Consider the following 138,794-nt stretch of genomic DNA (forward strand, 5'->3'; position numbering starts at 1 on the left):
GTACGTGGATGTTTATAGCAGCTCTATTCCTGATCATGAAACACTGGAAACAACCCAAATTGGTTTTTTTTCCCCCAGGAATCTTGTATTTAAGATACACAAACTTCATGCATTTCAGAAATACAACTTTAGGAACAGAGTGATAGTGATTCTTCCCACCTCCACTCCCACCCTTCTTCCTCCTCCCTCTGTTATTCCCATTCTTACTTTTTTACTGAGATCTATTTTCAATTAACTTTATGCACAGCAGGTTAGCTCTATACTAAGTAAAGAGTTCAACAAATACTAAGAAAACAAAAAACCAAAAAACTATTCCTCAGCAGTTTTTTTTTTTTTTTTTTGGACAGGCAGAGTTAGACAGTGAGAGAGAGACACAGAGAGAAAGGTCTTCCTTTTTCCGTTGGTTCAACTCTCAAATGGCTGCTACGGCTGGCGCACTGCGCTGATCCGAAGCCAGGAGCCAGGTGCTTCCTCCTGGTCTCCCATGTGGGTGCAGGGCCCAAGCACTTGGGCCATCCTCCACTGCACTCCCAGGCCATAGCAGAGAGCTGGCCTGGAAGAGGGGCAACCGGGACAGAATCCGGCGCCCCGACTGGGACTAGAACCCGGAGTACTGGCGCCGCAGGCGGAGGATTAGCCTAGTGAACCGTGGCACCGGCCAAATGTTTTCCCCTCAGCAGTTTTTTTAATTTCTCTTTTGATTTCTGCAGTGACCCACTGTTCATTCAGGAGCATATAGTTCAGTCTCCATGTGTTTGCATGTGCTATAGAGATTCCTGATGTGTTGATCTCCAGCTCCATTCCATTGTGGTCAGAGAAGATGCATGGTATGATTACAATGTTTTGACTTTGCTGAGAGTTGCTTTTTGGCCTGGCCTGTGGTCTACCCTAGAGAAAGCTCCAGGCACTGGTGAGAACAATGTGCATTCTGCAACTGAAGGATGAAAAGTTCTGTAGATATCTGTTAGGCCCATTTTTTATCTCTAGTGTTGATTAATTGTTGTTTCCTTGCTGATTTTCTGTCTGGTTGATCTGTCCATTGCTGAGAGTAGGGTATTGAAGTCCCCCATTACTATTGTATTTGAGTCTATGTCTCCCTTTAGATCCATTAGCATTTCTTTAACTAGGTGCATATACATTTATTATAGTCACATCTTCCTGTTGAATTGATCCCTTAATCATTGCATAGTGACCTTCTTTGACTCTAACAGTCTTTGTGTTAAAGTCTATTTTGTCAGATATTAGGATCTCTACACCAGCTCTTTTTTGGTTTCTGTTAGCGGATATCTTTCTATCCTTTCTTTCTTTTTTTTTTTTTAAAGGCTCTTCATGTTTTTTTTTTAAGATTTATTTATTTATTTAATTATTTGAAAGCGTTACACACAGAGAGAAGGAGAGGCAGAGAGAGACTGAGAGAGAAAGAGAGAAAGAGATAGAGAGAGAGAGAGAGAGAGAGGTCTTCCATCCGCTGGTTCACTCCCCAATTGGCCGCAATGGCTGGAGCTGTGCTGATCCGAAGCCAGGAGCCAGGAGCTTCCTCTGGGTCTCCTACACGGGTGCAGGGGCCCCAAGGACCGGGGCCATCTTCTACTGCTTTCCCAGGCCATAACAGAGAGCTGGATTGGAAGGGGAGCAGCTGGGACTCAAACCAGTGCCCATATGTGATGCCGGCACTGCAGGCGGCAGCTTTACCTGCTATGTCAGAGCACGGGCCCCATCCATCCTTTCACTTTGAGTCTGAGTGTATCTTTGTTGCTAAGATGTGTTTCTTGTAGGTAGCGAATAGATGGGTTTGTTTTTTAATCCATTCAGCCAATCTGTATCTTCTAACTGGAGAGTTGAGGCCATTTACATTCAAGGTGACTGTTGCTAAGTAGCAACTTGGCCCTGCTGTTTTTCCATAAATATTCCTGTTGTTTACTTTGGATTTTCTTTGTACTTTTACTGGGAGATTTTCTGCCTTCACCTTCTTTCATAGTGATGACCATGTTTCTGTGTTTCTGTGTGTAGCACATCCTTAAGCATCTTTTGTTAGGCTTAAAGAGTGGTGACAAATTCTTTCAATTTCTGTTTGTTATGGAAGGTCTTTATTTCACCTTTGTTCATAATCGAGAGCTTTGCAGGGTACAGTATTCTGGGCTGACATTTTTTTTTTCTCTTAAGACTTGGAATATATCTTGCTATTCTCTCTTAGTCTGTAGGGTTTCTGATGAGAAGTCAGCTGTGAATCTAATTGGAGATCCTCTGAAAATAATCTGGCGTTTATCTCATGTACATTTCACACTCTTTTCTTCATGTTATACTATAGAGAGTTTGACTACAATGTGTTGTGGTGAAGATCTTTTCTGATAATGTCTACTAGGGGTTTTTGTGCTTCCTGTACTTAGAGCTTCCTTTTTTTCCTCCAGATTAGGGAGGTTTTCTGTAATTATTTCTCTAAAAAGACCTAATCCATTCTCTCTTTCCACACCTTCAGGAACTCCTAAGACATATGCGTTGGGTTGTTGATAGAATTCCGTACATCTCCAACACTGTTTTTCAGTTTTCTAATTTCTTTTTTTTTTTTTTTTTGGTCTGACTATAAAATTTCCTGAGATTTGCCTTCTAACTAGGATATTGTTTCTTCTGCCTCACTGATACTATTGTTAAGGCTTTCCAGTGCATTTTTAATTTTTCTATTGAGTTCTTAATTTCTAATATTTCATTTTAAAATCTCACTTTCATGAGAAAATTTTTATATCATGTATGGATTTCTTCAGTTTGTGAATTTTCTTCTGATTACTTTTACGTAATCCTATGATCAATTGTTTTGAATTCCATTTCTGGCATTTCGTCAATCTCTGCATTTTCACAGTCTAGTATTGAAGTGTTGTTGTGTTCCTTTGGGGTGTCATGTTATCTTCCTTGTTCTGTTTCTTGAATTGTTGCATTTATTTTTAGGCATTTGTGGAGACACTTTTTTTTTTCCCCCTGTGATGGCTTTTATCTTTGGACTCTGCCTCTGTGGATTAGTGGAGTGTCTGCTCTTTCAGTGAATATCCTGAGGCGTGTGCTGGGTGTGGCCAGGGAGCTCTGTTCAGTGCTCCAGGATGAGGGGAGTGTCCAAGGTGACTCTCAAATTGGGCATGGTAAATCTCTCTTTCTTTTTTTAATCAGAGGGGAGGTTTGTTCAGCTTTGTTGGCATAGTCTCATGTTCACCGCCTCTCCTCAAAGGAGATCAATGCCTGGGCACTAGCCCCAGTGGGTACAATATTCATCCATGCTGCCACAAGAATCACACAAAAGATCCATGCAGTCCTCAGTGTGAGCACAGATCCCACAGCAATGACCCTCACCAGGGAACCAAGGAGCCCCAAGCATGTGGAGCTGCCCACAGTGACTGCCCAAAGACCCAGCCACACCATGCACCCTCACATGCTGCCACATTGTTTTCACAGTCCCAGCTCACAAGGCTCCCACAGTCACAAGCACCCAGCCCCCTGTCAATTCTCCCAGCCAGACTTGGGCATCTCCTCTCAACTTGTTGCTGGGCACACAGACAGGAACTGGTGCAGCTGTTATGTATGTATTCAAAATGGTGCCTGCCTACTCTCGGCTTGTTACAGGACACCAGTGCCAGGTGGCTGGGGAGAAAGAAGCGTTACCCCTTTTTATTCTCTAGGTTGGCAGGTGCACTGTCCCCCAAAGGGATCCAAGCCAGACTCACGCCACCCTCATTCTGCACGGTTATCACCAGTGGCTTGGGCTGCTGCAGTCTGGTCTCACCTTCCTCTCCAAAGCTGGTGCTGAGGCTCTCGGCTGCTGGGGTCCTGAGTTGTGTGTGTCCACACCCTCCATGGAGGTCCTCAGCTTCCCTTTAATTTGCAAGAAGTTTCCTGTGCCATTTTCTCCCTAACTCTTCCCTGAGACTGCACTCTCCACTTTTTTTAAACTATCTTCCCTTAGACTAGAGTAGTAAGCTCCCTCCCTATTCTACTATCTTGGTGCCTCTCCCAGGATTGTTTTTCAGTGGTGAGTAAACTGTGGTCCATTCATACAATGGAATATTATTCCATAATGAAAAGCAATAAATATCTTTTACATGCATCAACATGGATGAGTCACAAATGCACTTTGCTAAGAAGCCAGATTTAAGAAACTCCATACAGGTGCTATCAATCAGTATTGTATATTTTTATATGTCCTTTTCCTTCCAGGAACAAATCCAAGATATTTCCCACTGTATCATTCCATTTATATGCCATTCTGGGAAAGACATAACTACAGGGCCAGTACATAAATCAGTGTTTGCCAGAGGTTGGAGGGGGAAGGAAAGGTTGACCGTGAAGGGGCCTGGGGGGAGTTCTAGGGGGAGCACTGTCAATCTACGTTGTGTGGCAATGACATAGTGTTTGGGGAAATTCGCAGCCGGGACAGACGTTGCAGTGCAGGGGCTCAGCCGTCTCTTGAGATGCCCACATTCAATATTGAGATGCCCGGGATCGAGTCCTGCCACTGCTTCCAATCCAGCTCCTGTTTACGTGCACCCTGGGAGACAGCAGGTGATGGCTCAAGTATCTGGCTTCCTGCCACTCACCTGGCTCCTGGCTTTGACCTCATCCAGCCCAGACTGTAGTGAATCAGCAGGTGGAAAACTGTGCATTCTCTCTCTCTGCCTTTCAAACACATAAACATTTAAAAGAATCCTCATAGGTCTATGCACTAAAAAGGGTGATTTTTATTTTATGTAAATTATACTCAATTTTAAAAGTTACTAGTCTAAATAAATTTTAAAAAGATTGTCTTGTAAACTTAGATTTGAAAATGCCAAGCTGTGCCCAGAATAAAGTCCATGAAAGTCTGTGTGGGACAATAGAGGTAAGAGAGAGGAACAGATGAAAGGAGCTTGGCTATAGGACACAAATAAGAATAGTAACAGTGACACCAAGAGCTGTGCTCATGGGCACTCAGCACTCACCGTGCATGGGGCCGTGTGCCAAGCACTCCTCCCACTTCAACTCGTTCTGTTTTTACAGCAGCTCCAGAGAGAGGGAGGAAGGTTCCCGTCTTACTGTCTTACACACGAGAGCCCCAGCCTCAAGGCACAAGGAAGTCAGCAAACTCTTCCTGGGGGCGGAGTCCAGCTGGTAGCCACTCTCTGGGACTGAAGCTGGAACGCACTGGTCTTCCTTCCTAACCACACAGCCTGCAGCAAGTCATTTCCCTACTTGTAGCTCAGTTTTGTGAAATGGGCCTGATAACAGCCTTCTATCTTCCATTCTTTTTCCTAAGATTTATTTTATTTATCTGAAAGACAGAGTGATGGAGAGGGAGGGACAGACAGAGAGACCTTCCATCTGTTGGTTCACTCCACACATGGCCTCAACCGGCGGGGTTGGGCCACGCTGAAGCCCAGAGCCTGGACTCCATCTGGGTCTCCTTTGTGGGTGCAGGGGCCCAAGGACTCAGGCCATCTTCTGCTGCTTTCCCAGACACATTAGCAAGGAGCTGGATTAGAAGTGAAGCAGCCAAGACTTGACCTGGGTCTCCATGGTATGTAGGTGATGGCTTAACCCACTGTGGCATAACCTAGGCGCCCTTCAATTTACTTTTAAAGAAAAGATCATGACTGGTTCTAAAACAACAAACACAAAAACACTGGGAAAACGTGAGGGGTCAACAGAGACGGTTTTAAGCATTAGTGGCCTCATCACAAGCGTGGAATGTGCTTATTTAAAAACATTCTTTGGAGACGTGTGGCCTAACCCCATGGACGCTGAGCCACGTAGGCAAGCAAGACCATCTTCTTATGGCCCCATCTACAGGGACAGAAAACATTCCCCCCAAAGTGCCAAGACGGAGGCGGTGATATATTCCTCTAGGGGTGAGGAAAATGGCTATTGGGTGAGGCCGCCTGGCTGGAGGGAGTGGGGAACCTGGAATTAGGCCTAGCAAGGGTCTTCCTGCGGGAGGGGGCAGGATCCAGTTTCGGCTTTGCTGAGTAAGAGGTGCAGGTTTGCGGCCAGTGCTGAGCTGTGGATTCTGGTCCCAACATCCTCTTCTCCCGCCTTTCTCCACTCTGTGCTGGGCCTTTACCACGATGGCCGTGTTGGTAGTTAGAATAGGGCAGTTGGCTTGCCACTCTCAAACTAGGCTCCGGGGGCTCCTAAACCCTTGCTCTGGCCCAGACCCTGGATGATGCTGACTGTAAGGACCGCAGTGCATTTGCCCTGATGTCTGCATGGCGGTGGCATTGGGAGGGGAGACCCGGGCTTCCAGCTTTGCCGGCTGGCCTGGGGGAAAGAGCAGGTTCTGGGACCCCAGAACTTTCTTTTCACCTCTGAATGGGATGGGTTTCCACAGCACTGCCTGACTGTACAGGCAGCCTTGGACTTGAGGAAAGAAGGACAAGGGAGGGCACCTGGGCCCCAGGTCCTACGCTGCCCCATCTCCCTGAGTGGCCCTGGACAGGCTGCGGCCTCTCTCTACGTTTGTCTGCTGCTACAGAATCAGGGAGTCGGGCTGAGGCTCCTCCAGCTCTAGGCACCTGGGATACCTTCCACTAAATGTCCCAAGCCCCTGCCCTGCTTCTATCACAGTCACACTACAAGGATGGGGGTGATGAGCCCACTTCCCAGATGGATAAACCGAGGTTACAGAAGTGCAGGGACTTGCCTGAGATGATGCAGCAAACAAGCTGTCCTTTCAGGACGTAAGCTTTGTGACAACAAAGAGTCTGTCTGAGTCACTGATGTCCTCCAGCACAAAGCATAGCATCTTGCGTGTAGTAGAGGCTCCACAGACATCCACTGAGTGAATGAACGAAACAGTGCAGCTGGAACTTGAGCCTGGGCCTGAGTGACGCGGGAGGCCTTTGCTCTTTCTAACGCTCCACGCCGTCTCCGGGTAGACCAGTTGGAAATACCTGGATTGTGCTTTTGAAGGAGAAATGGGGAACAGCAATGCTCTGACAGCAATAATCAGGGGAGGAAGGAAGTGACAGCTCACGGTGATGAGGAGGCGAGGCCCAGCCTCAGAGAAGATGGGAGGCCTTGCAGAGGAGGTAGAACCGGAACACGACTGTTTGGGGGCCCTGCTGGGTGCTGCAGTGAGCGCCGGTGACGGTTGCTGTGTAATTGTGGGTAAGCGTCCCTCTGAGGACCACTGTGGCCCTGAGGCCGCTTTTGCACAGAGTTCTCTGGACTGTTCTGCTCCCTCTCCCTGCCTGGCAAAACCATCAGGGAGCCCCCCCCCCCCCCCATGCACACATAACTTGTACTTAGAAACTGAATGAACGCGCCACCGTCGATCCGCATATTAAGTACCAGGAAGGCTGCCTTTCTTTATTTTTTTACATAATGAAAAAGCATAAGTAGTAACAGTTCCTTCCTGCACCCCAGTGGTTCGGCTCAGCTCCTCCCCTCCCACCTCAGCAGATCGATTGCACGGCCCCCACTGCAGGCTGCCAGGAAGTGCAGCAGAGTCCGCAGTTCGAGATCCCTGGCCGGGGGTCCAGAGGCCTGGCTGCGACCCTGGGCTTGCCCTCTTGTGAACAGCCTGAGCTGGGTTTGGTCCCTGCCCTGGTTCTTGGTTCCTGCCTTGGTTGTAGTCCCCACCAGCCTCCTGCACATACTCAGAGGTCATGGGGTGTGCACGGGGTGGGGGGTGCACCCTGAACCAACTGCTGAGGGCAGGCTGGGACTCCAGAATGGACGTCCTGGGCAGCACCTGGCGGCTGAGGCAGGCCTTCAGATCTGGGCCTCCCTCTGCAGCCACCCTTCCTCCGGGTTCCTCTCCCATCGCCATGGCATCAGAAAGTCTAACGACAGCAGCTCACGCTCACCTGGCACCTCCTATGAGTCACCACTGTGTGCTCTGCATGGACTGACTCACTTAATCCTCACAACCCCCTTATTCAGGAGGTTTCGTTGTACCGCCGTGCCCCATTTTACAGGTAAGGACACTGAGGCATCATTTGGAAACTCACCAGAGACCAGGACTTGAGAGCGGGCAGCTGGCTTCCCCCTGGTGATCTCTCCTTTCCCTCTGATACTCCAGTCACCGCTATGTTTTTCCTGGGCCCTGCCCTGCTACCCTCACCGCCACTCTTTCTGCTGTTCTCATGACAACAGGGGACTCTGGAAAGATTTTGGAAAAAATGTAATTAAAAGACAAGTTTACTTTGGAGCAAGAAAGCTTGGAAATCCGCGTAGAATGTCTTCATAATGCACATTCCCAGCCTCCCCCACCCTCGCCATGTGGGTCTTCTCTTTGTTGCTCTCCCTTTATGCTGCCCACTCCGGGGCTTCCTGCTCACGCTCCTTGGAGTTCTCTCCCCACTCCTCTCGAGGTCACCTTTCCCGGGACTGCCCCCTTCTGTTTCTGTCACCCCTGCGGCACCGTTTCTTCCCTGCCCGCACCCCAGCCCTGCTACTCCTCTCCTCTTATCAACATTTCCTCTTCTTCCTTCCTCTGACATTTCTTCCTCATTCCGTGGGGTTCTAAAATCGCCACAAACTTTACGATGCTTCCCCAGGGGAGACCAAGCCTGCAGCAGCAGCACCACCACCTCCCCCCAACCCCCAGCCCCAGAGAATTTGGGCAGCTGGGACTGCTCCGGCTGATGGAGGGTGGCCGGGAAAAGTGTGACGGGATGTCCCAGGCCAGGTTAGACAAGACACTGTGGCTCCCACCTGGTGTTGCTGGGACACTTGTTCTTGGAGGAGCTCTGAGCTCCTTACAAGGGTTTCATTGCACTGGGGCCATCATGCTGCAAGGAAACCCAGGCCACATGGGGACACCATGGGTAGGCACTCTAGGGTGACAGTGCCAGCTAAGCCTAGCCTCTGAGTCATCGCAGCCCAGGTGCTGGACACCAAGGGAAGAAGCCTGCAGATGTCTCCACCCCTGACCCCATCCCAGGATCTGAGTCTTCCCAGCTAAGGTCGCAGGCATTGTGGAGCAGAGACCTCCCCTCTGTGCCCAAATCCCTGACCCCTGGGCTTCACAACCATAGTACACAGCGGTGGTTTCCTGCCAGGTACGTTTAGAGCAGCCTGTTATGCAGCCGTACATAACGGACACGCCTCTTCTTCCTCGCCTGCCTTCGGGGAGGGGCAGGGGGGTTCCTGGGCCCGTGCCCTGCCCTTGGAACCGGCCTTGTTGGCTGAGCCTCTGGTCCTCAGCACTGTCATCTCTGCCCCTGCCGTCAGCACCTCCAGCCCCGTCATCCTCGGAGCAGGGGCATCCTGGCTGTGCAGCCGTCAATGTGAGCACAGGCAGGAGTGATTCACGATTCTGCTGCTGGGGAGACTCCCTGCCTCGGCAGGAGCTCACAGTTCTGAAGTCAAGTTCTGAAGTCAGCAGACTGTTTGCCGAGCTACCCCCACTCACTCCGGTCCCCTGGGCCTGTGCTCTGCTCACTCAAGTGATTAATAATTCAGGATTCATCCAAAGCGGGGATGTGAATCATGGAGGGTCTGGGAATAGGAATAAGTGATAAGGGCACCCCCCCGCCCCCCAGCCTTTGTGGACGGTGCTGTCTGGACAGATCTGGGTTCAAATGCCAATTCTGCCACTTCAGGCTATATGACCTTGGGCACCTGAACCGCAGCATCCTCCTTCAGATGGCACTCATTTCCCAGCTTGCAGAATTGCTGGGGATTCAGGAGCACACTTTCCTCACAGCAGTGGTGCATGTTCCTGACGCCAGAGAGTTCAGGGAGCTTCCCTGACGGGAGGATGCCTGGGGTTTCACCCCTGAACTCCTTTTCAGAATATGAGCACCTGGCTCCAGCTACTTGGCCCTGCTAGGACCAGACAATGCGTTCCAGCCTGCAGGTGGGGGAGCCTAAGGCTTGAAGACAGAAAGTGATTTGCCTAAAGACACACAGCTGAAAAGTGCAAAGCCAGGCCGCAGGCAGAGGCCACCTGCTTTCTTCCCAACACTCCTGGGCAGGAAAATGTGATCTGCGCTGACCACCAGGGCCATAGTTCACTCTGTGGTTGACCAGCAAGACCCTGGTCCTCTCTGAGCTAAAGGTGGAGAGAGCAAGGGGCAAATAGACTGAGCTGAGTCGGCCAGCAAAAGGCAGTCTTTATGGAGGTATACAACACTTTCTCATTTTACTGTAAAAATCGATTTGCTTAAAAACATCATTTTTTGATAGACAACACATTTCTAGAGTTCCAGATTTCAAGAGGTACAAATGGGATCCAAAGAAAAGGGTGTCTCTGTCACCTGCCGCCAGCCACAGGATTCCTGTCCTGGAGGGGACCAGTGTTGCCATGAGAGACTGATAATCTTCCACTAATCTGAGCAACCATGTCTGCTTCTCACTTAACCATGCAACTTGGAAACGGCGTCCTGTTGGGACACAAGGAATGCCTCTTCCTTTTACGGCTGTGTAGAGCTGTTGGATGGACTGCGCATGGACACACACACTTTCCCTTCTCGTTCCCACGGAGGAAGCAGCTCTGACTTCAGAGGTCAGGAGCTCCCTGTCCGTCCCTGGGCTGGGCAGTTCCTCCTCACAGCCCTGGGACCTGATGAGCTCCACAGCTTTGCCTGGAGGAGCGCAAAGCCCACTGATGGACACACAGGGACCAGCCCTGCCCTCTGTGAGCCCTCCTCTACTGAAGGCCCTCACCGGGCAGGGCACGAGCTCCAGCGGAGGGGCCTGGGTTTCTCTGGCTTTTTCAGGCCTGAGGCCAGGGGGCATTCACTCATTCGTTGGCTGACTCATCCATTCACTTACTCACTGATTCACATATTCCTTCATCAATTGTCATTTATTTATTATTCAGTGGTCAATTCACTAATTCACTCATTTACTTATTTACACATTCCTTCACGCCTCTACCCACTCATTAATTCATGAATTAACTCATCTGTTCATTGATTCACCCGCAGATTCGTTAACTCACTCAGCCATACACCCATTTATTCATTCCCCTAATCACTCATTCATTCGTTCGCTAATTCCTGGAGATTTGAGTTATTTGGCTGAGTTGGAGACCCCTTGGATGTTAGTGGCGGGTAGGGCGGCCCAGGCTCCTCGGGGGTCCCACCCCCCGCAGGCCGGCTCTCGGTGCCCGCCCCCGCCCGCCGCCCCGCCCCCCGCGCCGGGGAAAGCGCGCGCTGTCGGGGAGCGGCGCTGCTCACCCGCGGCTCAGAAGCCGGAGCCGAGCGCCTGGCGGCGGCCCATGCCCGCGGCGCCCTGGGCCCGCGGCCCTCCCCAGCGCTGCGCTGCGCCGCCCGGCCCGGCGGGGGCGGGGCCGGGGCCGGGCTGGCGAGGCCGGGCCGGGCCGCAGGGCGGCCGCGGGGATGCGGGGCTGGCGGAGGAACCTCGCGCTCTGCCTGCAGCGGCTGCCGGACGAAGGTAGGACGCGGCCGCTGCCCGGCCGGGGAGCCCCCGCGCGGCGTGGGGCGCGGAGGGCGGACGCCGGGCTGAGCGGGCCGGGGGCGCACACGCCGCGGGGCGCCCGGGGAGTGTCCCCGCTGGAGGCGCAGGCGGGCGGCTGCACCTGAGGCGCGGGAGGGCGAGCGTCCACCGCGGGGGAGCTTGAGGGTCAGCGCAGGACACAGGGCGCGGAGCGGAGCCTGGTCCCGCGAAGCCTGCAGGGCGCTCCACAGGACGCGCGGAGGTGGGACCTGAGCAGGGCGACCTCCAAGGGCTGGAGCGAAGGGGTCCGAAGTCCCGAGGTCGCACTCCCGGGCCGGCCCTGCGAGTACGGCTGCCGGAGCGAGCCCGGGCGAGTGCTGCGGCCACGTGCCTCCTCCCTCCTTTTCTGCCGGCCGGCATGGGGCCGTGCCGCCGCTCACCGTGGGGGTCCCACGCTGCGGTCCCTCGCACCCAACTTTGCTGCGCACGCCGGGTGGCACCCCTGGGCAGACCCCGGAGTCCGCGGTGGCTCAAAGTTACCGAGAGGCCGGTGTGTGCGCGGGGGTGGGGGCGGCTCTGCCGCACCGCCCCCTGCCCGGGCCTGCCCCTGCCGCAGCGCTGCGGCGCCGCCCCCTCGGCTGCTCCAGTCCGGTACCTGCGGTCGCGACCGCTTGCAGGGGAGGGGGCAGGAAGGAGGCCCCGCGCCCGGGTCTTGAAGCTGCTGAGCAAAGTTCGGATTTGGTGCTAATTAGGAATTGCCTGCGCGGCGAGCCGTGGGCGGGGTGAGACCGGAACGGCCGCTGACCACCCTGTGCTCACTTGTGGGGCAGTAATGGCTGAGGACCCGGCCCCCACCGGCCTCTGCTTCAGCCTCCTCCAGCAAACCCTGGGAGGACGCTATTGTTCTTTCCACTTCACAGGTGAGGACGCAGAGGCGTCCCCAGAGGTGAAGCCCCTTTCCAAGGTCACGGGGCCGGTAGGTGGTAGAGCTGCCTGTGAACCTGGAGCTACCTGACCAGAGAGCTCTTGGTATCTTCCAGGCCGCTGGCATTGCCTGCTTCCAGACTGCTCCAAGCTCCTGAGCGGAGCATGGTGGGATGGCCCTGGGAGAGCTGGTCCTGTCCTTGCAGGCTGTGGGGTTCTGCAGCTAGGGCCCTGGCAGGCCCAGAGCCATGCCTAATCCTGGGGCAAACCCTCACCGCTCCCCTGACCTGGTGGACACAGCAGCTTTAGGGCACACAGGGTGCTGGGTCTTTTCCTTGAGGTTGAGGGGGGGGGGGGGCAAGAGGATAAGGCTGCCAACCCCTGGAGGGGGAGGTGGTGGTGTTGGAGAAGTGCCCCTCCTCCATGGAGCACCCGGGGAGCAGTGTCCACCACCAGCCTCCAGTCTGGGTGTGGCCCTTCAGAAAGCAGAGCAGCTCTTGGACAAGTCCTTTCCCGCTGCGAGGCTCATTTGCTGTCTTGGTGAAGGGAGGGCCCAGCACCTGTCCTGCTGGGGCTGTAGCGTGTTGGTCTTAGTGCAGCACACAGCCCAGAGTGTGTTGGAAGTGGCGGCTGTAATGGCTCCAGAGGGTGTTGCTCTCTTGCCCAATGCGTGTGAATGGGGCCAGGGCATGGGTGAAGCTTGTGGGTGGCATGTGCACAGGGCACCTGTGTGATGTGTTTGAAGCTTGGGAACCTTGGGATGCCTATAACCGCCTAGCCCACTGCTAGCCATATCTCCTGGGGGGAGGCCGCTGCTCCCTTCCTCAATGCCAGGAGGTGCCCAGCACTTGAATTTTCCTTGGAAAATCTTGCTTGGGATCAGTCCCTCAGCTCAGCACTAAATCAGAGGGTGGCGGGTACATCCGCCTGCACCAGCAGGAAATTACTACTTTAGAAAGACAAAATCTCCGGCTTTCTCCAGGCCACAGGAAGATTGGTTCCCGTGGGCTGGGTCGCAAATGAGAGGCTCTGAGCTGTGGGTCCAGCTGGACAAGGGGCTTGTGGTAGGAGGTCAGCCATCCTGAGCATGATGGAGATGTAGAGACACGGACCTGGCATCTCTTGGAGAAGAGCTCCAGCCAGTGAGGGGGGTTTTGAAGGCTGTGTTGTGTACTTTCAAGCCTTGGAGAAGAGTGGGCTTAGGACACCAGACCTGTGTCTCTCCAAGGCCCCTCTGAGGGGCCTCCCTAACTGTGTGATCTTGGGAATGCTTGTTAATTTTTTTCTGAGCTTTCTGAGTTTTCTTGTTTAGACCAGCAAAGTGAGAAGGGCAGTCCTGCAGGGTGGTCGTGCACAGTCAGCACTGACATGTCCTAGCACATAGTAGGTACTCAGGAAGTACTAACCCTGGTCTTCCTTTCTTGATTGCTATATCCAGGTTGGCTCCAGTGGGTGGAGCATTCAGGACTCAAGAGTGGATTTCTGGCTTCTGAGTGGCCAGCTTGAGGCTCTCTACTGGTAGGGTGGGGGGAATCCAGCCCTGTGACTACTTGAATCCATGGCCTGTCCTTGCCCAGTGGAGTTGGCCAAGAGTGTGCCACGCCCAATGCAGACTGTCACAGCTCATGTGTCAACATCATTTTTGGTTTTAGAATTTCAAGCATCTCTCCTAGAGAGACACATGCAGTCACTGGGATTGGGGACTTTGTGACTTCTTCTTTCGTGATGCTTTTGAGTGGAGAGAAGACTTGTGTTCCAGTCAACGTCACCCTAATGATGAAGGGCCTGTAGGCGGTGATGCGTTTTCTTCCGTTCACTGCAGCCGATGCTTCCAGAGGCTACCCTCCCTCCACCCAGGCTCTGGCTGGTTTCTCTGCACAATCAGAAAAATAAAAAGCCAGTCCTTAGCCTCAAGTCCTCAAGTTGCCTCCAGTACTTCAGATGACAGAAGTTTAAGGTCCCCAGTGCCTAGGGAAGGTGGAGTTGCAGGCAGCAGCAGATTCTTGTCAGGGAGGCTGCTCAGAGGAAGAGGTGCTGCGACCCAGTGGAGAAGGTCAGATGTCCACTGCAGGTTCTTCCCATGGTGTGGCCTGATTAACTCTCCTTTCTGCTCTCTCATAGACTCTCAAACGTTGGCCAGAAGGGTTATTAGAAGTCATCACATCTAATCCTCCTAATAGGGAGGTGGAGAAACAGAGAGGAAGAAGCAGCTTTTTAAACAAATATTTGTTTATTTGTTTGAAGGGCAGACAAATATTTGTTTATTTGTTTGAAGGGCAGTTATGGGGGAAGAGAGGAAGGAGAGAGAGAGAGAGAGAGTGAGAGAGAGAGAGAGAGAGAATATGAAGTTTCTGTCCACTGGTTCAGTCTCCAAATGGCTGCAATGGCCAGAACTTGGCCTATTTGAAGTCAGGAACCGGGAGCTTTGTCTGGACCTCTCACATGGGTGCAGGGGCCCAAGCACTTGGGTCATCTGCTGCTGCTTTCTCAAGCACATTAACAAGGAGCTGGATCAGAGGTAGAGCAGCAGGGACTGGAACCATATGGGATGCCAGCACTGCAGGTGAGGTCTTTACCTACTACACCACAGCACCCGCACCAAAAAACTGATTTTTTTATTCACTCCAAAAATATTTATTGGATCCTCTTAACGGGTACTCAGGATTTGCTCATGGACAAGACAAAGACCCTGCTAAAACCAAGTGCACATTCTCGAGAGAGAGAGAGAGAAAGAACAAGTAAAGAAATAAATGTGAATGGGATAGTTTCAGAGTTATCAATGGTAGGAAGACCACAGGGAGAACAGGGAGATGGAGTAGAGAGTCCTGGACAGGGTGGTCTGGGAGGGTCAGGGACAGCCTCTCTGAGAAGGTGGCTTTTGAGCAGGGGCTGAAGAAAGGGAAGGCCCAGCCATGCCAATCGCAGAGGGAAGCACAGCGCAGGCGAGGGAACAGCAGGTACAAAGAAACGTCTCGGTCCGCAGGGCATCATGTGGGGAGACCAGCTTGACCTGTTGGAGGAAAGAAAGGAGTGAGGGAGAGGGAGTGTGATGAGTGATAAGGTTGGGGGAGACATGAAAGACCAGAGCACAGTAGGGCCCTGACTGCTGAGGGGAGGACTCTGGGTTTTCTCCCGTGGTGGGGCCTTGACCAAGGGCTCGGGCTGCCTTCAGAGATGAATAAGGTTTGAGTGATGTGGATGGCGGCAGGGAGAGGCATGGCAGGCAGAGGAATGGCAGGAGTGAAAGCCGGGAGATGAGGTTGCCAAAGGAGGTAGGTGGGAACCAAAGGCATCCAGTGCAGCTTGTGGGCGCTGTCCAGGGTGCTGATGGGTGCATCCAGTTAGAGAGCACCGTCTCTGTGTGTGTGTGTGTGTGTGTCTCCCCATGGTACCTCGCTGGCTGATATGTCCCTGTGCCGGTTACCTAGGAGACAACAGGAAGACGATAGGGTGGGATTTGATTGGCTACTCAGTCCTGCTGCTCATCTCTCTGTCAGAACCACAGGCAGAGGTTACAAATGGTCCATGCATGCGTGCCAGATGCCGGAAGGGAAGACATGAATGTTAGCTGCCCCGGGTCCTCTGTGTGTGTGTGTCTGTGTGTGTGTGTGTGCATGCATGTTTGCCAGTGAGTGCACGGACACATCTCAAACAAAGCGGCATCTGGAGCTAATGTGGTTCCTGCTGTGTAACATCTGCTCATTGCCTTAAATCAGGTAGTGGGGGCCTGGATAAATTTAAGAAGAATTAGCCAGATTTGGGAAGGCATCTTTTGTTTGGTTTTAATAACTGTGATGTCAACACCCAAGCTGATTTTAAATGTCTCCTTATGCCTCCAAAAATGCAAATGAAGCTGTGAATGGCGGAAGTTGCTTCCCATGACGCAGACCGTGATGTCAGTGTACAGAATCACCTTCCACCCCCACCCCAGCCGGGAAGAGCGGTGTAAGATTGTAGAGCTGCAGCTTCCCTCCCTTCTCCTTCTTTAGAATAATAGTATCTCTTTGCCTCCTGCTTTGTGGATAAAAGGGCAAGGAATCTACACTCTAATTTTTCTTAGATAAGTGGCGAGGAAACACACAGCCCATCTAAGTGATTCCTCTGCGGTTGACTTTCTAAACAAAAATTTTTCAACCAAAAAGCAAAACCCGGGGCCAGGGCTGTGGTGTAGCGGGTAAAGCTGCCGCCTGCAGTGCTGGCAGTCCTGGCTGCTCCACTTCTCTGCTATGGCCTGGGGGAGCAGTAGAAGATGGCCCAAGTCCTTGGGCCCCTGCACCCATGCAGGAGACCTGGAAGAAGCTCCTGGCTCCTGACTTCGGATTGGCTCAGCTCCAGCTATTGTGGCCACCTGGGGAGTAAACCAGCAGATGGAAGACCTCTCTCTCTCTGTCTACCTCTCTCTGTAACTCTGTCTTTCAAATAAATAAAATCTTAAAAAAAAAAAAGCAAAACTCAGCTTAGGGCTACAGGATATTTAGTGGTTGGGGTCTTTCTTCCCCTGCTTCTGCCTTCCACTCTGCAGGGATTGGCAGATGATGCATTTGGCAAGGAAGGAAAGGAGGGTTTCCCTTCTCACACTTGGCGTCTCTGTCCAGGGTTCTGGTTTTAATGTGCCGGGGATGAACCTTTTCTGCCTCTCCTTTGTCATCCTTATGAAGATTCTCCTCTTCCCGCTGTTGGAAAGTCCAGCTCCTCTCTTTCCATGTCTCCATTACTAGTGGGCACGGGTGTTTTATTGGAAACACACATCAGGGGCTGGTTTCCATCAGTTTACATGGTTTACATCATGCTCCATTACTTTCATTAGTGCACCACACTGAGAAGCCCACATGCACAGGGCAAGAGGCCCCAAAGATGAGTGAAAGGGCCCGAAGGCCTTTCCACTCACTGTACCCTCTGTGGGACTGACTGTCCACCTGTTCACTCACTCACTTCCTTTAGGTCCATGTAGCAGTCTCCTCCCCAGAGAGGGATTCCATGACCATCCCATGTAAAATAGCAGTGCATTAGCCCTGCAACTTCCCTCTACTCCCCAGCCCTTTGCATTGCCTGGCTGTGTGACCTGTGTGTGAGCACCATGAGGACTATAGATGTCTCTCTTTTATTCCCCTGCTGTAAGTAGCACATTGTGTTGTACACAATAGTTGCTCATGTATGGGCTGACGGAGTGCAATGGGGCTGGAGGATGGGGTTGAACCAAACAGTGTTGCTCTTATAGGAATCCTGGCTCAGCCTACCAGGTTTTCTGATTTTTCTAGAGATGCTGTAAACCCAGAGTTTACCATATTGTCACTCAACTTTATAATATTAACCACCAATTCAGACAAACAAAAAAAACCCGAGGTCAAACAGCATAGCCTTGGAGCTAGATTCAGCCCTGGAACCTCTGGTATTCAGGGCCTCCCACAGCGACAGTAAACTTTTCTTCCCTTCTTGATGCCACCAAAGGGCTTTTTTGGTCCAGTTTTTTTTTTTTTTTGACAGGCAGAGTGGACAGTGAGAGAGAGATAGAGAGAAAGGTCTTCCTTTTTGCCGTTGGTTCACCTTCCAATGGCCGCCGCAGCCAGCGCGCTGCGGCTGGCGCACCGCGCTGATCCGATGGCAGGAGCCAGGTGCTTCTCCTGGTCTCTCATGGGGTGCAGGGCCCAAGGACTTGGGCCATCCTCCACTGCACTCCCGGGCCATAGCAGAGAGCTGGCCTGGAAGAGGGGCAACCGGGACAGGATCGGTGCCCCGACCGGGACTAGAACTCAGGGTGCCAGCGCCGCAAGGCAGAGGATTAGCCTATTGAGCCGCAGCGCCGGCTGGTCCAGTTTTTTTTGACAACATTGTGGTTTCATGTCTTCAGCTGGGAGGAGCATGTTAGTCAAATGTCAGCACCACTGTGGCTGTATTGCCTTGGTCCTGGAGAAGGATGCTAGTCAGATGGTGGCAACAGTATGACTCCACGTTGTCAGTATTGGAAGAGTATGCTAGTCAGATGGCAACAGCACTGTGGCTGTATGGCCTTGGTTCAGGAGAGGGATTCCAGGCAGATGGCTCCATGTCCTCAGTGTTAGAGGAGTATGCTAGTCAGATGGAAGCAGCATTGTGGCTATGTGGACTCTGTCCATGTTAGATGGTAGCAGCACTGTGGCTCCATGTCTTCTGTCTAGGAGGATGATGCTTGTCAGGAGCCAGGACCACTGGGGACCCAGTGGGGACCCAGACCGCAGATGGCAACCTGGAGGTGGCAGCCGCATCCCACTATGAGCTGGGGAAGGCATCGCCTGTTGCCAGAGCTCCAAGTCTGGCACCTGACACTCGTGCCAGTGGAAGGAGGCCATCCTGTGTGGACAGCTAGCCCTGGGCTTACAGCCCGCGGGGTGACCTGGGCAAGACCCACCCTCATTGAGCTCCTTCCTTCGATGGAGTGAGGCCATAGGCAGTGTTCGATGACCTCCTGCCTCCTTTCCTTTGCTGTCTTTTGCCAGCTGGAGAGAGCAGCCAGTGGCAGAACACAGGTCTTGGAGCTCTTTTGACTGCCAGGGAGCCTCCCAGGATGGGAGCTATGGAGCCCCTGAGCCCCAGACTGCCCCATGGATCGTCGGCCTCTCAGGGCCCTTCGTCTGCATGGTCCTCCGTGTCCCTGTTTCTCTGAAACTTCCCAGGTCCCAGCCTGGGAGCCTCCAGGGCATGCCTGAGTGGAGGGGGAGAGACACAGCCCTGGGGAGCTGCCAAGAGCCTCTGGCTGGCAGGTCATGCTTTACTGGGCATTGCAGTTGTGTTGTTTAAGTTATCCATTTGATCCGCACACCTGTGGGCCTGACATGGGGCAGGCACAGTGGTGAAGTGGACAGATGAGGTCCCTGATCTTACAGAGCACGCAGGTGTGGACACTGACGCCCGGTGGGCCTCTGCCTCTGTCCTTTGCTTTGTCTGTGCCTCCTGAACACCAGGTATTGGATCTCCCTTGGATGTCTCCAGATATCTTGTCTGCCTCAGTTTACTTCCTTGTGAGGTCTTTAGCCTTGAATGGCTCCAGTCCTCGAACTTCCTCAGGCCACATAGCACTGGGAGGTGGAGGCCCACAGCTTGCTTAAAAAGCAGACTGGAGGGGCCAGTGCTGTGGTGTAGCAGGTAGAGCCGCCACCTGCAGTGCCATGTGGGCACAGGTTTGAGTCCCGGCTCCTTCACTTCCCATCCAGCTCTCTGCTGTGGCCTGGGAAAGAGGTAGAAGATGGCCCGAGTCCTTGGGCCTCTGCACCCACGGGGGAGACCCAGAAGAAGCTCCTGGCTCCTGGCTTCGGATCAGTTCAGCTCCGGCCATTGCAGCCAATTGGGGAGTGAACCAGCAGATGGAAGACTCTCTCTCTCTCTCTCTCTCTGCCTCTCTGCGTGTAACTCTGACTTTCAAATAAATAAATAAATAAATAAATCTTTAAAAAAAAAAAAGTAGGCTGGAAAGGAAGGCTGTTCCCCAGGCTCCCTTCCAGGAAGCTTAGTGAGTCCAGAGCATGAGCGGGAAATGCTTATTCTTTATCTCATTTGTTCTTCCACCCCCATTGTGTGCCAGGTTCTTCTCTTACACCATTTCATTTTATCTTCCCGGAAACCTAGCCTCTTGCAGATCTCATTATCTCCGTCTCACAGCTGGGAACTTGAGACACAGAGAGGTTAAGTCACTTGCCCATGAATGCACTGCTGGGAAGGGCAGAGCCGAGGCTGTGTGGCTCTGGGCGGCTTCTTTGAGGGGGTAAGGGGCTCAACATCATAGAGGGGTCACTAGGGATGGGATCAGGCACTAGGAGAGGGAGCAGGGAGTCTTTCCGAGGCTGGGGAGTTGGAGTTGACCTCTAATCTGAGTTTTTTTTTTTAATTTATTCATTTGAAAGATTTATGCAGAGAGAGGAGAGGCAGAGAGAGAGAGAGAGAGAGAGAGAGAGGTCCTCCATCCGCTGATTCACTCCCCAGTTGGCCACAACAGCTGCAGCTGTGCTGATCTGAAGTCAGGAGCCAGGGGCTTCCTCCGGGTCTCCCATGCAAGTGCAGGGGTCCAAGGACTTTTATTTATTTGAAAGTCAGAGTTATGGGGTGGGGAGGGGGGGTCTTCCATCGATGGTTCACTCCCCAGTTGGCCGCAATGGCTGGAGCTGTGCTGATCCAAAGCCAGGAGCCAGGAGCCTCCTCTGGGTCTCCCATGTGGATGCAGAGACCCAAGGACTTGGACCATCTTCTTCTGCTTTCCCAGGCCATGGTAGAGAGCTGGATCTGAAGAGGAACAGGCAGGACTAGAACCGGTGCCCATATGGGATGCTGGCACTGCAGGCGGCAGCTTTACCCACTGTGCCACAGTGCTAGCCCCCTGAGTTTTCAAGATTAAGTGAGAGTTGGCTAGGAAGGAAAGAGCTGGGAAAGGCATTTAAGGCAGAGGGGTTGGCGTGTGTGCAAAGGTGCCAAGGGGGGATGAATGTGACGTGACCGTGCTGGCATGGGGCGGCTGTGGCCTGCTGGCTGCAGGGCTGTGCATGTGGGACGCGAGTCTGCCAAGCTGAGGCGGAGCCAGACTGTTGAGGGCAGAGGTGGCCTCAGAGGTGGCTCACAGGTACGGGATGGCTTTGATCCTCACAGTGGCCTAGAAAGTTAATTACCAACAAGCTCACATGGAGGGGGAATTCAGATTGTAAAAAAAAAAAAATTATAGATTTGGATCTTTCTTCAGAGATATGACGACTCTGGGCTTGCACTGGTGCTGTCCCTGGTGGGCCACATAGCCACACTGCCCCCACCCCCTGCCCTTTTAGCCACCTACTCACCTGCTCAGCCCTCAGAGGCCTCTGTGTTTGAGGATAAAGGAATTTGAACTTCATCCTCAGAAAGGTTTTCAAGCAAGAGAGTGACATCTTTGGAAAGCTCCCTCTGACTACAGAAGGGGTGGGAGGTAGGTAGAGGCCATGCAGACCCCTAGAATGCCCAGCCCAGCCATGCTGGGGGCATTTGTTTCAGCACATCCCACTGCCTTCTTCACACACTTTCTGCTCCTTGTCACAGCCCTGTGGGCCTGGGTCATCAGCCTTATCAGATGCCTGAAGGGAATATTGGAAACCTTTAAACTTTTAACTTTGTGGTAGAAATTTAATATGCTAAAAAAAAAAACAACAAAACTGAACAAACCAACCAAAAACAAACAAACAAACAACAAACCTGTTGGCAAGGCTCAGAGACAAGAGCATGCTTCACAGATTCACAGATAAAGAACCCAGCTCTCCTGCAGATCAATTAGAAGAGATAAGCAGTGGGGAGGAAGGGGTGGATCTGGCGAGAAGCTGTTAGGAGTCTGGCAACCTCCTCAGCTCACCGGCTGTTGGGTTAGCACAAGGAGAAGGCTCACAGAAGGGACAGAGCATTGTCAGCCTGAAGAGGGAATTGGTGGCAGGTGCTGTTGGTGCCCAGGGACTGCGGGGTGGGCAGGAAGCGGGTGGAGGGGGTTTCGCCCAGTCACTGCTTTCCCGAGTACCCACTCTAGAGACATCTCTAGCACAGGTGCACAGAGCAACATGGACAAGGACTTGGGTTGCTGTGAGAAAAATAGTCACTGTGTATCCTCAGGGGGCTGGCCTGAGAACTCAGGGCCCCCCGATTCAGATTAAAACAACCACAAAGCACGTCTGTGAGGAGTCTTTCTCCAACTCGTGTCTTCCATCTGCACAGGCCCCAGCGCTCCTAGGGTCCATAACCACCATAACATTCTAGAAATTCCTTCCATGATTCTGTAAGCTCCTGTGAACACGTATCTTTCCCATTGCTATATAAATGGTGGCATACTACTTGCATCATGCAGTTTACTCTTTTGCTGTGAGCTGTGTTGCTTAAGAGAAGAGTAACTGAAACACTTGCCACATGAAGAGATCACCAATACACATGTCCCCGGCATCAGCAGTAGCATGTGCTCAATGCCGTGTGACTCTCCAGAATGGCTGTTTTCATTTGTACCCCCTCTTTTTTTTTTTAAGATTTATTTTATTTATTTGGAAAGAGGAATTACAGAGGGAGAGAGAGGAAGAGAGAGAGAGATCAGGGTGGGGGGGATCTTCCATTCTCTGGTTCACTCCCATGGCCCCAACAGCTGAGCCTGGGCAAGGCTGGAAGCAGGAGCCTGGACATCCATCCAGGTCTCCCATGTAGGTGGCAAGGAGCCAAGCACTTGGGCTGTCCTCTGCTATTTTCCCAGGCTCACTAGCCAGGAGCTGAATTGGAAGTGGAGCAGACAGGACTTGAACTGGTATACATCTGGGATACTGTGCCATAGCACTGGCCCCTTTGTAGTTCCTCTTAAGATTTAATTCGGCAAAAAGGATAAAGATGTGAGACGGTTACTTGGTCCCCAGCTGGTAAGTAGCTTTTGTTCATCTTCATTCTGTAGGCTCAGAAGTAGAAAGAACACAAGCCCAGGGGCGAGGGGTGTAGGTAGCAGAATGGGCCAGAGAACAGAACGAGGCCTGGGATGACACCCAGGGTTTCCTGTCTGGGATTTCTCATGGGCCTGGGAGCTGGGGGCAAGCTGGGAGCTGGGGGCCCGGTTGGGGAATCCCGTGGAGGGGAGGTCCGCAAACACTGAATGAACAAGTGCTTCCCATTGCCAGTCTGCGGAGGAAATTTATTCTGGGTGGAAAATGGATTCTCCCAGGAAGCCTTCTTGCCAAGGTCCCTGGAGCCTCCAATTTACTGCCCGTCTTCTGTGCCGATGGGATTGGGCCTCAAGATTTATATCAGGGCTTATGGCAGCTAGCACTGTGGCAGTGGGGATCCTGGGGCCTGGCAGGGCAGGGCCTGCTCAATGTCAGTGGTGCTGGGCCCCAGGAGGGGGGATAACTCAGTAGCCTGCTGGCCTCCTGGGCAAGACCAACTCTCCCAGTGGGTGGGAAGGGGCTCAGGGGGCTGATGCCTGAAGACCCTTCCTCAGAGACCATTGGGTCTGGCTCTCTTGGGAACCATGGTGCCCAGAGACCAGGAGAGTCCTCAGCCTGTGGGAATCGCCCCCTGGTTTGATGTTTTGCTTTCTGCTGTGGTTTTGTTTCTTCTAAATGGGAGCCAGCCTGAACCTGAGACTTCTAAAGAGCTCTTGATTGAATGCCAGGTTTACCAGGACCATAGCAGTGAGCAGACCTTGTGGGAGCTCTGCCCACTGGGATCTCACAGGCTCTGCCTGAGTTCTTCCCAGGGCTGTGCGTGCCATACCCAGGAGGTCTCCTGAGGAGCAAGATGGAAAGGCATTGAGAGCGTCTGTGGACATTTCTTCTATCACTTTCCCCCCTATTTTTGCGTATGCTGTGTCAATACAGTAATACATGGACAATTCGTGAATGGTATGTGCGTGGATAAACTTTTTATAGATGCGTGCGTGCAAGAGCAAAATGATTTGGGAAGCATTGCCTGTCTGCTTGTTGGGAGGATGATTGTTAGGAGGTCCTTGGGCTGGATCTTGGACAGCAGGGGCAGTCAGGATTTCCTGAACACCTACCAGGTGCTAGGTGCAGGTGCACACTTTTCTATGAGGCCCAAATCCTATGAAACGATAGAAGGCAGTGATGACTACCCCGTTTTACAGATGAGGACATGAGGCCCAGAAAGTGAAGAGATTTGCCCAGCTTAGTGCCTGAGCTGACTGGATGCAGTTCTCCTGTTAGGCAGTTTCAAGGTTTTGTTTTTTTTTTTTTTTTTAAGATTTATTTATTTATTTGAAAGGCAGAGTTACAGAGAAGCAGAGAGAGAGAGAGAGAGAGAGAGAGAGAGAGAAAGAGAGAGAGAATCTTCTATCCGCTCGCTCACTCCCTGAACGGCTGCCAGAGCTGGGCTGATCTGAAGCCAGGAGCCAGGAGCTTCTTCTGGGTCTCCCACGTGGGTGCAGGGGCACAAGCACCTGGGCCATCTTCTACTGCTTTCCTAGGCCATAGCAGAGAGCTGAGTGGGAAGAGGAGTAGCTGGAACTTGAACCAGTGCCCATATGGGATGCCAGCAGCAGGCGGAGGCTTAGCCTACTATGACACAGCTCCGGCCCTAACTCTTCCTTTTTCTATGTTTCTGGTTTAAAAAGCAAGCAAACATAGGGCTGGTACTGTTGTATAGCAGGTAAAGCTACCAACTGCAGTGCCAGCATCCCTTATGGGTACCAGTTCAAGTCCCGGCTGCTCTACTTCCGATCCAGCTCTCTGCTATGGCCTGGGAAAGCAGTGAAAGATGATCCAAGTCCTTGGGCCCCTGCACCCACATGGGAGACACAGAAGAAGCTCCTGGCTTCTGGCTTCAGATTGCCCCAGCTCCGGCCATTGGTGGCCATTTGGGGGGAAAAATCTCTCTGTCTCTCTCTGTCTCTTTCTCTCTCTGCTTCTGCCTCTAAGTCTGTCTTTCAAAGAAATAAAATAAATCTTTTTTTTTAAAAGCAAACAAACATGTAAGATGTTGTACCTTGAAACTACTTGCAGTAATTAAGCACAGCCACATCAATAACCAAAGATGCCACCAGGTCCCCCTCTCCCACGCAGCGCCAGTACGCACTGGCAGCTCTGGCCTCCTGCTGCCCTTAAAAATCTCAGAGGAGGCCAGCGCCGCGGCTCACTAGGCTAATCCTCCACCTTGCGGCGCCGGCACACCGGGTTCTAGTCCCGGTCGGGGCACCGATCCTGTCCCGGTTGCCCCTCTTCCAGGCCAGCTCTCTGCTGTGGCCAGGGAGTGCAGTGGAGGATGGCCCAAGTGCTTGGGCCCTGCACCCCATGGGAGACCAGGAGAAGCACCTGGCTCCTGCCATCGGATCAGCGCGGTGCGCCAGCCGCAGCGCACTACCGCGGCGGCCATTGGAGGGTGAACCAACGGCAAAAAGGAAGACCTTTCTCTCTGTCTCTCTCTCTCACTGTCCACTCTGCCTGTCAAAAATTAAAAAAAAAAAAAAAATCTCAGAGGAGCCTCTCAGATTCAGCACACGATCGCAGTTAGGAGGAAGACCAAGAAGAAAGCAAAGTCGTCTTCCACGAACCTCTGCCCAGGTGTGTTTCCTGGGTCGTTCTGCCACCGACTGCTCTGGCTGCCCACCTGCCACACGCACCCTCTTGGATTCTGCTGTTTCCTGGGTCTGACTTTCCAGGGTCAGCACTTCCCCGAATTGTTAACGTTGCAAAGTGCCCTGTTGAGTGGTTGCACTGGGCATGATTTTTGTGCCTGCTCCCTCCTGGTTGGACATCAAGGTTGCTTCCAGCATTTTGCTTTTAGGAATAAGGCCGTGGTAAGCCTCAGCTCTCCTGTGGTTGTCATCAGCCTGTAATGCAATTCTGCACAGGCCTTTCACGTGTGGATGTTATTTCTTTCACTTGTCACTCTTTTTTTTTTTTTTAAGATTTTGTTTATTTATTTGAGAGGTAGAGTTACAGACAGTGAGAGGGAGAGACAGAGAGAAAGGTCCTCCTTATGTAGGTTCACTCCCCAAACAGCTGCAATACCCAGAGCTGCGCTGATCTGAAGGCAGGAGCCAGGTGCTTCTTCTTGGTCTCCCACGTGGGTTCAGGGGTCCAAACACTTGGGCCATCTTCTGCTTTCCCAGGCCACAGCAGAGAGCTGGATTAGAAGTGGAGCAGCTGCGTCTTGAACCGGCACCCACATGGGATGCCGGCGCTGCAGGCGGAAGATTAACCTATTGTGCCATGGTGTCATTTGTCATGGTTGTCATTCTTAATGGCCACATAATCCCCTGGAGCTCTGCTGCTCCCTGTCCTAGGCCATTTCTCCCCCTCCACATCCTGTGATGCCTCTTTGCTCCCTTTGTTTTGTTTTCCAAAGATTTATTTATTTGTTTGAAAGGCAGAGTTACAGAGAGGCAGAGGCAGAGGCAGAGAGAAAGAGAGAGAGAGAGAGAGAGAGAGAGAGAGAGAGGTCTTCCATCTGCTGTTTCGCTCCCCAAATGACTGCAATGGCCAGAGCTGGGCTGTTCCGAAGCCAGGAGCCAGGAGCTGCTTCCCAGCCTCCCACGTGGGTGCAGGGGCCCAAGGACTTGGGTCATCTTCTACTGCTTTACCAGGCCATAGCAGAGAGCTGATTGGGAATAGGAGTAGCCGGAACTTGAACCAGTGCCCATATGGGACGCCAGCACTACAGGCAGCGGCTTTACCCGCTACGCCACAGCGCCGGCCCTCTTTGCTCCCTTTGGAAATATCTCTGTCCCCCTTCCAGGACCCCAGTACCTGTCCTCAGGGTCACCTCTCTGCTGCCTCTCCCCTGCCTGCCCCTTAGCCCTGGTGCTAAGACCTGCAGCTGGATTCCTTCCTTTTTTCTTTCCTTCATTCTGTCATTGTATGTGCTGCTCGGTGCACTCAATGCTGTAGATGCAACAGGGAACAAGGCCCAGGCTCTACCCTTTGGAGCGGGGAGATGGACCTTAAACAGTGGGACAGAGTGCTGCTAGCAAGCAGGGAAAAGGGGAGATGAGAGACAGGATGATGCGTGGTCAGGGAGGCCCTTCTGGAGGAGGTGACGTTGGTGCTGTGTCCAGCCAAGGGAAAACCTGGCAGCAGCTTATACTGCAGGTGCAGAGACGCTGGGGCAAGCGTGCCCAAGGTGAGTTTAGGGGATGGAGGCCAGTGTGGCTGCTGCACCTTCAGGGAGCAAAAACAGAACTGGGGTGAGGCCCAGGGAAGGAGTTCAGGTTTCTTGTGAGAATCACGGGGAACCTTTGCAGGCTTTGAAGCCGGGGCTGACCTGTGACCTGGTTTCTCACTCTCAGGGCTTTGCACCTGCTGCCAATTTGATGCCATCTTCCTTCCTGCTGAGTGGCCGTCCACTTGCTCATCTGTAAGATGGGAGTACTCACGGTAGTCTGTTAAGCTCAGGGAGGTGGGGAGGATGAGATGCGCCGGGTGATGGTGGACGCTTGGCACGTGGTAGGTGCTGGCTGAGCTGGCTGCTGTTACTGTTGTTACTGCTCGTGGAGGAAGCGAGGGCATGGGATTTGCTTGCTGAACGGTGCTTGCCGGGGCTGCTGTCTGGCCTCCTTCAAGTCTAACTGGTGTTGTTCTCTTTAAAAAAGAAGGAGCTTCGTTTATTTGAAAAGCAGAGTGATAGAGATAGACAAGGAAAGATCTTTCATCCCCTGGTTCACTCCCTAAATGCCTGCAACAGCCAGGGCTGGGCCAGGCTAAAGCCAGAAGCTCTATCCTGGTTTCCCACGTGGGTGGTAGGGGCCCAAGTGCTTGGGCCATCACCTGCTGCCTCCCAGCTGGGTTGGAAGCACAGTTATTAAAACATGAACCAGGCACACACCTTGCAGGGACACAGTGCTGGCCGTAACCTGTGTCCTTTTTGCTGCACTTCACACTGGTTCTCTGACAGGTGTCCTGGAGTAGCTGGCTCTGCACACCTGCAGTCCCTCTCCCCTCACCTTCCCCTGTGGGGGTCCCTGGGCCTGTGGTTGCTCTCAGTTGTCCCCATGTGTACAATGGGCTGAGTCTGAGCACTGAGAGAGTATTGGCTCCAAAGTCATGAAATCAGATATCTTTAAAAAGTAGTATTTTATATGGAAATCTCTGTCACGTTAGGGTGTGTTTGAGCACCCTGCCTTGGTCCTGGCCCTGGAAGCTTCCCCGAGGGAGGTGGTAGGTGGTCTCTGGGGGAAAGTCAAAAGCAATTGCATTGGATTCTGCACTTAATTTGAAGAGAAGGCTCTGTAGGACCTGGGGGCTGGGGAGAGGAGTGATTCTGGGGAGGTTTACGGCACTTCATAAAAGATTCACACCCAGCAGAGCTCTGCTGGTGCTGGGCTGCACGCCCTGGGCTGTGTCTTGCAGCCTGGGAGGTGGGTGGTCCAGGGCTGCCAGTGGCTCCCGGTGCTGAAGCACCCCTCTCTATGCTCCCTAGGGCTGTTCCCCCCACCCCACCCCTCCCCTGTTTGCCTCTCGCCGACGTGCATTTGACAAGCGTTCCCACTGCTGCACGCTCCTTGGTCTTGGAGCCTGCATCCCATTGTACAGAGGAGGAAGCTGGGCTCTGAGAAGTCAGAAGCAAACCTGGCCGGTGCCGGGGGCTCTGCGGCCCCTTCTCGGTGGGGCTGAGGCGGCTTCAGGGTGTCAGGAGTCCCCTTGGGGGCTTAGAGGGCACTTGGGCTGTGGTTGGGGGCGAATGGATTCTGTGCCTGGCCCCCGGTGGGGTCTGTCCTGCTGTGTTTTATCTTCCCTCCCAACGATAAGGGTCAGGTGAGCTAAGGGAACCGTCCTGGACTCCCCAGCAGTGAGTCCCCAAGCTAGGAATGCAGTCAGCCCCTGGTGCCACTTTTGTCCCTAGCTTGTCACAGCCATCTTTGGGCCTCCCAGGGCTGGAACGGAGCTCCTGCTCTCACTCGCTATGGGACCCTGGGCCGGTGACCTGACCACTCAGCCTCAGGGGCTTCCCCTGCAAATCGAGGATGACCACAGGTCCCTGGAGCATGCCCGGGAGGATCAGGTGTTGGCCAGTGGTGTCAACGAGGCTTCAGCACTCCTTCCCTCTCAGAAAAATTCTAATTCCAGGGCAGCTCAAACCGTGGAGGGGATTCCGCTGGGAAGGGGCCCTCCTCGGCTCACAGGCACTGAGGCAGAGGAGGGAGAAGGGAGCTTGGTGGAGGCTGGCGCTTGCAGATGGCAGGCGGCTAATTTATTTCCCTCTTCCTAATAAATATGCACGACGCATAAATAAAATATCCCACTTGTGCCGCTGCACCCGGATCCGGGCCGTCACAGGGAGCAGTGCAGCTCAGAAGCAGGCCTGTGTGTGCAGTGGGGCTGGCGAGGGGGTTAACGAGCTGATTATTCCTGCCTTAACCTAATTTCTCCCACATATCCTGCCACACTCTGGTTTCCCAGTTAGGAGGCGCCGGGCTCCCCCTCCCTGCCTCCTGCCACCTTTTGCTCCCCTTGGAGCCCGGCAAGACCGGAACTGGTGGGGGTTGCACTAGAGGACGCTGGGGACATCTCTCACTGTGGTTCCACCCCTAGGATGCGACGGGGTTTGCAAAGGATCTGCTTCTGTGGATGCTCTGGCCCCTTGGCCGGGATTCTGGCTTCCATGTAGCCCTCTGTATCCCTTCTCCCCTGCTCCTCTGGTCCAACTCCTTCCAGAGCCAGGAAATCAGTCGCAGAGTAACTGCCACCCCTAGAACGGAAAGAAATCTAGAGAGGGGCTGGGGATCAAGGGCAGCCTCTGGAGCCAGAAAGACCCAATTGTACTCTTGCTAAGCCTTGGACACATTACCCGTCTTCTTTGAGTCTCAGTTTCTCCCTCTGTGAAATGGGCACAGTGTTGGAATCTACCTAGTAGGGGTTGTTGTCAGACTTGTTCATGCATGCACTCAGCAAACTCAGCAGCTGCTCAGTGCCAGCACTACCTGAGGCCCTGGGCATATGGTGGTGAATAAGACAGACTGGGCCTTTACCCTCGTGGGTCTTCAATTCGAGTTGGCCAGCTAGCCAGGCACCATGTCAACAAAGAGATGCACACTTAAATGACAGGCCGCAAAATGAAAATAAATGAAGCATAGTGGGGGGATAGAGAGGTGGGGACACTCACTCAGCCAAGGTATTCAGGGATGGCCTCCGGAATGATAGGGAGCCAGTACAAAGAACTGCACAAGGACCAGGAACAGCCAATGCAAAGGCCCTGGGGTGACGATGTGCTTGGCACGTCTGAAGGAGGCCAAGGGGCTGTGGTACAGTGAGGTGAAGGCGCTGATGCCTCTGGCATGGTTCCTGACATGCACAAAATACTTCTTGGCCCTTCCTTCTTCTTTCCCCGTGCTGTTGTGCTCTCTCACTCTCTCTGGCCTGTGTTCAGACCCTTCCATCATCCAGGAGTGAGGGTCAGAGGTTTCCAAAACAGCCTATTTTAGATCCATCTGAACATGGCTAAATCCTCTGACCCAGTCCTCTGCTCTCACCCCATGCCTGCCTTGCAGTCATATTTAGTACACATATCTAGCAAAGGGTTTATATCCTGCATATATAAAGAGCTCCCAAAATCAGTAAGAAAACGATAAAACCAGTAGAAAATTGGGCCAGAGACCCGAGCAGGTGCTTGACAAAGCAGAGCCAAGTGGCTGCTAAGCCGAGAAACAGCGTCTCTCAGGGAAATGGAACCGCAAACCACAGTGGGATTCCCGCCAGGGCTGAGTGGCAGGTGTCCACGTGGGGGCGGAGCTGTGCCATCTCACTGCTCAGGCCCAGCGGTGGGAGAGATGAGGAGCTCCCCCACCCTGCCTCCCTGCAGCCTTGCCGCTGGGTCCCTCCCTCCACCCTTTCCTGCCGCTCGGCGCTGCTCCCAAGCTCACACACACCTTGTCGGAAACAGAGGCTGGTCCAGATCCTGTCAGCTGGGCCACAGCCACCTGCTTTTCCTTATCCTGGCCGAGGAGGAGGGCTGGGCAGGCTGCGATCAGCTATGAGGGACAGAAGCCCCGCCAAGCTGACCCAGGTAAGGAAGAAACCTGTCATGCTTACATTGCCTTTGGGCAAACTTGCATCCAGGAGCTCAAAGGACAATGCCAGGAGGTGGGCACTCCATCCCTGTCTTCTCTCTCTCTGGGCTGCTGGGTTTGCTTCCTGCAGGTTCTCCACACTCAAATTGTTCTACCTTCTGGTGGGAAAAGAATGCACAGATGGCACTAGCAAATGACCTGGGGCCTTCTCCCCTTGGACTGTGTGGGGTCACCTGCCTGCTCCCCGACCGGTCTCTGCAGCCTAAACGCGCTGCTCTGATTGGCTGCTCCTGCCTGTGCTTGTCTTGGAAGCAAGGTCTACCACCTGAACCACATGGACAGAGTGGGGAGGGGCTCACCGTGGAGCAAATGCACGGTGTTGCTCCCAGAGGAGGGGGCCTGGAAGCTGCGTGGACAGAGCAAACTGATGCCCGTAGTCGGGGACCTCAGGTCATTTGAATCAGGAGAGCAGAGACAGAGCAGATCAGCCAGGGCTCTCCAGAGAAACGGAACCAATGGGGGATCAATCTATCTGTCGCCTGCCTTTCAGTCCATCACCGATTTATCTTTTGAGGTTGATTTTAAGAAATTGGGTCACACAGTCCTGGGACTGTCATTTAGGAATCTGTAGGGCAGAGGTAGCCGTCACGGCCACATCCAGACGCACGTTTGACCGAACAGCTGGGCACGGCAGCCTGGCCAAGTCACCACCTAAGAGGAGCTGTCATGGGGAGGCAGAGGTGCTTGGCCAGCACTGTAGGGTCCCCTGAGGCAGGGAGGGGCAGGCATAGCCACAGGGGCTCAGTGGAGAGAGGAAGAGCGCCCTGGGTGTGGTTTGGTGTCTGAGACCATGCAGAAACAAGTGTTGACTCAGTGTCTGCTCTGGCTGCTAAGGTGCAGTGTGGTGGGGAGATGGTCCCTGCATCGAGCCGGAAATCCTGGGTTGGGGTCTGCAGCTCTGCAAATGCCCTGGTGTGAAATGGTTTAGTCATGGGGCCAGAGCTGTGGCGCAGCAGGTTAACGCCCTGGCCTGAAGCACTGGCATCCTGTATGGGCGCCTGTTTGAGACCCGGTTGCTCCACTTCTGATCCAGCTTTCTGCTGTGGTCTGGGAAAGTAGTAGAAGATGGCCCAAGTCCTTGGGCCTCTGCACCTGCGTGGGAGACCCAGAGGAGGCTCCTGGCTCTTGGCTTTGGATGGGTATAGCTCCGGCCATTGCGGCCAACTGGGGAGTGAACCATCAGATGGAGTACCTCTCTGTCTCTGTCTCTGTCTCTCTCTCTCTAACTCTTTCAAATAAATAAATAAATCTAAAAAAAAAAAAAAAAGAAATGGTTTAGTCATTGATACCTGCCTGGAAATGAAAGGGAGCCTTGACATTGACATGGGAGAACTGCGGTAATGAGTGAGGATGGCTCGCTACCCCCCACCACACTGGCACTGAGGGGGCTGCCTGTGTGGAAGGGTGCAGGGTTCTGTCTGATTCTGCCACCATGAGCCCCCAGCGGGTGCCCCCCTCCCCGCACTATTTCCCTGTTTGGGGGACTGCTGTAAAAATGGAGTTAATGAGGAACAATCATATGCTTGGTGTTCAGGCAGAGCCAAGCTGTACAGAAGATTCTGGAAACTGAGACTCAGGGAGGGAGGCCACTTTGTCCTGGTGGGTAGAGCAGGTTGGTGAAGGCAGGAGGCTAGATGCCAGCCCAGGGCCGCCTGGACCCATAGGGAAGGTTTTAGAGAACTTGGGCCTCGGTTGTGGTCATTTCCAGAACCAGGCATAGACGTGACCCCAGTCTGCCCCATCTTATGGTGCTTGGCAGCTCGATGAGGTTCCTGTGTGTCCTTCATCCTGGCGGATCACATGGCAACAAGTGGGTGGATAAACACAAGGGTGTCCCCCCAAGGTTTGCAGGACTGCATCTCAGGAACATCTTGCAAAGATGTCTGTGGAAAATGGAATTAAAAGGTACTTTTTATTTTGGTTCAAACATTTTGCAATAGGGGTCTTCAAAAATGCATTTTATGAAAAACTGTGCAAGAATCTCACAATTTTTTTGCAGCACCAAAATAAACTTATCTTTTAAAAAATCAATTTTTTGACAGGCAGAGAGACAGACATAGACACAGAGAGACGGACAGAGGGACGGACAGGGAGGAGTCCCATCCACTAGTTCACTCCCTAAATACGTACAGTAGCTAGGGCTGGGCAAACCCGAAGCCAAGAACTAGAACCCAGTTGAGGCTTCCATATGAGTGGCAGAGACCCAATTACTCGATCCACCACCTGATGCCTCCCACAGCATGTTTGGCACGAAGCTGGGATTGGGAGCAGACCTGACTCAAGCTCAGGTACTCTGTTATGGGACGCAGGTGTCCCAGGTGGTGGCTTAACTACTGGACCAAATGCCTGCCTCTAACTTGTCTTTTATCTCCATTTTCCCACAAACTGTTTGAAGCACTGTCATGTGATAAAATGCATTCATTTTCAGTGTATGGTTTGCCAAGTTTTGGCAAACATATGCACTCATTTAACTATCAGCTAAAAGTATAATTAGAACAGTCTCAGACTCCAGCAGTTTCCTTGTGATCTTCCCACCAAGATACAACCACTACTGACCTATTTTTGTCAGAAGGCGTTGGATTTATCTTTTGAAGAACATCATATAAATGGCATTGTATATTCCTTTGCCTCTGGCCCTCTCCGTTCAGCATGTTCTGAGATCCATCCGTGCTGTTGTGTGTCTCAGAACCTTGTGTGCACCTCTGGGTTACCCATGCACCTGTTGGTGGATGTGTGGACGGTTTTTATTTGGGGCTGCTGTGAGTACTGCTGCTTTGAACGCTGAAGCACAAGCAGATTTCCAGTACCTGGGAGTGGCGTGGCTGGGCTGTGTGCCGAGTGTGCATTTACCGTTTTACAAGAAGCTGTCGGGCTCACTTTGTGGAGAGGAAGTGGAGAATCAGAGAAAGCAGCTGGCCTGACTCATCACGTGTGAAACAGGTGAGCCCAGAGCTCCTCTGCCTTGCCCAGATGCATCAGAGAGAAGAACCCTGTTCACTCACGGATCCTTATTTTAGCTTTATGTCACTTGATCCTCAGAGCTATGCTAAGAGACAGCTCCTAATGTCATCCACATTCCCCACTGAAGGACTGAGGCTCAGAGAGGGAACGCGGCCGCCCAGGGCGGCAGCCACAACGCAGGCCCAGGTCTTTGCATGGCATCAGCCAGAGACACAGACGACCCGAGACACACTCCCCACTCTCCCTGCCATGACAGTGCGTGGCCAATCAGTCAGCACACTCTTTCCCACCACTCAGTCTCGAGGCTTCGTCACATGGAGTGCCACGCAGCCACTTGCAGTGGATTGGGCAGCCCAGACCAGTCCCCGCCTGACCTCACAGTCCAGGTCTGCCCTGCCCAAGAAGGCTGAGCCAGCAGAGACCCCAGGCTCAGAACCTCTTCACTCCCCAGGCCCCGGCGGTAAGGATGGGTCCCTGGCTCTGTTGCGAGTGAATCCAGGGTCTGCGCCTTCCTTAGCCAGTGCAGTGGGCTGGGGACCATGGTGGCCACAAGGCAGAGGAGCACTGGATATCTCAGCATCCTGTGTCCACTCATCTTCCTGGGCCTGCGTTGTTGCCTGGAGCCAACAGCTTGGGTGGTTTTACTTGGGCCATGGTGTTGTTTGCTGAGCATTTGTCTTTCTAGAGATCCTGTCTCTCCCTGTGCATCTGCCTCTGTCTGTCCCTCTCTGGATCATCTTCTTCTTCGCCTTCACTCGCCTCTTCTTTATCTGACCCACAGACATCTTCCCATTTCTCTTGAATTTCCTGCAAAAGAAACATGGACCATTTGTCTCATATCCAATCCATCACAAGCATCCCTGGTAGAAAGAACATGAAATAAAACGGACAGCGGCCAAAGCTGTGCACAGTGGAAATCGTTACTGACCCACACAGTGACGGGAGACTCAACCTCCCTGTCAGCTTCAAGTGCTGCAAAAACGTTGACCTGAAGGAGTTGGCGGTCACAGAAATCACGGCCAGGAAGGGACGTGGGGTGTGGGGGTAGAAGCTGCGTGCGGTCGGTGGAGGATTGATGCGCCAGCTCTCCATTCAACAGTGTAATTAGCAAAGACTGGATCTCAATGAAGTCAACCTCAGTAAAGCAAAAAATGAAAGGGGGAATAGGGGCAAGTGCTTGTGTTGCATCCTCTGAAGCATTAATCTGTGATTTAAGTGGAACCGACGGGGCAGGACCCGGGAAGGGCTGCCTGTGTCAAAGTCAGTGGAGTTGGTGTGTTTGTATTTGGGGTGTCCTTGTGGCTGCCCTTGGGGTCAGAGCACAACATCTGGAGAAGAGGTCCTGGAGCGTGTGGGGTGCTCATTTGCTGGCCATCCACTGTTGCTTGGTGCTGGCCAGGGAACAAGCACCTGTCAATCTCATGTCTGATATCATCACTCCCTCTCTGGCCTCGGGGGTCCCCTGCTGCTCTCAGGATCAACCTCAGAGTCCCAGCACATGGGCCCTGCTCCTGTCTCCATCCGAGCCCACTGCCCTCTCACTGCCCTCCCCCCCACTTGCACACTTCCATCCTTGGGGAACAACAAGCCAAGTGAGAGGCAGTGTGGCTCAGTGGTTTCCCTCGCAGCCTCTGCTACTTATGGGCTGTGTGACCTTACACATGTTGCTTAGCCTCTCTGTGGCCTAGTTTCTCCAGCTGTAAAATGGAAATAGTGGTGCCCACATCTGCCTGTTGCCCTGGGTTACTGCAGGAAAGCTCCGGACACCAGGCCTGCTGCATGGGGGTGCTCGTGTGTCTTCCTCTTACTGCTACCTTAGGGCTCTTGCCCGTGCTGTGCTCTCTGCCTGGAGCCCCCTGACTGGTTAATGTGCACCTGTCCTCCAGATGTGGCCCGATCCTCCCGAAGCTGCTCCCCTCACAGACCTCCCCCCACCCCATCAGAACACTGCTGTCCCTGAGCCTGCAGGGGCAGGTCCTTGTCTGCCCAGCCCTGGCCCTGGTCCACACATGGCGGGCTGCTGGGGCAGGAGCCGCTCCCTCCGACGGGGCGGGGTGGGGTGGAGACGCGCCTGCCCAAGCTGTCCTGGCTGAGAAGGGGACATGGCTCCATGCAGCTGCTCCCTGTCTCCCTGACATCTCACACAGAGGCTGGGCCCGAAGCTGCCGCTGTCCACGGGCTCTGGGGAGACGGAGCCTCGGCAGATGCCCGAGCAGATGCCAGCTGATGCCGGTTGCCTCCCTGCTCACCGCCCTTCAGTTGCTTCCTCCCAGGAGGGCCTGGCCTCTGGGGTGGGCTCGGCAGGCCGCCAGCCCAGCCCAGGAGCTCAGCAGTGACTGGAACTCTGCAGCGTGTGTGGCACCCCCTCCATAAGCCCCGGCCATGCCTTTTAAAGCAGGCGGCCTCCAGAGACGGACCTTGACTGAGGACCTACTGTGCACTGGTTTGCTGGTCCCTCACAAAACCAGCGGTGGATTGAGGCGGGGGCTGGGTTTCTGGGCTCCTCACCCCAACATGTGCTCAGATGTTGTCCATACTGGTACCTTAGAGCCTCCTGGGGGTGATGGTGGTGGTGGGACAGCGTATTTAAAATGCTCATCCCCAGGCCCCAGCAAACCTGAGAAACTGGCCCTGCTGGTGGTGAAAGGGAAGACGTTTTTGCCTGCTTTTTATTTAAATGATAAAATGCAGGGAGTGGGCATCTGGTGCAGTGATTTAGACATCCGCACACCGTATCCGAGCCTGGGGTTGAGTCCTAGCTCCACTCCTGCTTCTGGCTTCCTGCTGATGTGCACCCTGGGAGGCAGCCAATGATGTGTGGTTGTGTCTCTGCCACCCACATGCCAGAGCTGGGTTGAGTTCCTGGCTCCTGGCTTTGGCCCTGGCTGTTGGGAGCGTTTGGGAATTGGACCAGCAAATGGAAGCTCTCCCTCTCTCCACCTCTGAAATAGATGGAAATTGTGGAATTGTACTATACTTATCTGGGTGTAGCGTGGAGGAGGTGCAGTGTAACACATCAGGGAGCCACCCTGGCTGACATGCAGGGCCTGGCCGCTCCCCTGGAAGAGCCCCATGTACTCCTCCCCAGTTGTGTGCCCCTTGCTCCCCCATCCAGAGGCCCACCCTCCTGGCTTTCTGGAGAATTACTCTCTTGGTCTTCTCTGGTGTAACCACCTGGTGTGCGTCACTGTGCAGGAGAGTTTGTTCCCACCTGTCCTGGAGCTTCCTGTAAACGGGTGGTGTGGGCGTGCTCTCGTGTGCCCCCGCTTTCCGTTCAGCGTCCTGCTGTTGGCATTCATGCGCTCTGCCGTGCGGAGCAGCTTGGGTTTCATTGCTGTGCAGTGTTCTGTGTGAATATGCCACCGTTTTTATTCATTTACTCTACTCGGATGGACTTTTGTTTCCAGTTTTTCACTCTTGGGCAAAATGCTGCCGTGAGCTGCCTTAGACACAATTTCTGGCCCCTAAAGGCATACGTTTCTGTCATGTCTGTGCCCTCAGTGGGGCTCAACAGGGCCCGGGGCTGCTTATTTAACACCGTGACTGGGAAGTAGTTTAGGAGATGCACACTTTGAAAGTTTGGTGGTACCGTCAGATGCCTCGCTGAAGCAGCTGCACCTGCTGACGTCACCATAGGCAGTGAATGAGAGCTTGGGGTGCTCCCCGTCCTCATCAGTATCTGCCTGCATCTCTTCACGAGGAGACACAGACACACCCATGCACACACACACAGTCCACAGATACACACTCCCCTGCACACACACCCCTGCACACCTACACACACCTACACACACATCCCTGCAACACACATGCACATACACCCCTGCACACACACACACCTACACATACCCCTGCATACACACACACAGTCCACAGATACACACTCCCCTGCACACGCACACCCCTGCACACATACACACACCTACACACACACCCCTGCACACACACACACCCCTGCACACACACACACCCCTGCACACATACACACACCTACACACACACCCCTGCACACACACAGAGACACACAGCTGCACACACCTACACACCCATGTGAGAGACCCATATGAAGCTCTTGATTCCTGGCTTCAGCCTGGCCAAGCCCTGGCTATTGTGGCCATCTGGGAAGTGAATCAGGGAATGAAAGATATTTCTCTCTCTCTCTCTCTCTCTCTCTCTCTCTCTCTCTGTTAACTCTTTCAAATAAAATCTTTAAAAAAAGAAACAAAGAGAAACCCTGATCCAAAAAAGTAACTTGTGTTTTAACCACAGAACAATGTTGTGTCACTTGTGAAGTTGGATTTGCCTTTTTCTTTTAAGGATTTATTTATTTATTTGAGAGGCAGAGTTACAGATGGAGAGAGGGAGACAGACAGCTTCCATCCTCTGGTTCAGTCTCCAAATGGCTGCAATGGCCAGAGCCAGGCTGATCCAATTCCAGGAGCCAGGAGTTTCCTCCAGTCTCCCGTGCAGGTGCAGGGACCCAAGCACTTGGGCCATCTCCCACTGCTTGGGCTATCTCCCACTGCTTTCCCAGGTGCATTAGCAGGGAGCTGAATCCTAAGTGGAGCAGCTGGGACCTGAACCAGTGCCCATATGGGATGCTGGTGCTGCAGGTGGAGGCTTACCCTACTACGCCACAGTGGCAGCCCCTGGACTTGCCTTTTATGCTTTGCTTTGTGTTGAATTATGTGGGAGGGAGCAGTGCCAGCCTCTTGTTGCCAGTTAGCTCCTTTAAAAGCGGTGCTTCCCAGACTATCCAGTGAAAGGCCAGTGTTTGCCTTTTATTTTTAAACTGCTGCTGATGCATACATTTGAAAAAAATAAACCGGAGCCAGGGTTGTGGTGTAGCAGGTTAAGGCACTGCCTGCAACACCTTAGGAGTGTGGTCCGAGTTCTGGATCAGAAGCCGAGCAGCGGGAGCTGGAACCGGCGCCATGTCCACTTGCTCACGGTGCCCGTCAGTTTCTGACTGACTCAGTTCCTGAGCTCATTTGTGCCGTCAGTGAAACATAGTTCAAGGACAGGCCTGTGTGTGCAGACTGCGTATTGCATCGCTCTGCTTGTAGTCTGAAGCTGTCATGGCCTCAGGCCCCCCCAGGTCCAGCCTCAGGAGACCCACACCTCGGCACCTTGGACAGCTCCTCTCCCAGGCTCTGCCTTCTTGCTCTGTCAGGGTCACGTCCTCAGCCGCCAGCAGCTGCCTGGGTCTGTGGGCTGTTGAACTGAGGCCGGGCTGGGCCACACAAGCTCTGAGGACCCACGAGGAACAGCGGGCTTGACTGACATCATGGTGTTGGTGGTCCAGGGGTCTTCATCTCAGACCCACACCTTCTAAGTGAACTTTACACACCTGTTTTTTTTTTTTGTTGTTGTTGTTTTAAGATTTATTTATTTATTTGAAAGTCAGAGTTACACAGAGAGAAGGAGAGGCAGAGAGAGAGAGAGGTCTTCCATCTGCTTGTTCACTCCCCAATTGGCCCCAGTGGCCGGAGCTGCGCCGATCTGAAGCCAGGAGCCAGGAGCTTCTTCCAGGGTCTCCCACGTGGGTGCAGGGGCCCAAGAACTTGGGCCATCTCCTACTGCTTTCCCAGGCCATAGCAGAGAGCTGGATTGGAAGTGGAGCAGATGGGACTCGTACCAGTGCCCATATGGGATGCCGGCACTGGAGGTTGCAGCTTTACCGGCTATGCCACAGTGCCAGCCCCTACACACCTGTTCTTAAATGCCCTCCCCACACTGGGGCCTATTTCACCTCTCCCGGCCTCACTCTCCCTTCTCCCCAGCTGCCAGCTGCACCCCATGGCCACTGCCCTTTTCCCGTGCCTGGGCTCTGGAGCCAGATAGCCCAGGTCACATCACAGCTCAGCACTTGCCAAGTGGGTGACCTCAAGCGAAACGCTCCTTCTGAGCCTCTGTTTCCTATGCTGAGAAGTGGGGATGACGCTAGTCCTTGTGACAAAGGCTTTTGCGAGGGCTAAATGAGTTAATACACAGCAGGTGATTGTATCAGGGTCCTGTGCAACGTCTGGCTCTGTCAGTGGCCAGCCTGGGCAAGCGAGGGTCACTGCAGAAAAATGCCGGGCTTGCAGGGTGCTTGTGAGGTTGTGGAGGGCATGGCTGCGTGTAAGTGTAGCACAGAGCTTGGTGCCAGTGAGGACACCGGCCGATGGCAGCGTGAGATCAGGCCCTGGCTGCAGGGTGACCGGTTGTGAAATTCTGCACAGCTGCACGTGGGTGAGGAAACCACCATGTCCCCAGGTTCCCCTTCCCACGAATGCCCCCACACCTCTGCCCAGGACCCTCAGACGGCCCATGAACTGGCAACCAGGGGGTTAAAGTCTGACTGGCCTGACTGGCTGGCTCCGACACCCCACCTGGGCCTCCTCAGCTTCTGCCACCAGGGGAGTCCCCCAGGCCGAGGGGGTCAGGTGGCTTGCAGTGTGTCCCTACTCTCCTGTGCCTCAGTTTCCCCACCTGCTCTATGGACGGGGTGCAGTTTGGACCGGGCGCTTTCTCTAGCACAGTGTGGGGTCATGTCTGAGAATCCGAGAGAACTGCCGCCATGTTCACCTTTTCCTTCCTGTGACCTGGAATGCCAGGCCAGCAGGCACGACTTGGTTACGGCTGTCACGGCTGGATCCGTGACAGGAAGGCGGCCCAGCGTCCATGGTGGAAGATGGGGCGAGGGTGTGGGGCCAAGCAGGCGGGCCCAGCAGGGGCAGAGCTGGGAGGGCTCGCTGCATCCCCCTGATCCTGATGGTGCAGCTGGCGTCCTCACACCCCACCAGCTGCTGCGCCCACACTCGGCCTGCGTTTCCCCCCACGACAGCTCCAGGAGCAGGCGTGGAGACCGAGGCACAGAGGGATGAGTGCTGCACAGAGGCCACGCAGCCAGTGAGGGAAAGCGGCAGGACGGGAACGTGGCTCGTCTGACTGCACCGGGCACCCCCGCCGCCCCATGGGAGAAGCTTTCTGAGTGCCCCTAGGGTCTAACCCCACTTCTCAGAAACCACTCGCACGCTGGGCCGATGTCCCTGGCCGCTGCCTCTTCTCTCACCTGTCCCATCTCCTGCCTCCCCCAGGGCATCCCGCTGCTCCCCTGCCAGCTCTGTTTCGCAGCTGAATGGGGGGCTGGTGCCAGGACTGCCGCTGCAGCCCTTCTGATATCAGACCCCAGGATGCGTGGCAGGCCTGAGCCCCCAGGACACCTTGTGGCAGAGGACGAGAGAGCGCGGGCTCTGCAGCCGGATGGCCTGGACTGTGATCCCCACTCTGAGACTCCTGTGTTGTGGGTGATGCTGGGCCAGTGACTTTGCTTCCGAGCCTCCATTTGCTCTTCTGTAAAGTGGGTGTGCTTCTGTTGGCCTCTCAGGGCTGTGTGTACCTGCAGGCAGTCTCTGTTTTCCTTGAAGACATTCTGATTTGGCCACACCCAACCCTACGTCCAAGCCCCCACTGCTCTTACCTGTGGGGTTGCTGTGGCCTCTTCACAGTCTCCCAGCTTCCATCCTCACCCATCTGTTCTTCCCGAATGGCCACGAGATCCTGTTGAGATGCGTGTGAGGTCACCTTGCTCCTTGGCTCAGCATCCTCCCGGGACTCTCACCTCCTTCAGAAGAAAAGCCAAAGTCCTCCCCGAGCGTGGTCTGCCCGTCGCCTCTCGGACGTACTCTCTCGCCAAGCCCTCGCTCGCTCAGCTGCAGCCATTCCTGGATGGTCTGCAGTCCTGCCAGGCACAGTCCTGCCCCAGGGCCTTTGCACTGGCTGTGTTCTCTGCCTAGCAGGCCCCACGTCTCCTCCATTTCTGTAAAGACTTGATCGGAGAAGCCCCCTCCTACCACACACTCTTCTCACCCTGCCTTGTATTTCTCCCAAGCCCTTACTTCAGTTCACATCATGCACTTGCTCTCTTTTAAGCCCATCTCCCCTAGTGTGATGTGAGCGCTACAGGTTGTACTTGCTGCCGGAGACGGATAGCTGCTTGGGTGAGTGAGTGGATGATGGTGAGACACGAACGGATGAATGCATGGTGCCCGAGAATAAATGCCACTGCATCGTCTCTGCTGCATCGTTTTTTCTCTTGGGGCCTATGCTGCCCACGCTGCAGGCAAGCCCTGGTTTAAGGACAAGAAGAACTCGTGTGTGTGTGTGTGTGGTGACCTCGGTCTAACCCTAAGCCTTTCCTCTATCTGGAGTGGCAGTCTCAGCCTGAAGTTCTTCAACCCAGAAGCACGCAGGTCCCCAGGGAAGGCCTGCACGCCTTACAGCCTCATTAAGTCCTGCATGATGAATGGTTGCTGCTGGAGCCCACGCTGCAGCCGCAGGGGCCTCGGGATGACGAGTGGCCATGGTTCCTCTCCGGTGCCTGCCTCTTCTTCCTCGCAGATGCTTGCTTTAGTGCCCGGCAGCAGGCTGCAGGGGTGCTTGGAACCGAGGGCCCTGGGCTCGAGTCCTGGCCCTGCTCTCTTTCCTGAGTGATGCTGCACACAGATCTGCCCCAAACCAAGGGGGAGATGGACAGGAACAAATCGTTTCTCCTATCCCTGGCCCACAGCTGGCTTCCGGGGAGGACTGAGAGCAAGACCAAGTCTCAAGGCTGGGAAGTCATTCATTCATTCATTCAAGTGAGGTCCTCTGGGAGCCAGAGCGGGATGTAGGGAGGGAGAGGAGAGTGATGTGATGGTTTCACAGGTGCCTGGAGGACCAGCTCCCTATTTAGACAGGAAACAGGCCCAGAGCAGGCAAGGACTCAAACCAGGTCACACGGTGGCCTGGGGACCGCTTCTGTCCCTGAAGGCCTTGAGAAGGGGGACGGTGGTGGTGGTGAGGGCAAGGTGGGAGGGGTTGAGGGTGTGGGGAGAAGGTTTTGGGGGACCGCAGCCCACTTGGCGAGAAACACCGAAGGCTCACATGCCCGCATGGACGGCGGATGGCCTGGGGTCCAATGGCGCCGATCCCTCGGTCTGTCCCCACCCTGAGTCTGATGGCCTGTGGCCCGGGGCACGCTGACTGCTCTGGTTTCTGATGTTTGCTGCTGCTGTTCTGATGGCCTGCGGCCGGCCCAAGTGTGGGCTGGGGCCATGAGTTGATGTCCTGGGGTTCTGGATCCACCGTCTGAGGTTCCACGGCACCAGTGTGCTGTGGCCCCAGGGCTGTCATCTCTGTGCCCTTGTGAACTGGGGCTCTGTGGTTGCGTCTGGGGCTCTGGGGTCTTCAAGGGGCTGTCACTCTGTTTCCCACTGCCCTGGGCTCTGAGTCCAGGCCTGTGGTGGTTCAGGAGCCTTAGTCCAGACCACCAGTGCCGGCCTACAGGGGACTGGAGAGGGGCCGTGCTGCAGTCGGGCCCAGTTGTCCGAGGAGAGGAAAGACAGCTGGTGCCTCCGGGACATGCGCCTCCCTTTCTTCTTCTGGGGTCACAGCCAGGGTCACCTGTGGGTGCTGCTGCTAAGCGTGGCTGCTGCCTGTGGTCACGGGCGCCGTGGCTCTGGCTCCGGCTGTGCCACTTACCAGCTGTGGGACCTCAGCCTCCTCCTGTCTCTGTGCCCCGGGATGGGGCTGTGCTGGCAACAGGAGGCAGATGGGTCCCTAGTCCTCTGCGTGCCATGTAGGGGACCCAGACTGCCCACAGGACACTGTGCCTCCCACCTGCTTGCCCCCTGCCATGTAGGGCACTGCTCTCCCCTCTCCAGGCTTCTGGGACTTGAGCTCTGGGATTCGTTTTCTGAGAGTGGGTGCAGGTGGGGTCCTCAGGCTGGTAGGGTGTGGCCCAGCCTTGCGGTTCCATGCCTGCGGCCACACAGCAGCTGATGGATTTTTTTCTGCCCCCATGTGAGGAGCCCAGTGCCACGCCAGCCACTGCCCTGATGGGCACCTGTGCTCAGTGGGAGCAGTGGCCCGGCTGCGAGGCCAGCTCCAGGGCGCTGAGCCCAGCTCTGCTTTCTGCCAATCGTGGCTTTGAGCTTGTCCCTCCCCTTCCCTGGGCCTCCACTTCCCCTGGAGGCAGGGGTGGGGGACGAGAGCCCTGTAACGCTGCATCTCCTCGAGGGTGGACCCAGCCTTTGCCCTCTCGCCTCAGTTCCGTTCTGGTTTCCGACTTGTGCTAGGGGAGAAGGGTGGCACGGTACCAGGTCCCGCGTCAGACCCGGAACACCAGAGCCCAGGGTCCACTGCCATGCAAACGCACCAAGAAGGCCCCCCGCCTCCCCAAGTCCACCTGTAAGGCCAGGCCCCACACTTGTGTGAGCTACAAGGACAGGTGCAGAGTTGGAAACCGGGCAGCCAAGCGCAGGGGCTCTGGGGCTGCAGAAGCTCGAGGTGCTGGGCCAGGGGCCGCGCTGTGCCCCTTGGCGCTCCTTGTGCCCGGCCAGCTGCAGGCGGTCTCACCAGCCACGCTCACACCACCTGCACAGCCGGCTGTGTTTAGAACAGCAGGGTGGGTGCTGGGGTAGGCTCGGAGCCGGCCGCTGGGCTCACACCCCTGTGCCATCAGAGCCGCGTGCCCGGGGCCCTTTGCCGGCTTTCTTATTCCTTGCTCTCCATACTCACAGCGCCCACCTCGGAGGGCATAAAGAGCCGGTGACAGTGTCTGCCTCAGAGTGACGATTTGTAACTGGCCCTCGTGTTGGTCCCCGTTTCTCAGTGGACAGAACAGAGGCTCTGGAAGCAGAAAGCCCGGCACACACTTTGAAGCCAGGCCCTGTTCCTGGCGCAGCTGTAGCCCTGAGCTTGAAGTCATTGCGTGAAGCTGGCAGAGCCGTCAGGTGCCTGGCCCGCGTTGTGCTCACCTTGTGGGTGGCCAAGCAGTGGCGTGGCATTTGCATTCCATCTGACTCTGAACGTCCCAATGGGCCATCCCCTCCTTGGGATCCAGCAGGTGTGGGGAGGGAGCCCTGAGGGTCAGGGTGGGGAGGGGTGACTGGTGCTGTCATGGCCTGGCACACAGAGGAGCCCGGGCTGAGCTGCTGTCGCCAGGGCACATGGGAACATAGTGGTGGGATTTCTGCTGCCTCCCCCAAGTGCCCCACGGTTTAATCTGTATCCCTGTTACTGGTGCCGGCCCAGGCATTTGCTCCTAAGCATTGCACCATAAAGGCAGTACCAGGGATATTAACAGGCTGCCACCTGTTTCCTGGCAGGTGGCCCTGAGGGTGCACCTGTCTGCTGGCCACGTCGAGAACGCTGGGTGGCCTTTTCTGTCTTGGCTCGCAGTGTCCTGGAGCCTTCACGTGTGCTCCTCCTGGTGTGGTTCTAGCCTGCCCTGGGGCTGCTTGCTGGCATCGGCCTTAGCGGAGGGGCAGGGATGGGTGGAGGGTAGAGGACTGGCTTATGTTGGAAGTCCCCTCTCTGCAGCTTGGATGCTGTGTGCTCCTGGACCGGCCACTTTCCCTCTCTGGATGTCCCTGTCCCTAGTGTCAGAGTCAGTGGGGGCTCTACCCTGGTGTCCTGCAGAGTCCCTGGGGGGCTTAGAAAAGTGTACCGTCACCGGCGCCGGGGCTCACTAGGCTAATCCTCCACCTGAGGTGCTGGCACCCTGGGTTCTAGTCCTGGTTGGGGCGCTGGATTCTGACCCAGTTGCTCCTCTTCCAGTCCAGCTCTCTGCTGTGGTCCGGGAAGGCAGTGGAGGATGGCCCAAGTGCTTGGGCCCTGCACCTGCATGGGAGACCAGGAGGGAGCACCTGGCTCCTGGCTTCGGATTGGCGCAGCGCGCCGGCTGTAGCAGCCATCTGGGGGGTGAACCAATGGAAGGAAAACCTTTCTCTCAGTCGAGTCTCACTGTCTGGAGGGCCCTGAGCCCCATGCACGGTGCACGGTGCACGGTAGGCGTCTGTAAAGGTGGTTTCCCTCCTGGTGCCACGTGCCCGGCTCCTACCAATTGACTGAATGCTGTCCGTGGGGAAGCCTCCCAACACTTGTCTGGGTTCCTCATCATCTTCCTTTGTATTCTCTATGGGGCCACTGAGGCCCAGCCCATTGGTCCTCAGGGCATGGGCTCCCGACCCTGACCGAGGCCCGGCCGCTGGGCAGCGAGCTGTGAACTATGGCAGAGGAGGGCGGCTCAAGCCCCCCATCAACCTCCTTCCACTGCCCCAATTGCCTCCTCTGCTCCCCCAGCCCTGCAGTCCTCCTGCCCCCGGCAGCCAGAGGGGCGCTGTTACATCTGAGGTCAGACAGTTACCTCCTCCACCCGCTCACCTGCTTGCTGCAGCCCTGTCTCTCCAGCTCGGTCCGCCTCCAGCCCCCTCAGGGGGCTCCCTCCTCCTCCCTTTAAGCCCCTCCTCCCTGGAGGCTGGTGATGACGTTCAGCTCCTTTTGTTTTCACTTGTGTAAGAATTATAATTTTAATTTTCCTGACCTTCCAGTACTCTAAGGAAGGGGTGCCCACTATTCTCAGACCTCCCTCCCCCCTGCCATGCGACAGCCACTGCCCTGGGGAGCCCTGGGTAAAGGTATTTAGAGTCCTTGGTCTGGGGAGACCATACCCTGGCTCTTGGCACTTGGTAGAGACACACAATTCTTTCCAAAAATCGCCTGCTCCATAATCGGTGCTTGGTCCATTGATTGCTCACCTTCTAAGATGTTGCATTGTTGACTGTTGTTTTAAAGTTTTATTTTTAAATTTATTTTATAGACAGAACAACAGAGAGAGAGAGAGAGAAGGAGAGAGAGACAGAGAGAGAGATCTTCCATCCACGGGTTCACTCCCCAAATGGTTGTAATACCTGGGGCTGGGCCAGGCCAAAGCCAAGAGCAGGCAACTCCATTTAAGGGAGGGGCTCCAGGGGCTGGTGCTGTGGCATAGCCGGTAAAGCTGCCACCTGCAGTGCCCACATCCTGTATGGATGCCAGTTCAAGTCCCGGCAGCTCCACTTCCAATTCAGCTCTCTGCTGTGGCCTGGGAAACAGTGGAATATAGCCCAAGTCCTTGGTCTCCCCTTGGGAGACCCGGAAGGAGCTCCTGGCTCCTGGCTTCGGATCGGTGCAGCTCTGGCCATTGCAGCCATCTGGGAAGTGAACCAGTGGATGGAAGACCTCTCTCTCTCTCTCTCTCTCTCTCTATGCCTCTCTTTCTCTCTCTGTGTAACTATGACTTTCAAGTAAAATAAATAAATCTTTAAAAAAAAAAAAAGAAAAAGGGAGGGAACCCAAGGACTGCATCACCTGCAGCCTGCCAGGGTGAGCGCTGGCAGGGTGCTGGGCCAGAAGCCTAGTGGGGGCTGGAAGCTGGGCGTGCCAACGTGACGTGCCAACATCCCAAGTGGCATCTGAACTGCTTCACCAAATGCCCGTGCCAATTTACTCATCTATTACACCTGTCATTAATTCTCTCTTCCCCACTAGAAAATAAGTACCACGAAGCCCTGGAGTTGTTCATGGCTGCGGCTCCAGGCCTGGCACAGGCAAGGGGCCCGGCAAGTGTTTGTTGAGCGAGTGGCTGGATGGTCAGCCGCCCCCACCCCCATCAGGCTTGGAGGCCTCCGTCTTCCTGAGATCCAGCAGCAGAAATGTCGGAACTTGGCCCCTGGGGAAGAAAAGGCCGGAAGATGAAAGGCCTCTCTGATGAGAAGCTGATTTGTTTCGGGAAGCCAGCGGGGGCGGCAGCAGCCCAGGGCCCCTGGGGCTTTGCGAGGTAGAGGCAGAAATGGAAGAAGCGGTGCTGGTGGAGGCTGGCCCGGCTCCCTTGGGGATCTCCTCCCCATCGCTTGGGCTCTGTGTGGCTCATCTTTGGGGGCTGCCAGTCAGTCCTGTGTTTGAATTTTGGCTTGGCAGCCCTCATGTCTGTGCAGCCATCAGCAGCAGGGGAACCTCTCTGGGCCTTGAGACAGAAGACGTGGGGAAGCTTGAGGGGACCATGGTGTGTAGCCGCGGGGGCCAGGGACGAGCAGGGACTTGCTTGAGGCTACCCAGTGGCTGGGAGCTGAACTTGGGCCTCCTAGCTCCAGCCCAGGCCGATCTCCAGGGCTGTTTGTGTAGTGGTTCAGGCTGAAGCATCCCATGGTCACTTCTCCTGTAAGGGATCCCTGTTCCCTCATCCTCCCTGGGACTGCCTTGCGGAAGTCTCAGGTGCACAGTGGGGTCTGGCAGGGCAGTGCAGCTCAGGTAACTGGCAAGCCTCAGCTGGATGGAACCCCGGACCCCAAGATCCTGGACTGTGTGTGCCCACAGGAGTTCCTCAGCCAGCTCTGGCCTCCTTCCCCAAGGTCAAGGGTTGGGGGCCGCTGCTGAGGCTAGAGTCTGGGGAGCACGGTATTCCATGCTCTGTTTCTCATCCCCTCAGCCTTTGCAGAGCTCCTGCTGTTTGCTGGGCCTGGGACCCTGAGATGAGGAAGACACTGGATTAATCAGGACTTTATGGGTCCAGGTTGCCAAAAACTCAGCCTAAAACTGGCTTAAGGGAAGGAGGGAATTTATTGGCTTAAGATACTGAAAAGGGGTACACAACTTCAGACGTGGTACAGGTTCTGGCATTACATCATCATCGGGATTGGACACCCCCCCTTTTTCTCTCCTCCCTTCTGACCTCTCTAATTTTGGTGCCTCAGTGGCCACCTGTAGCCCCAAACTGGCACCACTTCTCTGCCTGCCACGGGAGCCGCCCTTTCCCAGTAGTTCCACCCCAGAGTCCCAGAATAGTCCCTCATTGGCTCACTTGAGTCACGTACTCATCTCTGAGCCAATCACTGCATGTGGGTTGGCTGCCCTGGGCTGAGGGCTCCTCCTGCAGCTGGGGGACAAATCTCCACCCAGAGGGAGTGCAGGGAAGGAGTAGCCCCGCAAAGAAGTGGGGGTGATGCTGCTCCACGAAAAGAGGACAGGCTCTGGAGGAGAAATTGGATTGCGCGTGGGGAGAGGAGGCATGTGTTGAGCACCTACTGTGTACAGATGCTTTGTGTGCCATCATTGTGTCCTTCCTGCAGCCTTGTGAGGCGCAGAATCTTAAACTGAGACTCGGGGGCAAGCAGGATCTTCCTCGGCTAAGCATCCTTAGAGGGTCGGGACCAGGTCTTCCCCAGGTCTGCTCAGGCACCAGGGAGGACCTGGATCTTCTGGGATCCACGGACCCATCTTCCCAACCAGCTCCAAATAGGCTGGGCCCAAGACTTCCCTGTGGATCCTGAACCCCTCAAACAGGGTGGCCCTGGTGTGCTGGGCTTCCACAGCTCTCCTTTCTCAGGCCCATCACAATGTCCAGATCCTTCCATTGCACACTTGTGGCTCACTCTCCTGCCTCCCGACCTCTTTGCACAGTAGGATCAATTCTTCCCCAGGATACGTCCAGGAGGATGTCAGAAGGGCTGGGAGATCGCCAGGGTTGGGGGGGGGGATCCGTTTCCCACTGTGTAACTTGTTTGTATTCAGTGCTGTTCACTCAAAATTGCCCTGTGCTCCCTCACTCCGCACTTGAGGGGCTATGTGTGGCCTCAGAGGTTTTATTTTTAAGGTTTGTTTATTTATTTATATGAAAGGGAGAGTTTACGGAGGGAGGAAGGGAGAGACACACACAGAGAGACAGAGACAGACACAGAGAGAGAGAGAGGGAAAGAGAGATCTTCCATCTGCTGGTTCACTCCCCAGATGGCCCCAGTGATCAGGGCTGGGCTGGGCCCAAGCCAGGAGCCAGGAGCTTTCATCCCGGGCCATGTTCCGCTGCTGTCCCAAGCTCATTAGCATGGATTGGAAGTGGAGCAGCTGGGACTTGAACTGGCACCGATATGGGATGCTGGCTTAACCTGCTAGGCCCCCAGACCCTGGACTTCCTCAAGAGAAGTGCTCACTGCTGGTTCCCACCTGAAGCCTGGTCTCTGTGGCAGCCGAGATTCCTGAGGGGCTTCTTGCCCTGCTGATCAGCACAGGGGCTGTGGGGGGTTGGCCAAAGGAAGGAAGCAGCAGAGCTGCAAGGTGGGGAGTGGCAGGAGCCCAGGTTCTGCGGCCGCTGCTGTAACACCGAGCATGCCGCTGCTCCCCTGCCTGACGCTGCCTGCCCTGCCAATTCCAGGGGCGACTGGGGAATCAGAGGGGAGGCGATCTGGGTGCCTGGTGTGTTTGCTGAACTCGTGCTGGATGCCTGGGGACTGAAACGGAGCCCTGGGGACTCTACCCGACCTGACCACTGTGGGTGGTTTCTCTTCCCTGTGTTAAAATGAGGAGGCTGTGGAGGCTAGGAGTGAAGTGTCTTCCTCCACCCTGATGACCCCATCACATGCCCAGCTGTGCTGCCCACTGGGGACACGGGACAGATGGCCCTTACCCTTGGCAAACAAGCACACACCAGTCTGAAATGCACGACTCTCATCCCAGTTATCCGTGGTTTTGCTGTACTGAATTTCAGGTGTCTGTAGTCAGCTCAGTGCAAAAATATTAAGTGGAAAATTTCAAGAAGGAAGACTTCATAGGCTCTGCGTAGCATCATGGGATATCACGCTACCCTGCTGCATCCAACCTGGGACGTGAGAGAGCCCTGTGTCGAGCTGACCCACAGGGTATGTGCTGCCCACCTGTTTGTCACGTAGTAGCAGTGGAGGTGATCGGTGGACTGTGTGGGTATCTCGGTGCTCACACTCCCAGAAGGCTAATTAACACCTTCACTTGATGCTCCTGTGGCCTCTGTCTCACCTACAAGCAGCACACTGTCCCCCATCACTGTAAGAAGGGTAGCAAACACAGTAGGGTGTTTTGAATGGGTGCCCGCACTCATAACTTGTATTACAGTGTAGTGGTGTTATGGTTCTGCTTCACTGTTAGTCATTGTTGTCGTTGTTGGTGATGTCTCCCTCAGCCTGTTCTATACATTCAGCCTTACCATAGCTGGCTGTGTTCAGGCATCCGCTGATGGTCCTGGGCCTGATCCCCGCGGAGAAGGGGGGCTGCTGTGTTGAGACCCAGGTGTCCCTGGGGCTGGAGCAGGGCTAGAGGAGGGCCATGTGTGAGTGCAGGGGTCTGCACCCAGCCAGGGTGACAGAGAAAGCGAGTCCCCAGCCAGGGTGGGCTGCATGTGCGTTTTGGCGAGAGGAGGACCTGGGGGGCGGGGTGCTGATGGGCTGGGATCTTGCTGGCGCTGGCTCTGGGGAGGATTATCTATTTTAGCAACTCCGAGAGGGAGGGAGGGAAGGAGGGTGGGAGGAGGCAGGGAGCGCCCAGCCCTGCCGGTTAGCGCGGGCAGCTCTGGAGCACACCGACAGACAAGCAAACACTGGGGTCAGCAGGGCTCCTATCCGGCCACCAGCAGGAGGGCGCAATGCTGGCTGTGTCACTCAAGTGGCGGCTGGGCGTGGTGAGGCGGCGTCCCAAAGGTACCGTATGGGGACAGGAGTTGGTGACTGGACCTGGGCGCTGGGTGCTCTGGGGGCTCTGGATGGGAGGTGGAGGCAGAGGTGCCCCCGAGGGTGCAGCCGGGTCCCCTCCCTGCCCTCAGTCAGCCCCTGCCCCACCCTGCCTGGCCTCTTTGGGTGCAGCTGGGTTGCTGTGCTGCGCCCTGGTGTGGGTCTCTGTCTCCTCTCTGTCTGGGCAGCGGCTTAGCCACAGCCCTCACTCTCGCTCCAGCTGCAGTTCCAGCTCTTCTCCGCCTTCCCAGCTTCCTTGGGGGTCTCTCTGCCATTCCTGTCTTTGTTTGCTTGAGCCTCTCTAACTCCTGGGTCCCTCCCCACCGCCTCCTTCACTCCCTCCCTCACTGTCTGCCTTCCTCTGGACCCCAAGTCTCCGATCGCTATCTCCACCTCCCTCTGTCTCTCCTTCGTCTTTGGGTCTCTCGGCCCCAGCTCTGCTTTTCCCCGGGTCTCTCCTGCACTCTGTCTCCCTCCCTACTTTCCTGGTGTCCTGGGATTCTGTGAGGGCTACAGGGCTGTCTGGTGGCCGGGGGGCTGGCAGGGAAGGTGCCGTGTGTGCAAGGTGGCTGCAGAATTGGGCAGGGGAACCGTGGGCAAAGCCTGAACTTGGCGTGGGGCCAGGCTTAGTGGATGTCGGGCTCCTGCACCCTCCTGGGATTGGGGTGGGGAGGGTCGGGGCAGCTGTGTGACCTCAGGCTCCACCTGGGCCCCCCCAGGCTGCAGTTTTTCTGTCCGCCACGTGGGAGAGAGGAGGGAGGTGGTGGAATCCCAATCTCTGAGCTTCAGGCAGTGAACTAAGAATAATCTTGCCCTTCACAAGAACACCAGTGACAGACATTAATGCAGCGCCACTACATACCAGACAAAGCCCTTACCCATTCATTCCTCTCGACAGCCCTGCCCGGTCAGTCCCGTCCTTGTCCTGGTTGTGTGGAGGGGGAAACTGGAGCACAGGCACCTTAAGTAACTTGCCAAAGCCACACGGCTGATGGGGGGTTGGGGAGCTCTCTCCAGCCAGCTCTCCTAGCTGCTAGGAGCATTACCATCTAGACTCTGAGGCATGGGGGCTGCCTCGGGGAAGGGTCCAGGGGTAGAAGGGCCATGGGTGCGGAGGGGAAACTGGTGTTTGACGTCGGGGACACAGCAGCTCATGCCTATGAGAAGCATGATTGGGATCTTTTGGGGTCCACGGACACTCCTGTGCTGGGGTTGCCCACTTCCCGTTGCACTGAACAGCCCCTGAGGACACAGGCGGAGCCCCCAGGGCGGCAGGATAGCTGAACACATCCTGGGGCGTCCCCAAGATTTGCAGAGGAGCCAGCTAAATGCTGTGCATCACGTTCTGCACCTTGGAGACGTGGGTCGTGCTGCTTGTCTTGGTCCCAAGAGACCTGGATTCGCCCCTGTGTGGCTTGGAGCAGCTACTCAAAACCTCAGTTTCCTCGTCGGTAAAATGGGTCCAAGAAAAACCACCATCCTAGGACTGCAGTTACAGCTGGGAAAGACTGGGGCAGGGGCTGGCCCACGGTGGGAGCCTGGGATTTTGAATTCCATCTCCCCAGCCCTTGACTGCCTCTCCCCCCAACTGCCCCAAATGCAAATGCCGCCCTCCTTAGCCAGCCAAGCCCTCAGCTGAAGTTAAGAAACCTGAAGAGGAGGATGTGGGGATGCTGGGGCCCTGCCTACCTTCTGTGTGTGGGGACAGGAGAGAGCTGCAGGGAAAGAGGGGAGACTGTGGAGCTTGGACTGTGCCTGCAGGCTGTGGGAGCCACGGGACGTTCTTGAGCAGGAGAGTGTGGGATGGCGTTGAGCCTTAGGATGGACTGCAGAGGGGAGTGCCAGGAGGGGCTTGAGGTGGGGTCCTCAATGGGGGGGGCTCCTGGCTGGGTTCTGAGACAGGAAAAGAACGTGTGCAGTCGCCCACTCTGTATGTATTTACTGAACACCTGTTATGTGCCAGGTACTAGCCCAGGCCCTGGGGGTGCAGTAGAGTACAAGAGAGAAAGAAATGCATGCCCCTGGCCTCCCAGCATCCTCTGCCCAAGCCCTTCAGTGGCGCAGTTGGTGCTGACTCCCTCCCTCCCTGTCTTGTCCTCGCTGAGGCTCTCCCCTCCCCATCGCGGTCCCAGGTCTGACTCCCAGAGTGGAAATGAACCCTCCACCCAGCGTTGCGGAGGGCCCCGGAAATGCACATCAGCCGTGAGGATTTCTTTCCTTATCAAAGAGCCAGGGATAAGCTCCCATCCTGGAATTGCAGGGTCTTAGCGGGCTGGAGCAAACCTCTGGACCCCTGTTTGTTCTAGCATTTGCTGATTCTTGCGTGTGCCAAGTGCTGTGCTAAGCATCTCACGTGTTCTGTCTCGCTTCACAAAGGCCTCTGAGCTGAATCTCCCCATTTTACAGCCGAGAAGACTGAGGCCCAAAGAGGAAGTGACTTTCCAAGGTTGCACACCTAGGAAAGAAGTGATAAAAACCCCCTCCCCCTGCAGGCTGTCTGACATCCAGGGGCTTGTACACAGCCATCAGTGTTTCTGGATGCCCTGTTGGGAGCCAGGGGCGTCTCTGTTGTGTTCCCCAGGGGTCTCTGTCCTCTCCAGCTGCTCCTGCCCCAAGACAGCCCTGCAGAGACAGATGCCCCCTGCCTCACCTCTGCTCCACACAGTGGCTCTCCTTCTCCCAGGACAGGCTGTCTCTCCCCGTCTCTCCTGGCCACCATCCCCATCCTCACCCAGGCCTGCCCAGCCCTGTCAATGGGCCCAGGGCAGCGGGAGTCTGAGCAGGACAGAACAGGCAGAACAAGTTTTGAGGGGGCACATTCTGCCAGCGCCTGTCACCCACTGGGACCTGCGTTGTCCCCGCTGGTCAGCTCGAGTGTTCCGGCCAGCAGGCCACCTGCCTGCTTTAATTGCTCAGTTGACTGTGAAGGCTGCAGGCACCATGTCCCTGCCTGCAGAGGTATCCGACAGAGTGAGGAGAATCAGAGACCCAGGCTGGCCCAATTCTGTTGGTCCCCGGCAGGTCCCTCCTCCTCCTGGCCTCGGTTTCCCTCCTCTGCCCCCAGCTGTGCTCTCCTGGGCTGGAGGCTTCCTTGCCGCCTCCCTCGATCTGCTCAGTGATTCCCCTTGGGCTGACCTTGTCTCCAGCCCCCGCATTTCGCTGTCTTGGCCGAGGTGATGGTGACTCATAAGCAGATGTGGCGGGCAGGTGGGCGGGGGACAGGGCGCATAGCCATCAACCTCCAGCAGCCACACGCCTGGGCAGCGGGGGTCCCTGGGGGACAAGCTGGGGTGAGGGCCCCTCCCCTCGCTGACTCCCAGTGCCCTAGTTGCAGAGTTGATTCGTCAAGGAAGATTTGGAAACTGCTGGGGCCCCTGGAGTTTAAGTCAGAGGTGCAGGAGAAGGGGGTACAGGCTGGCTGAGGCCAGAGCAGAGCCGGAGAACACAGGTCCTCTTCCTCTCCCACACCCACATGGGCACCCTGTTTTACACATGGCAAGATCGAATCTGTTTGTACTCATGGTCTCGAAGCAAGGTGGAGGTGGAGGTGAAGCCAGGACTCAAGCTAAGGGCCCCTCTAAGCTCCAGTGCTGCTGCTGCCGGGGCTGGCAGACTCGAATCTTCCTCTTTATACCACTGCTGTGCTCTGAGACTCCTCTGGAGTAGACAGGCAAGGAAAGTGCAGTGTGTCCCGTGAGTTGACCAATGTGGGGTCCCTGTGGGCGATGGGGCTCCAGATGAGGCATCTGCCAGTGGGAGGAGCGTGGGGACTCGGGCAAGGCTTCCTGGGGGAGGGGATCAGGAGCAGTCTTGGAGGACTTGGATTTGGGCAGGCAGATGAAGGGCTGGGGATATGGTGCTCCTGGGTACCACGTGTACAAAGGCTCAAGGGGAGGGACCAGCTGCGTGCTCTGCTGGCGTGGGCAGTCGGGGGAGGCTGGAGGAGGCCTGCCTGGTCTGGGGCACGCTTGGCCACCTCCCAGTGACTTCCTCAATGGCGCCAAGGCCCCAGGTGACGCAGGCTGCCTCAGCTGTCAGGCTGTGGGCCCTGGCCCGGAAAGCTCAGGGTCAAGCCGAGTCCTGGAATGAGTGCTGTCTGCGGGCGCCTGCCCCTGAGCCCTGCAGGGCTCCCTCCCCACTTCACCTCTGCCCAGATGCTCAGTGGGTCTGGGGGGATCCCTCTCCCAGGGTTCTCTTTCAATATATGCATCTCTGGGCTGCACAGTCGGGCGACCCTGGCCCGTGTGCACCAGGCCGTTCTGAGAGCCCGGTGTCCTGAGCCACCAGGAAGGCTTTGCTGCTGGAACCCCACGGGGACGAGAAGCCATCTGAAGTCTGTTGGGGGCCAGTGGAGACCAGCTGGGATTATTGGAGGTTTGTGCTCCTAGCCGCTCTGAGCCTCAGTTCCCCGACGTGGACCAGGAGGTGCTGGGCGCAGGGGCCATTCCTCCAGTGTGGTCAGGTGTGTGGCTCAGGCAGGATGGTTTGTCCTCTCTGGGGGAACTCCCCTGGGGGTGGCAAGGGAACAATGGCTCCCCCACTCTGTCCGGCTGCACAATAGTTCCCCACCGAAGTCATATCCACACTCTGAGCTGTGGCCTTCCCTGCCAGGGCTCCAAGGCCAGGGTGTGGGACCAGAGAGAGCCACAGGGAGGCAGGCTCCAGCTGGGATAACCCAGTGATTCACCTTTCATGACTGTGCAGGAGTAGTTGAACAGGACTGGGAGCAGGCTGCTCGAAAGGTAGTGAGCTCCCCATCGGGAGAGGTGTGCAACCTGAATCAGACAACAGGGGCGGGGTCTTGCACTGGACTAAAGTGTTAGAAGGGCTCACTGGGTTTCTCTTGGAGATAGTGATTATGTGTGATCATCATTTATCTCTCATTCATTCAGCACACACTTACTTTGCCCTTACTGGGTGCTAGGTCCTGCCCTGAGCAAGACAGGTGAAGGTCTCCAGGTTGTGGAAAAGAGCACTGGGCAAACGCGCTGGGACATCTGTCCGGTGTGCTCAGGGTGGGCTTCTGGCTGGGGCAGATGTCCAGGTTGGGGTCTGAGCATGGGTGGGGGAAGAATGTTCCAGGCAGAGCAAAAGCACCCGAGGAGGGAGCATCTGCTTTTGACGACCTGACTTCAGCCCATCTGAGTTGGGCAGCCCTCGCCAAGTCCCTTCCCTTTCCCCAGCCTCAGTTTATCACCTGTAAAATGGGAGCAGCAATGCCCACCTTGTGCGGCTCTTGAGAGATTCTGTAAGACACTGTGCATAAAGTGCTGTGTATTCAGTTGGAGCTCCATAAATTCCTTCTTTCCTGTCTGTGGGGTGTTTGCATTTGGACGGAGGTTAACGCTTGACCCAGGGAGTAGCTGGCGGCATTTCAGGTACCAGTTAGCTCACCCTGGAACTGAGGCTGGCCCCTGTGGCTGTGCTGTGTTGACCCTGGGCACAGGGGCACCAGGGTGCTGCCCCTCCCAATGCTTCATGCCCTGAGCACACAGTCTCCATCAGCAGGCGCGAGGCGGAGTCGCTGCGAGTGGACTCTGGGTGCCAAGACCCGAGCTCCTGCTCTGACAGTTCCCTCTGGGTGCAGCTGCGCCTCCATCTCACTGCAGGACCTCAGCCGAGCCTGCTTCTCCCCAAGTGCCATCACACGGTGCATCGAGGGGCCAGGAGCGCCCTCGTTCAGAGCACTCCCTCCTGGCAGCCCTTGTGTCCTGGGACCCGGCCCCCCCTTCCCGTGCAGCACACCTGCTCTGCCTGCCATGGCCCGCCCACATCAGCTTTGAGTGGTTTCTCTTCTTCCCCCTGAAGGCGTGGCTCAGGTCCGCCTCTCCCAGGCCGGGTCCCTGACTCTCCTCTCAGTGTCCCTGGCGCTTCAGCCCCCTTTGTTCTGGTTGGCTGGGGCACACCTACCCTGGGATGGTCCCTTCTGTGAGAGATGCCAACGTTCTGCCGTGAGGAGCATTCTTGGCTCGCGGTAGGCGCTCTGGGAGCTGTTGCCCGGCCTTGAACCTGGTGTCTAGCTGGGACTTTCTCCGGAGGAGGGCCGAGAGGGGTGGGACACCTGGCTGGTCTTGTCCTGCCGCGGAGCCCCGACATGGGCACCTTTCTTCTCATGTTTTGCTTCAGTGCAGCGAGGGCAGGTGGGCAGTCAGGGAGCGGGACTTGTCTGCTTTGTGTATCGCTGAAACCTCTGGGTCACCTGCCTTCCTTCCTTCCTTCCTTCATTTATTTCAAAGACCAATTGAGAGAGAGAGAGAGAGACAGAGAGAGAGAGAGACAGAGAGAGAGAGAGACAGAGAGATCATTCATCTTCTACTTTACTCCCTAAATGGCTGCAACTGCTAGGGCTGGGCCAGGCTGAAGCTAGGAGCCTGGGACACCATCCAGGCCTCCCACGTGGGTGCAGGGGCCCAAGCACTTGGGCCATCGTCTACTGCTTCCCCAGGTGCATTAGCAGGGAGCTGGATCTCCAGCAGGAATGGGGTGGCCAGTACTGGAACTGGCACTGCCGTACGGGATGCTGGCTGTTGCAAGCTGTGGCTTAAACCTGCTCCGCCATAGTGCCTTGGGCAGGTTTTGTTTCTCAAACATAGCAGAAGCTTAATAAATCGTCTTCGAGGACCGGAGAGGTGGGGCGGGGCCATGAGCAGGCCAAGCACCCCCAGGTGCCCCTCGTTACAGTTTCTGAGCTGTTTTGCTCGCTCACGGAGCTTCTCAGCAGAAGCCGGGGAGGATGTGTGTTTTAGAGGAGGCGCAGGCCTGTGTTCCATGTCCCCTTCTCCAGAGGGAAGCTACTGCAGGTCCCAGGGAGCCACCTGGCCGGGCCCCTGTTAGGGGCACCCCAAGAGACTCCCCAAGAGCAACCAGGGTGCGCCTCCGGCCCTCCAATCACATGGGTGCCCCGGTCCGACAGCCTTGGGTGTGCACCTGTGTTCGTGTGTACGTGTCTTTCCCAGGTGGCTCTGGATACATGGAGGGCTCGCAGGGGTAAATAGTCTCAGGTGAGCCTGGGTTCAAATCGTGGCTCAACCTTTATTCTCTGCATGACTGAGAGCAGTGGCGTCTTCTTCTGGGCCCCGGTTTCCTTATGTCGGAGGTGGGCGTGTTGTGGGGTGAAACGTGCAAAACCCTGGCACGGGTTTTCTGTGCCCCCGCTGCCAGCCACAGGTCTTCTAAACGTTCTGGAAATTTCTTTCCCGCAGTCTGTCCACATGGCCTACCATGCTGTGCTCCTGAGACACTGGCAGGGTTCGTGGACATGGGATGTGTGGCCTGGGAGCAGCCCACAGGAGTGAGCATTGCCCCCCGCCGTGTTTCCCAGCCTGCCCTGAGGTCAGGTGGGGACACAGCAAACAGTGAGCCCTAGGAGATCCCCGTGCCTCTCCCGTGTGCCCCGCGGAATCGCAGTCTGAGCCTCCATTTTCTCGTCTGCGACACGGGGATGGCAACGCCCGCGTTGTGGAGTGTTTCTCAAGTGCAGGGTCTGAGGAGGGCCAGGCTTGTCCGGCCCTGACCGGTGTGTGCTGGCGGGGGTGAGGAGGGAGGGAGGAAGGAGCACTAACGGGTTTTATCTCTGGGTCCCGCTTCTCCATCTCTGCCTGCCTCTCACCCAGACTTCATTTCCTGCTGTCACTCAGGGTCCCCGGCAGGCTCAGGACTCAGTCTGCAGTCTGAGAAGGCAGCTACGGCCTGGGTGGACCAGGGGGCACTGCCAGGCCCCTCCCCCAGGCCCTCTCTGTCTGGCCCTCAGTTTCCCAGCTGTGCGTCGAGAACTGGGTTCCCAGGTGCAGTGGTTACAGCCACCGGCAGGGGGCAGGGCCAGGGATGCCCGAGCACCAGACGCTGTCCCAGCGGCAGCTCCTGGCAGCCCCGTGGGGAGGCTCGGGGGGCCCTGTGCCAGGTGAGCGTGTGTTGGGCCCGGAAGTCTGTTTGCAAAGGCCTCCACCCCGGCTCCTCACAGGTGCGGGAACAGAGGCTCAGGTAGAAGACTGGGATTGCAGCCTGGCTGCACCTGGCCTGTATGGCCAGCCCACTGGAGTTGGCCTGAGGCTGTCGGGCGGATGGACGCTTTCTGATCCGTTACTGCATGGTCTTCCCAAGCCTAGCCAGTGGGAGCTTTAGTATTTCCATTCTGTAGCTCTGGAAGCTGAGGCCCAGAGAGGTCTGGACGCGTGCCTCAAGTCACACAGCAAGTCCTGCTCCAGTCATCTCATGAAACCCAGGGACACGGAGGCGTGAGGGCCTCTCCTGACCATGAGCGGTGGGCTGCCTGCCGGCTCGGTGGCCCTGCCATCTCCCCCAGGCTGTCCGTCCTCTGCCCCACGTGCCAGCAACGCAGTTCAAAATGTGGAGCAGTCAGATGCTTACCCTGGGAACTGCTGGCGGGCCTGGCTCCCGGCCACCGCGCACAGCCAGCAATCTGTCCCCTTTCCTCCCCCTCCCCGAGGCTGGCATTACTGGCGACAGGGGTCTTCTTGGTAGGGAAGCCCTGCAGCTGCTGCCTGCTCTCTGCTCCCAGACGGGACCCTGGCTGCTCTCTCCCCAGCTACCTCACAGGCCGACATCCTCCCCTTAGTCCTGCCCGCAGAGCCGCAGGGTGTCAGAGTTCCTGGCAAGGCCTTCGTGTCCCCGGACCCTACAGGCATCCTTGGCTTCCCGATGCCTGGAGCACGGGAGCCAGAGTCCTTAATTCAGTGCTTCTTCAACTTGAGGGGCCTCAGCTGGGGCCTGTGAACACACAGGTGTTGGCCCTGCAGGCCTGGGCGGGGCTGGGGGCGGCACTATAACAGGCTCCTAGACCTCCATCGCTAGACAGCAGGAGACGGCTTGCACCAGGCTCCTGCTGCGGCCTCTCCTTAGCTCCGGCGTTGCACACCTGCAGTGACTTCTCTTTGACACGTGCCTTCCCCTGTGTCAGCTGGGCTTAAGAGCCCTCCCCAGGCGGAGCTCACCTGCACTCCCACACTGGTTTGTGGTCTTGAGTTGCTTCCAGCAGTGCCAGGAACGGCCACACTCGCTCCGACCTCACTCTTGGAGCTGGTGACTCGGGCAAGGTAACCTCTGGGCGCTGGTTTCCCTAACCCTGCTTTGCTTCCCAGAATGACGGTCATTTTCGAACGCGCTTGTACCCTTGGAAAAGTGTGGGGACGGGGCAGAGGGCGTGGGGACGAGGCCCCCTTGCGCCCATCTCCCCACCCCCTGCCCGGGACTGAGAAGGTCAGTGCGACATTTCCAGAGGCTGCTCCCCCACAAAAGTAAATTCCAAGAGGGGGGCAGCCAGAAAGACAGGAAGGAGGCGAGCTTTCCAGCCGCCAGCTCCTGGACGGAGAGCAAATGTTTGTTTAAGCTGAGAGGCAGACTCTGGGCTCCCCGGGCCTGGGTCCTACACCCCTCTGCTTCGCTTCCCTGAGAGGCTACAGCTGGGGAGGAAGCAGCCGGGCCCCCAGCCCCTCCTGCAGGGCCAGGATGGGACCGTGCCGGGGTGGGCCTCTGTGCCCCAGGGGGCCTTCATCTACATCATCAGCCCCCTACTCCCACATGGCAGGGCACGGTGGGAGCCTGCCCCTTTTCCGGGCCTGCACTTTTTTCAGAGCCTCCCAGCCCGTTGCCCGTTGGTTGCATGTCCTCTCCTACCCTCTGGCGGCTGAGACCTTTGTCTATCACTTGGACCTCTGGCCTCCCTGCTCCTACAGGAACCCTTGCTTGGTACCTGGGACATACCTGACGCCAGCCAGAGAGGAAGGTGCCTTGGGAAGGGGGCCACAGAGGAGAGGCTGGGGCCACCCGTGCATGCAGGGGTCCCAGGTGTCCTGCTCCCCCTGTTTAGAACCTGGACTGTCCTGAAGGGACCAGCAGTGCTTGGCTGGTGGGAGCCAATGTGGGGTGGCCTAGGAATTGTGGGATCAATCCCAGGGTCTGTTCTCTTAGAGCGGGGTGTGGTGGGGTGCTGCGAAAGCCCTCGGCGGTGTGTTCCCTCTGGTGGCGGGACACGGAACAAATCTGAGCCCTGCTCGTTCTGTGGCCTAGAGCTCCACGGGGGCCAGGACCTCTGTCGGCTCCTCTGCTGCCTCCTGCCGGGAGCTCCGTGTGATCGTACAGGTTATTGATACCCCTTGGCCAGCGTCCCGGGTGTCACTGTCACCGCCCTCCCACCAGCAGCGTGAGGCATGTGCCTCTCCGTTGATGCTGATGCATGAGATGCGGGGTGCTGCAGGACGGGAGGAGCAGCAGGTGCAGCCCGCTGCCCCCTCTCACGGACAGGTCGGGAAGGGGCTCTGGATGGCCCCTAGGAAGGGCCTGATCAGTGCTGAGTGTGCAGGGCCGACGCCCAGCCGCGACAGGCAGCGGGCAGCTGCCCACTGTGGCCCAAGTCTGCAGCCAGCTGTGCCTGCCCATCAAGCCTGAGGGCCGGCAGAGTCTCGACCCGGCTCACTTGGCCATCAGAGAAAGCTGTATGGATGCTGCTTATGGCCAGCGGGGGTGGGGGGGGGGCTCCACTTCCCCAGGTGCCATCTTACTGGAGGGGAAACTGAGGCCTGGGCCAGGGGGGCTCTGAGGGCAGGAGGGTCTGAATGGAGGTGTGCAGACCACGCTGCCAGTGCCCCTGCAGTCACAGAGGCCATGCTGCACATGCTGCACCCTGGGATTCTGCAAGTTATGTAGGAATCTGCAAGAAAGTTTGCAAAATGCTATTCCCTTTTTCCAGATGGAAAAATTGAGTCCTAGGAAGGGCTGAATGGTGGCCAAAAAAGTCCCAGGGTCAGTTAGGAGCAGAACTGCCCCTCCACCAGGGTCTGTCTGCCTGGGAGTCCCATGCCATCTTCAAAGACCCCACCCTACCCCCGCTGGACTCAGGCTGCTGGGGCAGACAGGTGGACCCTGTCCTGGAGACAGCCATGTCCCCTTTAAGCAGAGAGCCGCCTGCTGCAGTGGGTGGACTCTGTGCCCAGCCAGCGGAGCCATGAGCTCCCCTCCCACAGCCCCTCCCTGGGGAGGAGAGGGGAGGGGAGGGGAGGAGAAGAGGGGAGGGCTGGCCGAGCAGCGTGGCTGAGACTCCTGGAGGAGTTGGCGGGCAGCAGGGGAGACAGTAGCAGGCATGCTGTGTGGCCTCAGCCGCGAGACCCCTGCAGAGGCGGGTACGTAGTGGGCAGAGTGCCTTGGGAGCTGATGCCCAGAGAGTGCGGACTGGGTTGGCCCACCCCTCCCGAGACCCAGGGCTGGGTGGGGGGGAGGCGGTGCAGGGAAGGGAGGGGCGCAGGACACCTGCTGGAGCAGTCCGAAGCCTGTGGCCCTGGCTGCCCTGGGCCAGCATGCCGGGTCCCAGGGCAGCACTCAGGCAGGCTTGCTGTGCTCCTCTTGAGCTGAGGGCTCCGCCCAGCTTCAGGTGGGAGGCCCACAGGTGTGGAGCCCAAAGCCAGAGGTGAAGTTGGGGCTCCCAGGCACTCGTGGGGAGGCTGAGCTGGCCGCGTGGCCCCTGGGGCTGTGTGTGTGTATGGGGGCAGCTGCCACATTCCTGGGTGGCCCAGGGAGGAGGGTGGGGCACATGGGAGGCTCTGGCCGGCTGTCCATTATCTCCCCTTACTTCCTCCAATAAGGAACTCATCAGGGGCCAGGCCCAGACTGGGTCAGACTGCACAGGTACCCTAGGTCACCCCCACCCATTCACAAACTGGGGACACATTCCAGACATATCTCCACAATGCCTTCAAGGACAGGGCCTGGGGACAGAGGGGAAACTGAGGCCCGGGGCGGGCAGTGGCTGAGCTGGGCCTGCGCCTGGAAGGCAGCAGAGCCCCTGCCCTGCTGTGAGGGCCCTGTGGACTTCAGCTCCCCAGTTCCCACAGCAGGGGGCGAGGGTGCCCCACCTTGGGCTCCCAGGTGACACCAATGCCCACAGCGAGGGCAGCGGCGGGTTCTGAGACCCTTCTCTATGCCATGCTGCGTTCTGACCTCTTGCAGTCCAGGTTCTGATTTCGTGCTCGCCATGGGGCTGTGAGGTGGGCACTGTTACTCTCCCTATTTTACAGGTGGGGAAACTGAGGCACAGAGCTGCTAAGCTGCTTGTCCAAGGCTGTGCAGCCAGAGCTGATGATGCTAGGGTTGACCCCATGCCCTTCCCACTGGCTCCCTGGCCTAGGCATGTCTGTCCTCCCCTCCCCCTCGGTCACTGCAGGGGACCTCACCTGGGGTGCTACCAAGGAGGTGCCTTCTCCTCCTGAGCTGTGACCACCAGTGTGACTCGGGCCCCCGTGTCACCTACCTAATCTTGCAACACCCTAGTCTCCTCGCTGGCCACAACCCTTCGTCCTCTGCTTCAGGTCTTTGGAGAGCCCCTGACATCTTCAGGCGCAAGGCCAGTGAACCCGGTGGCCCCTGAGGTCAGCCTGTCTGCAAGCCGCTTCCAGTAAGGGTCCCAGAGCCCCATTCCTCATGGATCACTGGGCCTGCGGCTGGCCAGGCCTGATCACATGGCCTCTGCTGGAGCTGGGCAGAGCAGCCGACAGGGGGCCGCTCCAGACGCTTCCACACTGCAGAAGAGGTGACGCAGGCCCTGAAGGCCTGGCCGTTCTCAGAGACCCTCGAGAGCTGCAGCTGCAGCTGCATCTGGAGTTGGAGGCAGGAAGCTCCAACTTGCTCTCGGGCCCCACGCCATGACTGGGCCTGGGCTCCCTCCTGCCACTGAGCCCACGCTGTGGTGGGCAGAGGTGTGCAGCAGCCTCCGGATGGCTGGGTGTAGACCTGGGAGGAGGCCCTGGCTGCGATCCACAGGCCTGCCTCCGATGGGAGGACTCTCGTGCCACGGTCACAGAGAAGGCTTTGTTCCCGGGGCTGCTGGGCCAGCGCGAGGCCTGAGGAGCCCAGGCAGGGCGCGTGTGTGCAGGCATGAGGGGGTTCTCTGCTGGCTCTGGATTCCCCTGGGCAGGCACCACTTCCTGCTGTACAGCAAGGGCTGAGGCCGTGGGGAACCTTGAGGTTCGCGGAGCCGCCTGGAGCCAGGGCGGGCGGGGTTGGCATCCTGGCTGTGTCTCTTCCTCATCCGTGACCTTGAGTAACTCGGTCTGCTGCCCTGATCCCTGGTCTCCTAATCTGTAACCGGTCGCTGCGTGCAGGAAACATTAGCTGGGTCTCGCGTGGTGCCCGGCCCCCATGCAGGAATTGGCATCTGGGTGGGCAGAGGCAGATTGTCAATCGCATCACTGAGTGTTAATGGAAGAGTGACGGGTGTAGACTGGTTTTGAGTGCTTTGAGGAAGGTAGTCGGAGGGGCCAGAGATGTGGGGTGTCTGCTGAAGATCCAACTGGCTGATGGGGGAAGGCCTTCTTGATAGGGTGACATTTTGGAAAATTCCGGAAGGGAGGGAGGGAGTTTGTGGATGTCTAGGGAAGAGTGTTGCAGGCAGAGGGAACAGCCAGTGCAAAGGCCCTGGGGCTGACCCTGCGGATGCAGGCTTGCAGGAGTGGAGCTGGGGAAGGGAGGGGCTTTAGGAGGGGAGACTGGGGAGGCGGGGAGCAGCACTGGTGGCGAGAACTTGAACTTTTATTCCGGATCTGCTGCATGGCTGCTCTAGGCAGCCACGGTTGGGGAATTGAGCCGTTCTGCAGGTGACCCAGTTCTGAGGTCTTGTTCCTCGATCCTGCAAGTCTCAGGGAGAGGAGGGAGGGCGTGGGCCTGAACGCGGAAGCCTGAGGCTGTGTCCGCTCCCGCATGGTGTGGGGGTGGCCGCGATGGGAGAGGAACAGCCGGGTCCCACGCAGGCGAGGGAGGACCCTGAGGCTGCAGCCCCCTCGGGGGAGGCTCCTGGCTCCTGGTAGCCCTGGTGTGCCCAGCCCGTGGGTGCCGGAGCCCTTGCTCTGGGACTCTTGGCCTCCCTGGGCAGCCATCCTCCTGACACCCCAGTGCTCTGGATTTGGGGTTTGTTGCTCTCCTGTTTGGAGCAGAGCCGAGGGTTAAGGATGTGGTCTCTTGGGGCATCACAGAGACCTGGGCTCCACCTTGCTCTGCAGCTCACCAGTGGAGTCACTTCTCGGGGCCTTGGTCTGCGTATCTGTAAAATGGGACAGTCGGTGAGGCTCCCTCCTGTGGTTCTCGTGAGAATGAAGTTCTCACATGTCAGGTGCTTGGAGCAGGCTTGGCCCAGGGACAGGCTCACTTGCTAATGTTTTTTTTCTTGTGGCATCCTCGGGACTTGGAGTCAGACTTCTAATGCTGGGAGCTGTCGATCCCTTTCTCCCTGTTTGTCTGAAAACAGGTGGGTGCTGGGACCGGAAGACTGGCTTCTCTGGGGGAGCTGTCAGTGGTGGGGCCTGGGACTGGCATTCTTGGCACACAGGGGTGCTGAGAGGTACTGCCTGGGGCTGTGTGGGTGGCCTCAGGACTGCAAGTGTCATCCCTCGGTCCTGACCCTCCCCCCAGGACAGAGATTGGAGAATAGGCAGAAGGAGGCCCCGAGGGGGGGGCCAGACCCCCCAGGAAGCGACATGGCCTAGGCTTGAACCCTGGCTGTGCCCCCAAGGGATTCCCTTACCTCTGTTCCCCAGGTGTGGCCTCTACGACATGGGGATGGCAATGTCACCCACTGTTTAGAGTGGTAATGATTGATGTTCTTAGAATAAGGACTGGGTTCCAATCCTGGTTCCGCTCTTTACCCTACTGAACCTCTGCATGCCTCTGTTTGCTCAGCTGTAAAATGGGAATCACAATCGTGCTGAGGATCCGCTGAGGCCAAAACCCCTAAAGCACGTGGCAGAGTGTCCCCCGCCCCATCAGAATGAAGGACCCCTTCAGTGGGGTGAGTGACAGCTGGGAAGGCTGCCCTGTCCTGTGCCCAAGAGCTGGGTCCTGGCCCCTGTCAGGGACAGCGGGAAGGGTGACGGGTCCCAGACTTCATAGCCCAGCTGGGGCGCCCATCTGCAGTCAGAACCCATAGTTCATCTTGCGCCTTCCGCAGGAGCCGCAGTGGCTTCTGGGGCGGGGCGCTGCCCGGGCTGGGCGTGCCCAGTGGGGTTTGAGTGTCGCTTGGTGGCTGCTGTGGTGGAGTTGGCACTGCAGCCCTCCCAGCGGGTGCACCGTGGTAAAGGCTGCGGCGAGGGTGTGCGGGGGCCACAGTCCACCCAGGAGGCTCCCCTTTCTTAAAGGCATGCATGGGCCCGGCCCAGGCTGCAGGGGCCCAGCTGATGGCTCCCGTGAAGGCGGGTGTCCCTGTCTGCGCCCGGCGTGGCCCATGGACGACGTTGGCTTTCTCTCTGGCCCCTCCCAGCGCCCCACTCCCTTGCCTGCCACCTCGCTGAGGCGGGCCCTGGCACAGGCAGCCTGGCAGGAACTGACTTCCTTTGCCCTTTGTCAGAGCTCAGCAGCTCCCTGGGGCTCTGGACAGAGGGAGATCATGAAGGCGAATTAGCAATGACTTCAGCAGAAATAAAATACAAAAGAACCCTCCCCCCACCAGTCCCCCTGCCAGCCCACCTCCATACTGGGCTGCCTGGGGAGGGGTCGCAGGTGCACAGGTTTGGGCTGGGGGCAGCATCCGCTCCTGGCCCCGCCTGTGCCGCACCCATCCGCGTTTGGCTGCGGAAGCGAATTTGCTTCTGAAGCGAGTTCTTAAAGCACTGATTGACTGAAGGCAAAAGCTCATAATTGCCCATTGCTGGAAGGAGGAGATGGAGGAAAAAAAACACACACACGGATAAAAATATCTCTGTTTTTTATGCACGTTTCCAGCTGAAAATTGGTGGGAAAGATGTTTTTGAAAAGCCTTCATCCCCGGGAGTGTAATTGCTAGGTCCCAGAACAAAGGCGCGAAGAGTGGAGAGTGCGAGGGCGTTCTCGGAGGGAGGGGGCCTGAACCCCACGAGCCTGTCTATAAATAAAGGACCCCCTCAACTTCCCGAGCCCGGGCCAGCAGGAGTCTTCGAAGAGAGGAACGCCCCCACTTGGCAGACGGGGAAGTAGAGGCTCCAGGCGCAGGGAGTTCTGGTTCTTGGTGGATTGTTGGTTCGAATGCTGCCTTGGTTTCCCCCACCTAAGAGCAGTCAGGCAAGCGGGGTCCCCCCCGGATAAGGCATCGACAGCCCTCGCCCTGCTCCTGGGAGCCTCTACAGCAGCTCCTTCCTCAAATGCCCATGCCTTCCCGGGAGAAGCAGGTGTCCGCTGCCCCTGTGTGTGCACGCTGCTGGGCGTGTGGCTGGCAGCTCACAGGCCCCCAGCCCCCCATAGCCGCAGAGCCTGAAGCCAGCAAGATGGTGTAAAAGGGAGTAAGCTGGGGCACTTGGGGTGGAGGAGAGCTGGCTGGTGCCCCTCGGCCGTCCCTAGGTGTCACCGCAGCCCAGAGGGGTGCTGTGTAGCTCGCTGTAGCGCTTTATGAATATCGGGCTAATGATGGGGGACAGGTGGCATCGGAGACAACCTGGAAGGACACCAGAGCACCCAGGAAACAGCCCCGCCCCCCAGCAGCTACTTCCTGTCTCCTTTGCTTCAGCTCCCTGCGTCTTCAGCCTGGGGTGCTGGTTCTAGGTTTTTGATACCCAGGCTTGGAGCTCCAGCCTCAACCCATGTCACTCCCTGTTTCACATGGGTTCCACTTGGTGCTCGCTCCCCTGCCCTCCCACCCTCCCTGTCGTGTATCCCCCAAGGATGCGTGTAACTTGGAGCAGGTGACAGGAAGCCAGGAGAGGGGCTGTCCCTGCGGCAGACTGGAGTTTGCCTGGATAAGATGGGCTTTGTTTGAGAGCTCCCCTTGCCAAGGTGCAGCACGCTGGCTGTCGCGGTGTGCGTGGAGTCGGCCTTGTGTGTTTTATTAGCCCAGAAACATCTTGTTGGATCCAGATGAAGTGCGTCTTGGGGAACTGTAACGGGAGGCATTAGACTTAATGGGGCGTTGTTGCCTGAATCAACCGTGAGGGATGTGAACAGAGGGCCTGGGCGGGGGATGAGCAGAGCTGCTGGGGCACAACCCCGCGGGCCCTTGAAGTGATTGCCGGCTTAACTGCTGTTTGATTTGTTATTCACCAACTGCTGGCAAGCAAGGGGAGCCCAGCCCGGGTTTGGTAGAGCGCTGACTGGGGAGCTGCGAGGGGTCTCGGTGGTTAGGGCTGCTGGGTGGTCAAGGTTCTCTGGCCCAATCTCTGTTTCTCCCATGAGGAGCCCTGCCCCTAACTCCCACAGAGGTTCTCTCCAGGGGGTGATATTGCCCCCTAGGGGACAATTGGCAGCATCTGGAGTCCCTTTGGGTTCCTCCAGGTGCGGTTAGCATCTGATGGTTAGTCACCAGGGAGCTGCTAAACTTGTTTGCACGTGGAAGAACCTCTTCCTCCACCCCTATGAGTTACCCAACCCCGGGGCCCACAGTGCCAGGGAGATGAACCTGCTGTAGACCCAGTCCTTGCTCTGGTTGTGTGCTAGCCCTGATAGACCTGGGCCAGCTCCCACCCAGGACAGTCTACTTCTGGGTGAACTTGGTCTCCAGGACAGTCTGCTTCTGGGTGAACCTGGTCTGCCTTGTCCCTCGTGAACAAGGCTGGCCAGGATTGGATGGGCTTCGTGCCACCTGCCGGGCTGACCCCCTCTGCAGCCTCGCTTTCTCACGCTGCCTCTGAGGAGCCAGGAGTGCCAGTGGGCTGTGTGGGTTATTGTGGGCTGTGTGGGTTATGGTGGGCTGTGCGGGTTATGGTGGGCTGTGCGGGTTATGGTGGGCTGTGTGGGTTATTGTGGGCTGTGTGGGTTATGGTGGGCTGTGCGGGTTATGGTGGGCTGTGCGGGTTATGGTGGGCTGTGCGGGTTATGGTGGGCTGTGCGGGTTATTGTGGGCTGTGCGGGTTATGGTGGGCTGTGGGGGTTATGGTGGGCTGTGTGGGTTATGGTGGGCTGTGTGGGTTATGGTGGGCTGTGTGGGTTATGGTGGGCTGTGCGGGTTATGGTGGGCTGTGCGGGTTATGGTGGGCTGTGCGGGTTATGGTGGGCTGTGCGGGTTATGGTGGGCTGTGTGGGTTATTGTGGGCTGTGTGGGTTATGGTGGGCTGTGTGGGTTATTGTGGGCTGTGTGGGTTATGGTGGGCTGTGCGGGTTATGGTGGGCTGTGTGGGTTATGGTGGGCTGTGCGGGTTATGGTGGGCTGTGCGGGTTATGGTGGGCTGTGCGGGTTATGGTGGGCTGTGCGGGTTATGGTGGGCTGTGCGGGTTATGGTGGGCTGTGTGGGTTATGGTGGGCTGTGTGGGTTATGGTGGGCTGTGTGGGTTATGGTGGGCTGTGGGGGTTATGGTGGGCTGTGGGGGTTATGGTGGGCTGTGCGGGTTATGGTGGGCTGTGCGGGTTATGGTGGGCTGTGCGGGTTATGGTGGGCTGTGCGGGTTATGGTGGGCTGTGCGGGTTATGGTGGGCTGTGTGGGTTATGGTGGGCTGTGTGGGTTATGGTGGGCTGTGGGGGTTATGGTGGGCTGTGGGGGTTATTGTGGGCTGTGGGGGTTATGGTGGGCTGTGCGGGTTATGGTGGGCTGTGGGGGTTATGGTGGGCTGTGGGGGTTATGGTGGGCTGTGGGGGTTATGGTGGGCTGTGTGGGTTATGGTGGGCTGTGTGGGTTATGGTGGGCTGTGTGGGTTATGGTGGGCTGTGTGGGTTATGGTGGGCTGTGGGGGTTATTGTGGGCTGTGGGGGTTATTGTGGGCTGTGGGGGTTATGGTGGGCTGTGGGGGTTATGGTGGGCTGTGGGGGTTATGGTGGGCTGTGGGGGTTATGGTGGGCTGTGTGGGTTATTGTGGGCTGTGTGGGTTATTGTGGGCTGTGCGGGTTATTGTGGGCTGTGGGGGTTATTGTGGGCTGTGTGGGTTATGGTGGGCTGTGTGGGTTATGGTGGGCTGTGCGGGTTATGGTGGGCTGTGGGGGTTATGGTGGGCTGTGGGGGTTATGGTGGGCTGTGGGGGTTATGGTGGGCTGTGGGGGTTATGGTGGGCTGTGTGGGTTATGGTGGGCTGTGTGGGTTATGGTGGGCTGTGTGGGTTATGGTGGGCTGTGCGGGTTATGGTGGGCTGTGCGGGTTATGGTGGGCTGTGGGGGTTATGGTGGGCTGTGGGGGTTATGGTGGGCTGTGGGGGTTATGGTGGGCTGTGGGGGTTATGGTGGGCTGTGCGGGTTATGGTGGGCTGTGCGGGTTATGGTGGGCTGTGCGGGTTATGGTGGGCTGTGTGGGTTGGGGCTTTACCATGCGGCAGTGGTGAGAGAAGTTCAGTTTGCAAGTGCTGAGCAGCAGAGCTGGGACCTGCCTTCAGGCAGGGCTCTGAACACTGAGCAGAGGGGTTCCAGGGCGGGGGGCAGTTGGGGGACACGCAGGGGAGGCCTGCAGGAGTGGAAGCTGACACCGGGAGGGATGGATCCCGAGGCAGCACGCACGAGCTGCCAGCCTACCAGTTTGTCAGTTCTCGCCATGGTGCCTTTGCCTGCTGTCTCGGTCCGGTGCTGAGGAAGGAGCTGGGGGGAGCGCTGTGGAGAGGATCACTGGTTCCAGGGAACCTGGAACACATGGGGAGGAGGGCAAGAGGCTGGAGTCTGGGCCTGAGTCCTGGGAGAGGTTGCTTGGACCGAGGACTTGGCCTCATCTACCAAGTGGACGTGATGGCAGCGCCTGCCTCCTGCCGTGGTCGCTGGGAGAGGTGAATGGTGTGCACTGTCCCCTGTCTGTGGGGACATCACAGACAGTTTGGAGCATGCACACTGTGCAGGGCAGGCGGTGCCACAGGGACAGCAGGGCACCTGGGAACCTTCAGGCTTTGCCTCCTTACCGGTGAACTCGTGGTAAGGTACAGAAAACCTCAGACGGGAGCCTGAGAGTGCAGAGCAGCTGAGGGTGTGTGTGGAGCCAGGGGTTGAGCTTGGGACTGCAGCTCTGGCCACAGCGATATGGCAAAAGAGGTGACAGGTGTAACCAAACAGGAAATAAAAGGTAGAAACAGAACTGTTGGTTTCCTCCAGATGATGTGGTGATGTAGAAAATCCAAAAGAATGTGTGGATAAACTTAGAGTTGATACACGGATGTAAAACGCAGAAGAGAATCGGCCGTATTTTATCTACCAGCTGCAAATAATTAGAAAATGAGATTTGCAAACAGTCCGATCTGTGTTAGCACCAGCTCTTGGAATCTCCAGGCGCACATGGAGTGAGATGGGTGCAGGCGCTTTGCGAGGTCACAGCTGATGCAAACCGACATTGTCAGGTGCTGCCCAGGTTGCGAAGCAACCGGAACCATTTCCCATGGCTGGTAGGAGGGCGGCCACGTGGGAACAGCTTGGCTGTGTCTTCCCTAGTCAGCAGCACCCTTCCTGCTGGCCCCCACCCATTCTCTTCCTGGATCTTTGCCCATGTATGCTCAGGTGCACACAGCTTCACCAGAACCTAGAAGCATCTTTGGAAACCATGTGGTCCATCGGTTCAGTGGTACGCAGGTCAGCCAAAAGAGGAAATGAACTGCCCGTGGTACAGGAAGTGGTGGAACATCGGGTGCTTACGTTGAGTGAAGGGAACGAGATGGAGGAGCTGCCTCCTGACCCATCCCATCTGTGTGCTGCTCTGGAGCAGGCCAAACCCAGAGATCAGGCTGGGGGTGGGGAGGACCCGTGACAAAAGGAGAGCTGGGGATGCCACGGAATGTTCCCGGGCCTGGTGGTGGCGGTGTTGAAGTGTTTTCAGAAGCTACATTCTGTCTGCACAAGTTTTAAACACAGAGATACACGTGCTGGGCAGGTGAGGGCCCCCTCCCTGAAGTCCATCATTCCACAGGCCCCGAGCAGGGCTCCAGAGCTCCGGGGCTATGGATCTGTGATTGGCGTCTGAGACTCTGCGTGGAGCTCCTGCAGCCAACCTCAGACTCCACGGGACGGCTGTCCCAGGATCCCCTGCCCACGCCGGAGTCCCGCCTATGATAGGGCAGAGGGTTTGCATAGAAGCTGCACACGGCCTCCTGGGTACGGCCCACTTCCAGGGTTCAGCCAGCTGCGGAGGGAAAATATTGAGGAGAAAACCATATCTGTGCTGGATATGTCCAGACCTCCCCACTCCACCCTCCACCCCCTGTCACTGTCCCCCAAGCTATGATGCACGGTGGTGATTTCCAGAGTGTCCGTGCTTCCCTGGTGGGAGAAGCCATCTGGGGGTGACTTCCAGCTCTCGTGAGGATGGGAGTGGTTTCTGTGTATCCTTTTTCTTATTTCTTTAAGATTTATTTATTTGAAAGGCAGAGTTACAGAGAGGCAGAGGTTCACTCCCCAGATGGCTGCAATAGCTGGACCTGCGCTGATCGGAAGCTGGGAACGTGGAGCTTCCTCTGGGTCTCCACATGGTTGCAGGGGCCCAAGCACTTGGGCCATCTTCGGCTTTCCCAGGCCATAGCAGAGAGCTGGATTGGAAGTGGAGCAGCCGGGACATGAACTGGCACCCATGGGGCATGCCGGCACTGCAGGCGGCAGATTTACTGTTAGGCCACAGTGCCAGCCCCTGGTGCACATAGTTTTCTAGAAGGGTCTATCACTCTGGCAGGCTCTGGTACCTGCAGAGGGTCCTGGAGCCCATGGCCCAGGGATGCTGCTGTTGGTCTGTAGCTTGTTTGCAAGGCCTACCCCAGTGCGCATGTTCTGTTACGGACGCGTACCAACAAGGAAAACACCCGTGTGTGTTCAGCAGAGTTTCTCTGAAAGCCTTACCAAATCCACACGTGTGGCTCCTGCAACCACAGAGGGCCAGCTCCTTGAGTATGAAATGCTTGAAAAACTTCCTGATAACTGAACAAGCCAGAGAGATGGGTTTTCTGCAGATGAGACACTTCTCAAAAGACAGCAACAGGGCACGGGCGGGAGAGGTGGGCGCTGCTTGTGCAGGATCTGCTGCAAGAGTCCAGAAGTCCCCCCGAGTGTCTCCACGCTGGAGAGAGCGCTAGGGAAATGCTGGTGGATGGACCCATGGGAGGCACCGTGTGGACGTAAAGCCCAGGGAGCTGACGTAGCTCCCAGGTAACCGTGCGGCTTGTGAGCTGTGGAGTGCTGTACTCAAAAGAACGCGTCGGTCAGGTCTGCTCAGGACTGAGTTTGCTCACAGTGGTCGGCCCTGCCTCCCCTGAGCGGGGGCCCCCTGTATGTGAGCATGCCACAGGCCTGGTCCCGGGGCTGTGTGCACACGTCCTGCTGCGAGCCTCAGCTTGCACATCCATGCAGTGGGACGATGGCATATGTGATGGTAACGGCGGCACCATGACGCTCCCCTGGGTAGCGGGCACTCAGTCCCTGGAACCGGGATTGAATCATCTTTGGGGAAGAAGCCGTGTTGCCGGCAGCGGGAGAGACCCGCCTGACAGCCGCAGCGGAGCTGAACGTGGAGCTGAGCTCAGGGTCTTCCGTCTCTTGCTGCAGATGATGGGCCCTACTCCAAAGGAACCAAGGACGCGGACGTGGCGCTGGCCTGCCGCCGGCAGAGCGTGCCAGGTAAGCGGCCCCTCCCCTCCCCTCTTTCTCTGCCCTGGAGCTTGCCCCGTCACCAGTGTGACCTCAGCCCAGCCCCTCAGCCTCTCTGCACGACCGAGGTGGTGTCACCCAGCAGAGAGCCCTGCTTCCCCAGTGTTGGCGCCCCCTCTGCGCGCTCACCCTGCTCTCTGTCAGCAGAGGAGTTCCGAGGGGTCACCGTGGTGGAGCTGCTCAAGAAGGAAGGCAGCACCCTGGGCCTGACCATCTCGGGGGGCACCGACAAGGATGGCAAGCCCCGGGTCTCCAACCTGCGACCTGGGGGGCTGGCGGCCAGGTGAGGAGTGGGCTCGCAGGGCAGCAGGCGCGAGGGTGCCCCGGGGCCACTGGAGCGCATCCTCGGGTCACAGACAAAGCAATTAGGCAGCCGTTCCCAGGAGCGCCCAAGAGCTTGGTGTGGGTGGCAGGTAGACCTCAGGCTGTGACTCCAGGCCGGGTGTCTCCCTCTCCCTCCACGTCAGGGGCGTGTTAGCTGGCATGGCCCCCGCTCGCCAGGACCCATGCGGTTCTCTCAGCCTCCAAAGGCCATTCCCACAGCATCCCTGGCAGACTCTTCCTCCCATCTCCATACTCGACACAGAAGCCCTCCCTGACCCCAGATGGAGGTGGCCCTGGGTGCACACCTGGACCTGCCCTGTCATTTTGTCCCTGTGACCTCCTTAGCCTGGGGGTGTGGGGAGTGAGCCCCTCCATCACTGCCTCCGTGGGCTGTGCACAGAGTAGATGCTAGCGATGGAAGATTCTCTGTGGAAGGCAGGAGGAGTGTTCGGGGCAGGCAGGGGTGGGTGATCAGGCCCCTGGGGGCTCACCCTGGGCTGGTCAGAGCTGGCATTGTGAGGGCAACACCCTGGCACCTGCAAAGGCTTAGGTTAGAATGGTTGCTATCCCACTCACTCTGTGGCCCTAGGCGAGTCTCGGCTTCCCCATTAGTAAAGTGACTCCCCTAAGAGCCCCGCGGGAGGGCAGGTGTGGGTGCCAGGACCCGTGGGGGGTGGGGGCGTCACTGCGCCTGTGCCCCGGCCCCCTCGCCCCACGCAGGAGTGATCTGCTGAACGTGGGTGACTACATCCGGTCGGTGAACGGGATCCGCCTGACCAGGCTGCGGCACGACGAGATCATCGCCTTGCTCAAGAACGTGGGGGAGCGCGTGGTGCTGGAGGTGGAGTATGAGCTGCCCGCGCCCGGTGGGTGCCCTTGGACGGGGAACCTTCTCGGCTGCCTTGGTCGTGGGTGGACACGGCTGCTCCCCGACCAGGGCCTGGGGTGGGGTGGGGCCCGTGGAGACTGGTCGTAAACCTCCAGGCATCAGCTGGGGCTCTGGCCTGTCCCGTCCCCAGGAGGTGGGGGCCCCTGTTTTCTGTGTTCTTGTCACTCTGCCTCTTGAGTTCCCACTTGTGTTTCCTCTGAGGGGCAGGATAGGGTGGGTGTTGGCTCCCTGTCCACAACTCCCCTGGCTTCAGTGCCCCCTGGGGTTTTGCCCAGCCCTGAAGTTGAATCATTTGTCTAAAGTCCCAAAACCCGAGTAACACTCCGGAATTCCACCTGAGCCTGAGCCCTGGCCGGCTGTGGCAGGCCCTTTGCTCTCTGGGATGAAGCGACAGTGGGGAGGAGGGTCCTTGGCCGCGCTGGTGCCGTCCCCGTGGGCTCTGTGGCTGGTCGCCCAGCTCTCCTGGGGTGAGCTCTGGAGACGTCTGTGGCTTGTCCATGCGACTGAGGGACTCAGAGGAGCTCTCCCTTCCTCCCCAGCCCCCGAGAACAATCCGAAGATCATCTCGAAGACCGTGGACGTCTCCCTGTACAAGGAGGGCAGCAGCTTCGGCTTCGTCCTCAGAGGTCAGTGCGAGAATCGCCCTGGGAGCCCAGGTTGATGTCGCGTGCATTGTCTTGCTTGAATCAAGGTAAATGATAGAGATTCTGACTCTAAAGAAACTGTGACCGTTACATCAAGGGTGATATGGGAAATTTTGCCAAGTGATGGGGTGCGCATGATGTGGAGAGCCAGGGGGGAAAATGTACTAGAATATGACAGTGCAAGCTGCTGACGCTGAGCTGCCTAGCGATGAGGTCAAAAAGGGAAATCGGATGAGCTCACAGGAAGTGATGCAAGGTGTTGAGTAGCAGAGGGCTTGGTCACGTTTTCTACCCCTTAACCCATCTCTGGGAGGGGGTGTGGGGTTATCGTTGGTGTCTAATAAAGCAGACTATGGATAGCAAGCACATGACTGTACTGAAGGAGCCAGCTTCGGGGCTGGGTCAGGGCCTCTGGGGTATCAGGGAAAGGGTGGGGGGTCATCTCGTCTTGCTGAATTCTGTCCAGGTGGTGCCCATGAAGAGGTGCATAAGTCCCGCCCACTCGTCCTCACCTACGTGCGGCCCGGTGGCCCTGCTGACAGGTGAGCCTGAGCCTCTGAAACCCACGCACCCCACTGACCACCTCCAGCTCCTCCACCAAGAAGGCACGGTGGAGCCATTGGGTCCATTCTCCAGATGAGCAGACTGAGGCTTGGGGAGGCCCCCATGCTTTGCCCAGAGTTGGCGGTCATTGGTGGAGCTGGAGCCACACTCCAAAGGAGAGAGTCCCAAGCTGTTCCCCGACATCGTGCTGTGTCGTGGCTGGGGCAGGCAGCTGTGCGGTGGCCCTTCCAGGCAGGGCACAGGCATTGGCCGTGGCTGTCCGCAGCTTACATCTGACGAGTGCTGGTGGTGCTGCCCAGCCCTCAGTGGGCCAGGGCAGACAGTGTGGGGGAGGGACATGTTCAGCTCCTGCCCCTGACGCCCGACCTTGCTGCTGGGAGACTCCTGACCATTTTAAGAGAAGTGTGGACAAGCCTCCCCAGAAATCGGAATCTGTCTTGGAACGGGCCTGTGATGAGCTATTCATAGAACTCCCGGAATAGCTCTGGCCACCTGTTGGAATTTGACCCAAACTGAGGTGAACCCTGGAGCGCCCTCCCCTGGGGCCCCTGCTGAGTCCTTTCCCAGGCCCTTCTGTCACTGGGCCAGAATCATGGCTGGGAAGCAGGGCGGGGGGCAGCAGGAAGTCTCCAGATACCCACACGCTCCAGCCCCTGAGACCATGTGACTCTGGCAAGGCTGCCACCCTCCCCGAGCCCTGGTGCCCTCAGCGCAGACTCTAGGACTGAGTGGAGGCTACGACCGAGGCCGTTGTGCGAGGCTGCTTGGCACCCATCGGTTGCATCCCTTCGCGAGCCCCTGCCCAGCCGGCCTGGCTGACAGGGGTCTTTCCCCCTAGGGAGGGCTCCTTGAAGGCAGGCGACAGGCTGCTCAGCGTCGACGGCATCCCGCTGCATGGGGCCAGCCACGCCACGGCACTGGCCACCCTGCGGCAGTGCAGCCACGAGGCGCTCTTCCAGGTGGAGTACGACGTGGCCGCCCCAGGTCAGCCGGGGCCTGCGGGCAAGGCAGGGGCTGGGGGAGCAGGTGGGGGCTGCAGATTTCCGCCGCTACACAGGCTGTGTGCCCTCGGGCCAGCCGCTCAGCCCCTCTGGGCAATGAGTACCGTGCACCAGGCATTGTTGCCTCCCTGGGGTTACCCCTGGGAGCTGCACGGCTGTGGTGTGTGTCATCCTGGAGCTAAGATCGGGCTGGGCAGAGGTCAGCGAACAGAGTAGCCAAGGCAGAGCATGTGTCCCGTGCAGTGAGTGCCGTGCAGAAAAGGAAAAGGCAGGGGAGCGATGGGGCTGGGGCTGCCCTGCTGTGGCAGGAGGGAGCAGATATGCCGTGTCGTAGCCACGGTCCGTGCCGAGGCCCCGAGCCAGGAGCTGGTGGCCTGGCCGGCTGACAGGAAGGAGGCTGCCGTGGCTGGAGTCGATTGTGGGGGAGGACAGAGAAGGGAGCACAGGTGGTGTCCAGGTGGTGGCTACATGTAGGGGAGCTTGAGCGGACCCTGCTGGTCCCAGAGGAGCAGGGGGAAGGGATCGTGTTCAGGGAATGCAAGGGAATCGGCCTCGGTTGCTACCATAGATGGAGGTGAGAGCAGGAGCCGAGGGTGACGCCGAGGCACCATTTTCTGAGATGAGGATGGTATCCAGTAGGTGCTCACTCAGTGCAACCAGATGGGTACTGACCGGCAAAGCCTTGGGTTGAGGGGCTGTCCTGGGCAGCTCCGTGGCCATGTGAGCCTGGAGGAGGCCTTAAGCTCTTGTTCCTGGGTTTCCGTGGCTGTCAAGTGGGTATGGTGGCCCTCCTAGGCAGCAGGGGTCGGATGGGGACAGCAGTGGGAGGCGGCGTTGGAACGCGTCCAGGGACCACACTTCAGGATGCTTGGTTCTCCGTCGTGCAGACACTGTGGCCACCGCATCAGGACCGTTGATGGTGGAAATAGCCAAGACGCCAGGGTCTGCCCTGGGCATCTCGCTCACCACTGGCTCGCACCGGAACAAGCCGGTAATCACCATCGACCGCATCAAGCCGGCCAGCGTGGTGGACAGGTGAGGCATCCGAGCTGAATGGGGGAGGGGGCAGAGGGGCCCAGGGCTCTGTCTCTGTCCTGGGTCACCCAACCCCCTTCACTGCCTTTGCCTGTGCAGGAGCGGGGCCCTGCACGCTGGAGACCACATCCTGTCCATCGACGGCACCAGCACGGAGCACTGCTCCCTGCTCGAGGCCACCCAGCTCCTCGCCAACGTGTCAGAGAAGGTGCGCCTGGAGGTGCTGCCTGTGCCGCAGAGCCGGCGGCCCCTGAATCCCGCCGAGGCAGGTGCGCCCCCTCTGCCGGTCTTGGGGCCCAGACCTGAGGGGTGCAGGAGGCCCTGGGCAGATGACGGGAACTGTGATTTCCTGGAAGTGCTGGTGTTTCCCACAGAGAAACAAACAGTCAAGGGCAGCCGCCTGGGGTAGGAGATGGGGCAGAGCAACAACTCGGGGTTAGAATGACAGCTTGCCGTGTCCACCCCGATTTCAGTACTAGAAATGTGAGGGCTAGGATGAGGGAGGGACAGTCCTTGTCCGGGTCTGTGCTGTGTAGAGCTTGGGTCCTGGGTTCATCCCTGGGTGGGTACAGGGAGGCAGCCAGGAAGGCAGAAAGGGCCTGGGGCAACCCCTGTGAAGAGTTAAGGTCTCCCAGCAGGGAGCAGGTAGCCGGGGATGTGGTGGAGGTGGGCACAGGGAGGCAGCCCTGGGTTCAGATTCCATCTTAGCCCTGAGCAGCTGCGCAGGTGCCTTTGTAAGTGGGGGCGAGGACCTGGACTGGGGGGGAGGTGAGGGAGGGAAGGGGCAGTGCCCAGTCCAGGGCTGAGGTCGGGGTGGTCAGGCTGTGAGAACTGAGGATGGGGTCTGCTCACCTCGCCCTCCTGGAAAAGAGGTGACCTGCACATCACAAGGGGAGGGAGGGCCTGGCAGAGAGGGCGTTGTGGCAGTGTCCAGTGGTGCATGGAGTGGCCTCTCTGAGCCCAGGGATGGGGGCAGGCAGCCTTGAGACTTGCAGTAGCCTTGTTCATTCTCCTCTTTGGGCACCTGCGGGAGGCCGGGCCCTGTGCTGGGACCCTTGCTTGTCGTCATGTCCTTGGGATGGCTGTGGAGGTCATTCCAAGGAGGTGGCCAAGGCCTGGGGGTGTGCACGGGCTCCTGGCTATTGTCTCCCAACTCCTGTTGATGCCTGCTAAGCAACCAGGCCCCACTCGGCACGTCCCCCGTCTCGCCTCACTCTCATTCTCGCCGGACCCTGGGTGGGGGCCTTTCTCCTGGTCCCATCCTACAGATATTGACCAGGAGGCACAGAGAGGCTGTGACTTGTTCAGTTCCATAGCCGGCTGTGGCCCAGGTGGCCGGCTGCAGAGCTGGCCGAGCCCTGGCTGGGAAGGAGGCCGTCACGGGGGCCATGGGGTTGGTGGGCCCTGAGAGTTGAGGCAGAGCCAGCAGCAGGAGGAGGGGCTGGCACAGGGCGAGTCCTGGCAGCCAGCGTGGAGGCGCGGGAGGGGCAGGACCCCACAGAGGCCCCGGGACCCTCTGCGCACAGCAAGGCTGGGGAAGGGCTTGCATGGGAAGAAGTGGGCAGCCTCAGAGGGTGATGGAAGTGCAGCTTGGCTAGCCTCGGCCAATCCCAGGGAGGGGGAGACCCACAGCTGCCTGGCGAGTCAATAGCTAGACCTTGGGCCCCCCCACATGCTCTGTGCTGGGGGTGCAGCACTGCAGGGGATCCCGAAGGCATGGCAGCTGGGGGGTCCCAGCCAGGCCTCCCAGCCCCGGTCCTCCCTGGCAAGCCTTACGGGGCAGTGCTCCCAGCTCTAGAGCGGCTGCCCGGTTCACACCCCTGCTCCGTCACCTCCCAGCAGAGAGCTGTGTGGCCCCCTCTCCCTGTTCCGTCCCCTGAGCACAGTACCCAGGAGGGTGTTCTCCCCCATGCAAAGGGGGAGCAGCCACAATGGGGCGTGGGTGAGCGCTGACAGATTGGCCCCCAGTGGCTGCACTTGCCTCTCTTCTTTGTCCCCCGCTACAGTGAAAGTCCAGAGGAGTGAGCAGCTGCACCGCTGGGACCCCTGTGTGCCCTCCTGCCACAGTCCCCGGCCCGGCCACTGCAGGCCGCCCACCTGGGCCAGCCCTGCCGGCCAGGACCAGAGCCGATGTAACGTGCCCGCGTGCTGCAGCTCGTGGTGCCTTGCGCCGTTTGCTGGGGCGGGAGTGGTGCCTGTGGCATAGGGGCGGGCTTCAAGACTCGGGAAACTGGGGGGCCTCCCTGTTGTCGGCCAGCATGTCGGTGGTGCAGTGGGCCCCTGTCTCTGGTGGCCGGGCTCCGCTATGCCTGGGCAAACCCTGCAGTCTTGGGCTCAGTGGGGAAGGAGGTCCGAAGTCACACGGCAGGTGACAGTCGGATGGGCAGCTGTGCCCTGCCGGGGTTCTTTGGGTTCACAGGGCTCTGCTCTCATCTCCCCAGCCTTGTCCTCGACTCCTTTTTCCTCACCAACTGTGAACCATGCCTTCTCCTCCGCCAACCCCAGCACCCTCCCCCGGGGATCCCAGCCCATGAGCCCCAGGACCACGATGGGGCGGAGGCGGCAGCGGAGACGTGAACACAAGAGCTCACGTAAGTCTGTTCTCTTCCCTGCCCTTGAGCTGCCTGCACGTGCCGAAAAAAGAGGCTGTAAGGAGGCTTGGGAGGTGGCCGGGCCACAGGTGTGTGTGTGTGTGTGTGTGTGTGGCTGGCTGCGGACGGAACCTTAAATGACGTGAATTGTACACCAGGGTGGTTGGACAGGTTGTGCACAGCTGAGGGGTGCCGGTTAGTGTGTACACTTCTAGTCTTACATGTCTTCATTTTAGGGTCACACATGCACACAAACATGCCCACGTGTGTGCAGACAAGTCAGAGGCGGTATACAGGCTGCCTTCTGCTGGTTTACTCCCCAAGTGCTTACAGTGGCCAGGATAGGCCAGGCCGAGGCTGGGCCCTCAGTGCGGTCTCCAGCATGGGCGGCAGGCACTCCGTTGGCTGTCGCTGCTGCTGCCCGGGGCTGCGTTAGCAGGAAGCTGCAGTCGGCAGCTGTGCTCGCCTGTCCTGCAGTGTCCTTGGCCTCCAGCACCGTGGGGCCGGGCGGGCAGATCGTGCACGCGGACACCACAGAGGTCGTGCTCTGCGGGGACCCCCTCAGCGGCTTTGGCCTCCAGCTCCAGGGCGGCGTCTTTGCCACCGAGACCCTGTCCTCCCCGCCCCTCGTGCGCTTCATCGAGCCCGACAGCCCGGCCGAGAGGTGAGCATGCCACCCCCTCCCCATTCGGGGGCTCGGGGACAGCCAGGGAAACTGAGTCAGAGTCCCACGCTCTGGCTGCCCAAGTACATTCACTTCAGCATCACATCGGCCCCAGCCCCAGCCTACAAGTGAGGAAGCCCAGGATCAGAGAGTCTGAGTCACTGCCTAGGAGCACACAGCTCATGAACAAAATCCCTCTGCAGTCAGAGTTTCCTGTGTGCCACTCATAGGGCCTGTGGCTTTATCCCCATTAGACAGACAGCTAAACTGAGGATCAGCAAGGGGAGGCCCTTAGCCAGGGTCCCATGAGCCCCACCCTAGGGCACAAGGCAGGGCCCAGCTTCGGGTCGCCCCACTGGAGCCGTCATGGAGCCTCTTCTCTCCGCCGGGCCACCTGGGGTTCAGGTGTGGGCTGCTGCAGGTGGGGGACCGTGTGCTGTCCATCAATGGCGTAGCCACGGAGGACGGGACGATGGAGGAAGCCAACCAGCTGCTGCGGGACGCCGCGCTGGCCCACAAAGTTGTGCTGGAGGTCGAGTTTGACGTTGCGGGTGAGTGAGTGGCCCTGGGGCCCTGCACCCTGTATCCTGCTCCCTGCCCCTCTGTCCCCCACTCCCTGCACCGCTGTTCTTGACACTCCTGCTCCCCACACCCTGTACCCTTGCTCCCCTGCAGCCCTGCTCCCCACGCTCCTGCACCCTTGCTTTCTGCTCCCCTGCCCCAAGCTCTGGTCCTCCCATGCTCCTCCACCCAGGGCCCTCTCCCAGGGCCACCTCAGCTCTGCAGGGAGGACTCCTGTGTGCTGGTGTGGGGTTGAGGGGGACTCTGCCATGGGGCGGGACTGGGAGAGGGACGTGGCTCAGGGGTACTAGGAGCTCTGCACACTCCTTCCCCGCATGGCTGAAGCAAAGAACCCCAGGCTGGCACATGGTTTGGAACTCGGTCCTGTGACGTTGGACTGGACACTACATGGAGTGGGGGGTCAGGCGAGGTCAGTCGCAGGGAAGTGCCCAGCCTAGGCCTGCATGTGGGCCCTGCCTGAACCTGTGCCGGACCCAGAGGCTCTGGGACCTCTCCCCCAAGCAGGCGACAACGACACCCGAGTTCTGGTCCTGCCACGTGTTCTGGGCCAATCCCTTCATTCCTCATTCTCGTCGCCTGTCAGGTGGAAGTAGCAGCTTGGGGCTGGGTTGTGACTTTGGGGGTCTCCCAGCAGATCCAGAGTGGGCGTGAGGCTGGGGCTCCCGGAGGCCCCGCCCCCAGTCTCAGGTCTCCTCCCTCCCTCCTGTCTGTGCAGAGTCTGTCATCCCGAGCAGCGGCACCTTCCACGTAAAGCTGCCCAAGAGGCGCGGCGTGGAGCTGGGCATCACCATCAGCTGTGAGTCCCCTCCCCGCTGTGGCTCAGCCCGGGGTGCACTGTGTGACCTGGGAGCGGAGCAGGCTCACTTGTGCTCTGCCAGGCCTGGCTGGGTGCCCTGGGGCAAGCCCCGAGGTTCTCGGAGCCTCAATTTGCCCTTCTGCACAATGGGCATCTCCCGGTGGGACCCCGAGGTGTCGTGTGTGGTGCCGGATGCGAGGTGTGGGTTTCCTGTGCCACCTGCCTCTGTGTCCTCAGCGTCCAGGAGGGGCCTGGAACACAGCAGGGGCTTCATGTATGTTTGAGCTGGGAAGGAAACAGAGGGATGTAGGACGGGATGAGAAGCAGGAGATACGTGACCCCGGGAACGCTGAGGGCTCTGCTGCTCCTGTCGTATTTGGAGTGGAGCTGAAGCCCTCCTGAGGCCAGGAAGGCCTGTGAGACCCCTCCCTTGGCCTCTGAGATGGGTCTCATGTTCTCCCAGCTGCAGCCTCCTTCTGGAGCATCCTGCCCCGGGGCCTTTGCATGACCGTCCTTCTGCCTGCCTCCCCCAGAGACTCCTCCCAGTGTTCGCCCACTTGTCCCCTCAGCGAGGCCTTCTCTGACCCCACAGTCCTCCATGCAGCCCCCTCCCCTCGTGCTCCTCTCCCATAGCGTTTGTCATCTGAGCAACCACAGTTGTACATATTCTGCTCATCATCTGTGGCCCCACCAGCCGGTCAGCTCGGGGTGGGGCGGCGGGCAGCAGGCCTATGCCTGTTTTGTCATGGCTGTACCCCACAGACACGCAGTGGGGCTCTGGCACCTGGCTCCTGAACCAGGTGGGGTCGGCACAGACACCCACCAGCCGGCCCCCATGGCTTGCTGGGAGGGGGGGGTGGGCTGCACCAGAGCAGAGGAGAGAATAGTTATTGAGCACCTGCTGTGTACCAGGAGCCACACAGAGTTTTGTGCCTGCATTATCCAGATTTGGGGGTTTACATTTTTGTAGTTAGAGAAGGAGTTCCCATCACTTGCTGAATGCCTGCAGTGTCCAGGCTAGGCCAGGCCAAAGATGGGAGCAGGGATCCCAGTCCAGGTCTCCCACCTCTCCGGCTGGGGCCCAGTTAACTAAAGTCCTTACTGCTGCCTCCCAGCGTGTACATCAGCAGGAAGCTGCAGTCAGGGCCGGAGCTGGGGTCCAAAGCCAGGTTCTGATGTGGGACACGGGCATCTTAATGAGCATCTTAAGCACTCAACTGACTTCCTGCCCCCATCACCTGCTTTGTGGTCCCTGCATGCCCTTGAAGTCTGTGGCATCATCCACAGTGTACAGAGGGGGAAACTGGGGCACAGAGCAGTGGGTTGATTGGCTCATCGCCAGGGAGCAGTGAGACCAGGATGTGAGCAGTGTGTGGGGCTCGAGCCCATGCCCAGCCCCTGGGACTTGGCACCCTCCCACTGCGCCGCCCGGAGGCTGTGGCCACCCAGGGTCAGGTTCTCGGTCTTCTTCCCTCCAGCGGCCAGCAGGAGTCGCGGGGAGCCCCTGATCATCTCGGACATCAAGAAGGGCAGTGTGGCGCACAGGTAGGATGCCCGGGTACTGGCGGGGCGCTCGGCCGACGGGTGTGGGCACGGCACCTGCACGCGCCAGGCTCCTTCCCGTCCCCCACCCCGGCTCATGCAGGATTGGCACCCTTGAGCCAGGCGACAGGCTGCTGGCCATCGACAACATCCGCCTGGACAACTGCCCCATGGAGGACGCCGTGCAAATCCTGCGGCAGTGTGAGGACCTTGTGAAGCTCAAGATCCGGAAGGATGAGGACAACTCGGGTAGGCGCCTCCCCCGCCCCGAGCTTGTCCCTGTGTGCGGCGGCAGCGGGGCTGTCTGTCCACAGTCTGCGCGAGGCCACTGGGAGTTGGCTCCTACCCTCGGTGCCCAGCCTCGCGGGAGGGGCCCCCTGGCAGGCAGTGAGGGAGTGGGGGCTGCACCCCTGGGTGGATGGCTGTGTGGGTGCACGGTGGAGGGGGCACGCACGGGCCTGGTGAGGCCAGGCAGCGACAGATGAGCGTGAACTGGACAGAGAGGAGTGAGGGAGATCATGCAGGAGGCAGACGGCAGGGGTGGGGCCTACAGCAGGTGCAGAGCGGAGCCCTTATTCACGGAGCTCACCCGGGGCAAGAGGCTCACTCACGGGCAGGTCTTTGTTTTAAGCTGGAAATCTGGTTTCTTTTTTGCAAACTAACTTATTTGAAGCAGAACTAGGTCTCCCATCTGCTAGTTGACTCTCCACATGCTGGTCACAGCTGGGACTGTGCCGGGCTAAAGCCGGGAGCCAGGAGCCCAATCTGGGTCTGCCATATGGGGAGCACAGTCCCAACTACCGGAGCCATCACCTGCTGCCTCCCAGGGCGCATGATAGCAGGGAGCTGGGTTGGGGTGCAGAGCCGGGACTTGAACCCACGCCCTCCAGTACAGGATGTGGGTGTCCCAAGCAGCATCTCGGCCGCTGCACCTCATAGCGCCTGTGGCTGCTCCTCGTCCTTGTCTCCGTCGTTGGTGCTGTTGATAAAGTGGGTGGCGTGCAGAGTCTTTATTTGGAGACATTGGCCCCACGCGTATTCCCTGTCCTTGTTTATTGCAATGGTGTTTGGCAGAGAACACTTGGGGAGGCAGGAGATGGGCTGAGGGTCCCCTTGTGCCGTGTGACGTCGTGGCGTGAGTGTGTGGTGCGTGAATGCACGGATGAATGGGTGATGATGCCCCACCCTGCCCGCCCCTCACGGGCGCCATCCCCGCAGATGAGCAGGAAGCCACGGGCGCTGTGAGCTACACCGTGGAGTTGAAACGCTATGGGGGCCCCCTGGGCATCACCATCTCAGGCACTGAGGAGCCTTTCGATCCCATTGTCATCTCGGGCCTCACCAAGCGTGGTCTGGCGGAGAGGTGAGGCGCTTTGCTGGGGTGATGGGCGGTGGGCCCCGGGGGCCTCCAGGGAGTAGGAGCTGGGCCTGGGGGGCAGCCAGATGACATTCTGACCTCTGTCCTACTCTCCGGCTGGTTGCCTCCCCTCTCTGTGGGGTGGGAGGGCTGGCTGGGCGAGTGCGTCCCGACAGGCTTGGTGGAACTTACTGTAGGCTGAGGGCTGTGGGAATGGGGCCCAGCACAGCCAGCTTCTTCCTGAGGCTCTGGGGCTGCCCCTGCCCCAGGGATTGCTCCTGAGACTGGCAGCCAGCGAGCTGGAAGAGGCGGGGTGTCCTAGCTCTGTCCCAGCTGGCTGGGGGTGGGGCAGAGGTGGGACAGGGCCCAGTGCTGGTGCAGCGAGCTTTCTCCCTGGCTGTGGCCGTGCACGGGTGGATCCAGCAGGGAAGGAAGTGCTGAGCACCCCAGGAGTCCCAGGAACTGGCTATGGAAGGGGAGGACAGGGGCCCGGGGCGGGGCTTGCAGGCCAGCTGGGATGGTTATGGAGCCCTGGGCCTTGGGCAGGATGTCCCCCGCTCCTGGGGCGCCCCCTGCTGCACACTGTGCAGACTGCAGCAGCTGGTGCAGGGCCCTCACATTCTTAACCTGACCTGGGCTGATGGAGTTCGGTGCTGTCCCATGGAGGTAGAGTCTGAGCCGTGAGCTTGCTCTGCTGCCTCCTCCCACACCCAGGTTGGGGTTTGCCTGACTGCCTGACCCCACCCCCAGAGGTGGGACTCTGCTGGTGAGGCGTGGCATCTGCGCACTGTCTTTGCAGCTCTCCCTAGGGCTTACGATTCTCATGGCTGTCGTGGCAGAGCTGGCCCAGCCAGTGTTGTCGCTGGCCCTGTGAACCTGGCGTCTTCCAGGTGAAGGGAAGACACCCATGGCTTTTGCGAGGGGTAATCTGGGCTCCATCGCACCCACTCAGCCCTCAGTTAGGATTTGATAATGAAACGCCATCTCCCCTATCTATAGATGAAGGGAATAAGACTTGGGAAGTGAGGAAGTGAGGCCACGATGACACGCTTAGCATCCAGTGCTAGTATGTGAGGTTCAGGCCATTCTCGGAACCTGCTGGAGAATTCACTCCCAGATTCCAGCCGTGGCAGCCCCGTGGATGCAGCCAGGATCACACTGGGAGCACCGTTTCTCTGGGGACACCCTGGGGCTGCCCTGGGCTCCAGAGGAGACCCTCACCACCACACTGCGACAAGGCCCTGAGCGTCCCCCTCCTGACTCTGCCTGTGCCCACTGCTCAGGACCGGTGCCATCCACGTAGGGGACCGCATCTTGGCCATCAACAGTGTTAGCCTCAAGGGCCGGCCGCTGAGCGAGGCCATCCACCTCCTGCAGATGGCCGGAGAGACGGTTACATTGAAGATCAAGAAGCAGCTGGACCGTGAGCCTCGACCCTGCCCTGGGGGCCGCCCAGCCCATGAGGGAGGGTCTGTGGAGGTGGGAGGGGGCCTGGGACAGCTGAGGAGACAGATGAGGGGAGAGGGGCCCAGAATTGCACAGCTGGGCTGGGCTGAGCCTGCCTGTGGACCCTGTTCTTCATCACCCCCTGCCTCTTACGGTGCCCACCTGTGTGCTGCATGGCCCTAACACATGCATTCCTCAGTTTCCTGTATGTGTGCCCTGCCACTGCAGTGGAAAGAGCCAGGGTTCTGAGGGTCTTCCTTCCAGTCTGGGCCCCGCTGTTGGTCGCAGTGGGACATGGAGCAGTTGTTGAGCCTCCTGAGCCTCAGTTGTCCCATCTGTGTAGTGGGTTTGCTCATTACTATGCCACCTCCTGCACGTCAGCGGGTGGCTCAGAGCCTGGGAGATCCCAGACGACACTGAGGCTTGCCAAGCACTCCATGGCTAGAGGTGTTGCCCCCCTTCTCCTCCCAGGCCCCTTCATACCCCACAAGTCGGGCAGCCTCAGTGAGGCCAGTGACATGGATGAGGACCCGCCGGAGGCGCTCAAAGGAGGTGTGCTGGCAGCCCGGTTCTCGCCCGCCGTGCCCAGTGTGGACAGTGCCATGGAGTCCTGGGACAGCTCAGCCACAGAAGGTGGCTTCGGGGGCGCAGGTAAAAACCCAGGGTCCTTGGATGGCAGCATGTTCTCTCTGGGCTGCCCCAGCCACCAGGCTGTTGGGGGCTCCTCCCTACCCTTGGGAACAGTGCCTGGTGGAAGATCTGGCCACAGCTTCATTGACCACCTCTCCCGGCCTGAACCACAGCCCCATGTTTCGATGCCCAGCCCCACGCTTGCCACTCAGGCTGCCCCGTCCAGCTGAAGGAGGAGGGTAGAAGGTCCCCTCCCGCCTGGTCCCACGCTGACCCTGGGGGCTGACTCTTCCAGGCACCCTCCCCTGTGTGTGTGCGCTGAGACCCGCGGTAGCCTCCAGGTGGTTCTGGATCTGTGGGCTGTGACTGGGAGCCACCAGACAGCACCGAGGCCTGGCTCAGGGAACGAGCAGAGTGCTGCCCCTGGGGGCCCTCGGTGTCCCGCAGCCCCATTTTCACCGGCTGGACACCTCTCTCTGGGGCTTGGGCTCTTGTTGGGGGGGAATCTTTCAAGTAGTGCACCCCCAGAACCCCTGCATTAACCTTGGGTTGCGTGAGTGGCAGATCCTGGGGGTGGGGTTGGGGTCCTTGGTGGGCTCTGAGAAGAACGAACACCTCTCCAAGGTCACCCTGCATGGCTGGGCTTGGGGCAGGGAGGAGGGCAGGGTAGGACCGGGACACAGATGCCCCTCTCCACTTGCCAGGGTCCTATGCTGCGCAGGTCACGACCCGGGGTATGAGCCCCCAGGAGTGGCGGCCCGGCCGGCTGAGGGGCAGCCCCCCACCCACCGAGCTCCGGCGGACAAGCTACACCCCAGCCCCTGCTGACGAGAGCTTCCAGGAGGAAGAGGAGGAGGAGGACTGGGAGCCGCCGTCTAGGTCTGTGAAGGAGGTAGTGGTCGTGGGCTGTGGGCCCGGGGCCCAAGAGGGAGACGGGGTGTGGATGAGCCACGTCCGGCCCGGGAGAGGAGACGCCAAGCAGGGCCACCTGCACCCGGCCGAGGCGGGCAGAGGATGCGCTGGGGGGCACAGCCCAGCTTGTGCTAGCCAGTGGGGCATCGGGTGCCCCCTGTTCCCGGGAACATGGCTGTGACTCAGCCCTGGAACCAATGCCCACCCTACGTGGCCCTCATTCCTCGTGGCCTCCGTTCCCCGGCACTAGGCCGCGGCCGTGACAGCTTCCGATGACTCGGCCTGCAGAGAGCAGGCCCCCTGGAGAAATCCGGTCTTGCTGTGGCCACAGCCCCTGGCCGCCACCTCTGAGCACTGGCTCGGGCAGCTCCTGCCGCCCAGGGTCCCTTTCCCTCTCAAGTCCTCTTAGCCGTCTGTCGCAGGTCGGCTCAAATCCTCCTGCCTGTCGGGAGCTGCCCTGGCTTAGTCGGGCAAAGGGAATCCCTGCCTCCTTGCTCGGTGCCCTTCAGCCTCCGTTTTCCGCTCCATGCGGTGGGAGGGGAAGGAGGCTGCTCTTTGCACCTCGTCCCTCAGGGACAAAATCCTATGTCAAAGAGAAAGGATTTTGCAAGCTAAAGCATGCGTTGTAGAGGCCAAGGATGTAGGACAGGACGGTCCCTTAGAGCTGTGACGTGGGGACCCAGTTGGGGTCCTTATTCTCGCAGAGATGCCTTCAAAGCCACAGCGGCCGCTTGGGCAGCCGGGCTGTGGCTGCTCCCACCCCTCCCCCAGCACAAGCGTCTCACCCTCTCCATCCATCTGTGTCTGTGCTGGTTCCGGCTCTGTCCCTGTCCCATGGTGCCATGTGTCTGGGTGGGGCCAGGGGCGGTCCTCTGGGGCTGCACCATGGATCTCCTCTCTGTCTGTCCGTCTGTCTCTCTTCCCAGGCCTCCTGTGTCACCGCTGTCCGTCCCGTCTCATCTGCCCCTGTTCTAACTGGCCGCCAACAGTCCTGGGTGCCCTCACTGCGTCTTTTCCCCCATCCCGTGTCACCAACCACTGCCCTGGGGCCCCAGCACTGCCACCAAGGACGCCCGCCCGCCTGCCTGCCTGCCCACCCGCTCGCCTGCCCGCCCACCCTATGGCCCCTCAAGCCCGATGGTGGGCCCGGAAGATTCCTCAGGCCTCAGCCCACCCACCAGCCCGCCAGGAGTTGACGCTGTGGTTCCTACGTTACAGCCCAGCCCCCGGCCCCGCCCGCGAGGAGGGCTTCTGGCACGCGTTCGGGGAAGCCCTGGAGGACCTGGAGTCCTGTGGTCAGTCGGAGCTGCTGAGGGAGCTGGAGGTACGGCGCTGCGTCTGTGCGGGCGGGAGCACGTGCTGAGCTTGTTGATGGGCTCGTGCACATGTGTGACGCGTGTGACTGTGCGTGGACACCCGTGTACGTGTGGTCAGGAAGACGGCACATCAGGGTGTGTGGATGTGTGGACATGTCTGATGTGTGCATCGAGGGCATGTGTATACGTGTGTGAGCATGCTCACGTGTGCAGAGTGTCTACAGAACACATGTGTCCGCACTGGAGCAGTTTGGGGCCTGTGTGTGGATGGGATATGTGGTTGTGGGCGTGCCCTGTGGAAGCATGCGGGTGCTGACGCCAGTGAAGTTGTGGGAGGCCAGGGTTAAGTGTTTCTCAGTGTGGAGTCGGCTTTGCCCATGGATGGCACAGGATTCAGAGGGGACCCAGCAAAGACCCCTTGAGGCTACTTCCACCCTGAGATGTGATCCAATTGAAAGCTCTGCTTTATCTGTGCTTTGTCCCCCTTTGTTCTTGGTTTTGTTGATTGGGGCCGTCCTCTGCTGCTTTGGTCAGTCTTGCTCAGCCTTAAGATTCCTAGTTCGGGTCTTGTGTTCTCTCATGTTTCATTGTTGTCTCTCAATTTTGTGTTCAGCTTTGATTTTCTCCTAGTTGTACTGTATTTATTTATAAGTAATGATACTTAACCTGCTTTCTAATTATCTATTCAATGTTTTCTAACGATGAGTTTTTAAAGCTATGAATTTACTCGCAAGCTCTGCTTTGGCCACATCCATAAGGTCTAATTTGTGATACTCTTACTGTCCATTCAGTTCCAAACATTTTAAAAATCTCTGCTTTCATTTTTACTTGAACTGTTGAATTCTGCAAAAGAGGGATTTAAGAACAATTTTCTGCTGCTTGTTTTTGTCTTTATTTTAAAAACCAGTTCACGTTGATTTTTAAAGTACCATAGTCAGAAAACATGTTTAACGTGTTAATTCTTTGGAATTTGAGGCCTTGAATGTGATTGGCTTTAGCCGGCTTCTTCTGTGTGTAAAAGAATGTGAGTACCTTTTTGTTGGGTGAAACTTTCTGTGTAGTTCCAGGTTGTAATCAAGTTCTTTAAATCTACCTCTTTACTAAATTCATGATTTCTTTATTTTTGTATTTTTTGGTAGTATCTCCTTCACATTTTGTACATTTTTGTTTTCTTTCAAAGTTATGTGTTGCACATAATTCATGATGGCTGTAAGTTCTTGGTGATTCTTTTTTTTAAGATTTATTTATTTGAACGTCAGAGTTAGGGAGAGGCAGAGAGAGAGAGAGAGGGAGAGGCAGAGAGAGAGAGAGAGAGAGAGAGATCGAGATATCGAGATATCTTCCATCTGCTGATTCACTTCCCAAATGGCCACAACAGCAGAGCTGGGTCTATCCGAAGCCAGAAGCCAAGAGCTTCCTCCAGGTCTCCCACGTGGGTGCAGGGGCCCAAGGACTTGGGCCATCCTCCACTGCTTTCCCAGGCCATAGCAGAGCTGGATCAGAAGTGGAGCAGCAGGATTTGAACTGGTGCCCATATGGGATGGCGGCACTGCAGACAGCAGCTTTACCTGCTATGCCACAGCACCAGCCCTAGGGCTTATCTTAAATTTAAATTGTCAACATCTTATCGTCTTTTTTTTCTAAGTCTAATCAACACATTTGACTCCTGAATGACAGGCACTCTCTCCTAGCTATTCAGAAATTAGTGAGGCTGGGGCTGTCATCCAGCCTTACTTGGCCTCATTAGCATTTCTGCCTAATTCTCTGCTGGCTGTCGCTCCTTGATCCCACTTTGTCCTTGGCTTGTAAACTCTTAAGCTTTGTATCTTCATTCCACTGCAACCTGGAGAGAGTTGAGTATGAAACTGACATTTCCCGAGGGCTGTACAGAGAGCAGTCTGTTGTCCTGTGGCAGCTGTGGTTGCTGTCAGGGTCACGGTTGCTCCGTTGAAGGTCAAGTGTCTTTTCTTTGCGGTGGCCTTGAGAGTTTTTTGAAAAATCTACTTAGGCCGGCTCTTCTGCTCAGATGTGGCTTGGAGTGGGTTGTTCCGGTTTGTCTTCGTAGAGGGCTCGGTCTGCTTCCAGTCTGAGGACTGATGTTTTCCTGCTATGCTGGAGTACTCCACGCCATTGTATTTTAAAGGTCGCTGTTCCCTTTGTCTCTCTCCGGACTTCTCTTCTACACCTGCTGTGCATTCTGCCTTCTCTTTGCTTTCACGTTTTCTCTACACTGTGTGCTGGTTGCTTCCCTTAATCTGCTCTCCAGTCTACTAATTCTTTCTATGGCTGTATTTATTCTAACGTTGAACCTATTCCTTAGATACTGTGTTTCAATTTCTACATCTTTTATATCTGAAACTTCTCTTTTTTCAAGTATTCATAATTCCCCCTGCTGTATCATTTGCTTTATATTTTATTCTGTTTCTGCACATGGTATACAGACTTGTTTTAAAGTTGCTTATGGTTCCTCATTTCTGGTGCCCTGGGTGGGAATTTGCCTGCTTGCTGTGTATGTGGGCTGGTGGGCTGTTTGCATCCCTGCACCTGCTGGCAGTCGCGTGCTTGCTGCTGTTGGGACGTCTCCGAGTTCACTCCTCCCATGTGTATCCTGGGGCCTTTGAACTTGAGTGGTTCCAGACCAGTTTGAGAGGAGGTTCTCAGCTCAGTGTCTCCACTTGATTGTAGAAGGCAGATCTGGCCCACATTCACTCAGAGGTCATGCTAAGCTTCCAGGTTGTCCTAAGCGATTGACCCCTGACTTGCTCCAGTCCTGGCAGCTCCCTCCTGGGCCCTGTGTTGGTGGGCAGACATGTTCTGAGATGGCACCTCCTAGCTTCCTTATTAAGCTGGTGCTCCTCTTCCCTGGGCTGCACCCCAGCTCCTCACCTCTGCAGCTGCTCCCAGCCACCCCCCACCCCCACCCCACCCCGTGCGGCAGGTGGTTCCACTCCTGCTGCTGCTTTCTTGCTTTGAGATTGTTCAGTTTTTTTTAAGTAATCTATAATCTTGTGTTTGGGAGGAGAGGTGAGCTTCCTGGACCAACCCAGTGTGTATCCTAACCAAAGTCCTAAAATTGTACAATTCTAGAGGCCAAGAATGGAATACCTAGACTCCCCGATTCTAATGGTTAATGCTTCTGTAACCCCACAGTCCCGAGTCTCGAGGCAGGTGAGGACCAGTTACAAGGTGTGAACATTGGCCTCCGTGCCTCCCCCTCTTTCTTGTCTCCCTCTCCCTTCCACCCCAGTGGCTCATCCGTAAGAGGTCTCTCAATCTGCCCTCTCTTAGGGGGTCAAAAAGACCAGCTCCCCTTCCCCAGGGTCAGACAGAACTGTACATGCCCAGTGGACACTCAGACACTGTGAAGGGTGGTGGGCGTGCGGGATACCTGTGACCCTAGGAAACCGTAAAATATCATGTGTAAGAAACCCCTCCTCCCATCCGGTGAGCCCGGCACCCTCACCCCCAGCTCTGCAGTGAGTCCATTTCCCTCTCTAACCCCTGCCCCGTCCCTCCCCAAGGATGCCCACCCGCTCCTCACTCCTCCCCTGTCGTCACCATTGTTGTCCAGACCATTGTTTGGCTTGGACAACCCCCTGGTCCCTGCTGGTGCTTCTTCCCAGCCTGCACACCCGTCTGCAGTCCCCAGTCTCCGTCCGGCAGCTGGAAGACACTTCTGGAGCCGTACCTCTGATCATGCGCCCTGTGCCCGCTGCTCAGGTTGTGTGGGTCTCCCTGTAGTTCTGCGGTAAAGTTGACATCTCTCACTGTTGGTAGGGCACTCCAGGCCCTCCCAGCCTTATGCCCTGCACCTGTGCCCCCCACCACAGGGCCTCCCTCCCGACCCCTCCCTCCGCTGCAGACCCCGTGCCCAGACTCTTCTTGTCTGATAGATTTCCGCTCTGAGCTCTCAAACCAAGCCAGCTGCCTGATCCCTTACTTCTGTAAGATTTGCTACAGTGTCTGATCTGATCTCGGGTATGCCTGTGGTTAGCAGTATAGCTCAGTATGTTGTGAGCCCTGACTTTGGAGCCTGACTCTGGGTTCTTAGGTTTTTTTTTTGTTTTTTTTTTGTTTTTTTTTTGACAGGCAGAGTGGACAGTGAGAGAGAGAGACAGAGAGAAAGGTCTTCCTTTTTACCGTTGGTTCACCCTCCAATGGCCGCCGCGGTTGGCGCGCTGCAGCCTGCGCACCGCGCTGATCCGATGTCAGGAGCCAGGTGCTTCTCCAGGTCTCCCATGGGGTGCAGGGCCCAAGCGCTTGGGCCATCCTCCACTGCACTCCCTGGCCACAGCAGAGAGCTGGCCTGGAAGAGGGGCAACTGGAATAGAATCCGGTGCCTCGACCGGGACTAGAACCCGGTGTGCTGGCGCCACAAGGCGGAGGATTAGCCTAGTGAGCCGCGGCGCCAGCGAGAAAGGTCTTCCTTTTTGCCGTTGGTTCACCCTCCAATGGCCGCCGCAGTAGGCGCGCTGCAGCCGGCGCACCGCGCTGATCCAATGGCAGGAGCCAGGTGCTTCTCCTGGTCTCCCATGGGGTGCAGGGCCCAAGCACTTGGGCCATCCTCCACTGCACTCCCTGGCCACAGCAGAGAGCTGGCCTGGAAGAGGGGCAACCGGGACAGGATCGGTGCCCCGACAGGGACTAGAACCCGGTGTGCCGGCGCCGCAAGGCGGAGGATTAGCCTGTTGAGCCGCGGCGGTGCCGGCGGTTCTTAGGTTTTTAAGCCTCAGGGAAAACGTGGTATGTGCCTGAGTCATGGTATTGCAGAGAGCAAAATGATGTCTGGCTGCAGAGTGCTGAGAGTGGAGTGGGTGCTCTCCCCTTCTCTGTCATCACTGGCATGGGCAGGGGCCACGTCTGTGCCGTCTACCACTGTGGCGCAGTGGGCGTGGACAGTGACCGGTCGGCAGCTGAGAGGGGGCTGTGTCCCCTGCAGGCCTCCATCATGACGGGCACTGTGCAGAACGTGGCCCTGGAGGGCAGGCCCGGTCACCGGCCCTGGCGCAGGGGCCGGGAGGTCCGCGCTTCCTCCGAGGAGACACAGGAGCTGCTGCTGCCGACACGCTTAGAGCTGCACAAGGTGGGTACTGCGGCGGCAGGTGTGGGAGGCCGGGACCTGCGTCCTGGTGATGCCTTGAGGACCCACCGTGGACTCCAGATGGGCCCCAAACCTCCCCAAGCTGTGTTGCCCTCCACCTCGGACTGTTGGGGGATTTTATGCTTGGTTGAGTTTTTTAAAACTGTCCACGTTTAGGTAATACACACACACACACACACACACACGATGCATACTGGGCTATTAAGTAAACTTGCTTTTTTACCCCACTTAAGTTCACATATGTATACTTGCACGTGTGTATGCACACATACATGTATGTAAATGAATCTGTACATGTATATGAAGGTTTATATGTGTACATATCTAAGTGCATACAAGGATACTTCAAAAAATTGGTGGAAAATGAAGTTGCAATTGGAAGTCTTTGTGTTTCTTGTGCCCAAGGAGCCTGCCTGTCCTCCCAATGATGGGACACTATAGAAAAGCTAGATCCTGAGCCACTTGTGGGCTGGGAGCCAGGGGCAGGGGCAGGAGCGGCAAAACCATGCTGACCCCTGCCCAGGATGCCTCCCCTCACATTGGGCTAGGGCTGTGCGGCCGGCAGGTGGGCTGGGCTGGCATCCCAGAGGCAGGGCTGCTGCTGTGGACGGCTGGGGGTGAGGCCAGGGCCCCAGGGCTGCCATCTTCCCGCCTGCAGGTGACGCTGCACAAGGACCCCGTGCGGGATGACTTTGGCTTCAGCGTCTCAGACGGCCTCGTGGAGAAGGGCGTCTACGTTCACACTGTGCGCCCCGACGGGCCAGCCCAACGTGGGGGCCTCCGGCCATTCGACAGAGTCCTTCAGGTAATGCCGGGGCGGGGGCACAGCCTTGGTTCCCAGCCCTGGGCTGGAGGAGGAGCCCCATGGGCCCTCTGTGACAAGTGCCTGGGTTGCGTTAGGCTGAGTTGAGCCACCTGTAGCTCCATGGCTGAAGACACTAGACCTTGTCACCTGCATGTCCTCTGCAGTGGTCACTCACCATGTAACTGCCCCTCCCACAGTCTCCCAGCAGGGGAAGCCACACCTATCACATGTGTTCACAGCCTATTGGCGAGAACAGTCACGTGACTTCGTAGCTGCAAGGGAGCCTGGGAAATGTGAGACATCCCTGGCTTGGCCCTTGGCCACAGTGACTCAGCTGTTTTTGCTTCCTCGATGTAGTTTGTGCCACATGTACGTTATTTACTAATGTTTTAAATTGATAAGACTTTCTCAGCTTAAATTTATCTTGAAAGAAAATTTGCATTCCAGCTGGGAATGCAAATGTGAAGTGGACATAAATCACACAGACACAGGCAGTGACCCCGAATTCTAGGCAGGGGGCTCCGTGTGTGAGTCATGGTCTGTGCTTTCGTGTGAGAAAAGAGAAGCAGGCGTCAGGTGTGGAGTGCAGAGTTGGCCCTGCCGTATGTGGCCGTCCTGCACCTGTGCATCCAACACACTTTGGATGGGAAACACTCAGCATAGCGATTGCATCCGTACTGACACGTGCAGCCTGTAGTCCTTGCTGCCCTTCTCCAAATGCTGCAGCATTAACAGCTGCTTCCGGGCGGGCATTGACTTCGTGTGTGAGATGATCGGGAACGGTTGGGAGGTGTGTGCACCTTGCACTGTTTGTGGAGGGGACTTTGTCTTAGGAGAGGCCTGGACCTAAGCAATCCCCATGGATACCGAGGAGCCCTGATGTGGGAAGTACCCCTCCCCCAGACCAGGTCTTTATCTTTGATAAAAGCAAACCAGAGGAGTTGAGGGGGGGTGGCCAGTACTCGTCCCCTCCTAGCCGGCTGAGCAGACCCCTGGCTCTGACCCTGACCATTTGGCTGTGCACCGTGCAGGTCAACCATGTTCGCACGCGGGACTTCGACTGCTGCCTGGCGGTGCCGCTGCTGGCCCAAGCCGGGGAGGTTCTGGAGCTGGTCGTCAGCCGTAACCCCGTGGCGCGGAGTGGCCGGGCCTCACGGGCTCCAGGCCCCGGCAGCCCCCGGATGCTGTGAAGTCAACCTGGAGTCCAGACACTCAAGGGGCTGCCTTGGGAGATCCTGGAGAAGAGGCTGCCTGCCCACTTACCATCTGTTGGCTTAGCAGACTGCGAGCTGGGCTGGGCCCTGGTCTTTGTTCCCCAGTTCTGTGGTGACCTGGGTACCACACAGCCGGAGTGGTGTCTGGGTCCTCCCCAAGCTGGATCTCCATGACGCCCAGCAGGGGCTGCCCCAGGTTCCTGCAGGGCCTCCTTGGGAGGGTAGCAAAGGTGGGAAAGCCTGGGGGAGCCTTGGGACTCCCACTGAGTGTCTGGGAGCGAGTTCCCCGTCACCTGGAGGCAAGCAAGCAGAGCTGGACGCCCCAGTGCAGCCCTGGATCTCGACGAGGCGTCCACAGCACTAAGGTCGTGAGTCTCCCTCACCCAGACACCCCGCCACCAGGAATGCCACTTGGGCTGGGAGCCAGCTTCTTCCCTCCTCCAGGTGCTGGGATTTGCTGGGGTCCCCGCTCTTGAGGCCCTGAGCTGGGGTCTCAGGAAGTGCTGGTCCCTTGACTCTGGAAGTCAGAACTTGTACTCCAGTGCCTGAGCTGGAGGCTTCTGGGACTTGTGACTGTGGATTGGGGTCCGGCCTAGAGTCTCGGCCCTGCCTGCGGCTTTGATCGGACATGCGGCCTCACACCCTGTCTGCCCAGCTCCTTGGCAAGGGAACCGTTTGGGGACAGAAGACGTAGGATGTTTTCACCCGGCCTTCTGAGGGTGACTTGAAGACCCTGGGAACAGGATGGCAGGTGTGGCAGCCCCTGGCCAGGTGCACATCCGTCCACGGAGGCCAAGCAGAGGCAACGCTTGGTGGAGACTGTGTTCCCAGCAGGACCGCGCAGACGCGTCTTACCTATGCAGCAAGTATGGCAGCACCAGCTTCTGTTGAGTGCATCTGCTCGGCTCCACCAACAGAAGCCTCTGGGTGCACAGAAGCTGGCTGGGCCCTGCCTGGTGGTCTGGGTGTGGCCCCAGACACTCTGGTCCCGGGGTTGGCTTGGCCCCTGCCCAGATGGTGAAAGGGTCTCAGAAAACAAGCGCCCCCTCCACCTTCACCCTTCTCCAACCCTGGGTCCCTGCTCTTCCGACTCTGGTCCTCTTGTTTGCAGTCTGACACCCTCTGGTTCATAGCCCCTCTGGACGGCCAGGGTGTGGAGTCTCAGAGCAGATCCAGTCCTCCAGGTCAGGACCAGGGCCCCCTGCTGAGGCCTCCTTGGTGCCCTGCCCACCTTGTGTCCCCCAGCACCCATCTCCTCTCCCCACCGCTCTGTCCAGGAGCCCTCCTGAGGAACCCTGCAAGGCCATGGCTGGAATGCCCAGTATCTCTACTGACCTGGGTAAATACCCACCCTGTGGGGAGAGGGCACTGCCCCTGCCCCACAGGGGCACCAAGCAAAAGCCAAGAGCCCCTCAGCTCCAGGGGATGGAGTGGCACAGCCGAGATGGGGCCTCCAGCAGCTGCAGGTGCTGCAGCCCGGCCCCTGGGGCTTCCACTGTGTGCCGGGGCTGGACAGAGCATTCTCTCAGGGCCTCTATGCTTAGGAAAGGTGGGCTGGACTCCAGGCGGAGGAGGCACTGCCCGGGCCGAGGCTTCTGCCATCCTCCCCGAGGTGATGCACTCAGGCCTGGCCGCTGGAGCTGTGGGGCCTCTCATATGCAATAGCTCTCCCGACTCTGGCCCTCCCACCCCCTTCCTGCTGTGCGTCCTGCCTGCCTATGCATTTTGGGTACAGCCCCTGCGACATGCCCCTCCCCAAAGCGGTATTTTTGTCTGGCTGAGATTAGAGCACATCCTTGTATTTTTCTACACGGGGTTTTCTTAGGACTCTTGGGAAGCACAGCGCGCCAAGGGGCTGCATGGCAGAGGCCGGCTGCGGTCTGTTGGGGCCCCCTTGTACATCTTTGTCCCAACACCGGGTGCAGTGACTTGGGGGGGTGTTACTGGGATTCTTTTTTAAATAAAAATATTTAAATGCATCCGAAGTATGCTGTTGGAGTTCTTGAAAGCGTGGTTTGGCGAGAGCTTCTGTGTGGACCTTGCAACATCTCATGTGCTTTTAACCCGTTTGTTCAGAGAGTGTTCCCTGCCTGCCATCCGGCCCTGGGCATACAGTCTGAACAGGACACAACGAGGTGCAGTCTGCATATCTGGACGAAAGGCAACCAACAAGGAAGGGAACCAGGGGTGTCATTTCCCACCGTATCATGCAGTGATGGAAGCACAGCGGGGTACCGGCACATCATGGCATGAAGGGCTTCGCTCAAGAGGTGACGTTTGTGGTGAGACCTAAAGGCTAGGAGCCGGCCCTGTGGGGACCTGGAGGACAAGGTCTCGGGCAGAAGACCCAGCAAGTGCAAAGGCCCCGAGGTAGGTCCGAGGAAGAGACAGGAAGCCTGGGGTACTGGAGGCAAGGTTGAGGTGCGGGCACGGCCGGGGGCAGGGGCTTGGTCCTGTGTACCCTGGGAAGCCACAGAGGCAGGAGGGTCTCTGGAGGGTGCCCAGTGCAGGGTCAGTGGGGGAGTCTGGGGGTCCACAGTGCTGTAAAGGGCAGAAGGGAGTGAGCACCCTGTCTTGGGAGGGCAGTGAAAGGGCGAGATGGGTGAGGCAGCACAATTCTTCTGGTGTCTATAGGCAGCAGGTGCTGCTCTGAGCACTGGGCAGAACGCCCCAGACCCACCACCAGCCTTCAGCGTGGTTTCCATGACACCCAGCTGATGAGCAGATGCAGCGCACACAGGTCAAGTAACTTACCTGGAGTCACAGTTGGCAAGGGACGGAGCCATGATCTGAACACAGGTCATAGGGTAGAGAAAGAGGGAGGGAGGTGGCCAGAAAGGGAGGTGGGCTTTGCCGAAGCAGTGTCAGCAGAAAGAGTAAACTCGACTGAGAAGACTTCGGTCTGGGACCCGCCGTGTAGTCCCGAGGGCCCAACAGGTGCCATTGCCACTTGGTAAGATGTGGCCTCTGTGGAGCTGACTGCACCTGCCAGGGGGCAGCAGGGTGGTCAGTTTAGCGATGCCTCGACCTCGCCTCACCTGCTTTCCGTACTTCCAGCAGGAGGACCCCAGGCTGGAGCCACAGCAGGTGAGCACCCGAGAGATGACTTACCTGTAGCCATCCCTGCAGGCTGGATGGATATAACAGCTTGTCCCAGATGGGGAAAATGAGGCTCAGATGACCGAGCTCTCCTTGGGGCTGCACAGAGCTGGCTGTGCGTACACAGAATCGGCAGACACAGCCAGAGCGGGCCCAGGCACCCTGGGTGTGAAGCTGGACTCTCATTAGCATCTCTGGTCTGGGACAATCCAGGTGGAGCATCCTTAGACCCAAAATGCAGTGATCTCCCAAAGTGTTTAACAGCGGCATGTACCCTCAATGGACACTTCCATCCCCTCCTCTCCTCCCCTGGCACTGCAAATAGTGGGAGGCCGTGCGTACAAGGTGTCGACGAGATGGACATGAACTTCACGCTTTGACTCAGTCCCATCCCCAAGGTATCTCATGATCCATGGCAAATGCTACAAACTCTGCCCCCAAGCCATGACACTTCTGCTCACAAGCATTTTGATCAGGGATGCTCAGCCTCTGGTACCCACCCCGAGGGGCATCCCATATGGAGGACACAGCGGTTCCCTCCCCAATATAAAACCCACACGTGCTGGACTTGAAAAAGGAAATGTTTATTTTCATGTTATAAGGTGATTACAAACTCCTCTAAAAAAGCAAAGATGAATTTAAAATATCAATATCCATATTTATCTAAAAAGCAAAAGAGGAAAAACAAGCCCTGCGAAATGCAGGGGTCCGTATCCTGACAAGTTGACACAACAACGCTCAGGACTGCACGGCTGGATTTCACACCACGGGTCTTGCTCAAACTCGCACGCTCCTCCTCAGGAGAGTCCATGGTTGGTTGGTTTTTTTCAAAATTTTTTGTACAAAAGTTTAAAATATCTTAAAAATATTTTGAAGCTTTAAAAAAATGTCTGGATGAGCCAGACACATTTCTGGAAGGAGGTTAGACCCACACTCTCAGCTTTCTCTTGTGCTAAATACAGCGTCACAGTTGCTAAGGATCGCAGGATTAATTGGGTAAAACAGAAAGAAATGGAGCTACGGTCTAAATGTGAAGTCAAATCTAACAAGGTCGTGTTCCCTCAGGGACCGTGTTGGACACGGCTGTAGTGACACCCACGAGAGAACGCTCAGCACAGCTTCCTACTGATACAAGGTATTTGAGGGTCAGGCGGGGACGGGGATGGGGGCGGGCTGCCCGCCTCTCGGAGCTGGGAGCCCTGGGTTTTCGGTTAGGTCTTGTATGTGAGGGGCATTTGCACACAGTGGCATCTAGAGCATCCAGGTGGGCAGCCTGGCCCTGGGTCGGAGGCTGGCTGGGACCTCATGGGATAAGAGGGCAGAGGTCCCTTCCTGGCTGAGTTTTGGGGGGCCGAGGGCCTCTGCCTTCAGCCGGGCTGCTCACAGCATCTGCCCATCGGCAAGGGCAGTGGCAGGAGATGCTGGCAGGGCCACCAACGGGTGTGCGGGGGCACCAGGGGTGCCCTCTGCTCCCTGCTGCACCGCAGCTTCAGGGACCAGAGACAGAGGGCTGCTTCCTGTTAGCGCGAAGCTACATGGGAAATTTCCAGCCATGTTTGGAGTGGGCCTCCGTTTTCTTTCGTGCAAACAGGCTTCTTACTTCCTAGCCCGTGAAGGCCATGGGGCAGAGAGGGGCCCTCTAGGGTGGCTGGGGTGAACAGGTGCTCAACCCTCCTCCCTGCAGCCCGAGGTATCCATCTCTCCCTGCTCTGGGACTCGGACCCCACCCCACCACAATGAGTGTGTTGCACCGGGGGACTCTCCACTGAGGGGGATGGAATGGGCCTCACTCAGGGAAGCATCCCCCGGGGCCCTCACCCTTGCCTTCACCTTAAAAAACCCCTCTCTGGCTGCCTTTCCAGGTCCGGCCGACCAGGCTATGAGTTCGCATCAGAATTCCCGACCCGTCCCAGGCAGAGAGCAGGCGAGGACTCCACCCACTCTCAGAGGCACGGGGACCAGAGTTACAGCTCAAACGCAAAGTTTCATTTATAAGGAGACACGTCGAAGTCATCACACATTGCACACACAAGAGCCGAGGGGACCAGGGGCGGGGCAGCAGGGCAGGTGAGAAGACAGGTGCCTGGGGCCAGAGGAGCGGGCTTGGGCAAGCGGCTGACCCTTGGCCCACGTGGGGCTGGGGACTTGGTCTGTGTGTATCTTTGGTCTAGAATTTGGTCTGGGAATCTTGCAAGAAAAGAGTCCCCCTCCTTAGGCCATTTCCAGAGAGTTACAGTCTGCCCGCCGACCCAAAACACAGGAGCCTGTCAGGGAGGGTGGGAGGCGCCCCCCGGGGGGAGCTGGAGACCGGGACAAGCACAAATGCCCTGGTAGCCACTGCAAGCCAAGCCTCATGTGCCCGCCCCCGTGGCACCTGTCTTCCATCACCGGGAGTGGTTAGTTTACCAAAGTTCCCTAAGACAAACAGGTCACATTGCTACTCGGTAAAAGGAAGAACCGACAGTCAAATGAATCCAGACACAACGGCACCCATACAGACATGGCCAACAGGAACGTGGTACAGTCACCAATGGTTTGGAACGGGGCAGGGGGTTTGGCAGAGCATTCGGCTTTGGAAACAGAATGTGTATGTGGGCCCCTGCCAGAGGCCAGGGTTGCCCCATGGGAGGGAGACACCTGAGGCTCCTCCCCCTCCCGCAGCTGGGGAGGGAGCTTCCAGGATTCTGCGAGTCCCTACTCCACACACTTCAGCCATACCCCCTGAGCTTGTGGCTCCAGGCAGTTTGTGCTTTGTGCGTGATGTTTTTCAGGTTCCAGTGACTGTAGAAATGGCACAGCTGAGATCCGGACAGTGGGCGGCACACAGAATTCTAAAGGTGTGGCACTCCTCCATCCTGGTTCTGAGAAGGACTCGGCTCTAGCAAGGCTGCTGGGCAAGTACCCTGGACACGCCTAGCCTTCTGCTCTCAGTCCCCCGGCAATGTTTGAGCCCAGGAGGCACTGGGGGAGGGGATCACCATCATAGGCTGCCCCTGTGCCTGAACAGGGTGGAGAACTGGGGACTGCTTCCCCCCACGGAAGCTGGGAGCCCCAGGGCTGCTCTTCCTCTAGGAGCCGGGGCATACCTTTGGTCCACTGGCCCCTGAGCCCTGAACAGCTCCTTCCCAGGTGAGGAAATGACCAGGACCTGCGATGGACCTGGGCTGCACCCTGGGAAAGACCCCCCACACCCAAGCCCCCTGGGATGTCTCCCTGGCCCCGCAGGGATCCTGCAAACTATCCACTCCATCTCCAAATTCACGAGTGCTTGGGGGCGAAGGCTTCCACCACCCTGGAATCGGATTGGTGTATGGGGCCTCGGCTCGCCTCCGGGAAGGGGCTGTCATTTTGGCATCTCTCTTGGCTACAACGTGAACAGGGAGAGGCTGCTCGCAGCCCTTGCCCCTGCCGCTTCCTTCCCCTGAACCAGGCTTTGGGAGGCGCTACACCTGCGCGATGGGCCTGCCGGCCCAGGAAGACGCCCCCTGTGTCTGCGGGCAGAACTTTGTGCCAGCTACAAGAGCACCGAAGGACTGCTTTTGAAAACGAGATCTATTGCTGGCAAGATCACTTCAAGTGGTCAAAGTATAGATAAAGTTCCAAGTAAAAAACAATACCAAGAAAAATGTACCAAATTCTCATAAAATACATCTAATTCCATAGGAAAGCTCTGCCTGGCCCCGGACCTTGGCCCGTGGGGTTTCTTTTTGTACAAAGTATCCCCTAATCAACACATGACACACACGCACACACACATACATACGCACAGAGTAACATTTCCTGTGACAATTAAAAAAAATCCTAGTGCAAATATAAAGCTCTGTAAACCTGGTCCTATGAGAATCTAATGTTAGTAAACAGCAGGAAAGCAGCCACGGCGGAGACCCGCGCGCTCACATCATGGTCTCCACAATGATGTGCGTGGGTTTCATGAGCGTGCCATTCAGCGACAGGCGCGACTTGTAGGGTGTGGCGCCCTCCCGCTCCACGGCCCAGCGGTTGGGTTCCCTGGGGGCCAGCAGGTATTTGAGTCTCTGCAGAGGGAAGATGGGCACACGGAGCATCAGCAGGTGCATCCCGCTGCCCGCCCCTTGGCCTTTGGCAAATGACCACCACCTCCAGACCTTTGGAAATTAGGGGAGATGGACCACCAAGAGGCCCTACCGAAGGAGCAGCCCCTACGTGCACAGCTCACAGGATGCTCCGCCTCTGCCACCCTCCATCCACCACCTCCTGTGGTAGTGAAATAACCTCCCCGTGAACCCCTCCCCCAGTGCTGGGACTTCCCAAACAGCCCGGTTATGGCAGTTTGCAGGTGTGTAGGTGGGTGAAGGCAGCCTGTGGCTCCTGCCTTCCCCAAGGACACACTGCACACTCCCCCTCCCCCTGCACAGTATGGCCTAGGCGCTGGGGCCACGCAAGGATCCTCGGAAACTCGGGCAGAACAGGGCCTTGAACTCGGGGCTCCTGCTCCACTGCCCTCCTGCTGCCACGTGTCCAGCCAGAGATGTCAACAGGACTCGGCTACAAAACAAAACCTCTATCGCCCCAGCCGTTTGCATGTAAGTTAGGTATGTTGTGACTTTAAAAAGCTGCAGCGTCTTATCTAAGTATCCAGCATTCTAGCTTCCCCTGAAAGCTGTGGTCCTCCCTGGCCATGGCCCCTGGTCACCAGGTCCAGAGCGCCACCTGTCAGCTGCCTGCTGTAAGGCAGATGTGGTAGCCCTGTGCGGAGTTCTCCCGGCCACAGCCCAGTGGCTCCCCTTTCATCACTGTCCCTCCATGCACCTGCACACAGAGAAGGCAAGGTGGGAGGCAGACCCCAGCACATGGGGCTCCACCTACATGGGAGGCTCAGCACAGCAGAGTCAGGTGACAGAGCTGAGTTCACTGGAACCGGACTCGGAGAGCAGCCGTCCATGGGGTAGGGGGGGATGTGGGGACAGAGATGGAGACAGGACAGGGACATCGGTCCAGCCAGAGTGGCAGGTAAGGGGGAGTGTCCATCTCCACCCATGCCCCCCCCTTCCCCCTGCCAACCCTACTAACCTCTGGACAAGCTGGAATACTTGAATATTAGACATCGACGGGACACTAAGCAGGTGACCCAGCCAATGGCCTATCACTGCTGCGAGCACTGACCAATCACCATAGCCCTCCAGAGACCCACCCCCCAATTTGAGTGGTAAGGACATTCTGGAAATGGAGGGCTGGGTGGGCATGGGTCCCTGGAGGGCTCTACTCTGGTTGTCACCCATCTGTCCCCTGGCCTAGCCTTGCACTGTCTGCACAACTGACAGCCACTCAGGATGCTGGCTGCACAGGAGGGCCGGCTCTGTGTCCTCCCCACACACACAATGGGTCCAGTCCTCTAGGGATCCCGCGGGGCCTTCCCGGCTCAGACCGGCTTCTCGTTCCCTCCCTGGCCACTTCCTCTGTCTCCGTCCCCTCTCCCCCTGCCATTGCCCTGCCCAGGAGGAAACAGGCCCAGCCCACGGGGGAGCCAGGGCCCCAGGACATCCTGGCTCCAGAGTTTAAAAAGCAAATAACAATAAAAATGACCCAGAATAAAACAGTGCAGTCTTGGAGCTGGCCCAAGCCCAAGGGGTCAGGGAGATTCTGAGAAAAGAATTTCTTGGAAAGAGCTGGCTGTGGCCATGGCCTGGACTCTCCTGTGTTGCTGGAGGAATTTCTGTGGGCAGGGGGGGTGGGGCAGGGGGTGGTGGGCAGAGGTGGCCACGAGGGCTGGGTTACAGATCCAGGGAGGATGACACACGGAGGCTCTGGAAGTGGGGACGGCAGCTGGAGGGGGGAGCCCAGGCTTCCTCCCCAGCAGCCCCTCTGCTCCCAGGCTGAAGCCTCCACCCACCGTGCCCTTCTCCCCTTGGCAAATGCCACCTCGGCCCACCGGCCTGCTCTGCATGTCACCAGTGGCCCACGACGTGCTGTCCTGCCTAGCACCCCAACCACTCACTGCAAAGCAGAGAATGCATGCGTCCTGCCCCAGGCCGCACAGCGACTCGCCGCCAGGATGGCTTTGCTTCCCCTGCCCAGGGCCTGGGGTGTGGTGCTCACCACGAGGAAGGGTCCCTCTGTCTGGCAGAGGCGGATGACGATGACCAAGGGGATGCACACCATGGAGGACAGGGCCAGGCACCAGCCCAGCCCGATGGCCCAGTCCGGGTACACGTAGACTTTGTTGTAGGTCAGGGGTACGTACTTGACGAGCGAGAAGACGAAACATCCCTGTGGGCAGAGGGAGGCAGTCAGAGCGGTTCTAGTCCCAGCCCGAGAGGACACCTCCCCACGAAGAGCCCCCATTCCCCGCGCAAAGTGACCAAGTCACCCCTCGGCTCCAGACCTGCTGGGGGCTCCCCAGGGCCTGCAGGACACAGGCCAAGCCCCTGGGTGTCCCCAGCAATGTCAGCCAGGCACTGCGCCCCTTCCGCTCCCCTGCCAGTCCTCAGCCACCTGCTTTCGGGGACCACACACAGACTGTCCCCTATGCCGGGCCTTCTTCCCCTCATCTTCCTGATTGAGCTCCCTCGTTGATGCGTCACCTGCCTGGCCCCACACAGGCCTTGCTTTCCCAACAGCACACACTGCCCCCCCATCCCCCAGTCCCTCGCGCTCCCCCTTTTCTGTAACACCTGGTGCAGCTCCGGGCGCACAGCAGGAGCACAATAAATGCCCATGGCACACTGCTGTCCACCCAGCCTGGGGCAGCAGGGCGAGCCCTAGGCACAGCCTTGGGACAGGGTGTGCACCTGGCCTGGGGGCTCCCAGGGTAGTGGGGATGGGTCAGCCTGGACTCCAAAAGCCGGGGTCTGCCTGAGGGTCCCTGGCCCCTAGAGCTTAGGGTGACAGCACCCCCAGTGCAGCCTGGGCGGTGCTGGCTCAATCCACGTGTTCATCAAGTAACGGAGGCTTGGTGGACGAGCCACTTAAAAATCGCACTGATGGGAGAAGGGAGAACACTGGGCGGAGGCATCCCTCAGGGCTTCTGTCCGGCCACGTGGGGCTGGGACAGATGAATCCCTGGAGAAACTGCCCTGGGCTCTCCGGAGCTCCCCTGCCCCGCCCGCCGGGACCGGACCTGTCCACGTCACACTCCTCTTCCACAAGGGGGACGTCATCCCTGCACCCGGATGCAGCCTCACTCATCCACCCCACTCCTCGGGGAGCCAGAGAAGGAGACGGAGCATCACAGTGGTGAGAGGAGCTGCCCAGGGACAAACAAGAAGTGAGATGGAGACTGCGGGCTGGGACCCCAGGCGGTGCCCCTGCCGGCTGCCGCGGGGACTGGGCGCTCTGGGACTTATCTCTGCAGGGCAGACTCTGCACCTGGGAGGCAAAGGCACCATTTATTAAAGGGCAGGGCCGGTCTATCACTGCCCGGTGCTACGGGGCGGGGAGCAGAGGCCCAGAGAGTGAAGCGGCTTGCTTGCATGTGGCCACACACCCAGCTAAGGGCAGTGCAGTGTGCACTGCGTCCGGCCTGGGAGCTGGGAAACCGGGGGTGGGGCCCCGACTCCCAGGGACGGGGCGGGGCTGGGGGAGACACTGGGAAGGGCACTGCTGCTCTGGGCCCCAGCACAAAGTGTCCCGCCCTTGGGAGAGCCCAGAGCACCTCTGCCGGGACATCCCCTCGAAGCCACTCAGCACCCCGGAGCCCCTCATCTCAGCCACTGAACCCAACGTGAGCTCTTCTGGGCGGCGGGAAAAGCTGTGTCCTCACAACTTCCCAGCTCAGCCTGGAGAAGGCCTCCTATCGAGGGATTCCCTGGCCTTGCAGGGCCTGCTTCCCCTGCAGCAATGCCTTCCCTGCCTTCTCCTCCCTACAAGCCCCGACACCTTCCCAATTCGACCCTGGGGAACCGCCGGAGCAGCCCTCCCCACCTGTCCCGGGCAGCGAGCGAGCCGGGTCTGCTATGAGCTGGCACCGGGCTCGGACCCGAAGGTGGTTTTGCCAGATAGAAATGGGAGGCCCCAGAGCCGGCAGGACAGACTCACAACACAGAGAACAGGAGTGATCACAGCCCAGCTGTACTTCATCCAGGGCCCGGGCCGGTAGCCGATCATGTCCTCAATACCGTCATAAAAGTTATCACCACCTGCAGTGGAGAGGCACCGTGATGACACAGGATCAAGAGCAGCATTGGCCCTGGGAACGGCCCGGCAGGGGCTAAAGGCCCACGAGGGCGTCCCTGGCACCTGTTTCAAGCTTCTCTACCTCCACCCCAAGTGTGGCACCTGTTCGTCAGAAAAGACCGGAAATCAAATGCAACTGGACCTCCTCTGTTTGGCAACTTCGGGTGGATTCTGAATCCTAGCGTGGCCAACCCCAGGCCTCCAGGAGGTCAAAATGGCCATTTGTGAACCCCAGAGCAGGCAGGCAACCGAGACAGACGTCATGTACGGCCAGGCTCTGTGCTTGTCAAACGCACAGGCACCTGGGAGGCTCCATGGCCTCTCTGCCATGGCCTTGCTTGTGTCGGCGCCAAGGGGGCAGCCGGGAGAAGCTCCAGGAGGCGCCTCTCCCTTCCGCGTGGAATGATTCCTCGTGAGAACTCTCTGCTGCGGGAGAAGCTTGAGCAACACGGGACGATGTGTACTCACCGTAGATCCAGGCAATAACAAAACATTCAAAGAATGCAACCCACAGGAGGCATACACCACTAGCTGCATAGTAGTCAAAGAGTTGAAACACATACATGCCACCCTGCGGAGGAGAGAGGACAAGACGTCGTCACGTGGCCCCGACTCCGTGCCTGCGCACAGCTCGACGCACGAGACGCCTGCCCCCGCATGTCTGTCACACAGGAGACAATGGGCAGAGGCCATGATGATGAGCGGACATGTCTGGTTCTTTTTTATAAAAGGCTTAACCTCAGCTTTGACCGATGCAAGACACACCTTGGCAACATCGAGGTGGCCTGCCGATGCGCTTGAAGCCACATGTGGCTGGCACGGGAGACTCTAGCAACCTGAACTCGCACAGGAAGCTTTGCTAAAAGACGCTTCCATGAGGGAGGGGGTGCTCTGTGGCGGGGGGGGGGGGGGGGGGGGGGGCGTGCACAGGGCAGGGTTGGGCTGCCAGCATGGGCTCTGCCACACAGTTGTCACGCCCACAGCCCGCTCTGTGTCCGCTGGCTGGCCTCCTGCGAGCTGCGCCCGCCCTGGTTCCCTTCCCTCTTGGCAGTTTAAACAGACCCTGCTCGAAGCCCCGCCCAGCCCCTCAGGTGTCTCCGCCTCCCAGCCAGGTTAGGGAAGGCCCTGGTGAACAGGGTTTCAAAGGTCCCCCTCCCTTCACTTCCTCAGGCCAGGGAGGGTCAGAGGGCAGTGGATGGCCAGTGGCAGGACATCTTGGGGGCTGGTCAACAGCTGGGTCCCAGGCCTTCCCTCCTGCTGTCCCCTCTGTAGGCCTCAGTGGCTGAGTCAGAGGGATCCCTGACTTGGGTGGGGCTGGGAAATGACCCCCACCCTGGTCCTCTCATCCAGCTGCTGCCCCTAAGCAGGGTACCCGAGGCCCTCACCAGGGACGGTGCCTGGTGCCACGTGGGGCGAGGCAGCCACCTACCTCCGTCACCATCGTCAGCCCCAGCAGGTAGCTGATGCTACACACGATGGCGATGAAGATTTCCCGACGATAACCCTTCCTTAGGAAGGATGGGTAAAGATCAACCAAGGACGTGATCTGTCCTTCGACTTCAACAAACTGCGGAGAGGGAGAGGACAAGATGGCGCTGAGTGGCGGACACCTGCGCCTCCCACTGCTCGGGAGGAATGGGCAGGGCAGCGAGGGACTGACAGCTGCATTGGGATCAGCCTCAGGTCTCACTGAGCAAGCCTGGCCCCCCAGGATGCAGTGGCGAGCCTACCTGCTGACCCCGAGAGCCTGTGCTGTGCGCCCCGTGCACGGCACGCCAAGCACACCACCTGCCCACAGCTTTGCACATACTGTTTCCACCTCTAGAATACCTTTCCCTCATCCTCCAAGGCTCAGCTCGAGTTTCTCTGAAGCCCAGGCTGACCCTCGGCCCTAGCATGGCAGGTGGCACTTGCATTGGCATGGCGAACTCCCTCCCTTCTTTGGTCTCCATCCTCTCTGAAGCCTGAGGGAAGAGGAGCACCACGCTCCTATTGGGGCCTCAAGGGTGGACTCAGCCACCACTCACTCCTGCCCACGGGCACTCAGGGGATCCCTGTTTGCAGGGCAGGGATCAAGTGCACATGGCAGGCTGTAACCTCGGGGAATCGCAGGCCCCATGCGTGGGAGCCTTGTGCTGCCCCAGACTCCCTGAGCCCAGCCCTGGATCCCAGAGGCACAGGAGGCGACTCTCAGGCCTTCTCAATGTTCCCACCTCTGTGCCCATCAGTCTGAAGGTATCGGCGGCCTCCTCCTAAAACTGACAGCCCAGGGGCCAGCACCGCAGCATAGTCACCTGCAATGCTGGCATCCCATACTGGAGGGCCAGTTCAAGTCCTGGCTGTCAAGGTTCTGATCCAGCTCCCTGCCAATGCACCTGGGAAATCAGCAGATGATGGTCCAAGCCACCCACATGGGAGACTCGGAGGGAGTTCTAGGCTCCTGGCTTCGGCCTGGACTAGCCCTGACCACTGTGGCTACTTTTTGTTTGTTTGTTTTGCTTTGTTTTTGACAGGCAGAGTTACACAGTGAGAGAGACAGAGAGGTCTTCCTTTCATCGGTTCACTCCCTAAATGGCTGCTACGGCCGGCGCACTGTGCTGATCCAAAGCCAGGAGCCACATGCTTCCTCCTGGTCTCCCATGCAGGTGCAGGGCCCAAGCACTTGGGCCATCCTCCACTGCCTTCCCGGACCACAGCAGAGAGCTGGACTGGAAGAGGAGCAACCGGGACAGAATCTGGCGCCCCAACCAGGACTAGAACCCGGGGTACTGGTGCCTCAGGTGGAAGATTAGGCTAGTGAGCTGCGGCGCTGGCCCAATTGTGGCTATTTGGGTGAGGAACCAGTGAATAAAATCTTTTTAAAGAAAGGAAATGATGGTCTGAAACCCCACCCCATGGACAGGGCTCATCATGGCTCCAGCAATGCCCCCCCCCCAGGTTTCCTGACTTCTGTGGCGCCCCCTGGGGACAACCATGCTGCTTCCCCACACCTTTCCAAGCAGGTGCATGCCGACTGGCAGCGAGCACATGGGACATGGTTTCCTCATAGGTGACATGGCCGAGCAGTAAGACGCCCCCACCCGATCCCCCATCAGAGCGACTGAGTTCCGGATTCCAACTTCCTGCTGATGCAGACCCTGGGAGGCAGCGGTGATGGCCCAGGTCGTCGGATTCCTGCCACCCCCATGAGGGACCTGGATTGACTTCCTGGCTCCTGGCTCCAGCCTCAGCCCAGCCCTGGCCACTGCAGGATTCTGGGAAGAGAACTAGTGAATGGGAGCTTTCTCTGTCCCTCTGCCTCCCAAATACATCGATTTAAAAACATTTTGGGAGGCTGGCACTGTGGCATAGCAGGCTAAGCCTCTGCCTGTGGCGCCAGCATCTCACATGGGTGCTGGTTTGCGTCCTGGCTACTCCTCTTCTAATCCAACTGTCTGCTATGGCCTGGGAAAGCAGTGGAAGATGGCCCAAGTCCTTGGATCCCTGCACCCACGTGGGAGACCCAGAGGAAGCTCCTGGCTTCGGATCGGCTTAGCTCTGGCCACTGCAGCCATCTGGGGAGTGAACCAGTGGATGGAAGACCTTTCTGTCTCTCCCTGTCTCTGTAACTCTACCTGTCAAATAAATCTTGAAATAAATTTTTGGATGGCTGAACCCAAACTGTCCTGGCACCCAGCACGGCCTCCAAGGGCGATGGGGCTCCTGTAGCAGTTGAGAGGCGTAACCCTTGACCCCCTCTATCAGCTGCTGTCTGACCTGGGAGGGGGCTGTTCCCCCAGCACTCCTCCACCCACCTGCTCCTCGACAGGAGCACAGGACAAGAGGCCCACCCTTGAGAACACCCATTCCCTGTGCCGGAGGTGGCGGGGAGGATGCTATGGCCAGGAACCAGAGACAAAGTGCCCAAGAGGCTTGGGAAAGGCCCCAGGAGCAGGGCAGGCTTGTTCACTTCTGGTCCATTTGGCATCAGCTGAAGGGGTTTGGAACCCAAACAGCGACAGAGTTAGGGCAAAGCTGCGGCCCAACGCCAAGCTTCAAAAGGAGTGAAAAACAAAGCTTCTTTGCTTTTCCCAGACAGGGAAATGAAAGGCAGGAAGCCCCCATGTCGCTGTGAAGCCCAGCCAGCGCTGGCACAGCCTGGTCATGTCCAAGTTCCCTGCACTTCTGGGGGGCGCCACCCCTCCCCAGCCTCTCCTGGTCTCACCACCCCGTGGGGCCGACTTCTCGGAGCCTCATTTACCGAGCAGGGATGCTGAGAAAGATGTGATACTCCCGGGAGCATGGTGATCGGGGCTGCGTCAGGGGCTGTCTTTTCCTAGGGCTCTTTGCTCACTGTCCCCTGGGCAGTCCTGATATTAACAGCCATCTGCCTCCATCCGGGTGCCTTCTCCACCCCGGTTCACCCAGCAACGCTCCTAAGCCAGGGGCCCCTGTAAGTGAGGTAGCAGTCCCTGGGAGATGGCCCTGCCCGCGGCTGGCCGTGGAGCTCTGCATGTCCACAGAGGCGGCAGCCATCCCAGGCTTCAGGCTGCTGCAGGTTAAGCAGCTAAGGCGTAGAAAGCGGGGTGCAGGGCTGCGCGGTGATGTTTCAGGGGCACAGCATCTGGGTTTGGGAAGATGGGGAAAGGTTCTGAACACGCAGGATGGCCATGGTGGCTCTGGAACAAGCTCACTGAGCTCACGGCCACTGAGAGATGGCTCACACGGTCACCCTGAAGCTCTGTGGCTCTTTTAGCCCAGCATCAGCCCTGGCGGCATGGCGCCAGGCGCTGCTGTGGTGCCTCTCTCCGGCATCTGCAGAGCCTTCTCCCTCCCCATTGCCCCAAGTTCACAACGCAAACAGATGCCAAGGCCAGGGCCAGCCCACGTGTTAGGCTCTGGGGTGCCTGACCAGCCGGCTCCTCACAGCACAGGGCTGGGGGTCCAGGATTTAGTTTCAACTCCTGGGCCGGCCTCTAGCTTGATCTGCATTGGGTGGGTCCCTTAGCCGCACTGGGCACAGCCCCAGCCCCAGCGAGTGCGCTGGTGGCCAGGGGCCCCAGCCTTGGCCAGGCAGCCCTTGGCCAGGGGAGGATACCTAAGGCACAGCCCCTCCGCTGGCTCAGGAAGTAGTTTCCCAAGCCCGGGCAGCCCGGGAAGGTCAGGCCTCATCACTTACTAACCTCTGCTTTGCTTTTTTTTTAAGATTCTGGAAGGAGTCACCAAAGCCATTTGCCTGCCCCCCGCTCCCCCCCAAGGCCAAGCTCATTAGCTGGCGATGATTAATGGCGCCCTCCTGCCTGTTTACACGGATCAAGTCCATCAACAGCCGCACAAGTGTTTTGTTTTCCTTCTCCCAAATGTTTTCCTTCTGTCTTCTCTGCTAATCCGGGGCCCCGCACTGCCAAGTCCTTCACTCTGATCTTGACCCTCCTCCGCCTGAGTGTCCAAACTCCCTGCTCCCCACTTCAGAGGCCCAGGGGGCCACCCTGGATGCAGTCTTTGAAAGCAGGGGCCCTTGGGGAGGGCAGCCAGGCGCTGCCTTGCACTGGCCTAGCTGAGCCCCAGCCCTAGACAGCACAGGGGTCTGCGCACCACCTGCTTTCAGACCCCAAGCACACAACCTGCGGTCAGGAGGGGGCTGTGCCTCCTCCACCTCCTCCCCCCAGCTTATAGAAGGGGCAGGTTCTCCGGGGGCCAGGCCCCGCCCCCCGATCCCCACGCGGGGGCCAGCTCTAGCCCTGCATGTACCTGGCTATCCAGTCCAAGCAAGAGAAGCATAATAAAAAAGAGAATGGACCAAAAGGTAGGCAGCGGCATCATGGTCACAGCTTTCGGGTAGGCGATGAAGGCCAAGCCAGGACCTAGAAGGGAGAGAAAACGGGAGGGGGCACAACGGAGGAGAAGAGACATCAGTGACTCAGCCAGGAGCGGTGGGCTGGGGGGGAGGGGCACACAGACACTTGGGCCGACGCAGGGAGGAGCCAGGTCTGAGTCCTGGCCCAGGGCCCACACTAGGCCTGGCTCGCCTCTGGGTGGGCCCTGCTTGTCCATCTGTCCCCTACGCAAACCACAATGAGGACGGACAGCGGCGATCTGGGGCGGGACCTGGGGCCCGGGCTGCCCTGAAGCCGTCACATCAGGGTTGGGTGCTGGGAGGAAGCAGGGGGCGGGGGAGGCAGACAGGTGGTTATGGGGCCACCGGGGCAAAGTCCACGGGCCTGCCGGTCGGGCACGTGTCTCTCCCAGGAGCACTGGGGGCCCTCCCATTAGGAGGCAGGCACGCCAGTCCTCATCCTCTCCCCGTCAGCCCAGGCCTTCCCTGGGCCTCAGTTCCCCCACCTGAAAGGCGAGGGGCAGGTGGTAACTGTGTATGAACCCCCCAGGAGCCGAGTGGGGGTGCCATTTCTCTTTGGGCATCAGAAGAGGAGCTCCGACAGAACATTCCGGGGGCACAGGGCCTAATCTGTGTCCAACAGGCCTGAAAGGGGATGCTGGGGCAAGCCTCCAGCCGAGCTCTGGGACCCGTGGGCTCGGCCTGGGGACTAGGGCTGGGACACCAAGAACTTAAAAAAAGGAAAACCAACAAGGAAAAAACCCAGCAAGGCGCCAGAGCTGGGAGCACAGAGAGGAGACCTGGCAGATAGATGTCTAACCGAGAACATCAGAACCAAGCCAGTAAGAAGGGAGAGGAAAACCCCACAAAAACCCAATAAACTAACTCCGCAAGAACTTGGAACTTGAAACCACACTTTTGCGGCGTCAACAACCAAAACGTGGCAGGGAGGAGCAGCTCCTTCTGTGGCCCAGAGGCCCCGGGGCCTGAGAAAACCCAGCAGGCAGCGTCCTCACCCGGGATGGGGAGGGGGGAGGGCCGGGGGGAGGTTGCATCAAGTCCAGGAAACTTCCGGACAGGTGCACTGTGGGCATTAACCAAGCCCAGAGCTTCCCGAGACTGGCGAGCGTGAGGGACGGTGGCTGTCCCGTCTCACCCCAGCACCCTGTGAACCCCAGAATTCAGGAATCAGAGACTGAGTAGGAACCCATTTTCCATGGGGCAGGGCAGGGCCCCCCTCTCCCCCCACCACCCCGCCTATCCCCCCCGCAGAGTGTCAGCTCTGGCCCTAACTGGCGCACCCCCCCTCCAAAATGAGGAATCCAGTCCAGCCAACCATGAGACAGATGTAAAATGGGGCCCCCAGCCACCCCCCCCCCCACTTGCCGGGTCCTGGGCAGGGGGCTTGATTTGCTCCATTTGCCCTTCCCGTCTCAGCCTCCTTAACTGTGTGCACGGCGAGCTCCAGAGGGAGCCAGGAGAGGCGACCCCTGCCCGCCATGCAGCTGGGTGATCACCTCACTCAAAACCGTGCTCCTTAAAAGCTTATTTGAGAACTAATGGCCCCTGAGTGCCAGCTGTTCAGAGCCCACGGTGGGGATTGAGTGACAAGGTCTCTGAAGTGGAGAAAACGACCTAGGCTGACCACACGTAGCGGGAGCGTCTAGGTATCCCCGGAAGGAGACTACTCCGGGTGCTGGCTACCTCCCCACCGCCTGGGTCACCTGTGCCCCTGGCAGTCCAGTCCATGGGTGCAGCCTCGCGCGCCCCCTGCTGGACAGGTGTCAACCGTGCCGGGCCCCTTCACAGCTTCCCTGCAAACTCCCAGGCGGCTATGGATGTTTCTGGAAGCCCCGTCTGAGTACCTGGTGTCTGCTGGGCTCTGGGGCTCTCAGGGGAGGTAAAGGGACATTTGTGGAGAGGTGTGGGAGTCCTGAGACGGTGCCCAGCACCGTGGCCCCGAGCCACGGTGGCCATGCGTGGCCAGCATGTGGTAGGTGGGCAGGAAGGGCCAGCCTCACGGCAGAAGGACCTGTCCAGCCTGTGGCAGGCAGAGACAGGGGACAGGTGTATGGAGGCCCCTACTCTGACCCTAGCCAGCCCCAGGCAGGGCCCCATTCTCAGACCTTAGCCTCCTCATCTGAGGAGTAGACATCTGGACTCCTGAGGCCAGGTGCTGTCTGCCCCTCCCAGCCTGGGGTTCTCCCCCCCCTCCCCGGGAGCTGGGGTGTGGGGGGAGGGGCAGTCACCTGGCCCTCCCCTCTCCCCAGGGCCCCTGCCTGCCTCCAGGTGGCCCCTAGAGGTGGTGAGAAATGGGGAGGGGGACAGCGTGCCAGACGAGACCTCCCTCCAGTTGCCCTCTGCGCTCAGCAGAGAGGCTGCCAAGGGGGACTGGGGCAGGCAGTCCTGGGAGCCCAGGGCTCTCCATCCCATGGTGCAAGCTGCTGCAGGCCAGGACTGGAAGCAGCTGCCACAAGTCCTGGAGTCCAGACCCCTGAGAGACCAGGCAAGACGCTAGGATCCTGGTGCTGCAAGACCCTTAATTCCCATGGTCATGGCTCCCAGACCAGCTCCTGCTGGGGCTGCAGGGTCCCAGGTTCCTGAGATCCCAGCCTGTGCGGACCTGGGGTTCTGGGGAACTTGGGACCCCAGCTGTGGCCCCAGAGCCCACTCTCCAGGGTATCCTTACAACCTACCCCTCACGGGATCTGTTGCCAGCCCAAAGGTGCATCCTCACCTGCCTCCTCGGCCCTGTCGCACCCCCTGCCCCCCCCCCCCAGAGGTGCCAGCAGAGCAGGCTCAGGGTCTTGGGGGCGCCTTCTCAGCAGGAGTGTGCCAGAAGCAAAGTGCAAGACACAAGACCGAGGCTGAGAAGGTGGTGGTGGGTGCCCAGAGACCGTGCCGACTGGGCCCGAGTTAGCAGGTGCTTGCCGTCACTGGCACCAGGTTCTTGCCGGGATGTGGTGGGAAGAAGACATTGAGCTAGTGAAGTCCCCAGCTTAATCACCCCTGCATTCCTGGTGCCCCTTAAGCCACGTTACAAAATGTTCAAAATGCAGCTTTGATATTCTTTGATGTAGGGGGTACATCTTGGTGGGGGGGGTCCATTTTAGAAACCAGGCTCTCCCCCCCCCCCAAGCCCCCTGGGGTCTGGCTTCATGCCTGCAGTACTCATCTTACACACTAGGTGGCAGTGCCCACCACCACTGCCACCGATACCACCGTACCTGACTCAGCCACATCAGCAATGTCCACCCCTTGCTCTTGTGCCATGAAGCCCAGGATGGAAAAAATTGCGAAGCCAGACACAAAACTGGTACCACTGTTCAGGCATCCCAGCAGCATACAGTCCCTAAGTTACACATATGTCAGGGAGCAAGTTAATTCACAACACAAGGAAGCCACGCTCCCTACTTCTTCTGTTTTCTTAACATCATCATTTCTAGGGTCCACCAGGCCCGCCGGCGCGACACTTGCCTGTACGAGTTGTACTTGTACTTGTTGTAGCTCCCCAGTGACGTCATGGCCCCCAAGCAGATGGCATAAGAGAAGAATATTTGGGTTCCAGCATCAATCCACACCTGCGGGGGTGAGGGGAGGGGGCAAGGAGAGAGAGAGCGGGGGTCAGAGCCGGCTTCCCGGAGGTGGCGGCGGCGGCGGCGTAGGCTCTTGGCCACCAGGCAGCAGCCCCAGGTCGGGACCTTGGAGGGTGCTGACTGTGTGCTGTTGATGCGGCCCTTGTGCTACAAGCCAGGTGCCTTGGGAAACAGTGCTGAGCTGCTGGAAAGCTCCGGAACCGAAACGCAGCCTCCTAGCCCGCCCTGCCCCCGCCCCCGGTCGGGCTCTGGGTGGTCCTGGGTGAGGTGACCTCACTCCCGGAACCTCCGTTTTCACATCTACAAAACAGGCTCCAATGCCCCACTCCCTGTACGGCTGCTTTTTAAGTTCAGAGAGTGAAGATGGCGCCTGGTGCTCCCAAGTCCAGGCCGCTTTTGTTATTGTCTGGGGACCCCGCAGGTGGACTTGGGAAGACTGTTAAGGCACGGTGCAGGCAAAGTGGCTCTCCTGGCTCTCTGGAACCTTCTGCCTTCCCAGCTGTGCCCTGATATGGTCCACACCCCTCTCCCCACTGCCTGTCATGCCAGGGGCAGGAAGATGGAGCGAAAGGGGCTGTAAGATGTCCAGGACACTGGGAGGCACCGGCAAGACCAAGGATGCTGGGGACGAAAGATCTTGGGTTTTCTCCAACTCCGAGGCTCGTGGCTGAGCACCCACCCGCCAAGGCAGCTGGCGGCTGTGCCGACCCGGACTCTGGCACGCTCGCTGCAGGCACAGCCTGGTCGGAGGGGTCCCCTGCTCCCTTACCTGGCGCAGTGCCCGGGGCAGACTTCCCCTACCTGGCAGCTTTAGGAGTCCTCAGCACGAACAGACGCACACAGCCGAAAAGATCCGTGAGCGTCCAGCACAGGCCCGGAGTGAGGCCGTGTGCACCCTGCCCTGTCCTGTGCCGGCCAGGCCCTGGGTAGGAGGAGGGAGGGAGGGAGAGGGGGTGCGTGCCCGCTGCACCATACCTGTGGGTCCTCGAGGCGCGTGATGTCGGGGTACAGGTAGAACTTGATGCCTGCGCCTGCCCCGGGCAGCGTCAGGCCCCGCACCAAGAGCACCAGGAGCATGGCGAACGGGAACGTGGCTGTGAAGTAGACGACCTGCCGGGGAGAGAGGCACGCAGGTGGGCCCCAGCCAGCCCCTGCCGTGTGCACTCCAAGGTGTCGGCGGCGCAGCCCGGGGCGGGCTGCTCGGCGTCCCCGGGCCTCTGCTGCCTTGCCTGCACCCTGAGTGTTCCGCCGGTCCCCACCTCACGCACCAAGATTAAATGAAAATGTCTCCAAATATTTACATCTGTCATGTCCCAAGCACGACGGAAGCCCAAATATGGTGGTGGACGAGACAGCCAAACCCCTGCACTCGAGCCAGTGGACAGGGAAACACGGCACAGGAGAGTGGAGGGAGCCGCAGCGTGACCAGGGCGAGGGGCAGCCCCCGGCGTTCCTGCTGCTGCTGCTGTGAGCAGCCACACGGCTCTCTCTACGCATTGACTGTGTGAGCCAAACCCCTGCACTCGAGCCAGTGGACAGGGAAACACGGCACAGGAGGGTGGAGGGAGCCGCAGCGTGACCAGGGCGAGGGGCAGCCCCTGGCGTTCCTGCTGCTGCTGCTGTGAGCAGCCACACGGCTCTCTCTACGCATTGACTGTGTGAGCCAAACCCCTGCACTCGAGCCAGTGGACAGGGAAACACGGCACAGGAGAGTGGAGGGAGCCACAGCGTGACCAGGGTGAGGGGCAGCCCCCGGCGTTCCTGCTGCTGCTGCTGTGAGCAGCCACACGGCTCTCTCTACGCATTGACTGTGTGAGCCCGGGCCTGGGACTTAACCTCTCTGACCTCCATTGCTTATAGGGTAACCAAAGCCCCTCCAAGGGGGTAAGGCGAGGAGCCCAGGGGATGATGCCTGCAACTCTGTTCAGACAGCACCTGGCACTGTGCAGGCTCAAAACTCCCTGCCAGGCACTGCGGGACCACGGGGAGACGCAGGGCAACTCCCGACACAACAGAATTCCCCGCCAGACCTGAGCCCCTCCACCACCACCACCACCCGCCCCCAGGCAGAGACAACCAACGAGGGGCCTTAGAAGAGCAAAAGGAGACTTCCAGGTCCTGCCTGGCTCCGCCGCCCTCAGCCCAGCAACCCCGTCAGCATTTACCGAGCGAGTACTGTGTGCCTCCCTGCCATTCCAAGTGCTGCAATCCCACCCCGATCCGACCCCATGCAGCTAAGGTTTCCTACACCTGCATCTTAAAAGGGAGGAAGCTGCGGCCAGCAGAGGGCGCACTTCCAGCCCAGGGTCCCAGGGCACTGACAGGGCGCGGCGGGGAGTCTGTACGCCACACAGTGGTCAGCAGCCTTGCCTGCATGCCGGGCAGCTCACAACTCCTCCCCAAGACCAGCGGGAGCAGTGAGCCCCCAAGGGCCAGAGCTGAGACCCTCGGGGCCAAATTTAAGCTTGGCGATGGCTTACAGGGAGACCATGACAGCTTATCTTCCCCCCCTGGATGTGAGAGGCTCGTCAGACGGGGGCTCGCCCAGACCTGGGGTCCGCTCACCACCTCCTGTCCCCTCGTCCTCCTAGCTGGTGAGCTGGGGCTCAGTTTCCCGGTCTGTGTGGCCGGGCGCAGCTTCCTTCTGGCCTGACGCTGACCCCGCCTCTGCCACCTCCTCCAACGGCCTCCACTGGTCCCCTGCCTCAGTTTCCCCAGCCACCCTTATCTTCTGGTCCTGAGGCCAGAAACCGTCACGATTTTCCAAGGACAAGAAGGCAGGTGTGGAGGTGGCAGGGGTAGCAGAAAGCCACAGAAGGGGTGAAAGAGCTCAAGAAGAAAACCAGGCAGCCCGTCCCTTCCTGCATCCCACCTCTGGGGCCCAGCGTGGGCCACGCCCGGGGCTACTGGGGCTACTGAACAATAGCCGTGGAGAGCAGCCCCAGGGGGTCCCCAGGGGCAGCTACTTCAAAGCCAGCTGAGCAGCCAAGCTGCGGCCAGAACACTCCATGTTGGTGAAAGCTGGGTCGGCTGCCGCTGGTGTAGACGGGCTGGTGTAGACAGATGTGACAGGTACACTGGCGGCATCCCCCACAGCCAGGCTGAGCCTTGGCTGGGCCAGGTGCCCATTTACTCACAGCAGGAACCTGAGCCTCAGAGAGCTGACGTCACTCCCGGCACAGTCAGGTGCTAGCGTGGGATGTCAGCCAGGCCACTGGTCTCAGGGTCTCTGGATCGTGCATGTGTGTGTCCCCAGTGGGGCACTCTGGATTCTCCGAGTGCGTGGTAGGAACCCTGCTGCCTCTCAGGGCGCACATTCACAGGGAGTCCATTTGGGAGAAGAGCTGGGACTCGAACCAAGGCCCCCGGTACAAGCTGCCACCCCCAGAATGAACACTGGTCGCACCCTGGCCACCCTGCCGAAGGCCACCCTTTGTTTTACAGTCTGTTGCTCGGAGGACAAGCTCCTGAGAGCTGTTCTCTCAACTTTTCCGTGACTCCCCGGGGATCCTCGTGGGAGAGGCTGGTGCCAGCCACCAGTGGGCCCCTGGTGGAGGCCCAGCCTTGCCGGGGGACGTGGTATTTTTCCACTCCTGCTGGCGAAGCTCAGTGGCTCCTCTGAGCCCTCTGCCCAAAAGCCCAGGGGCCCATGGCCCTGGAAATGTGCAAGGACACTTTCCCCCACTCCCTGGGCACAGGAGGAGAAGAGGCCTGGGCATGGAGCTGTCACTCACCCAGGGGGCCCAAGCCCACACCAAGGGAGGGTCATGGCTGCGTGACTTCCCACGGTGAGGCGAGGTGGTGGAAGAGCTGGGGGGGGGGGGTTCCTATCCCAGCTCAGTCACTGACACGTTACGTGACACTGGGAGAGTTAATTGCCCTCGCTGGACCCATCTCTCCCCATCTGTAAAATGGGACTCGTACCTGCACCCAGCAACAAATACTGAGTTCCCCGGCTAATACGCAGCACCGAGAACCAAGCCTGGCACACGGCTGCTCCGGCGCCGGCTGTAGTGGTTACCACTTACTGAACGGATTGAGCCACGGCTTGCCCTAGGCCAGGTTCAGATCCTCGAGCTGTGACTCAGGGAGGCCAGGTCCGAGGCCTCCCTCCACCATCCCAGCTGGAGCAGTGGCAGCCATGGGGAGCCGGGCCTCGCCCAAAGGGCCCAGCCCCCACGGCAGCTCTGCGCCTGGGCCGCGGCTGTCTGGTGAGCGTGCCGGCGGGTGGGCAGCGCTCGGCCGTAGATCTCGAGGAAGTCCCCGGAGCGGAGTGTGTTTGTCTTGGCTTCTCAGGGCTGGCCCAGGCCCTGCTATTGTTCTGGGAACCACGCCCGCCCGTGCAGGAGGTTGCTGCTGAGGGCAGGGCGGGGAGACCACTGTGGAGTCACGTCTCCACCAGGCCCCAGGCGTGGCCGGCACCCTCCGGCTTGGCTTCGGCCCTGTCTCCTGTGAGCCCTGTGGTGTACCCAGGGTTGCTCGCTGTTTCTGGTGGACACCAGCCTCCAACATCAGATAGGGGTCAGATCTACCCCAGGGCCTTTGCACTGGCTGTTCTCCCCACCCGATCACCCCTTTGCTGTCTTCACATCTCTGTGAGACCTGCATGGCTGCCCTGCCCCCTTCACCCATTCTCCTTGCAGCTCTCATCTCTCCTGGATACTTTTCCCATTCATCTCATCTCATCCTGACACCTCCAAGCAGGCCGTCTGCTCCCGGACAACTGCGATGTTATCTGCTTTGCTGACCGCCACAGGCCCCCATCCCCATTCCTACCACAGCACCTGGCACGCAGGAGAGTGGCTTGCAGAACATGAACGAGTTACGTAAATGACCAGGCCTCTAGCATCGCTCAGCACGGGTGCCGACTCCCTCCTGGGAGGGGAGACCGAGCAGAGCGGAGCACAGATGAGCATTTCCTGGAGTCTCCCAGGCACTGGGCTAGGCATCCGCCTCACCTTCCCCTTCCTTCCCACCCATTTTACAGACAAGGGCATGACCCTGGACAAATCACGTACCCTGTCCGAGCCCCAGCCGCCTCGCCGTTTAAACAGAGCTCATGGGACGCAGTGCTGGGGAGCAGGTGTTCAGCTTTGGCTCCTGACTCCAGCTTCCTGCTCACGCCGCTGCCCTGGGTGGGGGGGGGGGCCTGATGATAGCTCCAATACGGGCATTCCTGTCTGCACCCTGGGGAGACCAAGCCAGGGGACAGCAGCTCTCTCCTCTGCCTCTCTAGCAGGTAACTTTTTTAAAAACCGGAATGCTCCCAAGACAGGGGAGGCGATGGAGTGACAGGAGATGCCAGTGCCCTCCGAGGAGGTGTGCAGACACCGGGTCCTCTCCCACGCCCTCCCCTGGCAGGCGGCCGTGTGCAGCTGGCTGATGTCTCCTGCTTGGGCTTCAGGATCTCAGGGAACGGGCAGAGGGCATGGGGGGTGGTCCACCACATCACTGCTTTCTGCCTGGGCAAGCCTGGGGCTGCGGCCCCCGTGAGCAGGCGGCTGGAGGAAGTGCTGGGGCCCGAGCAGTCTCCACCCCTCACCTGCACGCCCCACGGGGCACCGTCCTCACCCTGCAGTGCTGCTCTTAAAAGACATTTCACCCGAACCAAGGTGGGACTTGAGGGAGGGACGCGTGTGTGGGCTCGGTGCTCTGACCCGAGCAGAACCCCTGCTGGCCTGAGCATCTCAAGGGCCCTGGCATAGCCGGTGTCGGCCTACCCGGCTCTGCCTGGGACCACAGAGTGCTGCCGTTATCATGGGCATTTCGTGACCACCAACATCCAGTTGTACAGAAACCCTTGCTGCAAGGTGACAGCCTCGCTGTCAGCTGCCCCTTATGCCCATCACGAGCGTCCAGGCCGCCACGCAGCTGCAGAGACCCCAGGAGGGCGGGGACCACCGTTACCAGCTAACATCGCGGCTGTGAGCAAGTGACAGTCATCAGCCTACCTCTTCCCGCGCAACTCACGGTGCAGTCAGCAGCCGACACGTTAGCTGCAGCCCGTTCACTCTGACTCGCCCTGGGATTGGCTGGGGATGGCATGCGAGGCAGTGACGGCCCCTGTCTTGCCCACCTGCTCCCAGACCACCTGCCACAGTGGCAGCGAACAGCTCGGCCTGAGCAACACCACCGCCGGCTGGCTCCGGCCGCGCCTAACTTGCAGTCATGACCTGCCAGTGCCTGCAATTACGGCGAGACACAGACGGGAAAGCGGCGGGAACTGTGCGCCTTGGCCGTTAGACTATGGACAACTGCACTGGTGGGAGCACGAGGCAGACAGACGCCCTGGGGCTGGACCTGGCTGATCCGCACACCGCCACTGCCCACTGCCCCTCTGAGAGCAGGAAGGCCCGGCAGGTGGCCGGCCGGGGGTGGGGCTGGACTCACCTTCCCCGTGGACCTGACTCCCTTCCAGATGCAGAAGAAGCAGATCAGCCAGACGAAGAGAAGGCAGAGCGCAAGGTCCCACTTCAGAGCGCCCGGGTGGTCGATCCCAGGGGACAGGCTTAGCACGTTGCGCCTTCAAGCAAACACAGAGGGGAGAGGTCAGAGGGGCAGAGAGCGCCGGGCTGGGCTCAGACCAGGCTGAGCGGCATCTGCCCGAGTCACTCTTGCCCCAGACGGGCCCTGGAATCCCCATTTGTGCGGGGCTGGAGGGCTACAGCAGGCAGACCAAGATCAACACAGCCTGGCCTCGGGCAAGCTAAGTCTGCCCCGGAGCATCAGTTTCCTCACCTGTAAAATGGGTATGGATTCCCCACGGGACTCAGCCCAGCCTTCTTCAGTGACAACCAAGAATGAAACACAGGTTCACTTCTCAGCTCAGCTGTCCAACCCGGGGCTTTGGGCAAATTACCCAACCTCCCCAGACGTGTCCCCTCCCCTGAACGGTCCTCTGTTACTCCTGGAGGTTATCTGGATCTCTCCCTAGGATGGTAGCATCCAGAAGGCAGAGCAGTCTGTCTGTGGAAGAGAGCACACAGCAGCCTCACTCAGCAAACCTCAGGAATTGTCACCGGCCTGGTGTCAGCACGCAGCAGCCTTGGGCACACCGCAGGCCCCGCAGTGGCACTGTCCCCCGGGGGGGGGACCCCCACCTCTCTGCCAGGGTTTGAGGCCCCAGGAGAAGGCAGATTGAAGGGTCACCAGCAGGGGACGGCCACTGGCCCTGCCCAGGGCCACACGGCACAGTCAAGGCCCCCGCGGGACAGGAAGGAAAGCATCCGCTCAGGGGCACGCTCCCGGTGGGGCACGCGCCCAAGGGGACCCTGACACCCAGCGCTGACCGCCGTCACCAGGACCGAGGCAGACCCCGAGGGTGTCCTCCCCGGCTCGGCTGAGCACGGGAGACAGGGCCCCAAGTTCACAGACCCTGGGGGACAGGCAGCCCCGGGGTGTGACCTGGTGCTTCAGCCTCTTTTGTCCAAGAGGAGGAATGGGGCGCTGCTGGGGAAAGCACGGAACTCCCCGAGCTCTCTGGCCAGATCTCAGAATGCCCACTGCGTGAAAAATGGCTTCATTTCCCTGTCTTTTTTCCCAGGAAAAACTTTCAAATAGAGACCATGCAGGATTCCCAAGTCCCCGCGCAAATGCAGGCAGTGCCCGGCTGAGTGAGTGTATGAGGGCGGGGGTCAGGACACAGTGCCCACGACACAGACTGGGCACTTCCTGTTGTCCTCTGTCAGTCATGGGGATGGCCACGCCCCCCACTCCCAACCCCTGGGACCACACACCAGTAAAGCCACCCGGTGACAGCCTGCTAGCCGAGGCCTCTTCAGCACATCTATCCAAGTAGTGTCCGATCGCCCCATTTCACAGGTGGGGAAGATGGGAGCTTTCGGGGTCCACTCGCCCCTGGTGCCAAAGCCAGCAGGCTCCCTAGCCCAGGCATGCCTAGATCCTCAAGCCAGGGCACCCTCCATCCCTGCCATCCGGCTCAGTTGACTTGGAAATGCAGCCTCCATTTTTAAAAGGCTCTCTGCAGTCTGTGGAGTAGTGGGGTCCCCTGGTGCCGCAGGGCAGGGTGCAGGCTGAAGCCAAGTGTGCCTCAGCTAGGGCCTGGACAAGCACGCGCCAGCATCTACGTCAGGCACGTCCCTCCTCTGCTCCACATCCTCCCATGGCTCCCACCTCCCTGGCAGCCAGGCCCCCCTGACCTGCCCCACTCCTCCCGTCACTCACTTTCAACGGTGGGGGGCTCCCCACTTACAATGACTTCGGGACAGCAGTGTCTGAAATCTGCTAGACACAGGGCCAACCCCACGTCACTCCCTCCTCCGCCAGCATCTCTCTTGTCCCAGTGCAGTCTCAGCTCTGTGAAGGCAGGACCTCACTGAATAGCGCCTGCACACAGCAGGTGCTCAGCCGACATGAGTCGCGCAAATGAGTTAGACCCATGTGGCCAACAGGGACATCGAGGGTCACACAGCATCAGAAAGTCACCTGAAGTCACCCAGACAGAAATCAACTCCAGCCCTGCATTCTTTGTTCTGACGCCACCCTGGGGGACCAGGCCACCCCCAGCGACCAGGTCCTCTGCTGCCCTTGGCCAGAGTCCCCAGCATCCAGGCGTCCCTGCCTCTCGCCCAGAGGGAGGAGGCGCAGAGGTGAGCCGCATTCCTGTCCAAGAATAGTAATGATTCATTCCAGGGTGGGATCCAAGAAAGAATCGCCTGGACGCCTGCTCCGAGCCGGCCGCCCCGCTGCCGTCCAGCCGGCACTCAGAGATGTAAATCGTCCTCCGAGTGGGGCCAAATCGTTTCCTCTTGACCGCGGGCCAGCCGTTTATTGGCCGCGGCTCTCCCCCTGGAGACCGCTGGCGGCAACAATTACAAAAGGGCCGGCCGGCGAGCACGGGGCACGCAGGCCTCTCGGCCCCGCCCCTCCTTCCGACAGCTGCAGCCAGAGATTGGCGAGGGGGGCTTGTTTGCAAACATGACTCACGTCTTTGATTCTCACAAAGCCTAATGATACGTGCCGGCCCCGGTGATGGACGGCAGCAGGCCAGGGCTGGCCCTGCCTGTCCTCCAGGGCCTGTGCAGGAGCGGGAGCCCTGCGGACAGAGGTGACCTAGGGCCGCCAGGACCAGCAGGAGGGGCCGAGGCTTGGCTTCCTTGCCCCAGCCTGCGTGACTCTGGCCGTAAGGACTAGGCCAGGGGAAACAGCCGCCCCTGGGCTCGGCAGCTTCTTGGGGGTCTGGCAGAGGGCACTGCACCAGCTCCTGCTCAGAAGGGTGACTCAGTGGAAGCCAGCACTTCCAATCTGGGGGGTCCAAGTCCAGAGAGGGCTCTGGGCAAGACCTGAGAGTGGACATACACACACAGGCACGCAGCATGAGACCCATGGCCCTGGGCCCTGGCCACATGGCTAGCAGCCACAGAGCAGCTGGAGGTGGGATCCAGTGCTGGTCCCGGGGCCAGGGCCTCGGCTCCTTCTTGCTGCCTCTGTGACCTCGGGGAAGTCGCCGAGCACCTTGGAGACCCCATCCTGTAGCACCCTGTGTCGCAGCTCTGGAACACACCGCCCAGCCTGTGGGTGTCAAGACCACACTAGCTCCAGGGCCCTGCAGACACCCCAAGGTCACATAGCTGGGACACATGGGAGCCTCCGAGGCCACGAACGCACCCGTCCCTTTTCTACCTCGCCAGCCTTGTCTGTCAAACTGGAGGCAGGAGATACAGGCTCGCTGCCTGCTCCCACGGGGATGTCAGAAGACACTGTGTCCCCCCGTCCCTTGCCTTCTCACCTACCTCCCTTGATGTAAGCCTGACACCCACGGCCTTAACTGTGGCCCCTCCCCAGCACTGTGTGCTCCCTGGGCACTGCGCCTCCACTGGGGCTACTGCTGCCCAGGATGTCTTCTCTGGACTTTTCTGCCTGGCGAGCTCCTACACATCCCTCAGCGCCCACCTCCTGTGGCCTCTCTACTTGCAGACAGGGAAACAAAGCCAGAGAGGGGCAGGAACTGACGCCCAGGCAGATGCAGGCGACCAGCAGGGAAGGAGGGGCCGTCTCATGCCCAGGCCAGGGGAAGGCAGCCAGCCCAGGCCCGGCTGCAGAGCCCCTGGGCCCTGTGTGCTCACACAGCAGGAGGGGGGGGGCCTGGGCCCCTCGCTTCAGCAGCTGCCCAGGCTCCTGTTCCTCGGATGCCCCAGCTCCCCCAGGGACCCAGAGAGAGCACAGGGGACTCTGCCTTGAGTGCCTGGGGTCTCACGGAGCTCCGCTGGGCCCCAGGGCTGGTGGGGGGACAGGGGAGCTGTGGCAGGAGCCGGCACTCTCCCCACAGGGCAATGCAGGAGCTGGGGCAAAGGTGCCTGCACAAGGAGGAACTTTCTAAACACAGTCCCAGCATGTTCTGGGCCAGGAGAGGGAGCCTGGGTGCAGAGTGAGGGTCCCTCTAAGAACAAGGCCAGGAGGGTGGGAGACTGGACGCCGAGGCCCTCGTGTGGCTCCGTGAGCTTCTCCTCCAGCCTCTGTGGACAGGGGACACGCACAGTGGGAGGGACCGCCCCTCCCCAAGCAGGCACACCTTCTGGGCCATCTGGGAGGGACCCTTCTTAAAGGGCCGGGCACTTCAAGAGTCCCAGCCGTCCTGGTGCATTGTCATCCACCATGAGGACCCCCGTGTGCTGAGCCCATTCTTAAGGCCTGCCAGAGAGCATCTGTTAGGGCATCCCCCATCCACTAGGGGGCAGTGCTGCCAGCGCCTCCGGCCCAGGTGAGGGCACCACAGCGGGAGAGGGGAACGCACCTGCGTAAGCTGGTCACGGCCCAGTGAGGGAGCAAACCCAAGCAGGCCTGGCTGGGCTGAGGCAGCAGGGCCTGGCACACGCCCCCGCAGGCTGGCAGGGGGCCAGCGTCCTGGGTGGGGCCGTCCTGGCCAGCAGCTGTGCCAAGAACAGCACAGAAAGGCCAGGGCTGTGGCCTTGGGCCCCGTTCAAGGGAGAAGAATGAAGCCCCAGCAATTCTTTGTCTGCGAACCCAGGGCGGGAGTCCAGGGTCGATGACAGCACTTTTAATGCCTTCTTTGTTTTCAAGTGGAAAATAGTCACCCATGAGGAGCCCCCAGGCCGAGGGGGCCTAGAACCCTGCCCGGGGGCACACCCGGATGGCCCAGGAGCCTGCCAGTGATTCAGACCTTGCCCGGGACGGCGCTGGAAAACCCAGTGCAGGCAACTGAGCCTTCTCTGCCTAGGACTCGCTGTGACCCTACAGCAGGCTGGGACCAGCTGACCACAGTCCCTCCCGTCTACCTGCCCTGATCCCCCTTCTGAGCAGCCAGTGGCCAGGGGTGGGGTCGTCATCTTTTCCAGAGCAGGACCCCTTTCCCTACCAGCTCCCTTGCTCCAGGCTTCCCGCCCCACTCATGGACCGTGTGCGCGCCCTAGAGCTGGTGTGAACTACCTTGTGGTTGGCTTAAAAAGGCACCTGGTTGTCCAGACCCCTGGTGGAGGGACGCCGGCCCAACCTCCCCTCAGGTCTGGGTCTGCCCCGGGGCTCCCTCCGGCCCCTGGGACGACACAGAGACGCAAAGTGCTTGTGCCCAGGGGACCACCTGTGTGCACCTGGGACGCAGGGCTGTGGGGACAAGCCTGGGCCAGGCCAGCCTGCTGGGCACCGAGGCCACACACCCCCTCCGTCCCGGCAGCCCAGCCCGTAGAGGTGCCCAGCCCCCAGAGGAACCCAGCCCCCAGAGGAGCCACTTCAAAAACCTGCAGCTGACTGCAGACAGCTGAAGCTGCCCGGCCCAAACCGCCACGGGGCAGATCCTGAGCTGAGAACGTGGTCACTGACAGACACCCAGTTTGGGGCTGGCTGTCACACTGCAAGAGCTGAGCCACACACACTTCCCACTCTATGCAGGCGGCTTTTTGTACCACCTTCGGCTTCATATAGGCATTTTTCTCCGCGCACTAACACAGAACGTATTTTTTTCCAAAATACTTTAAGAGGCAGGTGTCATTTTCAGATAGCTGTGGGCCTACACCTGCCTTTGGGAGACAATCCTCACGGGGGTGGGGACGACTCATTCCCCCCGGCTTGACAGGTCAAGAAACTGAGGCTCAGAGAGAAGGGGGTGATGTGCCTACGATCCAAAAGGCAGTAAGTGGCAGGCCCGGGATTCGATTCCAGGCCTATCCGAGCCCAAAGCTTAGGTCGGTCTCCTGATCAGCACCCTGCAGCCCCCTGTCACACACAACGACTCCCACATCCCTGGGGAGATGAGGGCAGGGGCTGCACCCTCTGCCCCCTGCCCACCCCGACCCCTCCGCGAGGCCGGCCTTACTCCCAGAACTCGGTGACGGGCGAGGTGAAGTTGGTGGTGCTGAGGGGGAGCCACACACTCTTGTTCTTGCGCATGGTGTCCTCCATGCACTGTGGCGTGTTCCAGCTGTGGTTGCAGTGTGCCCAGGGCAGCTCCTTCTGGAAGGACTGGAACAGGTAGTAGGTGGCCCAGGCCAGGATGACGATGTAGTAGACGTTCAGGAGCGACACGATCACAATGGAGGCGTAGCCAATGCCTGCAAGCGGGCGAGCGGTGAGCCAGCGGCACGAGGCAGCCAGACCCACACCCTCAACTGCCGGCTGTGGGGGCCCCGGACCTGGGCCAGAAGAGGGCCTCCCATAGGACCAGCAAGGGTCTGGGGGATGCTGGCTGCACGGACTGACTGGAGGAGAAACGGGAGAGTGGGAGAGACAGCAGCCTGGAGGGCTGAGTGGGTGGATGGCAGGGTGGATGCTTGTTTGTGGCCCATGTGTTCACTTTGCTGTTGTATGAAATCATGGGTGACGAGGAGGCTGGGCAGACAGAGCAGAAGGGTGGATGAATGGAAAACGGACGGATGGGCCAATGATAATTGAGTGGTTTAATGGAAGAAAATTTTAATGGGTGGATTACTAAACAGACTAACACATATTCCCATCCGTGCCAATTAAATCCTAACAGTGATTAACTTAAGTGCGTACTGAACACCAAGCACAGGACCGTAAAGCTACTATTATGTTGGTACTCACTGTAAGTACAATGCATTTTTACATGGCTGTGTTGCCTTCACAGCAACCCTATGAAGTAAGCAGGTTAATTCTACCTTATAGACGAAGAACTGGATGTACAAAATGAGCTTCCCAAAGCTGGGATACCATGGAGAAGAAGCAGGACTTGAACCCAGACAGAAGGCCTCTTGGCTCTGAGTGTCTGCCCACTAAACTCACTGCAAGACACCTGCCAGTGTGTCCTTCCTGCCACCCAGACAGGTGGGCACAGCCGGCACTTGGAGCTGTCACTGTGCACCAGGCACCTGCCATCGCTCACTTTCTCTTACTCCGGAGCAGTGGCAGCAGGTCCTCCCTGCGCCAGTCACAGAGCTGAGTGACACGTGTGAGCACGCAGTGCACCTGCAGAGAGCAGGTGCCCAGCAGAGCCTGGCGACGCCGCTGCACCCCAGGCCCCCACGACGCCTGTCCTGTACTCACCAGAGAACAAGGGGCAGATCTTCTCCCAGCATGTGATGCCGCCTTCAGAGGTGTACTGGCCTATGATTATCTCCAGGAAAAACACAGGCAGGCCACTCCCAAACAGAAAAATGAAATACGGTATGAGAAATGCACCTGCAGAGAGAGCACACGGGGCAAGGGTCAGGCCGGGCCGCCACGGGGCCTGAGTCAAAGGTTCTCGCAGTCGATCCCTCTCGGCTGCTGGACTGGGGAGGACGGGCCAAGGCCACGCGCCTGGTGTGGTTGAAAATTCTCCAGGCGCTGCCCCACTTTCTGACACGCCCTCCCACTGTCTTTGCATCCACCGGGTACTTGGAACGTCAGGGCCTCCGCTGGGGCTGGGCCTGCTGCCCATCTCGTCCCTCACCTGCTCCCAGATGAAAGGCTGCAAGGGCTGCGAGACCCCCTCCAACACCATGACCCTTCCCCCGGGGTTGCACTGCAGGGGAAGGGTGCAGCTGGGGCCTGGGAGCCAGGGGAGGAACGAGGGGCAAGGCATCGCTCGCGGCTTTAGCGGGTCCTCACACCCTGTGACTGTGGGCAACTGGGGTATGTGCTGTACTCTGCTCTGGAGGGCACCCAGGGAGCTCATCAGGGTCCCAAAGGGGCCTGCAACACAGAGAGGCCTAAGGGACAGTCCCCGAACAGCACTGCCCCAGCGTGGGTGGCACAGATGGGCCCCTGGAGAGGGCACTCCGCAGTAGGGCTCCCTGTCCTGTCTCTGCAACGCCCCCTTGTTGCAACAGCCAGAGTCCCCCTGAGCACCGCCTGACTGAATACCTGTAACAGGACAGGAAATGGAGGATTCCAGAAGAAATCCAAGGAAAAGCCCCCGCTCCAAGCTCAACCGCTGAGGGATCAGCCCTGTCTTCCAGACTGCGTCCCCTGCATTTGTTTCCTGGATACCCAGAAAAGCAAAGGCAACCGGGGAGGAAGCCATAAAGTAGGGGGGCTGGGGGCCACAGAGAGGGGGCTCTACAAAGTGGGGTGTGGGCACACCTAAGGTTCCGCTGGTAGGGTGAAAACCAGACCAGAGGGCTGGCACCCACTATAGGCAACCCCACTGGACCCTGATGGAACACCGGCTCCCTGGCTAAGGTGAGGGGTGGTGGGACCAGGCAGGGCATGGCTGGCTGCCGCAGCGGACACAGGGCACAGAGAGGCAGTGCCACAGCCTCACCTCCACCATTTTTGTAGCAGAGGTATGGGAACCGCCAGACGTTGCCCAGACCCACGAAGCCGCCGGCCACGGACAGCACGAAGTCGATCTTGCTGGCCCACTTCTCCCTCTGCGGGGGCTTGCCCTCGGCCTCATCCTCGGGCCGCGTGCCCGGGCTCTTCCCCGGCGATGGCTTCAGGATGTCCTTGTGGAAGTCCTTCAGACACTGCAGCTTCTCCTTGGTGGCCATCTCCTCGCTCTCTGTGGGGCACAAAACAGACCCAAAAGACACGCGGTAATGAGGGGCCACCCGGGGGTAGGCACTGCAGCCGCTCCCATTCCACCCGCGGGCTGGCCTGTGGCAGGAGCCTGGCGTCTCCCTGGCTTGTCCACATCGTCCAGAGTCATTCGGACCCCTCTAGAAGCCCGGGGATGGCGGGATGCAGGCTGAGGATGCCAGGACATTTGCAAAACCCACAACGGACAGGTTCCATTCCCCATGCACCTGCTGCTGAACAGAAGCACCGAGCGATCCACGTCAGTCGCCTGCACCCCAAGGCTCGCCCCATCTTTCACAAAAACCCAAAACACTCCAGACAGTGCTAGGAGCCTTCCACAGGACACCCCCGCCTGCAGGTCCCAGAAGTTAAAATACTACTTTCTAACGTTGGATTTGTATGGAAAATGGCAGCCCCCATGGGACGAATACCCCAGCACGGAGCCCGGCGTAGGGAGTGCTGGTTTGCAGCTGTGGCTAGAAGGGATCGGAGGACGCAGTGGGAAGGGGCTCTCAGGCTGGAAGGGACCGAGGCCTGGGAAGCAGGTTCCACCATGCGACGCAGAACCGATGTCTGAGGGCTCTGTTTGCAATTTATTAAGCAGTCACATGTCTGCAGCAGAAAAAGTACGGCTTTGTACAGGGAGGATTATGCCCGAGTCCTCGTTAATCCCCTCTCCTCTTGCGGGCCCCTCCCCAGCCATTCTCCCGCTGCTCTGGCTCCAGGCTGCCTCGCCCTCCAGCTCCCTGTTGGGCTCAGCCAGTGGGAGCAGAGAAGGCGAAATCTCCAAGCCTGCGGGGAGCAGCCCACTCCTCCTTGGACCTCAATCTGGCGGGGCTGCTTGGGGCAGAGTGGGGGTGGGCAATGCTGCAGCCAGCCAGGGCACAATGTCTTTATTTTTGATGACCAAGATTGGTTTATTTATTTATTTTGGAAATGAGAGAGAGAGAGAGATAGAGATAGTGCTTCTACCCACTGGTTCACTCCCCAGAAAGCTGCAATGGCCAGCACTGGGCCATTCAGGTCTCCCCCTGGGGCCATATTTGGCTCCTTTTCCCAGGCACGTTAACAAGGAGCTTGATGGGAAGTAGAGCAGCAGGGACTCAAGCCGGCGCCCTTAGGGGATGCTGGTGCCACACGCAGAGGCTTCACCTGCTGCACCACGACGCTGGCCACCTACAGTCCCTTCTCACTGGACCTCCTCGGGTGCCCTCTGAAATGCGCTTTCTCCCCTGTGGCGGCCACAGTGGACAGCACTGGCTATCAAAGAAAGGACAAGGGTGGCCAAGAGCATCCACAGCCCCAGCCCACAAGGCACCGACAACGAGGACAAGACTTGGTCCCCCGCCTTCAGGTTTTCCTCACGACATGGCATAGCCACAGAGCCAGTGATGCTCCCAGGCCCTCTCGGGGCCCTACCTGCAGAACAAAAGGCACAGCAGCCAGGGCGGCCGACTCACAGCCCGGGACATAGCGCGCTGGTCTTCGACGATCCACACAGGTAGCTGTCATTGGAGCACCCAATGTCAGAGAAACGTGACCTCTGGGTGCTCTTCGCAAACCGGGAGGTCAGGCCACACCGAGTTCATCTCCTCTTAGCTCCCACTGGCAGCAGCAGGTGCGGATGTGCCCACCCCGGGCACACCCACGCCAGCTCACCACGGCTCCGAGGGTGCACCTGTGCTCCTGGCTCCAGGGGGCATCCCAGCCTGTCTTCTCACCGCCCGAGATGGCCTTGCTCCCAGGCTTGCTTCCTTACTGCCTGACTCCCTCCTTGGTTTGAGGCCGGGTTCCCGGGGACAAGGACCAGTCTGCTGTGTTCACAGCAGTGGCCCCAGAGCAAGCGCAGTCAGGTAGGTGGTTCCCAGAGTGGCACCTGCAAACCTCGGCTCTGAGTAAGTCACCAGTCAGGCCATGTGGCCACGAAGCTTCCCAGGAAGGTGATGCGTGGGCTGGGGAATGGACAGGGGTGTGCAGGCCCCAGCCCAACAGCCAGGCCCCCAGGCGTTGTGCTCCAAGGAGCAGAGGCACAAAAGCACAACAAAACCCCCATTTCCCTCACACCTCCTTCCTCCGCCTGGCTGGGGTGGGGGACCCCGATTGTTTCGCTATCTGGCGGCCAGCAGACCGAGCAAGGCTTCCGGCAGCCCCCGGAGTCCTTCCTCTGTCTGGAGGAGCATCCGCAGGCCTTTCTCCGCCTGCTCCCTTGGGGCAGGCGCGGGCCTGGCCCGTGGCTACTGTAAAAATAGCCCCGGCGGCCAGCATTGTTCCAGCCTTCTCTTGCACAGCCCGATGGTTATCTAAGAGCCCATTGTGGGCAGCTGGGTGGGCACATAATTGGAGGATGTGGGACTGACTCCCTTCTGGGGAAGGGGCTTCTGAGCGAAGATGGGCAGGGCAGGGGCCACGCCTGGATGCTCCTTGGACCTTAGGGCTGCAGACTGAAGGTGGGGTGGGAGCACAGCTCAGTCTCAGCTGCTGTCAGTGACCACCTGGGCTCCGGTGGCTGGGACTGCCACGCTAGGAGCGGGGTCTTCTTCCTGTGGCTGTTGAGAGCCCCAGCTCTGCCCTTTGAGCACTCAGACCCACTTGCTACCTTAGCACTAAGAACTCTCTAGAAACCAGGGGTTGGGGGCAACAGGGGTCGCCAAGGCCCCAGCTTATTCTCCAAGCTCTGGTTTCCTACATACGAGGCTTCCAGCAACTTTCGCACTCGGGATCCATCATCCTGTGGGGAGCAGGTGCCTGTCACGTGCCGGTGTTGGGGGCCGCACTCCTCACTCCCCAGTGCACACAGATGTCCTCCTCTGGCCCCATCAAGCCCTTCTCTCCACCTCTCCTGCAGGTCACAACTCCACACAGCCCCCCATGGTCCTGCCTCTGCCCCACCTGGGGCTAACCCTGGCTCCCCTGCCACAGCCCACTGTCCGCCTACAGCCTTGTCCAGGCCTCAGACTCACTCATGCCTGGTTGAGGTGGACGCAGATGCAGGGCCCCCTCACCCTGTCCCAGGGGCCTCACTCCAGGCCCCCCTGTGAGAGCCCCTTCCAGCCTGACCCGGTGATGCTGCTCTCACCGTACGGTCCTGGCCGCCGCCCCCAGCTCCCCGTTGCCATGGCAACCATGCCCTCACCTGGGCACGAGCATCAGCCTCCTCGCTAGTCCCCCTGCTGCTTTGCCACCCGCCTCCCATCTAGCAACACACAAAGCGGAAACAGTTCGGGACACCCCATTTCCGACCCTCCTGTCACTCCCGCAGGCAAACGCAACCTCCTCACCAGCACGGTCCGGGCTGCCCAGGACACTGGCCACACACACCTGCTCCAGTACCCTCAGTCCCGGCCGCCTATGAACCTTCCTCCAGCCTCAGTTCCCAAAGCTGTCAGGTCCCCGTCGACTGCCCAGGGCCTCTGCTCGCAGCCCGATGTCTGTAGGAATCTGAGAGCCACTTCCTGCTGGGTGACCTTAGCACATTACTCAACATCTCTGGTCCTCCGTGTCACCTGTAAGCTGGGGGCAACTGTGTGAAGCTCCTGGAGGTGCCATGAGCATCCCACCAGTGGGGGGGGGGCATGGAAAGTGCCTACAGTACTGGGAGGTCCATGCCAAGTCCTCCTGAGCGGTGGCTCTATTACTACTGTTACTGCCACGACTGTTGTGACCAGGTCCACCCCAACCTTGGAATGCGAAAGGCCTCCGTCCCACTTAGGGTGAGATCAGCAATGCCCAGACACACCAAGGGACGCTCTGAGGTCACTCAGTTGGCAGTAACAGGGGCCATGACGTGGGGCCCAGACCCTCGGCTCTCACTCCTGCCCAGCCCGACCTCAGCCACTGCCTCTGCAGAGCTGCAGGCTACAGTCACCCCCAGTGCAGGCCAGCCCACGTGCAGAGCGCGCTCGGGACCGAGTCCCCATCCACAGACTTCCAGCAGCCGCTGCCCTGCAGCCCAGCGCTGTTTTCCTTGGCAGCGGGCCCAGGCTTATTCCGTAGTGGCCAAGATACAAGACTCCCTCTTTTAAGAGCTTCCTCTTGGGTTACTGCAGCTTTGATGGAGAGGCTCTGGGATGGAGCGTCCCTCCCAGCCCCACCGAAAATGCTTTCCCTCTGTGCCAGGGGTGCCAGCCGGATCCAGCCGTGCCTGAGACCGACTTACAAATCACCCTGGTCCATTTCGGCACACGTGCAGCCAGATTCAACCCCGTACCAGCGACGCCACGATTTCCAAGATATTCTTTTGGTCCCCTTTCTCTGCACCAGTTTCTTGAGCCCTTACCCTGTTGAGCTGTTGCTAAGCCTGCTTTCCTGTTCACTCCTCAAGCACCCTTATTACGGGAGAGACCGCTGCTTTGTTTCCAGATGAGGGGAGCCGAGGCTGAAGCGGGGCGGTGCGTGGCCCGGCTGAGGCTGCACACACAGGGAGGAAGGAGACCGGGGCAGCACTGCCACCTTGGCCCTGCTGACGCCTAAGGCACAGAGCACAGCTCATCAAGAGGCGGCCTCCACACTGCTGAGCCCACCGGGACAGGATGGCAGCGGGACAGAGCCACATCCCACCTGCCTCCCCCGGCTGCCTCTCCACCCCCCCAGTTTTCCGGTGTTTGAGTCCCAACCAGCAGCGCCTTGAAGTGAGCTGCAGACCTGCCTCCCCCGGCATGTAGCACCTCATTCCTAGGCTTTGGGGAGCCCAAGCCCTTGGCTCTCTTCCCTGGACAAGCTGGCCAGAGGCTTGGGCGCTCCCTGCACCTGTCACCCTCCAGCGGCCTGCCTGGCCCTCCCCTGCAGGAGCTACGTCTTGTCAAAGCAGGCAGCAGCAGCCTGCACACCTCTCCCTAGGAGAAAACAAGGGCTGAAACACTGCTGGCACTCACTTGGCCACCCAGGAGCTTCGGTCATTTTTGGCCAGAGTGCAGCTATTTGCCCAGTCCTCTCTGGCATGCCCCTCCCCCTCCCAAAGTGCCCAGGGCCCAGCAGGCCTTCTAGGCAAACCCCTCGAGCTGGCTGTGACAGTCTCCTGTCACTCGGCTGTAGTGGGGGTTGGGCAAGCAGCTCCCAGAATCCCAGAACAGGGGCAGGAGGCCACCTGGACGACACGCCCACTGTACAGCCCAGGAGAGGGAAACCTGAGGTCTGAATGCCTCCAGCCCGCCTGGCCGCTGTGGAGTCCTGCCCCTTCCTCATCTGCTTGTCCCCTCCAGAGCCAGCTTTCTGGACTTGCCGAGGCCAGGATGAAACTGTGTGTCCTGGTGTGCTTCAGCCTCCTCACTGCTGAAAAATTCGAGGCAAGAGTAAGTCACGCTCGTGGAGCGCTGAGTGTGAGGCCTGGCACGTGTCAGGGAAGCGCCAAGTGCCGGATTCTACTCAGGAAGACAGCTGACACGACGTCGGGGGGTTCAGGCTACCGCGTGCCAGGCGCCGCACCCTGCGGGTTTAGATAAAGGGTGGTGGGCACAGCAGGCAAGATGCTGGCCAGGCAGCCCACAGCCCACAGCACAGAGGCCGATGCGGTCCCCGGCTCTGGCTCCACCTCCAGCTTCTTGCTAACATAGACCCTGGGAGGCACTGGTGATGGCTCAAGCAGTCAGATCCCTATCGCCCTTGTGAGAGGCCTGGATTGAGTTCCCAGCTTCCAGCTTGCACCCCTGGCTACTGCAGGCATCTGAGGAGGGAACCAGTGCACGAGAGCTGTCTCCATCCCCCTCTCTCTGCCTCTCAACTAAGTAAATAAATACCTTTAAAAAATCACTCCTGTTTTGCCTATTTTAAAAATATTTTCATCTTTTTCAAAGGCAGAGAGAGAGAGAGAGACAGAGAGAGAGAGAAGGAATGAGAATCTTCCATCTACTGCTTCACTCCTCAAATGCCCACACCAGTCGGGAGACTGGAACTCCGTCCAGGTCTCCCACATGGGTGGCGGAGGCCCATGCTCTGGAGCCACCATCTGTCGCCTGCTAGGGTGCCCGTCAGCCAGAAGCTGAATGTGAAATGGAGCAGCCAGAACTCGGAACAAACTCTTGGCTATGGAACAAGGAATCGCAAGGGTCAGTTTGATCCACAGCACCACAGTGCCCACCCCAGTCAACGGTTTGTTTGAAAAAATAAAAAAGGAAAAAAGGGATGGGGAAGATGGGGGAGCTACTGGTCAAAAGACAGAATTTCAGCTGCACATAAGGAAAAGCGCAAGAGCTCTATCGTGCACCACGATGACA

The 138,794-nt window shown here is 58.4% G+C and overlaps 2 protein-coding genes across 2 annotated transcripts in view; one reads left to right on the top strand and one right to left on the bottom strand.

Annotated features, from left to right (window-relative positions):
- Positions 1–11,306: 11,306 nt before the first annotated feature.
- On the top strand, positions 11,307–96,966 carry GRIP2 (glutamate receptor interacting protein 2). The gene is made up of 24 exons (XM_062200088.1): positions 11,307–11,361; positions 73,476–73,547; positions 73,725–73,860; positions 74,622–74,767; positions 75,330–75,416; positions 75,901–75,976; positions 76,837–76,982; positions 77,887–78,034; positions 78,134–78,303; positions 80,041–80,166; positions 80,476–80,625; positions 81,103–81,289; positions 81,695–81,840; positions 82,587–82,667; positions 84,146–84,212; positions 84,313–84,458; positions 85,428–85,572; positions 86,850–86,989; positions 87,484–87,663; positions 88,347–88,521; positions 89,773–89,878; positions 94,810–94,953; positions 95,630–95,776; positions 96,808–96,966. The coding sequence occupies exons 1-24, from the start codon at positions 11,307–11,309 to the stop codon at positions 96,964–96,966; spliced, it is 3,135 nt and encodes a 1,044-aa protein (XP_062056072.1).
- Positions 96,967–100,658: 3,692 nt separating this feature from the next.
- Positions 100,659–138,794, bottom strand: part of SLC6A6 (solute carrier family 6 member 6) — a 69,561-nt gene continuing 31,425 nt past the window's right edge. The window contains exons 3-15 of the mRNA XM_062200516.1: positions 132,329–132,568; positions 131,128–131,262; positions 129,941–130,175; positions 124,042–124,174; positions 118,627–118,761; positions 117,533–117,636; positions 117,283–117,407; positions 113,971–114,083; positions 109,670–109,807; positions 108,709–108,811; positions 108,103–108,203; positions 106,165–106,335; positions 100,659–104,123 (exon numbers count right to left, since the gene is read on the bottom strand). Coding sequence (XP_062056500.1) covers positions 103,983–104,123; positions 106,165–106,335; positions 108,103–108,203; positions 108,709–108,811; positions 109,670–109,807; positions 113,971–114,083; positions 117,283–117,407; positions 117,533–117,636; positions 118,627–118,761; positions 124,042–124,174; positions 129,941–130,175; positions 131,128–131,262; positions 132,329–132,557 — 1,863 coding nt within the window. The 5' untranslated portion in view covers positions 132,558–132,568 and the 3' untranslated portion in view covers positions 100,659–103,982. The remainder of the gene's footprint in view (positions 104,124–106,164; positions 106,336–108,102; positions 108,204–108,708; positions 108,812–109,669; positions 109,808–113,970; positions 114,084–117,282; positions 117,408–117,532; positions 117,637–118,626; positions 118,762–124,041; positions 124,175–129,940; positions 130,176–131,127; positions 131,263–132,328; positions 132,569–138,794) is intronic.

The sequence above is a fragment of the Lepus europaeus genome, chromosome 9 (genome assembly GCF_033115175.1).
Source record: "Lepus europaeus isolate LE1 chromosome 9, mLepTim1.pri, whole genome shotgun sequence".
NCBI lineage: Eukaryota > Metazoa > Chordata > Mammalia > Lagomorpha > Leporidae > Lepus > Lepus europaeus.

Excerpts from the sequence above, each read along its gene's own strand:
- GRIP2 (XM_062200088.1), top strand. The coding sequence starts at position 11,307 with ATGCGGGGCTGGCGGAGGAACCTCGCGCTCTGCCTGCAGCGGCTGCCG. Across the intron at positions 80,626-81,102 it reads ACGTGAACACAAGAGCTCAC|TGTCCTTGGCCTCCAGCACC; the intron begins GTAAGTCTGTTC and ends CCTGTCCTGCAG. Across the intron at positions 81,290-81,694 it reads CCCGACAGCCCGGCCGAGAG|GTGTGGGCTGCTGCAGGTGG; the intron begins GTGAGCATGCCA and ends CCTGGGGTTCAG.